The 101,442-nt window shown below is 35.7% G+C and overlaps 8 protein-coding genes across 8 annotated transcripts; 3 read left to right on the top strand and 5 right to left on the bottom strand.

The window, feature by feature from the left end:
* Positions 1-9,489: 9,489 nt before the first annotated feature.
* Positions 9,490-11,409, bottom strand: LOC111598953. The gene has a single exon (XM_023314438.2). The coding sequence runs from the start codon at positions 11,219-11,221 to the stop codon at positions 9,878-9,880; it is 1,344 nt and encodes a 447-aa protein (XP_023170206.2). The 5' UTR covers positions 11,222-11,409; the 3' UTR covers positions 9,490-9,877.
* Positions 11,410-44,497: 33,088 nt separating this feature from the next.
* Positions 44,498-69,079, bottom strand: LOC111596318 (zinc transporter 2). The gene is made up of 8 exons (XM_023310484.2): positions 68,900-69,079; positions 67,723-67,862; positions 62,750-62,860; positions 61,417-61,537; positions 54,770-54,949; positions 46,117-46,648; positions 45,341-45,488; positions 44,498-44,896 (listed from the first exon to the last, which is right to left on the bottom strand). The coding sequence occupies exons 1-8, from the start codon at positions 68,929-68,931 to the stop codon at positions 44,751-44,753; spliced, it is 1,410 nt and encodes a 469-aa protein (XP_023166252.2). The 5' UTR covers positions 68,932-69,079; the 3' UTR covers positions 44,498-44,750.
* Positions 55,725-56,493, top strand: LOC111596319. The gene is made up of 2 exons (XM_023310485.2): positions 55,725-55,784; positions 55,842-56,493. The coding sequence occupies exons 1-2, from the start codon at positions 55,748-55,750 to the stop codon at positions 56,270-56,272; spliced, it is 468 nt and encodes a 155-aa protein (XP_023166253.2). The 5' UTR covers positions 55,725-55,747; the 3' UTR covers positions 56,273-56,493.
* Positions 69,080-69,754: 675 nt separating the features above from the next.
* LOC111596315 (ATP synthase mitochondrial F1 complex assembly factor 2) lies at positions 69,755-70,937 on the bottom strand. Its single transcript, XM_023310481.1, has 4 exons — positions 70,764-70,937; positions 70,338-70,645; positions 70,099-70,279; positions 69,755-70,042 (listed from the first exon to the last, which is right to left on the bottom strand). The coding sequence occupies exons 1-4, from the start codon at positions 70,858-70,860 to the stop codon at positions 69,792-69,794; spliced, it is 837 nt and encodes a 278-aa protein (XP_023166249.1). The 5' UTR covers positions 70,861-70,937; the 3' UTR covers positions 69,755-69,791.
* A 181-nt stretch (positions 70,938-71,118) lies between these two features.
* On the bottom strand, positions 71,119-72,474 carry LOC111596310. The gene is made up of 2 exons (XM_023310471.2): positions 72,029-72,474; positions 71,119-71,960 (listed from the first exon to the last, which is right to left on the bottom strand). The coding sequence occupies exons 1-2, from the start codon at positions 72,274-72,276 to the stop codon at positions 71,276-71,278; spliced, it is 933 nt and encodes a 310-aa protein (XP_023166239.2). The 5' UTR covers positions 72,277-72,474; the 3' UTR covers positions 71,119-71,275.
* A 565-nt stretch (positions 72,475-73,039) lies between these two features.
* LOC111596292 (probable serine/threonine-protein kinase dyrk1) lies at positions 73,040-75,013 on the top strand. Its single transcript, XM_023310448.2, has 2 exons — positions 73,040-73,573; positions 73,640-75,013. The coding sequence occupies exons 1-2, from the start codon at positions 73,200-73,202 to the stop codon at positions 74,751-74,753; spliced, it is 1,488 nt and encodes a 495-aa protein (XP_023166216.1). The 5' UTR covers positions 73,040-73,199; the 3' UTR covers positions 74,754-75,013.
* Positions 75,014-77,103: 2,090 nt separating this feature from the next.
* On the top strand, positions 77,104-82,737 carry LOC111596277 (venom dipeptidyl peptidase 4). Its single transcript, XM_023310422.2, has 6 exons — positions 77,104-77,446; positions 79,998-80,092; positions 80,158-81,074; positions 81,540-82,276; positions 82,344-82,555; positions 82,615-82,737. The coding sequence occupies exons 1-6, from the start codon at positions 77,290-77,292 to the stop codon at positions 82,720-82,722; spliced, it is 2,226 nt and encodes a 741-aa protein (XP_023166190.2). The 5' UTR covers positions 77,104-77,289; the 3' UTR covers positions 82,723-82,737.
* Positions 82,738-91,863: 9,126 nt separating this feature from the next.
* LOC111596303 (proteasome subunit alpha type-1-like) lies at positions 91,864-92,911 on the bottom strand. Its single transcript, XM_023310461.2, has one exon. The coding sequence runs from the start codon at positions 92,845-92,847 to the stop codon at positions 91,960-91,962; it is 888 nt and encodes a 295-aa protein (XP_023166229.1). The 5' UTR covers positions 92,848-92,911; the 3' UTR covers positions 91,864-91,959.
* Positions 92,912-101,442: the final 8,531 nt, after the last annotated feature.

Here is a 101,442-nt window from a genome sequence, read left to right as displayed (position 1 = left end):
TAATGATATGATAAGCACGCATCCATTAACTTGCAGCTATGTTATTAACCCGAAACAAATCTATTAAAAATGGCAACATGTTGCAGAGGGAGAGAGAGCTTAGAGAGGGAGCTTGGAGAGAGAAAGAGCTTAGAAACAGTGTGTTAACACTTGAGAAGTGAGTTAGAGAAGTAGCTAAGAGAGGAAGACAGAAAAAATAGAGAGAAAAGGTAAGCGAACGAGGGCAGAAGTGGGATAGACAGCGAAAGAAAGATGGAAATAGAAATACAGATGGGGCGCGAGAGAGAGAGGGAGAGAAGCATAGCAAGAGATAGAGATGTTGACAGAGAGAGAGAGAGAAATAATTGACGACAGAGAGAGAGAGAGAGAGAGGGAGAGAGAGAGAGAGAGAGAGAGAGAGAAGAGAGAGAGAGAGCGGGAGCGCGCTCGCGAGGCGCGCTCTGCGCGCGCGCCTCGCTTCTAGCTCGCTGATCCGCTCTCGCGCTCGCTCGCTCGCTCGCTAGAGTGAGGAAGAGACAATTAGAGAGAGAAAGACAGACAGAGCAAGAGCATCTTATGGATCTCCTTTGCCTCTCTGATCTCCTCTCTCTATTTCACTCTATGAGTCTAACTCTCTCTCTCCCTCTTTCACTGTGCTTCAGTCTCTCTTCTGCACTGCTGCCACAGAGCCACAGAGAGAAAGATAGATAGAATGAAGCATAGAGAAAGTGGGAGAGTGAAATAGAAACAAAGGAGGACAGACAAAGAGAGGAAGAGAGCGGAAAAGAGAGAGACAAAAAACCGTGAGAGGGAGAACATATGGCAAAGAGAGCACAGAATAAAGAAGCAGGCAAGAAGAAGGGGCAGCAGAGAAACATAGACAACTAAAGATATAGAAAAAGAGAAAAGGAATATTTATATAAAATTAAGAGAGAGACAGATAGAATAAAACACTGAAACAGAGAAAGAGAGCAATAGAGAAAATATATAAATTTAAGTTTATATTTATATTATTATATATATATATTATATAATATAATATATATATATATTATATTTATATCTCTTTAAAAATATTTTAATAATATTCTATAATAATATTTTAATATAATTTAAAAACTTACCAAAATGTCCATAAAGTTTCAAAGCTAAAGATTTGCTGAAAGGCAAGAAAACATGTTTGCAATTTTGCTATAATTTATTTATATATATATGTATATATATATAGTAATTCATATATTTCACATTGTGAGCTTGAGCCCTATGAAAGCCTCGACTGCTGTGGCCAAGTTTGATGGATCTTTGTATCTTTCCATTTGCCTGTTTGGAGTTGGGCATAAAGCAGAGCTTTGGACAAAGCCTTCGGTGCAGCGCGCTTAACGCAGATGTCGAAAGATTGTTTTTGGCCCAGTTTGTTTGCTGGGCTATCTGGTTGGAATGTTACCCCAGAGAGTTGCCAAAACAAAAGGCAACAAAAAGGCCAAGAGAAAAAAGGCAACTAAAGTGGGTAGCAAATGGCCTTGCTAACAAGTTTGCAATGCTTGCTGCTAAATGTTAATGCACCTGCAGCACAACCATCCACCGCTCACCTCACCAGGTGGAGAGGCAATAATGAAAACTACTTCAACATGCAATAAAGCAAAGTGCCAGGATTTTGAGCACAGCAAAAGCGAATAATAATGAATTAATTGATTACAGGTAAATGGCGCAAAGTTACAGTTCGACTGGCAGCGGTACAGGTAAGCTCCTGCCACTAATAACAAAAATAAACTGAAGAACAAGCCACATCAAGTGTATAAGCCGCTCTAAGCGTTTCAACGAAACATGTTTAAATAGAAATCTATTTGCCACACAGCAAACCCGAAATGGCAAACAGAAATCGAATTGCAAATGCAAATAGAAATGGAAATTGTAGGCGAACTGGCATTGGCAACGGCCAATAGAAGAGACAGGCTAATTAAAATTTAATTGCACATCTAAACGTAAATTTACAACAAACAAGAGCCAAACAGCCAAACAACGAGCGCGACTCCAAAAGGTACAACAACACGGCCCATTTATATAGATATTTGAAAACATTTATATAAACATATAGTTAACGCTTGGGAGCCGGTAAAAAGGCTTCGACTGAAATATTGCGCCGAATGCCAGATGCTCTCACTTACGTTTCCATAAAGAAAATAAAAATAATAATATAACTAGCAATAAAATTTTATACAAAAAATTGTTTTTTTAATAATGTTTTTTAATAATATTAAAAACATTGTAAATTATATTATGAAATAAAATTATTATTATTGTTGTTATATATATTTTTTCTTAAAAAAAAAATATTTAAATTTATTTAATTTATTTTTATAGATTAATAATATTCATATAATATATAATTATTTGAAGAAATCTTATTGATTTTATACAGCTCAATTAAAATTATTAATATTTAATATTTAATGCTAGTTAATATTTTTTATCATTATTAATATTTATTTATTTTTAAAATAAGTTCGCACATTCAGTGCTCTCATACTCAACTCCAAACACATAGCCAAATGAGCATGCCCTCTCAACATAAGGTAGGTAGAGTATCAGAAAAGCCATCATTAAATGCTAAATTGAATTGCATTATGCAGTTAGTTGGCAAGTGGCATTTAGTGCATTGCACTCGAGACCCACCTCCAAAAAAAAAAACACCCTGTATACACACAGATACATATAGTAAATGCTGCTATACGCATCTCGTGCTGAGTGCAACAAATTTTCAAACATTTCCACAACATTCCCCTAGTTGTAGTAGCTATAGCAGTTCATAGAAAATCGGCGCCAAAAACTATTCTTTACATAATTTATGCGAAATTTTGTACTAATTGCAATAGTTAATGCAGATTTGAAACCGCATTTGAATTTTGTTCATGCCCCATGCGCCTGTTGCCATAAACCACGAAATATCTCATTTACATACGAACCCATCCCATAAACCAGAAGCAAAAAATGTGTAAATAAATAGAAAGCTGACCAAAACAGCTGGACCAAACTCATAAAAGTATTGTGTAAGTGTTCGTCATAAAAATTAAATAAGTACGGCTTAGTAAATAAATAATTCCTTAAGCAAAACTTTTGTTTAATTACTGCGTTACATAGTTTGTGAGAAAATCATACGACTCTCTGCAAAGGTAAAGGAAGAGTAGGCAAATTAAGCACTCAAGCAACACGCATCCACATACTTAAGTGCGTATCTTTGAGCATTTCTCAAAGCGCTAGAGTACACTCTTTAACAGAGTCCACATTAGGGCGCACAGATCGTAACTCAGAGTTAAAATGAGCGCAATGTAAACGTTTATTCTCTTAAGACATTGTTCAATGTATAAGGGAGAGCTTTGGAGTAGCGCCTTTACAAGCTATTTATGTTCATCCAGTGCACACAAATTGAGAGCGCATATGTAAAGGCAAGCAGTGCAGATATGTAAGAGTGGAAATCATCTTCGTTCATTTATGTTTGTATTAATACAAATTAGCTGTTTAAGCGTTTGCTCAGCTGATCAGTTGCAGTTGCAAAAAAAAAAAATAAATCAAAGAAATGTATGCTCAATAGATTATGCATTTGTTTATAGTTAGCAAATAAATAAAGTGCTGCAAACATTCTCACACAAATAAATCCTTTTTTATGTCACACAATTAAATTTTTGCCGCCATAGCAAATCTAACTACTATTTTATAGTTATTTAGCAAATAAACTAAGTTGAGCTGCAGAGCTATAATATTTAAAACACAATTAAAAGGAAACAAGTGCGCAATAGAAACAAATGTGCGTGCGTACACATACACGTGAATAGCTATGGCTGCATGTGTGTATGGACTGCATTAAGCAGAATAGCAGGGAGCTTTTTTCGAAGAGAGTGGACATTGTTAGTGCTTTGATATTTGTGCACAGTCTGCACACATGATTGAGCAGGACTGCGTCTTTTAACAGAGCGGGGAAGTATTGAGTAAGTAACAGGGTAACTGTGAAAATTCAGCTTAAACAAAGCGCGAGCATGTGAGCGTGAGAATTAGCTCTAAATTAATATTGTATTAGCGTGCTAAGTGCAACGATTTTGTGTGACCGCGGCAGCTCAGCTGATCGGTTGTGTTTGCAACGGGTGTAGAGTATTTGCAACCAAGCCTGCTGCATAACTATCGAAGTGTAACAAATATTTTTTGAAACTATGTGAAAAACTATTCTCTTTACATAGTTGATGCGAAATTTGTTGCACTAATTGCTATAGTTAATGCAGATTTGAAACCGCATTTGAAATTTGTACGTGCCTGCTGCCACAGACCACAAAATATCTCATTTACATAGGAACCCATTCTCGGAAAATAAAAAATAAAAATAGAAAGCTGACCGAAACCAGCTGAAACACTCATGTGAATTGCATGAAGTGTGGCACGTGTAACAAATGCATCTGTGTACGGCCCCATTGACAACGCCATTGGCATCCCTATTTGCATCTGCTTGAGCGTTCTCCTCCTCTCTCTCTCTCCCTCCCCTTAGTGGTCATGGCACGCGCAAACAGCAATTGATTTTATGGCGTATCTTGTTTTGCGTAAAGCTTTTTGACTCTCTCTCTCTCTTGCACCATTGGCACTTTATTAAACTACTCTACACAGAATAGAAAAACGACAAAGCCAAAACATAATAGAAAAAATTGTATGGTTGGCGTTGACGAAGTTCAAATATCCTAACTTTAAGTGTTTTCATATATTTAAAAAAAAATTAAAATAGGAAAACTATTTTATTTTTATAGACTACTTCTTATTTTTCCAAAGAAAATCAAAGATTGTTTTTCAGACTAACTCGCAGATTGTCAAAAAACTAACAAAAATGTATTCACATCAAATAAAAGTCGAAAATTGAAAAAAAGTCTAAAAGTAAGTTTGATTTATGCAAGCGACACCCATGTGAGTTATGAATATGATTCAGTTAACGAGTTCGTTTAAATAGAACCAAAGCAATATTCAAAGCTCAAGAGAGTGTGCAGAAAAATCTAATTTGTTTGTTGTTTAAAACATTTGCATCAAGTGAATTTGATAGTGCTTGCATACCCATTGAAAATGCGTAAGCCGGGTATATTGTTTTTCGGTGAAATGTTTGAAATATGTAGAAGAGAACATGCTTGACCTATTTATACTATATATATTATATAGTCTCTATAAGCTCTACGATCTCTTGCCACGGCAGAGCACAGCACGAGGTATAGAGTATCTACACTTCAGGCGTCACTCTACTTAAGCTCTCCTACCACAGCACAAACTGCGAGGTATCTTCACGTCAGTCACTCTCTTGTTTGTTATTTTTGTTTGTAAATTATTCAAAAAGTTGCTGACACTTCCGTTATTTTTTCTGTTTTTTTTTCTCTTCTTTGTGATGCACAAAGCAGGCTCGACTGCTGCGAACCCCAAATGGCTGCCCGGCTTTAAATCGTGTGGGCGTAGCCACGCTCACACACACACGCGCGCTGTCCGCTTGGCTTGATTAGATTGTCACCCAGCTGACGGATGTGTGTGTGAGTGTGTGTGTCTGCAAGTTTGGTGTTGGCATTTGGCAAATGCAATCAAGATCAGTCTGCCCTGCAAAAGAGGGGGCGTGGCAGTCAGAGTGGTCTCCCTCGCTCTGAGGGCTTTGGGGTTTTTGGACTGCAGTTTTTGGGTTCGGTTACGGTTTTGGGTTTTTGGCACGCCTCGCGATGCAGCGACCAAATTGAAACTGCCGCCACGCCCCCGCCCAGCTCGCCCCCGCCAAATAAATTCAACGATTTGCTGGTGCGTAAATCTGCAACCAAAGCAGCGCCGCTTAACAACAACAACAACAGTTAGGAACGTCCTTGCTTGCTTTCTAGTCCTGGGCCCGTCGCGTCCTCAGCAGCTGTTCGTGTGCCAGCTCAAAGGATTTGTGCGGGATTTTGGGGCATAACGACAAAAACGAAGCACAGCCAAAAACAAAAGCGAACTTTGAAATTAAATTTAACCCGCGGCTCTATCAAGTACATGTATATATCTATGTATATATATATATATATATATATATCTAGATATATATAGCAGCTGAGAGTCGTAGACACAGTTGCAGCTCGAGCGGCGAGTGTGCCCGCTGTCTAAGCGTTTTCCATTTTCGTTTTCGTTTTTCTCCTTTTCATAGAATTTTTCAATTTAAAAATGGCAAACATCTCCTCGGTCGCTCGCGCGTGCATTATTGAAAAAGTGCCAAATTGATTTGTGAAATTGGTAATTTAACATAATATCAAAACCGAACACACACACACACACACGCATACGCACACGCACAATCAACCACTGCAACAGCATTAGAGATGCTTAAGTGATTGACATCACTGTGTGTTGGCGCAAAAAAGGCTAAATAGCATTTTTTCTGTTAGCTTGTAGTTTGAAGTTTTAAATTTTAAATAAATGTTCTTAAAACAAGAATGAAAAATATATAATAAATAAATAACAAAATAATAATAAATAAATAATAACAAATGTATTAAATAGAGCTGAAATAAATAATAATATGAATGAATAAACATAAACAAATTTACTAAAAAATAAATAAATAAATAAATTAAAAAATTTTTATATCTTTCAAATTATCTACACTTATTTAATGTATATATATAAATAAAAAAATGAGTGCAAAATATAAATAGAATTGAATAAAAATAAAATTAATTAATTAGTTAGCTAATGAGTTGTCTTTAACTAAACCAATGTTTGCCATTTTTAATTTCCCACTTCCCCTTTCAAATTACCCTCTACATTATATATTTATATAACATCAACACTATTATTTATCCCATTATTTCCAAGTTTCAAGTCCAATTACTCTTAGAAACTTGCACAGCTCGCTCTTCATTCTCTTAAAATCCAACGCTTTTTTCCAATCAGAAAAAAAATCACATAGATTTATTTCGAATCTTTAGCAATTGCACACAAAGTGTATGTGACTGTGTATGTGTGTGTATGTGTAAATTAATCACAGTTTAGAGAATATCACTTGCCCTAACAAATCAAGTTTTAAAGTTATACCAAACACACGCACACTATTTTATATATATATGTTTATATATATATATGTCTGTGTATCCATTCATATATCAGTTGTCTCATCACTAATCCCGCACACCTGCAAACGCATTCATGAGTTGAAATTTTTGGGTGCTGCCCGCTGCCTGCTGCTGTTCTGCTCACGCTTCGCTCTTGCTTCAATTTCACATGTGTGCGTGTGTGTGAGTGTGTTGTTGGTCTGTCTGGCGCTTTCGATTCTGATTCCGATCCGAATCGAGTGATAGATGTACACAATTTTGCCCATTTGCATACGCAACTAAAGCGTAGCGTAACGCAGGCAGAGGCAAAGGCAGAGGAGGAAGAAGAGAGAGAGAATGAGAGCGGGAGAGAGTGGAGCGGAAGTGAGAGCATAAAGGGGCGCGGCGAGGGCGTAGCAGCATTGGAAGATAAGTTGAAACCAGCAAAATGATTTTCATTTCAATTATTTATTGATTGATTTGCAATTTGTAACCGACCAAAAAGCTGCACACCTGTACACACACACAATCACACATGTGTACATATCAATCGACTTACTGTGGATTGATGGACTGGGGTATTGCACAGTCTGGTGCTTGTGGGCGTGTGTGACTGTGTGCGTGCGTGCGTGTATGTGCGTGTGTGCAGCTGTGTGTTTGCGGCGTTGCGCATATTTAATTGAAAATGTTACCGCATTTATGAAATTGTCAATATGCAATACAAATACACGTGTGGGCACACGCACACAACCACGCATTTACCGCACATTCAATCCTCATACACACACACTCACATACGCACACACACTAATGCATGCAGGTGTTGACGACACACATTTGACATATTTACATACAATTAGTTTGCCAAATGTAAACTCAACACACAGACACCCCGGTACACATACGCACACTTAGCATACACACACAGACTCACACATATATTTATACCGCAAAACTTTTTACAAAGTTTAATGCGAATAATAAAAAGAAAAAAAAGGAAAACAAATTGAAAATCGCTGCAACAAACTTTTATCGTTGAAACTGAAACAACATTTTTCAAATTCATAAATAAAATATGCATTTTGCATAGATTTCCATTTCTTTCAATTAGCATGTTAAATAATCATATTGAATTCTATAGAAAATATAGAAAAGCCAAAAAGAATTTAAAAAAAACAACTCGAATTTTCTTCTAAATATTTCAATAAATTATTTTACTTTGGGTTGCATAGAAATTGACTTTAAAATATTTAAATTCGTTAGAAATAAATCAAATCTTTAAAGGTCTGATAATTTTCTGAATGAGTTACATATTAAGCTTCGAAATAATAGGCTCTATAAAAGCAGCGCAATGCTGTGGAACTTAAGCAACACACTCTCACATACTATGTGTTTGTTAGTGTGAGCGCAAATGTGTACTCTTGCAGATGTACACAATCCTGGTTACGGGAAAGTAAAAGTAGAAGCAAGCAAATGAATGGAATCCACAGATGGACGCGCAGGCGACGTAGAAAGCAGCTAGGTTCGTAAGTGAAGAAGAACACCAATGTGGAAGATGAGCTAAGCATCGAACTGAGAGCGCACGAGCAAGCCAGTACAGACAAGAGAGTGCGGGAATATCTACTCTAATTGTCTACTTGTGTTGGTGCAATTGCTAGTTCTCCATGATCTCAGCTTATGCTGCTGATCGCTCGGTTTTGGGAGTTTGGAAAAACTATTTTTAATAATAATAAATTAAATTAAATCTAATGGAATTAGCTTGTGTTTTCTAAAAGCAAATTAGTAGAGTTAGCAAATAAATAATGTGCAGCAAACATCCACACTCAAATAAATTATTTTTTTTATGTCGCGCAATTAAACTTTTGCAAATTTAACACCTATTTTATAGTTATTTAGCAAATAAACCAAGTTGAGCAGCCGAGCTATATTTAAAATACAATAAAGAGGAGAAAAGTGCGCAATAAAAACAAATGTGCGTGCAAACAAGTATATGTGTTTTGTTTGGATGTGTGGATTGACTGCATTAAGTAAGATAGCACAAAGCTTTTTTCGAAGAGAGTGGATATTGTTAGTGCTTTGATATTTGTGGATAGTTTTCAGCCACGATTGAGTAGTATCGATTCTTTTTACAGCGACGAGCAGTGTTGCCCTTTTCGTACTTTTACGCCAAATCTGGCCTTTTTGATGACCAAAGACAAGTAAATTCTGTCCTTGCCGTCGTCAAATGTAAAATAGAACGGATTCTTAGCTAGTCAAAACTATTTTACTGATTTTGAATAATGTGCATATACAGATAAGGGAACAATGGAAAATACTGCTATAGCTACGAGCTGCCTACTAATTACCTTCGTAAATTTGCTACGGATCTATATTATAGATGATAGATGATAGATAAGCAGCAAAAATATTAAATATATTATGCAAACATTTTTTTAAAGCTTATTCCTTGTTTTTATTTATCAGCTTTTCTCTCTCCCCTCCATTAAAAACAGCCTTTTTCTGATCAAAATTGGCAGCCCTGCCGACGAGCAGTACTGAGTGAGCGGGAGATTTAACCGGATACCGTTACTTGAGTCCCGCAATCTTTCAACGTGAGCTGGAGAGAACTGAGTGAGAAAAGTATCTTGGTTGAGTGCTTTATTGTATTGGTGTGAATGCTTAGAGCAGCTGTTCGTGTAATGCAACCATTTAGTCTGCCCGCTCCTGCTGTGATGATCGGATGTGCCTTTTGTGTGATGAGGAGACAGCATTAACAAATCAATTTACATTTGTGCCCTACCAGTGTAAATAAATTTATGTTCATTACATTTTGCATACAAATATGATAATTGTTAATAAAGTTACATTCTCAGATAGATACGCGCCTCGGGCCAAATCAGTTCCATGGCATGACGAGAGGTGAGAAGTGTGCAGAGAGTTCTAACGGCAGCATTGTTGCTGCCCTGCAGCGATTGAATCTTGGGCCAAATGTTGCACTGCCACATGACGTGCAACAAACATTGTTTGCTATGGCAATGCTTCTCGCCCAGCAGAAAGAGTACGACGAGTATATTACGCAACAGCTGGACAGGCAGCTCCAGGCGCAGCAGCTCACAGATGGCGTGCAGCGCGCCGCAGTCAATAAAATAGTCCAAATAGCAGCGACACAGGTGCAATGCTAGGCTAACCAGTGTCCAGCCAGCGGCCAGGCGAACTGCATCGTCCTTCTCATCTTTGCTGGCGCAGTAGACAATCTTCTTGAGCAGGCCGAGCTCCACGAAGTGCTCCAACTTGATGCACCTGTTGTCTATAATGCCGCCCATCAGGTGCAGCACCAGCACACGTATGTCCGGCCGGCCGCCCAGTGCCAGGCCATGGACATGCAGCAGGATGCTCTTGGGAAAGCGAAACAGTGCCTGACGTCGGCGGTACTCCAGGCACACATTGGCGACCACAAAGAGCGCCTCACGCTGAATCTCTGGCAGGGGACTCAGTACAAAGCGCACAACGCGGCCCAATAGCTTCGTCTTGACCATCGCCGGGACCATGGTCGAGTGATATTCGGAGATGAGGCGCGCCAACTGCAGCGTGGGCAACAGCAGCTCCACGTCCTGCGAATGATGCAGTAGCGCGGGCAGCGCTAGGGCAATCTTTCGTATGGCATTCAATGTGGGGCCCGGCACCTTGTAGCGCAACACCTGATAGAGCAGCCATAGCACTTGCCCCTTGTCGCATTGCTGCACTGTCTGCTGGCCGCGTCGGCGGTGCGTCAGCATTTGCAGCAGCTCGGCGAGCAGGCCCGACTCGACGACGGCATCCCGCATACGCCAGCCGGAGACGAGGATGTTGCTCAGCAAGGCCAAACAGCAGCATTTGATGGTGCCACGCAATTTGGTCAGCTGCAGCATTTCGCGCATCAGCGAGAGCAAATCTGTGGTCAGTACCAGGCGCTTCAGATCGACCTTGGTGCAGTGCGTCGTCGTCTCGTGCAGCACGCGCAACGCCTTCACGCATTGACGCGGCGAACGCTGCGGCCCCGGCTCACGCAAATATCCCAGCAATCCCGGTATCAGACAGCCACGCCAGCTCAGCTCCATGTTGGAGAGCAGCCAGTGGGCGTACTCCTTGGCCGATTCCAACTGATTGTCCATGTACTGGAAGTTGCCCAGCTTTTCGCATACAAAATTTAACTCCTCTGTGGTCATGACTTGAGTTTCCTTTTAGGATACTTTCCGAACTGGCAATTGTCCTTAACAACTTGTAGAATTTCTAAATATTGTGTGATTGTTTCCTACTGTAATTAAACTGCGAATTATGCTCCTACTCTCTGCTCTCTAGAGCTGTGAAGCTCCTATGATATTTAAGCTGAGGTGAAATAATTTCCTTTCGCATTTGACGTTTACTTTGCATGGCATGCCCAGAGCTGGCTTTAATATTTGAATACCTAGAAACACGCATACATATGCATTTATATACATACATACAGTTATCTCCCTTTGGTCCATGCTCACATGTTCATGTCAAAGCTTGACAAGCAGATAAATTGTGTATTGAATTGGCAGCATTTGACAATTTCGACTGTGGAATGCTGTAAAAGCTGTCAAACTATTTGTGAAACATCTTATTTCCATTTGTGTATATATGCATGTGTATATATACCCTATTAATTACCCTATAATAATATAATATTTAAAATATTTAATCTAATTTCATTTTTATATTACTTTATGCATTTTGGCATCATATTTTATATTGTTGATTTATAATCTATGTACCATATATGCCCATTGATAAGGTGATTACAGGGTATCATGCTAAACTGCATAGAGTTAGAGCCTTGACTAAACTCTGATTGCATATATATGACATGTGCTTGACTAGGAGTAGCTCTAGCCATGTCTAGCTGTTCATCTATCCAGCAGCTCGTCCGTCTGTACCCATTGATCTCAGCAACCGCAAAAGCTAAAGGCTTGACACTTGAATGTTATATTTTTGTATACTCTTCGCTGCATAATTCACAAACTTTGATTCAATAAATTATTTCTTTCTTATTCATAAAAATCAATTTTATAAATTAGACAACTTAAATAAAAGCTATGTAGACATAAGTCATTCATAGACTATAACCATTTCCGATGTAATGAATAAGTTATGAATAAGTTATCACTAGAATTATCAGAGCTGACATAAGGCGCTGAGTATCAAGGATTTCTTACCAAAGCAAAGTTTGCATATTGAGAAGAGTTTGATAAGGTATGAGAAAGCCAATCTAATTAAAGATCAGACATATAAAATCTTAGACTTCCGCCCGTCCTTATAAACTCATCTCTATATACATACTAAACTCTTTATTCTTACCTTTAAGCGCTACTTAAAGATGTATTGACGGAAAAGCTAGATATTTCGTCAATAATTGTTTGCACAAAAGTTTGCCAAGAATCGAATTTGTATTTGATTTGCCTAGCAGCGATACAGTGGCCACAATAAGTTTCGTACCGAAACGAAATTGTAACTTCTGACCTTCATTTGTAGGCGTAGTGCGAACTATCGGCACTTGAAAGTTTTCCATTCTTATATCAATATATGAATATGTGTATGTGTGTGTGTGTGTATGGATATGTGTGTGTGTGCCTACTTACGGTTCAACTGCGCTTGTCCCACTCCTCGCACTTGCTGTACTTAATTGCCTTGACTACTTGCTTTTCCGTTTTACTTCGGTTGCCTTTTCATCTGCTGCTTCTTCTGCTCTACCTCCTTCTTCTTCTGCTGCTCCTTCGCAAATCTCAGTTGTTGAGCTGTCCAGAAAGCTGCTCTGGACTTTTTCTCTCTCTCTCGCTCCCTCTGTCTCTCTCCATCTCTCTCTTTTTCTCTTATTAAATTTACAATTGCATGGATTATGTCAGACTGTGAAGCAGCGTTAAGGAGCTCAGCTGTGGCTCAGTGTAGCCACTAGACTTCGATTTTTGCTGTCAGCCAGACGAGCCGAGACGAGACGAGGCGAGAGCGTGGCTCCTTCAACAGCCACACAGATTTCCTAAAGAGCTTTAAATGCCAATCAAGCGGCTCTGATTGCAAAATTCTCTTTACATCTATATCGAAATAGACTTGTGTATGTATGTATGTGTGTGTGTGTGTGTGTGTGTGGAGTGTAGGTCGACACTAAAGTCCAGTTGATAATTAATAAATTTCTGGCGTTGTCTTAAGTCGATTCTCTCTGCTATAGACACATACATAAAAGTATTTATTTATTTATGTTTGACATATTTACGAGCTTAATTGGAGAGATACCCTGTACAAAAGAGATAGAGAGATAGAGAGAGTACAAAGGCATTTAAGGAATGGCAAGAAATAATGAAAGCTAATTGGATTTTGAGAGGATTTATGAGAAATTGGATAACTGTAACAGGGTATCTATCAGTCGAGACATTTGTTATAATAGATATGGTGAAATGAAATACATTAATTGGAGTAAATTTTATATAAAGTAAATAATCAAAAGCTTTAAAATGTATTTTTTTTTGTAGAATTTTGGTATAATTATAGGATATCTTCAAACCAAGCTGCTTTTGGCACTAAAATTTGATCAAATTTTAGTAAATTAGTTGTAAATGTACAATACAAATAACAATGTGAGAACAACTAAGATTATTTTAGCGAAAACCAATTAAAGGATAACTCAAAGTCGAGCAAAAGAAAGCTGAAGAGAATTATGTAAAGAACATTAAATTCAAGGTTTTAAAACAGAAGAGATTTGTAGACAAGAGCAAGCTAAACAGTGAAAAATACACAGCAAATTAAAGGGTATCTTAAAGTCGAAAGCTCTCCATAAAAAGAACCCAGCTTTAAATAAGAGAATATTTAAATAAAAATAAATTCGTAAAGGTTTCTCTCATAATGATTTAGCAAAAACATGTAATCAAAATCAAATTACAGGGTATGTCAAGGTCGACTTAACTAAAACTAAGCAGCAGCATAGGATTTGTATAAGCATAACAGTAAATTTCCCAGGTGTATTAATGCACGAGCTGTAGGGAAAAGACATAATTCATTAGCTGACTGCGATCAATATTTAAGTATAGAATGACTTAAGGTCGATCAAGCTTTAAGTTGAGTTGGCATAAAATAGACTTAAGGTAGTTAGATTGGAATTAAAGAACTAAAGCAAATTATAGGATAACTAACAGTCGAGCTTGCAGTTGAAGTAAAGGTAAGTCCTTATTAGATATTTCAGTTACTCTCTAACTGAGCTTAGTTATAGATTGCATAACAACTTCTCGACTTCGGGCTTATAGGGTATTTCGTCGTCTATCATGCTTTCACATGTCTCTATATATTATATATTATTGTGTTGATACTTGTTTTTGTTGTTGTCGTCTTTCTGTTTACTGTTAAGTTCTGAGTTTGGTGTCAGATATAGAACCCAACAGCTGAAGATAACTTCTTATAGGATATCTGCTAGTCTAGCAGGCTTTGGCAAGCCAGTTTAGTTCTTAGATATTGCAGTTGTTGTCAAGCTGTACAGATCTCAAGTGAACTTTTTATAGGATATCTGAAAGTGCTTCAAGCTGTCAGTTGTTAGCTATTTATACGCATATTGCTGCTTCTATGTTTCATTGTTGTTGTTGTTGTATTTGTCTGTCTGTCAAGCTCTGAGCCAACAATATTTTAACGCTTGTCATTTGTCTCACGTTTCTTAATTAGCTGCTGGATAATGGGGCCGTCGCACGTGCTGCTGAGGTGAGCAAACAAGAGGAAAATAACAACAGCAACTACAACAACAACCTGTATTTTGGCCATTAATTGTTACGCAATTTAATTGCAAAATAATTGGCAAGCAATTTCATTACAAAGCTTGAAACTTGCAAAAAGTAAAAACAACAACAAAGCTAAAAGAAGCGAAGCAACTCGTCTCGATTTTTAGAAAGTGGCGCGTTGACAACTTCTGCTGCTTCGACTTCGTCTTGCTCATTTTCTTCCACTTCTTCTGGCGCTGCCTTAGCTGCCGTTGAGGATATTCGAGACAGGATTATAAATCAATTTGGTAAAGCTGCCAGGATGACAGCATAACGACAACCAATGCAAAAAGTTGTACCCACACCCAGGCGTCTTTAAGCTGCTTTTGATACAGTTGCCCCCGACTCTGCCCACTCCAGCCGCTCTCAATCTATGTACGACAGCATAATGTATGTAGTTATATATGCAGATACATACATCTAAAACGGTATATATATATATGTATTTAGTCGTAGGCGTCGGCGATTTGTTTTGTTTGCCATTAGGTTTTCAGCTATTGAATTTCATTGTGCTGCTCCCTGTGCCGTAATAAATTTAATATGGGTCATTTGTATGACATTCTGGGGCGGTGCTTTACTCTACCCATCTGACAGTCCACGCCCCCAACTCCCACCCCTCACCTTGTTTAGCTTTTTTTGCTGCTCTCATCGTCTATAGCATTGTGTGTGTGTGTGTGCGAGGGTGGCTCCATCATTATATATTTCAAGCAGGCGTAGCGAGACAACATTAAAAAAGATAAACAAATTTAGAAACGGGTTAAGCTCAAAGCCTTTCAGCACACTCTATATATATATATACATATATATATATATATATATAGAAGCATTAAATTCAATAAAAAATTCAAATTCTTTAATGAAATATCAAATGTTTTCTTTTCATCAAAATTAAGCGCAAAGTATTAGAGCAAAGAAAAGAAAAAAGGAATTTTCTTTACGTTAATATAATATGGTGTATTTAAAATATATGTTTACTTTTTTTATTATTGTTTGCTTTACACTTCTATCTATTGTTCTACAATTAAATGATCTCATGATGTCTAAGAGATAACCTTTTCATAGATATTTCCATGGACGGATGATTAACTAAATGTAACTCAAGCCTATACAAAAAGTGTTTCCTGTAAAATCAAATTTGATTATCATGATATACATTTTTTTTAATATAATTGAATAGATTGAAGCTGATATATAAATATATAATATTTTAAGGTTGGAGATTTTTTTATTTGAATACAATTGCATTTTTTCCAAGCTTCTCTTTTGTAAATTTTACAAGCAAAATAAAAAGATATAAATGTTGAATTATTTAATTGGTACTTTTACTAATATTAATATTATATATATATATTTATATATATATATAAAAATATTATTATATTTATTTATTTTATATTTTATTTTATTTATTCTATTTTTGCTTAAATAGTTTTAGTTTCGTATATTATGAAACTATTTTTATTTATATAAAAAATATGCCTTGTGCAGGAGAAGAATAAGTTATAATCTTATTATTATTTTTTAATTGTTAATTGTTTACAATAAAAATATATTGATATATATATCTAAATACACTCTTCAATTTTCATACAGTTCAATTCATTGTTCACTTTCATATATATATGCATATGTAGATATATAAACATATAACATAATATATATATATATATATATATATATTTATATTTGAGCTTCAATTACTATACTTCATTCCATTTTCAGCTTTGAGGCAAGAAGGCAACTAAATATTTGTGTTAAACGCTACAACTTCATAGCGTTGGGCGAGTTAATTTGCTTTTGCCTTTTTCTTTTTGGACGTAATAAAAAAGAATAATTTTTTTTGAAGATTCTGCAAATGTTTGCAAAGGTCAAAATGTCTTTGCGTAGTTTTTCGTTCTCTCTCTCTTAAGACCAAGTTCTGTTGGCCGGGGTCTAGACTTTCTAAATAGTTGTTGATTTGCCCTCTCTCTGTGTCTGAACTTTTCTCGGCTGTTTTGCCTGCGCCTGTTCTTGCTGTCTTCAACTGTTTTTTTTTTTAGATATTTTTTTTGTTTTTATACCCTGATCCCATTGAAAGTGGCAAATCAGGGTATAATGGTTTCGTTGAAATGAAAGTCACAGGCAGAAGGAGGCGTGGCAGACGCCATACAGTATATGTATTATTGATCATTCGGAATAATTCATATTTATGTTCTTAATTATTACTGGTAATTATCATTAACGATAATGACCATTTGCAATATGACTTTTTCATGCTCTCTTGCTCTTTCTACATTTAATAAAATAAATAATATTTAAGAGCAGTTTATGTTATTTATTTGTCATAGGCAGAGAATTTCTTCTCTTAATTTTCATTTTTATAACATAATATTTTTGCACATATATATTAAATATTCACAATAATACATACATGTATAAATATTTAAAAATAAGAATATTATAAATATATTTAGCACATTAAATAACAATAAAAATAACATTGACAAATATTTGCTAAATCTCTTATTTATGTACTACAAAATGAATATTTATCACAATACTTTCTCTTTAAAAATGGAATAAATAAAAAATAAGTGAATAGTCAGAATAAAATTAAAAAAAAAAATCAAATTGACTACAACAATTAACATATTAATATTTATACTTTTATTTACTATATACTTATATATAATATATATGTATTCCTACATTTAATGCTCTTAAAGAATTATTTATTTGGTAGCGCTGATGCGCATTGTGTAGGCGATGTTGGTTGGAGGCTTGGTGTTTTAATGTCGCTTTTAATTTGTATTTTTTGAGCTGTGAAAAGTTTAATAAATTGCAGTTAGGACTGGGTTTAGGGTATCTCCTAGTCGGGCACTCCGACTAGAGATTTCTAACTTGTTTTCTTTGCTGCTGCGGCTGCTAATTTTGGTTTTTGCTTCGGTTATTCGGCCAAAGCCTAACAAAAGGCGCAACAAAGCGCGTGGTGAGGGGCGTTTCTCTCACTTGCTCTCTCTCTCTTCCTCGCCTTATGCTTGGCTTTTTTCACTTTTCCCTTCTTTTTTTTTTTTTTTTTTTTTTTTTTGGTTAGCCAAGCTCTCATCGATGGGCCACGTCCTTTTTGCTTGTCTTTCTGCCAATGACATGTTGCAAATTAAAAAAGGGTATGCCTGCCTGAGCAATCCTGTTGCGGTCGAAGCTGGGTTGAGTGGCAAAGGGAGCCAAGTCCGGTTCAGTTCAGTTCAGTTCAGGGGTCAAGCGAATGCTCTCTGTGTCCGGTAACAGCATTTTAATGATGCCCATTTTTGTGGCCAGGGTCGGCAACAGCAACAACAACAACAACAATGACAACATTTGGCCACATAATTTGATGACAAACAATTTGAGCGTAAGTTTTTGTCTTTGAAGACGTTAAAGTTGCATAATATACATATATATATATATATATATATATGTATGTATATCTAAATATATATATTATATACAAATTGCAACAGTTTCAACTTTTGTCACTCTCTTCGTTTGCATAATATAAAGACAAGTAAGAAACATTCTGAATATGCCAGAAAAACTTTATACAGCTGCTGGAAATTTTGTTGGGAATTTCCAAAACGATGCGGCGTCAAAAGCCAAGCCAAGCCAAGCGGAATTTAATAAATGTCATCTATGTCTTCTAGTTCTTCTTCTTCTTCAAAGAAAAAGCTTTGAAGTTGGCTTAAAGTTGCTGGCCACAAAATTTGTCAACTTACGAAATGTCTAAAAAATCGTAGCAAATCATCGATTGCCAATGAATTATTATGAATTTAATGAATATTTATATTATAGGGTTAACATAACTTATTTATTTTATTAATATTTATATATATTCCAATTAGCAAAGAGCCAACTAATTTTGTTTTATTTCAATTATTTATGCTAAGAAAATGGTTTGTAATAAATCATAGCATACTTTTGAGCGCAGCGCTTCAATAGCAAGAGAAATGTTAAAAGTAGCATCTGTTGCATTTTGAATTTAAAATATAAATTTAAATAAGAAATTTAAGCTTCAAAAGTTGACTAATTGATTACTTTCATAAAGGAGTTAATTTATTTACAAGAAATTTATGAGTACAAAAATCATAGCATACTTTTGAGCGCTGCGCTGAGATATTTTTGGCCGGAGCAAAATTTGCAATATTAGCAAATTTTTGATTGAAGTACATTAAGAATAAATAATAAAATAAAATATTTAAGCTTCTAGACTCACTAATTGGTTTATTGATTGATTTATTGATAATATTTACAGAAAAAAATTTGATTAAATCAGTGCGCAAAAAACAGCTGCAACAAAGTTTGGCCCATACATTGCCGTCTAGTTTATGTATAAACTTTAAACTGTAATAAATTAAATATGTGCTTGAAAATGACAAGATACTGGAAGCAAGAATAAAGAGCCAGAAAAACGAAATGCTGCTAAAACGAATAAGTTTAAGAACCAATTTCGCATGTGTTGCAGTGAACAAACCAAGTTAAGAATATCACATTATAGTTCTATCTATAGTGCAGATCAACACTTACAAAACTGCAAAACTGTGGCAAATATAGTATTTGCCTATTTGCCTTGCCCTCAAGAGGCCTATTTATACAGAATTTATAGTCAATTTATAGTAAAGGTCAGCAGTAATTTGTTGAATTTTGCTTTTGTAGTAATTTTTAGCATAAGCTTTTTTGGATTTTATTTGCTTTTAAGTTTTGAATTTCTTATGATTGAACTTTGCATATTTCTGACCTCCATAAAAGTTAGTAAGTCGCTTATTTAAACTTGATGTTTTATTAAAGCCAATTCAATGGCAACTTGAAAAATCTCGTCTGCTGCTATCATCAGTTACCTCTAAGTAATATATTTGCCAAACTCTCAAAACATTATCTAATTAACAAATATATAAATCAAACTAAAACGAAGCATAGTTAATGTTTAATGCTTTCATGACAAACTATGCCCAATACTTAGACTTCAACAGAATTTCCAGCCAGCTTCAAGAAAACTGATTATAATCAGTGCCTGAGCCAAAGCTGAATTGTGATGGCAACTTGACAAGTTCCGCCTTACTTTAAGCAAAATTTCTTAAAGTTATAATAAGTAAAGTAAATCTTTGGCTAAGTAATTGTTTACACTCAATATTTGCTGTAGTGAAGAGCGCAAGAAGTGTTTATAAGACTTGACATACAGCTTATGCCATCGACCCTTTTTGGAAAATCTCTACACTAATAAGGTAAATAAGAGGATTCCCTATATAGAAATGAGTGTGCGTGTGTGTGTGTGTGTACATAGTTTTGTTTGCTCCTCTTTTGATGTTGGCATTTTGAAAATCTGTGCACCACAAAGCCTGTCAGCCGGCAGAAGTGAATTGTCGCTGTGTGCGGGGGTCGACTTCGGCTTCAGCTTCGGCTACGGCTTCGATTATGCCATTTAGCAGAGCAAATAAATACAATTGCCAAGCGTCGCGTCGCGTCTCAATTTCAATTGAGGCAGAGGCTGAGTGGGTGTAGCTGGCATAACTAAGACAAACAACAAGTAAAGCAGAAAGAAAACGAGAGAGATAGACACATAGAGACAGAGCGAGAGAGAGAATGCGAGTTGTAAGCAGAGGAAGGAAGTAACTTGGCAAGCAAAACGTGAAGCAAGAAACTCGCAACGAGCTTTGTTATTTTTAACAGCAATTTCCAAGAAAAACAACAGAAAGCCAAGCGAAAGCAGGCCAAGCCGAGGCAGCAAGAGCCAGAGCAAGAGTATGTGTTGAGAGAAGAGCAACGTCTGCTGCTGCAGCTGAGCAGCAAAGTATATTTGCCGCCATATTTGAGACAACATCGCGTATGAGATACGTGTAGCATGTGTATGGCTGTCTGACTGTGTGTGTGTGTGTATGTGTGTGTGTGTTTAGGTAACTCACAACACAGCGGCAGAGCTACGCATTGTGCTTCCGTTTCCGCTTTGTTGAATTCCACTTGTTTACTCGATTTAAGGAAATATTACCGGCACAAACAAACAAAGTGCAGCGCGCATGCAGCACGAGGCCCCCAGCTCATATGTCTAGCTGTGTGTGCGTGTGTTAGTGTGCCTGTCGAATAGACAAGTCATAAGTTTTTATGCTTCGTTGGAGCCAAGTAGTAAGAAATTTTTATGCTTTGAAAGTTGCCGTAATAACTCACACAAAAATACAAACTGAGCAAGGAAAAATGTTAAAATGCATAAACAAAAATAGAAATAAAAATAAAAAAAATATATATATAAAACTGAACGAAACTCTAATGCTCTATAAATAGCCAAGAGCTTGAACTTAAAACAAAAAAATTAAATTTATGTACTTAAAATAAGTTTGCAATTGTTCTTTTGCCAACAATTTATAGAAGGCTTCAGGAGATAATGCTGATATTGTAAAACTTTACAGTTATTTAGTTTACATTGTAGAGAGATTTATTTTTTGAAAACAAATTGTAAAATAAGTTAATATTTTAAATCAGTTTAAATTCAAAAAATTATAAAAAATAAATTTGAGTTTTGAAATCAATTGAAAAAATTATTAAACAAAATAAAATGTTGGCTAAAAGTTTTGATATATTTCATAAAATATACTAAAATAATATATAATTATATACTAAACTGAAATAAGTTGTCATATGTTGTTATCGATAACTTAAGCAGCTGCTACAATATTTTCATCGATAATAAAATCACACTTCTTTAATCAACCTATTTATGTAGAGCTTTAATTTATTTTTGTATTTATTACTATATTTATTATTATAATATATTTTCTTATATACAAAATATATATTTTTCTCTTTGGTTTTATTTTTATAAAATTTGTCTCGAACATCAATACATTAAAATTACTATAAAAAATTATACATAAAAAAATAAATAATAATAAATAAATAAATAAATAAAAAATAAAAAGCAATTTTATCGAAGTCATTATTTAAGTGCATATCTCAGCTGTATTCCCTTCTCTTTCCCTCTTGCTCTGTCCCTCTCTCTGCCACACTCAAAACTTTTCACAGCAATTTAAGATCTATTATTAATTTCCTATATATACCTCTCGAATATCTGTGTTATTTTTCACTCTTTTTACAGTAAAAAGTTTCTTCTCAATGCTCTCTTGAAATGCCAATGCTCAGCATTGTTATCTTAATACAAATCCCCGCTGAGCTAGTTAATTATCAGTTATTTTTTGTTAATTGCGCAAAGTTAAACTAAAGATTAACGACAATTGTCTGCTCGTAAATTTGCCAAACAGGATAAGAAAATACATTGCATGCCCTAAGTAAGGCAGAGCATTTAAGGAAAAGAAACGCAACAAGAAAAAAATATAAGTAAAGTCAGTGTGTGTGAGGGAAAACAGCTACAGCTGGTGTGAGTGTGTGTAAATCAGAGGATTGTGTGCGATGCACAGGGCTAACAGGAGCAACAATAATAACAGGCAAACACGTGTTTATGCATATGTGTGAGTGCGTGTGTGTGTGCTCAGAAGATTGTTATAAGTTGCAGTTGAGCGGATATTTTGTACTCCAGTGGCTACGGCAATTGAGAAAAGAAGCGAAGCTGCAACAGACTGTGGTAAATTAAGTGGCAAATAAACAGAACCTTCTCGAGGCCACTAAAAGATGCATAACGAGCTTTAAAATGTTTCTCTTTCTTTTTAAGCATTTTTAAGCGAAATTTCAGCCCAGTCTCTCCTCTCTCTCTCTCTCTGTGTATCTTTTAAAGGTGGATCTGCCGTTGTCTTCGTGCATATAAAAAAACATAAAAAAAAGCCGCTTTATTGTCAATTTTAATACGTTTTGCATTTTATGCGATTTGCCCAGGCAGAGGCAGAGGCACAGGCAAATAATCCTTTGCCTTTGTCATAAAAAATGAAGGCGGAGGACAGTAAGAAGTTGCAGAAAAGATAAAAATATATATGTATATGGAGAGAGAGGGAGAGAGAGAGAGGGAGGCTAAAGTTTACGAGCGTCTCTTGTGCTCGCATCTTGAGTGCCCTTTGACATGACATTCAACAGCTTTACGTGCGCTCGTGCCTAATTTAAGGATAAGGCGTGGCACACGCTCTCTGTCTTCTCCTCTGGCTGAGATTTAACCTTTTTGGCATTTAATCGAATTTATGCATTAAACAAGCTGCGGACAGCAGCAGCAGCAGCAGCAGCAGCAGTTTACTTTACTTTACTTCACTACACTTGAGTTGACTTGAGTTCACAGTCATTTCCGGCCGTTTGGCAGCCACTTAAAGGGATTAAAACTTTCCATAATATAATATCATTTCAAATTGTCAGTGAAATCAGCCGAAATATTTACTTATACTATAAACACACCAGCAACCCCCACTCTGTCAGGTCACAAGGTTGTCAACCATATGAAAGAGTCACAAATTCTCGTATAGCTAATCCGCTTAGCATTACGATAACTTAACTTTTGAGCCATTTAAATCAGTGCTCGGGCTTGTTTGTGACTTTTGGGTCGCGATAACATTCAACAGCGGGGATTACGCTGCGACGGGGTGTGCAGGGGCCATTGGGGAAGCTCTCTGTTTGTTGGAGCATCAATTACAGCGACAGACGGCAGTTTCGCCTAATAATGCAGAAAATGCCAAACAAAGTGTTTAACGTTGTCAATTTAACAACCTCGAGCGCTTTTTTATGGCGCACGCTATCCCTGCGCCCGCAGACCGCCCTTGCCCGCCCATCACTTTCACAAACAGGCGTACAACAATAGCAACAACAACAGCAACAACAGCGACAACGGCTACAACAAGAGCAACAACAGCGTGAACGCTGCAGAAAAGTTAAACAAAGGCCCACAGAAATGCACAGTGGGGCAAATGTTAAAGAAACATAGCGTCTACTTGATCTTAACTGATTGAGTGCTAAGATTATATATAGTAAATAAATATATATTGCAAGATTATAGTAAAATTTGTAATAAAGTCAGGCCATAAAAATGCGTACACTAAATTCTCATCTGAAAGTTGTTTAAATGCCAATTTCAAAAAGAATATTTAAAAATAAGTTTCTCCAACACGAAATATGTTGTGATTAAATAAAGCTATTTTTTAGTTATTTATAAATTATTTATTTATTATAGGCATTCTATTTATTTATAACGCCAATATATTTGTTTTATTTATTTTTTATTTAATTAAGTTCACACTTTTATTTTTATATTAATATTATTTTGATTTTATTTTTAATATATATGTATATTAACTTTATGTATCTTATTTTTATTTAAATGATTTTTCTTTCTTTTTTTAAATTATATTTTAATATTATTTTTTTTTTAATATTAATATTATTATTTCCTTTTATTTATTTTGTTATTTCTTTTCTTGTCATTTTATTTTTTATTTTTTAAACAGGTTTATCTATTATGCCAAGGAACATTAAAAATGTTTCTTAAGTTTTATTAAGTTTAGGTACACTTTCAACTTGAATTTGTTGCCAGCTATCGAAAATATTGTCTGAGCCTCAAAACAAAAATGTGCTAAATTCAAATAAGTCTAAATATATATATAAATTTTTATTTATTCATATTTCTCGTTTATTTTCAATATTCGTCTGGGATCTGATGTGATTTGAATTTGATTTCGTTTTCAATTTCGATTTGTTATGAACGTGCTTCATCAATGTGTTGAATTTTTGATGTGAACTCAATATTTGCACACTTAATAGCTTCATTTGCAGCACTGTGGCACATGCGAAGACAATGTCACGCGAGCGACGCACACGCAGAGACAAAGGGGCAAAGAGACGGGGAGTCAGAGATTGGGAGGCTGAGAGTAAGGCAGACGGTGTGCGCATAAAGCGGATGGTTGGCAAAAGCTGCGGCAAGCTTGGCTCCTACATGCACGATTCTGGCACGCCGCAGATGCTAAGGCACACACACACAAACACAGACACAGACACACATAAACAGCGTCAGCAAGCGAGACAGAGATACACGCATCGTCAGAGACAACACACATGTTAACATAAACGTCAAACACACAAAAGGCCGCCAACAACGCCTCGCTGGCTAGAAACGGACCCTAGTTGGGATAGACTAACGTTACCAGGGCTAACAACGTGTGTGGGCGGGCGAGTTATTGGCTGGGGAATGCTGTTCATACATTGGCTCTAAGTGGCGCAGTTTTTGCGGCGATTATCTCGAAGCATTCGCTGCGAAACGTTAAGACTGTTCAATTTTGGCAATTGATTGCCCGTTTTTCTTGGCGTATATGTGTGTGTGCCTGTGTGTGTGTATGTGTGTGGATATATGTGATTGCTATCTATAGTAGCCATAGCAAAGCGCACACACACATAAATACTTGAGGCTGCCTGATGACCGGCAGCCCACTGGCTCAGCTGCCCATATTCTAGGCCAAAAAATGGGCGTGGTCATGTTGCCTGCTACACTACATTAAGCTAACTAATGATGCATGCCACAAGACAGCAACAACAATAACAATAGGCAACAACAATGAAAGCACAACAACTAGAGCTCACGCAGCCAGCAGAGATAAAAAATTATGAACGCAAATCTTCAATATACACGCACACGCAATCAAGACACACACACACACAGGAGTACACAATCAGGACACCCACCCACGCACACACATATTAAAACTGGACCCTCAGCTGGACCTGAACCTGTGCCACAGTTAATTGAAGTCATAAAAAGACAACAACAAAAGACAACAAACAAACATCTTTTATCTGCATTTTGTTATTGTTGTTGCTGTTGTTGTTGTTGTTGTTGTTGTGCGTGTGAATTGCTCTCCTGTTTTTTGTATATTTTTATAACTTGTTTGTTTGCTTATTTTTTCTCTTTCGCTTTCAGTCTTGCCTTTTGGCTTCAGTCTATTCATTTTGTATACCCTATAAAAAACAGGCAACTATTAAAAAAGCGAATGAATCTATGAGATAACGAAGCTTTTGTATAATTTGTTTTATATATATATATATTTATATATATATATATATATATATATATATTTATATATATAAATACATATATATATATAAAGTACTTTGGAAACATTTTGTATTCTTTTTATTTTTTCAAGCATTTACCAGAAATTGTTTTAAGTGAGAGAGAAGCAACTGAAAGAGTAAAATACTTGAATATCTTTTATATTGCTTGGGCATTGCTGAAAAGCTTAATAAACTGTTGTTAAAATTTAAACAGAATTTACTCAGTGCAGAGGCGTCTCAAAGGCTATAAACACAGCCAACAGTTGAGCAAGCGAAACCAAAATCTAAAAATTCTTTTGAAATTTAAGAAATTTGCTCACTTTGCAGTTGTAGGTTAGAAAATTAAATAAGTTTAATTTAATCGTATTAAATTGTAAAAAAATATGTAATTAAATAATTTCTAATATGCTCTCTATAAAAATAAAATAATAATGTCCCTTAATTATTTTTAATTATATTATCTATTTATAAGCAACTTAAGAATAATTATGCAATAAGTTTTCTTTGTCACCAAACTATATAGACATATTATTATTATTATATATTATTTATTATATATATTTATATATATATATATATATATATATATATATATATATATATATATATATATTATATATTATATATTATATATTATTATATATATTTATTTATTTATTAAATTTTATAAATTGTTTTATATTAAATACTCCAAATCTAAATTAAGTTATTTAAAAAAAAATTGAAAAAGTATTGAAAAATATTTTTAAAATGTATACATTCCATTGGTATCTACGTAAAAATTTTTAAGAGAATGTACATAATATATATAAGATATGAATTACAATATTTAACATATTTCTTTATCTTTTAAAATAAACATTCATTTATTCTGCGTTACTCGAATTATTAGGCCCAGTATAAAGAAAATTGTATTTAAGATTACCAAACTATCCCTGGAAAATACTTTGTTTATTTACAAAATATTCTTTAAAGTTACCTCTTCAATTCCAAGCTTACAAGGAGCAAACTATGGAGTAGATTTCTTGCCAAGTAGCAAAGCTGACTCAAAATTAAAGATTATATATTCATTTATATTTATATATATTTATATTATTATTTTATTTATATTTATATTTATATTTATAGATTTATAAATCGCCCAAGCGTGGAGTACCTGGGACTAACAACATACATATACATACTTATACATATGCATACATATACATACATATACATATACATATATATACATACTTTTTATGCCATTCTTTTGCACCTTTCTGCAGGATATCTCATGGTCATCACACTCGCCACTCTTAGCTCATCTATTTGTTTCTTAATTTTCTTCGTTTCTCCTCTTTTTGTTGTCGTTCGTAAAACGATAAGGACGATTTGTCATGGCAGGACACAGAGATTAAGTTGCATTGGCGCCAATTTCCCTCAGCCTCTTGTGTCCATTTATGGATAGTCACTCGCCTCGGCCATATCGACGCTTCATAAAACTTAAGTAGCTGACTGACTGCCTGCGTGCCTGCTCGTCCGTCTGGCTGTCCGCCGCTCTGCAGTCAATGTCATCAAATTGAATTGGCCAAGGCCCTGAAGTTGTCAAGGAGCTGGAAATTATTACAATGACAACGGCCATTGCTTATGGCTGCTGATCAAAAGCAAAGTATCCCTTCCTTAACACTGCAGTGCATTTCTGCTCAAAGGAAAAACATGAATGATAAAATACACACGGAATACGAAGTAGCTCACACAAAGGACACTTGCGTAAAATGCAATACAATATATAATAATGTATGCATTATATATACACACACACTTATACAAATGTATACACATTCAGTGGCTCATACTGCATACTCATCATCGTGCCCACAATGTGTATATATATTTGATATATTTGATATATATATATATATATATATATATATAAATATATATAACACCTACGAAATAGGGATGGCAACTAAGCCATTGTGACGCTGTGAAGTTTTGACGCTGCGATGAATAGAATTTTCGCTGTTGAAATTTTATTTTCAAAAATCAACAGTAAAAAAAAATTTCAACTATGCTTGTAGAAATCATCTTTAAGTGCCTAATATATATATATATATATATATATATATATATATATATATATATATATATATATATATATATATATATATATCTATATATATATATATATAGAACCAAACGTAAACAGCACTAACTACAGCCAATTATCGATCCCTTTTTGCTTTCTAAGTCATAAGTCTTAATTGCTTGAGCTTATTTAATATAATAATATAATAAAGTAATGAATAAAACACAAATATAATATATTAAAAAATATATATTAATAAGAAAATTTTAGGCATTAATCGAGATGGTTTCAAATTTTTAATCAAAGTGAAATTAGATTTGAAAAGGGTAAAATGATACAAAGCTAAGGAATATTTCCTTTTTGGGACTTATTTCATTATATAAAGAAATTAATTAATTTGAATTTGTAATATATAATTTTTTAGTTTAAATTTCTAGATTCGAAAAGTTTGCCTATGCAAATATTATTATTTATATATTATACATTACTTATATATATATATATATATATATATATATATATATATATTATTTATGTAAATATAAAAATATAGTTGAAAATTATTTAAAATTTTTTATATAAATGTATTTTTAAAATAAATTATCTATATTATTAATTATTAATTAGCGTTTTAAATTCCTATTTCAAAATTGCATTTAATTATTTTCTATTTTCAATTCTTTGAATTTTATTTTTAATTCATTTATATCACATCATCAAAAGACATTTGAGAACAATTGCTTCTCACTTCGAAATCTCGCATTGAACTATGCAGGATTTGATTTACAGATACCAAAGAGCTCGCAGCTTATGCCATAAAGCTGTCAATAAATTCGACCGAAAACTAACTAATCTTAATTAAGTTGGGCAACAAATTGTGTTGCAGAGAGAAAACAGGTTTTTAAATCGCAGCACTTAGCACATGATTATTTATTAAAATCAAATTCATATCAGAAACGTGAACTGTGTGTGCACTAATACTCGCATCACTAGCTACATATGCATGCAATGCGCGTGGGCAATATAAATGCAATATATATGCAATTTAACGGCAACAACAAATGGACGATGTGAACATTTTTAGTTGCATTAATTATTCAGAAACCTCAAAATGGAATAACTTGTTTTACACAAGTATGTACTCCATATTGTCGGTTTGACTGCATCATGTGACCAGCACTAATACAAAGAAAGAGAGGAGATGGAGGGAAAGACAGAGGGGGAGAGAGAGAGAGAGGTAGACAGACAGTCATGCATGCATACATGTGTGGGTGGCACAACGTTTTTATTTGATGTCGCCTTTTGCATATCTATGTGTGCCCCTCTGGCAAATGTTGCATGTTCAAGCTGGCCAGGCATTCGTCTATGCTCAAACTGTGAATTACAGGGCATGTGGGCAAGTGTGCGGCATATTGGGTCAAATGAAAAGTTGAAAGACATTAGCTCGCAATGCTCTAGCGAAGCAAATAGAAATATCTGACAACTTTGTTTACTCATCTATGTGTGTGTGTGTGTGTGTGTATATGTGGGTGTCTAAGTATGCATTTGGTTAAGATGTTGCCAAGCATTGACAGACAGCTCGCTACGCAAATGACACTCCCTTTTGCCATTCCTTCAACTTTCAATCAGGCGCTCAATTTAAAAGATAAGCTTAATAGATAAGTTGAGCTTCAGCTCTATTGGAATACATTTTGAACTATGGAGTTTTAAATTTAGTATCTTAATCTTATAATTCAAGTGATGTTGTTGAAGTTCTTATACGAAAACTAAACAACATCTAATAAAAGATTTGTTATCGATAACACTGTAAGCTAAATTATAAAAAAGAAAAAAATGATTAAATTCATTTGCATATATTTGCCTTTCCAAAATAAGTTTCCATGACATGTCAGCTTTAAAAACCATTAGTTATCGATAACATTTAATGCAATAGTCGATTAAATTAAATAAAAGTATTCCTATCCTAAACCCATCATAAAGTTAAATCAATTTCTTCGGATTGTAAAAATCACTTGGACTTTTATATTAAAAAATTCCATTAAAAATAGAAGTTATCGATAAATCAGTTGAAGCCACTCAAAAGATTTTCTACGCCAAAACAACTCCAAGTTAGGCTTAGAGTCTTGCTTAATTATCTTTTGATTAAAAGATAAATAAAATGCGCCTTAACAGCTAACGATAATAAGTTATCGATAACACAGTCACCCTTTGCTTATAATCACTGCAGCGTATTTACAAGTGCTGTCAGCTTAGCAGAGCGTGTCTGTGCCTGCTCCAGGTTTTTAGTGACAAAAATAATTGTTAAAATTTCCGGTTCAAATGTGAAGCACAAACAATAAAAAAAAAAAAAACAAAAAATAAAACAAAAAAGTGAAATGCACTTTGTTTAATTAGCGCTTGTGCTGCGCGACAGCAGCTCAAGTGTTTTCATGCTGCTCTGCATGTCGGACATGAATAGGCCTTTAAGAGCGCAATAAACAGGCAAAACAAACATATATACCACAGCCACGCCCACCAATTATAATGAATACGATTCGAGTCAGTGACTGTGTGAGAGTGTGTGTGTTGTGTGTGCCTTATACGAAGTGTATATCAAAGTGTGAATGCTGCCTGGCAGCAAAACGATAATAATCTTCATTTGGCACTGCTTTCAGTGGCCTCCCAATGGCTCGTATTGCTGCAGCTGGAACTTCAGTTTTGTGTGTGCTTTAACTGGATCTGTTTGTCTGGCTAACATGTCCCTAGTCTATTGTTGTTGCGGCGTGCTGTCTGCCTGCCTATATACACTCTCTTACACTCCCACTCCCTCTCTGTGTGGGTGTCTGTCTGGCAATTGATGTTACTGTAACTGACCAAAACGTTGGACGTCTTTTTGGTTGTCTATTTACAGCCGTGATTTGTCTGTGCTGCCAGTGTTTGCGTGTGAAGCCCACTTCAATGCCCCAAACCCGCCTCCTCCAACGCCCTCTTCGCAAATGCTGTCTCACTAATTGGCAGTTTAACAGCATAACTGTCCGAATTTGACTCGAAGTGAGCTTATGATTATGCAATTTCAATTACAGCTGACTAATGGCCATAAGCATGTAAAGCCACAACCAGATCCAGATCCGGCTACAGCTACATCGATTTTAATCAGTTCCAGTTTGTTTCTCGTAAGTCTAACTGAAATTCTGTAAAGGTTTGTCGACTTTACTGCTAGTTGACTAATTTTGAATTTGGTTTGCTGCCGTATCAAAATATTAACTTCCTTTAGAGCCCAGTTATAGCAGCTTCACATCTATCTGAAGATCTTATACAGGCGATAAGCATATATACTTTTTTCAATGTTGTGAGTGCAAGTCTCTAACTGGCTTAGCTCTTTCAGCTATTGACTCTGGAGTGTACCAAAGAGTTGCCTCACACTGCCTTAACTGCTCCTCCTCCCTAATTCTAACTTAAACTTCTCTTTTAGCAAGCCTTTTTCAATAGACTATGTATATGCCTTAATGTGCCTTCTTAAAGTAAAGTTGTTTTAATGTTACACGACTTTAAGTCTACTCGAAGTTAGTCTAGTTTTTAGCTTGAATTTCTCAAAAATTTGGCTTGACAGTTTGGCCTTTAGAAAAGTTGACTTTATGCTTGATTATTAAATTTCAACAAGTGTTTTTTGCTGCCCTCTTCGATAATCGATTGGTTTTAGCGCGTTGACAGAATACCCTTAAGCATTTTAGGCTCGCTATCGAAATAGTATCATATTACTCGGCTTTCTTCTTCGCCCGTTAGTTCATCTGTTCAAGCTTTTGAGCTGCAATCAAAGGATGTTAAGAGACTAACCAAATTTGTAAATAATACTTGTGCCCTCTCTATTCTAACGGAACATTAAAATGTCATGTATACAATTCGTGTCAAATTATGTATTTTTATATTTTTTAAGAATAACTCCAGGGATTTTTATGAAGTTAAAAAAGTCCATTCAGACAACTTGTTTGCCTGCAGTTAAGAATCAATCATCCTCCAAGTGAACTCTGCCGCATTAGCTCACACTAGAGAGCTTTTATTATTTAAAATATTGAATTATTATAGTATTGTTTGGCACCTAATGCTTCCTCTGTTATAATTGACTAAAAAAAATTTATTTGAAAAATTAATTTGAAGCCTCTAGGAGTTGCTCACTTTGAAGTGCCAAAAGTTCTTTGAAATTTGGTTCAAGAAAATACAGAACTATTTTTAGTTTCCAATGAGCAAATTTGAAAAAAAATAATGAAGCCATTTTTAATCTTATTTTTGAGCATTATATAAAGGGTAACGCTCATATTCCTTCTTTATCATAGTTAGTTCACATTAGTTTAGAGCTAAAATTTCTGATGATCTGCTTTAAAAACAATCTCCCGTTTTGCTTGAATATATTGTCTATATAATAAAATCTGCTGCTTTAAAGCCAGAAACAAACTTTAAACAGTTACTGGCATTTGTCTGCAATTTAATGGCACTACAAACAGTTAAATTATGCAGTTTTAATTGAATCATTTTTAATTAAGAAAATATATGTATACTTTCATAGATTTACATAAGCACATATATATATACACATATATAAAAAAAACAATTAATTCGTTTCAAGTATTTAGGCAAACACTGCTTAAGAAATTATAGAAAATGGCAGCAGCAGTTAAATGCGAATTTCGATGCTGCTGGAAGCAATCTGCAGAAGTGCTTGGCTGTGTGCCCTGCCTGGGAGCCTTTCAGGCAGCCAGCCAGGCAGCCATAGCCACAGCCATAGCCATAGCGGAATGCAGTGATGCATCTTTTAAGCCTGGCGGGCCCAAAAATTTTAATTTCTAAATAAACTTTGAGACGCTTTTCGGTTGGCGTGTCAAGAGCAGAAGCAACCAAAAAATAAACAGGGATACCCCGCAGCGTTACTTCTAACCCCAACCCAGTCCATCTGCTGCAACACCCTGCAACACCATCATCATCATCATCAGCCCTATGAACCGAAAAGCTCTTCAGTTAACTTTTCTTCATGTAGCGCGCAAATGAAGTGCTGCAAGAGCGTGAATGCAAGTGTGGGTGCTAGTGTGTGTGTGTGTATTCAAGTGTGCATGTGTGAGTGTGCAAGTGTTTTTATTAAAACCAAATGACAAACTTTTTCCAGCTACAGCAACCATGAGGCGAGAGAGAGAGCGAGAGCAGCTTGAGACCCGAAGCCAGCACTGAGAGCCAAAAACCAACAACGTCAACAACAGCCAAAGCTAATTTACACTTTTGTTGTTTCGGTTACTTTATATATGTATATATACATACCATACATATATATATAGATATGCCACGCCTCTCTAGCACCCAGCCAGACGCGCCCCCTCTGCCCCAGCCGAGTGGCATAATGGAAAAACTATTTCTGCGAAAGAGGAACACAAATGTTGTCAAAAAATTTGTGAATACTAAAAAACAGTCAACAGACAAGCGCAACAGGGGGGCTGCTTGTAAAACCAGAAATAGGAAAAAAACACACACAGAAATAAAAATAGAAAAGAAAAAACAAATCAAATGTGTGAACTTTAACACTATTTACCGCCAAAAGAGTATGCACGGAAAAAGTTTATTCATTTAGTTGAACGAGCGCAGACGGCAGCAGCAGCCACACTCACACACACACCCACTTATACACATATGCCATATGCTACATGCTACATGCCACATGCAACCCTTACACAAATAAATGGAGAGGGGAAGAGCAGGTATGGCAAGTGCATTTCGAGTTCATTTTGTGCACAAGTGCTATACAAGTGGGCTCAATTTAAATTACTTACAATATGGCATATAAGCTCATTAGAATGACAGCAGATACAGATACAGATACAGATGCAGATACATCTACAAAGATACACAGACACACAGATACACAGACAGAGACAGATACGAAATTAATATGTATGTGAGTGCGACGCCTGGCAAATGAAGCACAAGCAAATGAGGCATGATATTAATCAATGAGTTTTAAACAAAAGGCATGGGCTATTACGGAAATACAAGAACCGTTAGATGGTGTCTACGAGCGGCAGGTCGAAAGAGGGATTTTAGATTGACTGTATGCATATAATTAAGTGGAAATAAATTGTGGTAAATTAAAATCAAACTAAAGCACTTGTCTTAAGATTATATCATTAAAACCCTAAACAGAAACGCTTGAAATGAAATTCAAGCTGTGCTGAGCATTAGAAATAAATTAATTAAATTGCGCTAATTACAAGAATAATAATTCAAATATGAAAATTGATAATTCAATAATGAGAAATAAATGAGAACTGGGATAATTAGTAAACTTATACTTATACTTATACTTATACTTATACTTATACTTATACTTATACTTATACTTATACTTATACTTATACTTATACTTATACTTATACTTATACTTATACTTATACTTATACTTATACTTATACTTATACTTATACTTATACGGATACTTATACTTATACTTATACTTATACTTATACTTATACTTATACTTATACTGAGACGGAGACGTGAGACATACTGATGGAGACGGAGACGGAGACGTGAGACGGAGACTATACTAAGACGATACGGAGACTGATACTATACTTATACGGAGACTATACGTAGACTTAGACGATACTTAGACGGAGACGAACTGTATCCTTATACTATACTTTATACTATACGTGATACTTATACGTATACTTATACTTATACTTATACTTATACTTATACTTATATTATACTTACTTTATACTTATACTTATACCTTTACTTACCTACAAAATTGTAAGCCAATCTTTATAAGCTGCTTTAAGTCAGTCTTTTCTCAGCAGGATAAGCTGTAACTACTTTTAAAAAGACAATTTAGACATGTTATATATTGTCTTGTTGCACACACACGTTTCACGCTCCACAATGTCAACTGTATGACAAAGTCATTATAGTAAACCCAACTACTCCAGCAACTATGCCCGCTGACTGGCAGTTAACCAAAAGACCAGAAGCAGTCAGGAGGAGCTGCCTGTGCATCCGGTGGTTGCAGTTGCACTTTTCTTGTATCTGGCCCTGTGGCTGGCAGCGGCCGTATGGTTGACACCACGTCAGCGGTGCACAATTTATGTGCGTGTATTGCATGTGGGCGAGCATTGTGTGGGTGGATGACTGGGTGTTAAATAGTCCAAAGGGCTAAGTTGCAGCGAACCACGAATCGCCCGCATGTTGTGCACTGAAAAAAATTGAGGAAAAAAGTGGGAACGGGATAAAAGCGAAAGCGCTTTGTAAAGTGCTCGCGGACTAAGCGGGTTGCCACTGTCGCACCACCCTATGCCCGCGAGGGGAACGTGGAATAAAAACTAGAAAATCTGTGGCCAGTCAATGCGGCAACAGCAGCAGCAGCAAGTGAACGGTCAGCGCTAAGGTTCTAGCCTAGCTGCTAGAGAAGCATATGCAGGGCTTGGGTTGGGTTGGTTCGAGTTCAGGTTGAGCGGGTTAATTGTTTTTTGCTGACTGTCCACAGTGGACTTAAAAAAAGCGCTAACCGAAATGAAATAAAAATAAAACGAAAAAAGCCACGCAAAGCTTTGAATAACTTTAAGCAGCGTTAGCCTCGGGACTGCCCACAAAATATTGGCTTAACGTGCGAGGCGTTATATATAGTACTTCCCTTCTATATATATATATATATATATTTTTTTTTTTTTTGTTTTTGGTTGAGAGTTTGGCCATGCAAAGCAGACGTTCTCAGCTGCCAGCTAAGCGACAATATGCGGTGGCTAAGACTAAGCTTGGGCAATGGGAGCAGCAGCAGAAAGAAACAGCAGCAGGAATTGGTATCTGTGGTGGGGTCTATGAAACCAGCACGTGAACCGTTGCAGCCGTCGGCGTCCAAGTTCATTTGCAGTTTTTCGCATGTGCTCTACACCAAACAGAAGAAAAAAGTGGAAGAAAAAAAACAAAGGGCGAAAAGTTTTCGAATCGAGGTAGTCACGAACATTGAGGTAATTCGAGATGAACAACCTTCAAAATGTCTTGAAATGTTTACATGAAAATAAAAATAAAGTTTCTTTTGTAAGTACTTTAAAAGAAATGCGAATTGATTGTGCGTCTATAAAGTAGATAAGTCTTAAGAACTAAATGCTTACTAGAATCTGAAAGACATTCCCTAAAATTAGTTTCAAATTGAAAGTATTTTTATAGTATTATATAATAATATATTAATATTATATATATATATATATATATATATAATCATATATATTGTATTATTATTTAAGCAATTTAAGGAATTTAATTGAAATATTTTCTTACTTAAAAATAATAAACTTAAATTTTGAATACAAAGAAAAAAAATCGAGGATTGGAAAACTTTTTAACATAAGCTTTATAGAAAATATATTAAAACATTTTTTATTTGTTTTTTTTTTTGTAATAAATATATATAAAAAATTAATTTTTTTATTAGTAACATGTATTGAATAAATCTATATTAAAAACTAATAAGAAGATGTGGATCTAATAATATTTGGAATACGCAATATACAAACGATCTTTCTTTTATTTTTTTATAATATAATATATAATAACAAATACTTATCGAGTATTTAAAAAACATTTATTTGAGAGCTGAAGGCTCATGGCCAAAGATATAAGAGAAGACTTCATTTCATATCTGCCTCCAATACAAGCCAAACATTTGAATGGTATTAATTTTTTTCACATTTTTTAGAAAAATTTTACAACTCATATAAATAAATGAATATATTTATTTAACATACAAAATGCGTGCATTTCGATTCTCTCAAATGATACCCTGCCAGATGCAATAAAGTGTGGAGCACGATAAGAAATGGAGCAGGTACTTTTTATAAAGTTTTTACAGCACTCTACTTTAGTCGGCTATGTGGCATCATATCTGTCCTTTACTATTTTTTATTCACTTTCAATCCCCGCACAGTGCGCTAAATTTTCTTCTTCTTCTTTTTTTTTTCTTTTTTTTTTATTTCGTTTTCAGACACTGGCGCAGGCCAGTTGCCTACGTTGTATATAGTATATATCCCCGGAGCGCATGTATTCCCTATAAATTTTTTACAATTTTATGCAATTATATAGTTTTGCAAAAGTTTGTTGCAGCTATTTTTCGGTGCCGCCGACGACGCCGACGCCGACGCCGACGTCGTTGTGGCATTGTTTTTAACAGCAACAAAAGCAACAACAGCAACAAACAATGCAGCAATTCAGCTACAACCACGCCCACCCAGCACCGCAACGCGCCGAACAAATGAACTCGAATGTCCTTTTATATGCGTTCAGTGTTTATTGTGCCATTTCCTAAGCACAGCTAGAAAACTTGGCCGAAATTCTTGTTTCTGTCGGTGCCGTTGCTGCTGCCGTAACGTCTTGAAGGCCTCGCTGGGCCCGCTGCGTTTGCCATCGATCCTCGCCAAAAAAGCACTTGGATTAAAGTCTAAATAATTCATTGCCATAGGCATGTCGCTGTCTTTGCGAAAACAAACTTTAATTTCATATCGAAATTGGAGCAACAGCAGCTGATTGCTATGGAAATAGCAAGGCGGACAGAAAGCTGAGTGTTATGTAGAGTAATGCAACTAGCGAGGCATGGGGAAATACATCCAACAAAAAATTTTATTTTAAATAAAAAAAAAAGAAATATATTTATAAATTCTTTTTGAATTATTTATTATATATATTTATTTATACATGGTATGTTGTGTTATTTTTGGCTTAATAATAAATATATTAAATAAATATAGATAGCAAAAAATGCATGTAAAATAAAATAAAATTTATATTTATTCGAAAATTCGCATAATAATAATTATATATATGTACATATGTTATATATAAATATAGAAAAATGTATGTATAATAAAAAATTGATATAAATACAATATTTAAAAATATATGTATTTTTAATATGAAAAAAAAATCAATAACAATAAATATATTTAAGTATATTTAAGTAAATATATAAATATATTAAGAAAGGTAAGAAATTTATTGTAAAGTATTTATGTAATCATATAATCTGTAATCCAATATCTAGCCAGAGACATTTGAAAAATTTCCTTTTTGAATTTTACTAGGTAAAATTTAAGCTCTTCAGTTGATGTGTGAGTGCAAGCGATGAGAACGTTCTTCATAAATAAAATTGTAGACTTTAAAGATATAGTATTTGTCTCTATCAACTATCTAACTAACATTGGGATGACCTTTATTCTTGCTTATATATAAAATAAATATATTAACAACTTAAATATATTGAGTTTTTAGTATATTTTGTAATTCATATGCAAATAAGTGCAATAAGCTTTGGCCATGCAGAACTGTTTGTGCCTTATATATGACTCACTGCCATTTAAATCGAACTAAATGCAGCTTAAGCAATAGTTCAAGCCATTTGCTATCGCTGCAATCAAGTGAGTACTCGGGGCGTGGTTGGCCAAATACAACTCGATCGAGGTTTGGTATCTGGTTTAAGTAATCAAATTTAACGCAATTTATCGACGGACACAACCATAGAAAATTTTGACACGAATGACATAACCCCAATGCAGAGCTGACCTCATTCAAGCTTAAGGATTTTCATTTGGAAATAAAAAATATTTATATAAAATATATTTTTATTTTTAATTCGAGTGGCAACTTGAAATGGCAAGCGGAAGGCAGCTGTCAGCTCGTGGCGACTGATTAAATAAAATTGGCAACTTTTTAAGCCGCTTTTGGCCAAGTTTATAAACCGTAAGAATTAAATTTTTGCACATAATTTAAGGGAGAGAGAGCGAGAGAGAAGTTGAGATAGAAATTGGAGGCGTGGGCAAGCAGAGCCGGAAAACATTGCATTGCATATTTTAATCAAGGGAAAATTGCATTGAAAAATATTGTTAACAATAACAGGCAACGGCGGCATTTAAATGTCCCGGCTCAACAACTGCAACAACAACGTGTGCAACTGTGGCGCCCACTGTCGCTGTCGACGTCGACGTCGGCGTCGTTGACCAGCGACAATTAAAAGTTTTTACTAGCATTCAAATTTTTCAATATAACCGAATGCCAATAGCCCATGGACCAGACCCGTAACTGACCACTGGCATGAAATATAACAGCAACAGCAACAATAACAAAAACATCAGCAGCAGCAGCAGCAGCGGCAGCAGCAGCAGCACAGACAACATCCAACGGCAGCACAAATAAAAAAAGCAAAAGAAGCAAAGCCGCGACATTTCCATGCAGTGTAAAGAGCGCCACAGGGCGAAATGCGCCGAACGCCCACAGGGAAACGAGAGGCATTCAAAAACAACAAAAAAAATAACACATACAAACACAGATATACACTCAAACACACACACGGAGACAGTCACAAGCGTGTTCTGTTTGGCCGCCAGGCACATGCCAGCGCAATATTTGTCTATAAAAGGAAGCCGTGACAACTGTAAAGGACGCCTGGGTATCAGTGTGCGGGTGTGAGTGTATGTGTAGCAGCGAGCAAAGGCCACTGGGAATGTGCAACACAAATGCAATGCACGCGTTGCAGCTGCTTTATGCAGCATCTCTCTCACACACACACACACATAAGCACACACTCACACACACACACACACATGTATTTGTTGCTTTAAGTGCGGTTCTTATAAACTCATCAAGGCTTGAGCAAGATTTTCTTGCATATTAGAGAGATTTGGCAATGCAAATATCTCTGGATATAAATGAAGCAGGAAGACAGCTCTGTTTGGTTAGAAGCAAATGCAAAATGCGTGTTATGTATATGAAATATGATAGGTATATCTATATGTGGCAGTATATATACACACGTTGCGCTGAATAAAGCTAAGCAAAAATACCGACAAGTCAGTTTCCTCGCCTTCTCAAACTCATAGTCACAGCAAAATAATTTGATTCTGAGTTATTGTGCCGTATTCTTCATTGACTGATATTTTTCAGAACAAATATATGAATTACAGGCTTACATGCTGGTTTATAATCTAAGAAAGTATAGAAAGTTTTGTTAAAAAAAAACACTTAAGCTGATTAAAACTAATTTTCTAAGCAAACGATGGTCAAACTTGTCCGCAAAGGAAGTTCTAAAAGTGTTATCTATACTATGCTCTGCAGAGATAACAAGTCTTGTGATGAATTGAAAATTATGTGCAGGAGTTGTATGGTGACCCATGAAAGACTTGCAAAACATATATATGTAAAACTTGATGAATGAAATATCTTATTCACTTTTTCCCATAGAGAAAAGATACATACTTGTTGTCTATAAAATCTTTGAGATATATAATGAATGATATATAAATGAATAGGTATATAATTGTCTGGATCTTTAAAGTATATATGTTCTCGAGCAGAACTCTTAGCTGTGTCGCTATCTAGTCATACCCGTCTTTCCGTCCAAAATCAACCTCGTTAAATACACAAGCTAAAGACTTATCATATGTTGTCTCGATAACTTTTCTTATTTATACAACTTAAAATATTAGAAAACTTAGATTTCATGTCATTTTTAAACTAAGAACATATTCTGAAGGTAAGTTATATGCTCGAAGTAGTATTCAGAGTATATCCTGGTCAAGCACTCCCTGCTTACTCTCTGACTCCTTTATTTGTTTCGCATACTTAATTCTATTATTGTCACACCTTAACGAAATGCCTTAATTTGATTGAGTGCCATAAGACTAAAAATGTTTTAGGAAATAAAAAATAAATATATAAATTTACCTATAAATATACCGCATACTTTAGCCGAAAAGGCAAACTTATATCGAGCATTGTCGAACATGAATATGCAACAAATCGATGTTGCGGCGGTCATGGTCAGAGCAACTCAACCTGGCATCAGCGCAAGATACAATTACATGGAAAACTTAACTGTGAAAACAATGCGCCAAAAACTTTGCAACGTTTCTGTTTGCCAATTTTTTTTTTTGTTTTATTTTTGTTTTTGTTTTTTTGTGCGTTTCTCTTTAGGTTTTGCCCATTTTCGCAGCAGTTCGCATTCGCATTTCGCGTATTTTCCACTTTGGAAAATTTTCTTATCCGCTTGCTTTGCATCTTAGCAACAATTTAACCGAGACTTTTATTCGCAACTTGCTAACAAGCAAAGCAGCGCAGCGCAGCTGGCGTCGGCGCCGGCGTCGTTGTTGACGTCCACTGTCGTCGCTGCTCATTAAAAACTTTGTGCCAGTTCGAACTTTGCATCAGTTAAGCAACAACAACAACAAATGACAACAAAATCGCCGAAAATTATAAATGCATAAAGTAAACGAAAATGCGCAAAAATCTCAAATTGCGACTCGCTGTTAACAACATCGTTAATCATTAATGCACAACCCACGGGGCCTTATAATTGAAAGCCATAAAAATTAATCCCAAAAGTTGAGAATTTATGTCGTCTACAAACTACAGCTACATATGTTACAATTGAGAATGCTTCGCATGCAATTGAAAGTCTTATAAATATTTACTCATATAACAAAGTTTAGAGCTGTGTTTTGTATATCTTTAATATTGGGAAAATAGTATTCAGCTATTAGCTGAATTCTAAGTTCCTTTTGACCAAATTAAACTCAAACTTATATCTGTAAAACATATTTCTGTAGACGCAGCTTTAGCTTAAGATTGAAAGTAGTTTTGGCTGCTTTAGCAACTGATGGAAAACTTTCCTTTGCCAGCTTAAATCAAAGTATCTCAGAATCAACTTAAGTTGTTATTGGCTTTAAGTGAAATTTAAAAACTATTTTAGAGTATTTTGTTTGGCTTACAAGTAATAAGTAAAAACATTTAAGCATGAAGCAAACTAGTTTACGTTTCGGGCTCAAGCTTGAATCTAATGTTGTCTAAGGTCAATACGTGAAAGTATCCAACTAGAATATACCCTGCAGCGTTATATATTGTTGCTTTTGCAAGGAATCTGTTTACTTTTATTTGATTTTCTTAATAGTGAATAATATATTATTAATTAAGTTCATAATTCTATATTAAACTTGTAAGCGACAAATTATCTGAGAACTTTAAGTTTATATTGAGCCAAAAAGTATGCTATAGAAAGTTGTATAGTGATATGCAGCAACTATATGATTAAATTTACAATTTATGTAGGAAATATAATAATATAAAAAAATAAATATAATCCAGCTAAAGGAATTGAAAGAAAAATGTATTGAGAATACCTAAATTTTTGTAAAAATCGAATCGTAAAGCTGATTAGCTAACTCTCTTAGCCTTAGGTCTTCAAGTCTTTTTTCTGCTACGAACAATATTTGTTTTAAAAAGAAATATGCTTTCATGTGAAAATGTTTTTCTCTTATGGCTTTTGAACCTTCAGACATTTATTGCACTTAGTAGCTAAGCCTGATTCAGAGATACCCTGTGCCATATGCTGATATATATGCTCTAAATATATTCTATAAAATATTTTATATATACTCTACATACACTCTATAGACTCTTAACTTTATATTCCTTATACTCTACTCTATACTCTACATATTCTCAATATAACTTATATAGACTTTATATACTCTATAAACTCTCTATGTTCTGAATAACATCTGTATCTAAGGACAAGTACAAACTAGCAGAAGACACTTTGAAGTCTTTTGCAATTTGTATTTGTTTAGCTTTCGAGCTGCTGCTGTTGCTGCTGCTGCACTGCGTGTAGAGGATGCTCAACAGTCGAGTAATAATGACGATGGCTAATGCTAATTACTTTAGCTGTAGCAGCTAATTCAAAGCATTTACTAGAGGCTAAAGCAAATGAAATGTCATTGAGTGGAAGCCAACTGCAAAGTAGTTAATATAAAAAGCACTTAACGTAGGCCAGGTCAAGGTTAGAGAATTAAGGAGTGCCTCGGCACATATAGATGTGTCTGTGTGTGAGTGCGTGTCAGTTTGGTTTAATAACTTAAAGCTTAGCTTACATTTATGGCATGCCATGTGCATCAATTGCCGACTGCAGGTCAAGTGGTAAGTGGCATAAAGAAGAACAATAACAACAGCAACAAAAAGCCGCAACGTTTGCTCCCATGAGCTAAATTCCTTTGCCTCACTCTCTCTCTCTCGCTATTTTTTAGCACGCTGGCAGCTGCGCCTGCGCCAACTGTGGTCTCTCATCAAACTCTATTTCAACTGTTGTTTTTCTCCTGTTGTTGACGTCGCGTTGGCCAAGACAACAAGTTAGTTAAGCCAAGTCATGAGGTGGGCGCTCAGGTGAGTTTTGGCTAAGATGTGCGACCACCGCAGGCCATGCTCCAAGCATGCAAAAGCTGTCAACAAATTGACGCCGATTAAACGTTCAACGCCCACATAGACGTAGACAGAGCCCCGCGAATTCAAACATAATTTCAAACGCCGCCGGCAACGACGCCGACGTCGCAGTCAGCATCGGTGTAGCGGCATCTGTCGCTTACGCAATGGCCGCATATCAAATTATGCATGGGCTTTTTTGTTACCTGGGCACAGGTGAGGGCCCACGCCGTGGCCAGCTTACTGCAGCTTGCGGCCTTAGCTGTCCACTGCCCGCTTCATAAATTGGCATTAGCTGAGCTGGGGGCCCTGACCGGCTCCACTATGCACATAGACTCTATATACGTTCGCAGTAGTAGAGGCAGTTGGTAGTTGGAGCTACGACTACAGCTATGGCTCCTGTCTGATGCAATTTTTGTGCAACGGCCGGCGGCAGCTTAATAACTTTTATGCGTGTTTGCATATCGCCAAATGCATCGAACTGATGCAACATTTTGCGAACAGACAATTTGTGTGTACAGTGTGGCTAGTCTCTATGCGCATACTGGGTCAGCGTCTATATATAACGTATATTCAGATGTATATATATGTGAAAAAAACTAGATATAAATATGTATATAGATATAAAGCGAGGGATTGGTGCTGCATTTAAGCGCAAACTACGGTTTGACGATGTTAACTTTTTAGTTAAGTTTAGATATGAAATTTATATAGCTATGGAATGCAGATTTTGATATAGTTATAACATATATTTAGTTATACATATATGTACTTATTTTTTAATATATAAAGTCAAGTTGCATGTAGTTACTATTTTAATGTTTATTGAATTTGACAAGTGGGAAATGTAAGGTGTAAAAATATGAAATTTTATTTTATTTAGAATTAAAAAGAATTTTAAAATTTGTAAATTAAATAAAATTTAATATATTTACACTCTGTATTAAATTGCATTGTTGTTCAAAAGGATTTCTTAAGATATTATAAAGCCTTTAATAATTTTATACTCCAAAATTTCAATTATATTAAAAACTCTGGTATTCTGCTCGAGCTATCCTCATTTCACGTGTGAATAAATATATCACTTACTATATCACATCAAAATTTATTTTTATATTTATATTTTTTATTTAATTTTTTATATTTACATATTTTATTTTTATTTTATTTTTTTATAGTTATTTCGTCTGCCTTTTAATCAATAGCTAAATATTTTCGTTTACAACTATTTCATATTTCGAAACATTTTTTTTCAACTTTTTATACTTACAAATAAAATACACAAATTATGCCAAACGCTTTTTGCTAGGCAGACAATCCTTAAAAAATAATAATTTGACCATGCAAAACCAACTGCAATTTCGTTAAAATAATAACATTTTATGGCAGTTTGTAATGTTAATATTATGTGACGTGATGGAAAATGTAGCGCATTATATTTAGGTCTATTATCTGGCCAAATGATGGGCGCTCCTGTCTCGCAGTCCGTCCGTCTGTCAGTTTCTCTGTCAGTCTGTTTGCATTGTGAGTGAAGTTGAATAAGGCTTATCTCATAGGCGAATGTACACAGTTTTTTTTTGTTTTGTTTAACAGCTTTGCAATCATATTTTGTTGTGATTAACTTTCCAAAAAAAAAATTAAAGGAATTTACTTCTCCGGTACCGTGCACTGTATGCAATTCTCCATTTGGGCCGTGTATTCCTCAATTTGTATGGTTGTCTCAAAGAAATTGTAACGCAGATGAACCGCTGAAGTGGCTGCGTCTAATATCTGCTTCGGGTTCGCATTGGCGCCTAGTGGACAGAGCGAGAGAAAGAGAGAAAGTGAGAGTGAGTGAGTGAGAGCGCAACGTTTGTTGATAACATTGATGATGGGTGCCACGTTGAAATTGGCCACGCTTAAAAAGCCATTTCAAAAATAATTAAGCTAATTGCGCGCGTTTGCCATGGACATGAAGCGATGCGCCTAACCCAACGGACAGCAGCAGCAGCAGCAACAACAACAGCAGCAGCGAATCCATTGGGATAATTACCATGCAGAGCACACACACACACACACTCGCACAACACCCCGTTAAAAACACATGTAGTTACCAGTCCAACACTCGCTCCGATCTCCACACCCTATTCGCAGTGCGCCACCTACGCCGCCCCCCAACGCACCCCACCCCACCCCACCTACAGCACTTTGTACAGCGCCCAGTGGTTTGTTCATTTTGAGTCCCTGGGGCTACTCACCAATTGCCAAATGCGCAGATAGCGCTACTTTATTAATGCTCAGCGCCCAGATGCGCAAATTGTGAACGCGCTCAACGCCTTCAATGCGTTGGAATATTTGCAGCACTTCAGCATAATGCATATAATTTGGAGTGCCCTCCATGAGAACCTGCAAAAAATAAAATAAGCATATAGAAACAAAAATTTAAATGGGTTTAATTTGAATACAAAAATATTTAAATGTGAAACTATTTTAATTTAAAATAAATAGAAATTTTAATAAATGAAGCAAAAATTATATATGATCATTTTTAATTAAATAAAATGTAATAAAAGTATTTCTTGAATTCTTCTGCAATAATTTTTATATTAAGCACAAATTGTGAATTCTATAAGCTATATTTCAAGTGAAATTTAGACTAGCTTAAATAGTATAAATACTTTTTTTAACTATTTAATTTTATGCTTTCTATTTAAGTTAACTTAAATAAACTAAGTTGACTTTAATTTCCAATTAATGAATGAATGATAATATTATAAATCATTACCATTAAAAGTTATTTATATAATTTATTTATATAAATAAAAGTAAATTAAATAAATTACATAAAATTGTATATACATTAAATGTATATTTATATAATATTAATAATAATAATCTAAATTAAATTAAATTATTATAAAGAAGTTCAAATATTTAAATATTGGTTCAATAAAATATTTTTCACATTTATTGCTTGAATAAATTGTTTTAAATTATAAAAAAATTATTCTATCTGTGGACAAAATGTACTCACCAGCAGTGCATCCTTCATAATCGTGAATGTGGTGAACAGGACAATTATGGAGAAGACGAACGTACAAATTGGATCGACAATGGAGTACTCTGGCCAAAAGTAGATGATGGCGGCGGCCACGAAGACGCCGACGCTTTGGATAACATCGCCAATTACGTGAATGAGCGCCGCCCGCACGTTCATATTAACGGCTTCGCGTCCCGTCTGGCCTCCGTGGTGATGGGAGCCGGGCGACGTTTCCGCCAATACGGCGGCTATTTCCAGATCCAAGTTGGGATCCACGAGCTTGGCATTCTGATACGAGAAGGTGGGCAGGCCAGCGCCCGGCAGCTCCGCATCCTCTGGCTCAAAGGCGACGCCGCCTTCGATGCGTTTGGTGGGCGAGGCGGCACACGGAGTCGATGTGGCATTCGCATGTGTAACGGATCTCTTAGGCTTCTTCGACTTCTTGCTGGCCTTCGAGTTGCCATGGCTGTGCCCGTGCCCACCGCCCAGACCATGCGAGTGCCCGTGTTGCAGCTGCACGCCCATGCTAACAAGAGACACGAGAGAGCGGAAATGGTAAGAGAAATTGAAAACGTTATCACAAATATTTAATATACTTGAAAATGTTGCAGACCGATGGCTCCTGGCACCCCTCTGGAGCCCGCTGTAGGTGCTGCAGATGGCGCAGGTGGGGCAAACTGCCTGCCAGCTATACGGCCACGGGACTCCGGCCGCAAAAAACAAAAACAAAAACCTTCCACACACAACAGCAACAAAAAAACTTTATTTGGGTATGCGGCCGAGGCTTTTGCATTGTTTGGCATTTTATTTCAGCATTTTAATGCTACTGCAGCCAACAGACACACTGTGCACAGTGGGGCTAAGAGTGTTAGATGTGAAGCTGTAAATTGTGAAATGTTTCAGATTTCAACAGATTAAAGTAGCTTAACTATAGCTTAACGTCAGCCAGTTCTAGATGCTAGAATTTCAATATGTATTTAGTAGACTTTCAAATGAACTAGTTCACAGCTGTAACGCATAGGTTTAATATGCCAAGTGCTTCTGATTGAAAGTTGTAATTAATATTTAATTTCATTAATCATTAGGTCGATCATCATTAAGTCGATCATCATTAAGTCGATCGCCTTTTGGGAACTTAAAATTTCAATGTGCTTAGTATATTTTAAAGCGAACTAGTTCTTTGTTGAAGTATGAATTGTATGAACTTGTTAAATATCAAATTTTTATGAGTTACAAATAACATTTGATTATTAGTTTAAATATAAAATATTTTGTGTTAAATTTAATTCTGAAATATAGAATTTGAAAACTAATAAACTTTCATAACGAACTAGTAAGGTCTTCAATTTTATTGCTTCTTATTGAAAAACTATATTTGTTAAAAATTCTTTGAAAGAAAGCCAAATTATTAATTTATTTTAAAAGAACTAGTTCGCAGCTGGTACATAAAGCTTCGATAAGAGGTTAAAACTAATTATTTGAAGATTCAATAAATATAATATAATATAAAGAGTTGAACTGTGCGAATGAACTAGTTCGTAGTAGGAGCCTTATGTTTTTTATGGATTTATGAATGTTCTGAACAAGAAGAACAGATTCTAAGTGAACAAAATACGGTTCACTTTTAAGCGTAAGCCTAACTATTGACAGTTCCTGTTTGTATTGAGAAAACTATTTAGTTAAGATTTGTTTTCAAAATATTTTGCTCTCTATTGAATGAGTTTAGAACACACTTCTAAAACTTTCCACCTAAGTATTTGGGACTTTTGAATAGTGTGATGTGTGGCCAGTGCCACTGTCATACCGTAATATCGGTGCTCTGTGTACCGGAAGGTGTGCGAGCCGCTCGACCGCCCATTCAACTAGCTCCGTCCGTTCGACCCGCTGCTGTGGGATCCGGATGCACCGCTGCATGCAAATACAAATGTATTGTCGAAAATGGCAACCGGTTGACTAGCAGCCACCCAACCAACCCACACACACACACTACCACATACACACCACACACACACCGTCTCTCTCTCGCTCAGTCCCTGTTGGTTGTTTGGCTGGTTGGCCGGCATGCATCAGGCAGTTAATAGCTCGGCACATTGACTTTTTATTCATTTTAAATGCTCCGACATTTCAGATTTATGGCTTTTCTATTTGGGGTTGGAGGCGTGGTGGCCTGTAGCCAACCCACCAACCAAAAAAAAAGGCAAACGACAAAATTGCCTGCCCTTAGCAACTCTCTGCCTCTGCGCAGCGTGTCTATAGCTGCACTTAGCCGGCTTTTTGGGAACAATACAACTCCAGTCCCGGGCATCAATAAATAAACTGGCATAAATTACGCACAGGCCAATGACACACACACCCACACACACACCCACAGTGCACAGCGTGAACAACGTTGTTTGCGGCTAATTGACGTGACGTCACAGTTGACCCAAAGATATTCCATTTCACAATCAAAATAAATGACTTTTGGGATTCGAAAGTGAATAACGAAACTTCAAAACAAGAAAAGCGAATATGGAACACATCAGGAACAGATATGCTGAGGGGGCCCAACAAGGCAGCTAAGTAAAAGTTGGCCTGAAGAAGATGAGTAAAAGTTCCAACTGAATGCAAAGTTTAAGAAAATGTTTAAATTAATTTCTATAATTTATAAACAATTTCGTTTTGGCACATTTTGCTAGAAATATATCTTCCAATGTCTATTATAAATGTCAAGCAAAAATATATATAAGATAATATCGAACATGTATGAAAAGCCATGAAAAGCTTATATTTTTTGGCGTAAGCTGACTATTAATTGTTATTATAATTAATTGTAAATAATTTATCTATTATATAATGTATAAATATGTTTATAAATTTGTCTATATAACTTTTCAATTTAAGTATATAATTTAAATTGAAAAGTTTTCACTAGGTTGAAGACTAACTTGATTTTTAGATTACTTTAAAAACTCATGCGACAAAAATAATTGTGCCAATAATAATTGAATATATTTTTTAAGATTTATTCAAATTAAGATTGTTATAGTTAATCGGTAAGAAGGCAGCAGCACTCAGGTAGGTATTCACATATGGATATTTTCAGAATTGTTTTGACTGATATAATTTCTAGATAATGTCAACAGTTTGTCTCCTGATGCTGTGATCCTCAAACGGCAGCTTTTGATCAATCAACTTTACCTGGCTAAGATCTGATTAAGCTGAAGCAACACATGCTTAGCTTCGAGTTTATATTGAGCTATATATTCTAAAAACTAGATATTTGAAGAAGAGAATTAGACATGTACATCCATTAGCACTACTTGGATGTAGTAATCAGATTTTTAAGATTTTTTTCCTAGATCTTAAACTATAATTTCCTAAACTTTAAGGAATATTTAAGGAATATTTTATTTAATTTTTTAGCATTTTTAGTTCATAACAAAAGCATTTCAATTTATGCCTGAGCCTGCCAGGGTCTGCCACTTGAGAGTTGCGAGTGTCTGCTGAACCTGAGCTTGTTAGCCTGACAAGTCAATTTCATTTTCAATTTCTAAGACGTGGCAACGCTGCGGCCATAATTTGTCAAAAAGAGCAGAAACAAGAAACAAAAAGTACACAAAAACAAAGACTTTAGTCTACTTCTACTTGGAGAGCACAGCTTGGCCGCAGCCTGGCGCGTTGATGGCTACTAAATAAATTGTACAGGGCAGGTCTTTAGTTACTGTTGCTATTGCTGCCACAGATGGTGGTGGTGCGGCTGCTGGTGCTGCCCGTGGCTGCCACCCGTCACGGTCAACAGCAGGAGCAAGAGAGCGAGCATAAGCGAGGCTTGACTGTAGCTGCTGCAAGCTGTATTCAATGCCGAGCACATACGCTTTTTGACTTTGAACATCCGATTGCCAAGGCATTTTCAACGCGCCAAAAAGCGCTGCGAGCTGCGAGCAGCATGTGTGTCCTCGAGCGCAAAAAATGTCAATGCTGTTGCTTGTGTTGCTGCTGCTGCTGTTGCTGCTGCTGCAGGATTGCCAGTCATCTGTCTCGCTCTAACCATTTGGCGCCCCATTGTTGTTCCAACTGCGTCGCCGTAATTTGTAGTGCGCAATGAAGCATTTCCCTTGATTTTGCGGCATCTTTACTCGCCTCGTTAGTGGCCAACAAACGACAGCAGCCATGACAACGCCAACACTAGGACCACGACCAAAGACCAGCGCCAACAACAGGACTAACAGGGCAGCCAGCTGGCTGCAGCCAGCGCCTGGCAACATGTCCTGATTTAATTGACAGGAACATAAATATTAGCGCATATCTTGGCTGGATGGCACAGCTACCCCATCTGGCCAGCTCCTACCTCTAGACACGATGTGTGCTCGCTGGGTCTCGCTCTGTGTGTGTGTGTGTGTGTGTGACTGACTGAGCAGCTCGTTAAGCTGTCGCCCCACCATGTGGCATCCACGTTTATTACGCTACTCTTAATGCGCGCATTTTACAACCGAGTGTGTTGTTATTTATGCGCCCCGGACTGTATGTCACATACTGAAACCAGGCTAGCAAAACAACCAAAAGAGATTCATTGGCCAGATTCAAAAACAATCTCATTGACTCTCATCCTCCCTCTCTCTCTCTCTCTCTATATGCAAATGCACTTAAGGCCTGAGTCATTTATTTTAAATGCCAGTTAATTACTTTCATTTACCGCATAAATTACAAACAAAAAAGTTTAAGTTAAAACGCTGCAGTTTAAAAATAAACTTTTATCGATTTGCAAATTGAATTGAAAAAGTTCACTGAGCGGCAAAATTGTTCTGTGTTTGCATGTAGAAGATTTTATTTATTTATTTATTTATAATACGATTGCGTGAAGCAAAGGCAAAACCTGTTCGAAATGCCGCTCAACACTTGAAACGATTCTGATTGAACAATTTGATATCAATGCAAAATCAGAATGAATATATTAGGACTCATTTGTCGAGCACTAATATGAGTTCAAGTTGTGCTGCTATTTAGGGGAAAAGCTGGGGAAGTTCAAAGAATTGCAAGATAAATGTTTATGAACTGTGACAAGAGACAATCAGCTCAGGCACAATTACTGTTGAAAGCTCAAAAATTAATTTTGGAAAAATTTCTTTTCATATTTCCAAACAAGTTAAATGACAAATAAATTATTTAATATATTATTTAATTTAATAATTATTCATCATAAGAATAATTGTAAAATAATATATTTTTACATTGAGTTTTATTATTAAAATCAAATTTTCAACTATTATAATTAATTATCTCATTTACAAATATAATACACTAAATTAATATATAAAAGCCAAGAGCTACAAAGTCTATATGTCTCAATAGACATTTATGTATATTAAGTATGTATATGTTATTAAACAAATTTAAATCCAAACCAAGTTAGACGACAATTCTGGCAGAAAATCAAATGTATCTCAAAGTTATGCAGAGTTGAAACAGGCCTAAAATGATGAATAAACTCTTTGAAAAGGTAACAAATGACTTTTACATTAATATTGAGCTAATCAAATCGGAAGCATTTTATACTTAATTTTATACAATAAGACAATATTTAAAATATTAAAATATTCTTTAAAAATGTATAAAGACGACCATCTTATATCTATATTTTTTATAGAACAAAGAAAAGTCAATTTTTTCATACAAAACTCGACATGAACCATAACAAACTAGATATAGATTTATATATATAATGAATTAAATGAACTCTTGAAAATTACTATGAATTTTGCAGATTTCAATAACTTTTTCATTTGTTAAGCATCTTCAGTTAAAATGCAGATTCCAATTTATGATTCACTGAGCGAACTTTGCACTCAAACCTTAGTTAAGCAATAAATATGAATATATTTTTGAATATTGAATATGTTTCGAGTTCAAATTAACATCCAAAGTGCTAATGCAATCGATATAAATAAAATATAAACAAAAAAAGATGCAATTGAAGTCGTAATCAATTATAAAAAAGAAACTAAAATTTGATTTAAAAGCTGCAAACTATTCCCCACTGCTACATCGAACGTTAAGTGCTAAATTGCAGCAACTCTCTCTCTCTCTCTAACACACACACTCTCTCTCTCTCTCTCTCTCTCTGGCAAACTAAACCCAACTCCTACTCGTCCTACTCATATTTCAGCTGTTTTCGCTAATGTCCCACCTGCCATTTACGGCTCTGGCCACGCTTTTGTTTGCTTGTGTGCGTCTGTGTGTGTGTGTGTGTGTGGGTGCGTTCCTAATGGCCGTTTTTAACGATGTGGAATCGTCGACAGTGCCACTTTAAGCTGCCACGCATAGCTGCTGGCTGCAGCTAAATCTAACAAAGCTCCACGCAAAAGTTGTTGCCTACATTCCGGGCATTTGCTAATTGAACTTAAAACTCGACTAACTCTTGGAATGAAACTTAAGAAACCTTCAAAAAACAGCCAATGGCACTATATACTACAACTATAACTACATTATGGGAACTGAAAGCTATGAGATGACTACGAGATATCCTAGAATCAAGAATAAATGGAAGATGGAAGATTGAAGATGGGAGATGGAAGATGGAAGATGGAAGATGAAAGATGAAAGATGAAAGATGAAAGATGAAAGATGGGAGATGGAAGATGGAAGATTGAAGATTGAATTTGGAAGATGGAAGTTGGAAGATGGAAGATGAATGATGAAAGATGGAAGATGAAAGATGGAAGATATCTCTAAGACAAGCTCAACTATGTCCCCAACTATACTTTATCATATTTATATCCCACTTCAGCGTTTATGTAACTATTATTCTAGGCACAATCGCTTTAGTCCATAGCTCAAGTATTTATAGGTGTAATAACAATAACTGCCACTAGCATACCCTATGCTCCAGCTATTCACATGGAGTACTCACTTTGTAACAACAAAAGCAAGATTTACAACTGGAACAACAACAACGACAACAAAAACGAGCTTTCGAGATCGCATAACAGTAAAAGGTGACCATTTAATTTCGCTGTTCGACGTGCAGCCAAACACGTTGCGACAAGTCAAGCCTCAGCTTGACTTGACTTGACTTTCTTTGCTGATGACCTCCCCTTGGCTCTCCCCACCGCCTTCGCGGCCAAACCGTTGCTGGACTCTTGCCACGCCCCCTAGTTGAAGAAGCGAAAGAAAGAAAGGAGAGGGGCAGTTGGGAAAAAGTTGCTGTTGCTGCCGCTGCACGTTTTTCACAATCAATTCACGTAATCAAACAATTCAAGTGGCCAACACTGAAAATGCCAACGTCAACTGGAAAATTTGCGCTACTAGCAGCAGCAGCAGCAGCAACAACAGCAAGTTGAAGCGAAGGGGCATACAGCGACGGGTCGTCGCGCACACAAAACACACACATAAACACAAACACACTCGCACACACACACACACACACACACTTGAGCGAGAGCATGTGCCGAGCATTGAAACGTTTCGATTTATGCGCCAAAAACTATGCTTCGACAGCCACATGAACGAGCTGCAAGCGGAGGGCGCCCGAGCAGCATGAAGACGTTGGCTACGAGGGTATTGAGGGGGCTGTGCCACTGCTACTGTGGCAGCTACAGTTGCAGGTGCTGCACACGATGCAATCAAAACAAAGCGCAGAGCCTCTAAAAAAGCAGACGAAGCTCAAATACGCTGCCTAAGCTAAGGCAATCGATTGAGACAGAGCAAATGGTTATCGAAGAAGGAATGAGATAAAAAATAATTGTTGATTTAGAGTATTTAATATTTAACTTAAGTAATTAAATCTTGAAAAAAAATTAATGGAGAAATTTAATGTCTAAAAATGTATAAAAATCTTTGAAAATTAAAAAAAAAAGTTTAAATAAATGAAGTTGTCAAACAAATTAATATTCAATTAAAAATAATAAAAACAAAAAGTTAAAAATAATTTTAAATAATTAAAAATTAAAATAAATAATTTAAGGAATTAATAATTAGTTAAAAATAAATATTTGAAATGAAATAAAATAATTGTGTCAATCAACAAAATATCGACTAAACGTATTGAACAGCCGGAATTCTTGAAATGCTTGTCAATTCAATTAAGTAGAACTTTTAAGGCAGGTAAATCACATCGCAAAGTTATTATGCTCTGCCAGAAAAGAAAAGTAACAAAAATAGAAGGGAAAGAGCTAGGGCAAAGTATGAGAAGTGCTTCTGCTGCACCTTGGGACTGGCCCAACACAAACACAAGCAAAAGCAAAAATTTCGTCGCCGTAGTCGCAGTCATCGTTGGCGTCGCTTTTGCCTTTTGTTGACGCAAAAAATTCGAAACTTGCGGATGGAAAAGTTGTCGCTAAAATGTGGAGAAAGTTACCGCAACAACTGGCACGCCTCGAAGAGCCTGCCCAGGCAGGCAGCAATGGCATGGCATGGCATGGCTAAGAAGATATGGCATCGAGTGGAATGCCATTGCCAGGACAGAGTTGCATTGTTGACCCATTTGCTGGCCCATGACCGAGCCCGGGACAAGTTGATTGCGGCAATTGCAATTGGAAAACTGCCCAAGGGAGCCGCAGCCAAAATGCAGGCAGACAAATAGACACAAATAGACAAAGCGACAGAGGCAAGAGTTTCGGGGCAGACACAGACACAGTTTAGACAGGCCACTTCAAGGAATGCTACTTACATGACATTCACCAAAATTGCCAGACCCGATGTGATCAGCATGATCTTGGCATCCACATCATAGTCGCCGCTAATGAGTCGTCCGATTGCCAGCCAAACGAGTATTCCAGTTATCACCCAGATCATAAAGACGGAGGCCATGGCGCCAATCACCTCCGCCCGATACCAGCCAAACGACATTCTGTCAAAGATAAACAAAAAAGTTTCACATCAAATAATACCAAAGTGTGTCTGAGCTGAAAATTTCCAACGAATTTCAAATTATTATTGAAGCCAAATTGAAGCATGCTCCAGTCAAGCGAATATCAAATTTCCACAGAGTATTAATGACTGCAAAGTTGGTGAATTTGGTAAGACGCTGCTCGCTATTGAAATAAGTTTTTTTTACAATTTAGAGGTCAAGTGAGGTTGGTATATCAAAACGAAATTATTTATAATATAAGTAAATTTGACCTATTTCGTTTCTATGGTCTTCAAGTTGTGCTTAGCGGGATGATGAAATGAATTCAGTTATCGAAATTGAAGCTGAATTTGGCTTCATTCACTTAGCTCGTCTTTCCGATCACGTCTCCTGCTGCCCGTTGCATATACTTAAACAAGCTCATTGTATACTATTCTAAGTTCTATAAATAGACAAGCCTAACACCTTCCTAAGACTAAGACGTTTGCAAAGTTAAAAGAGCATATTAGTTCTGTGTAGTATCTGTTCGTATTATCATATGGTAACTATAATAATATAGTTATCAGAGTGAAGCAAACGGAACTCAATGTGACTTTCAGGAACATTTGCAAACTAGAGCACTTATATAAGATATATAAACATAAAGCGAAGCAAATTAGCTGATTCCAACCGCATCTAGCTCAAATTATTCAAACAACCATAACGAATGTTAAATTAATACGCCTCAATCTAACAAAAGCTACAAAATCTAGATTTTCAAATGAAATAAGCAGAGTCCAAGCACAAAAGCTAACAACGATGCTTCTATACAAGCTCTTACTCTTCCAAATCTTCTGTAAGTACTCAAAATCCATTTAAGTATAATAATCTTATTTAATAATGCTCGAAACAGATTACTGCAGTGCAACAGGAAACAATAATGACGACAAAGCTAAACTGTCTAGGGATTTGTTGGCTGCTCAGCCAGTGTGTAGGGCAGAACAAGTTCCAAATAACAGTTATAGAAATGATCAGAGTTGGGATTCGCTGAAGGAGGATCCATTAAAAAATATCAAAGCATTTATTAAGAAAACTCTATCTGAGCTAGGTCAATATAAACAATATCTGGGATTCTTAAACGCAGAAAATGTTAGATCATTTCTAAATGAAACTGTACCTCAACTATATGCACATCTCAAATATAGACGTCAACAGAACTGGAATGCCTTGAACGAGCATCAGAAAGAAAATATTAGATCATATCTAAAAGAGCTGCTATCTGAGCTATATAAATATGTCAAGGCTGTATGGATAAGTCAAGAGCATAGGTTACTTATCAAATGAAGGAATGCAGGTATACACCATATCAGGATCACACACAGTAAAGTTTAAGTCTCTATCTTTTATGGTGTTCAAGCTAAGCTTTAGAAATCAAATCAGTTCATCGATTTTTATCGATAAGACAATAGAAAGAGTTATCGTTAAAATAGATCAACTCAAACTGTGTATGCCTTGGGCGAACAAAGGGCCAGATAGACGAGCAGACGGATCTAGACTCAGCTCGACTTGCTAGGGGGCTAGGGGTTCTACCAGGCAGCCTATCGAAAATTTCTATACTAAATGATCTCACATTCTAAGAACTACATTTCATAACTTTTACCTTAATTTATATTACTATTTTGAGTTTTTAAATGTTCCTTTAGTATTGCAAAATAAGTTTAACTAAGAAGTAACTTCCATATCTTATATATATATATATAATAATAACTTGATCCTATAGAACACAAATGCATTTAAATATTACGAAAAATCTACTGGTCATTTTTAGTTTATTAAAACTCTTTGTGAAAGATTTCTTAATCTATTTCTAATTATATTTCCAAAATCTATATTTACATTACGAAAAAAATCATTGCGAAAAACTAGTTTTACTTATTAGAAAATGTCAGCTAAAATGTTCTTCAATTGGAAAACTAATTAAAAGTGACTAAAAAATAGGCAAATACTAGACAGACCTGTGAAAATCATAACATTAAATCAAATGAGAAAGCAATTTCCATAAGCATGCTTCACACAGTTCGCTAGGCTTGGGCAGGCTAAGGTAAGGTGAGATAGGCTAGCTAGTGTGAGGCGTTGTGTGGCATAAAATTAACATAAGTTGATAAATGCGCCCCAAAAATTTGTCAAATGCCATTTTAATTTGAGTGTCCCGGCTTTTTAGGGGCGCGCCGTGCGTCCAACTGTGGACGCGGAGGGGAAACGGCACCGAGCCGAGCCGGGCTGGGCTGTGCTGGGCTCGGCTGGGTCTGTGTGCTCTGCCGTTGTTGGTATTCCCTAATGTAATGAGCTCATTGCATGTGTGTTTTCTCATTTTTCGTAACGTTACTGTTTTTTTTCTTGTATTTTTGGTGGGTTCAAAGTCAACACCTGGTCGAGGGCGACGTTCGTTCAATTAAAGCAACGTCCGCGCAGAGGGGACGACGCCAAGCTCGTTATAAAATTGAAATAATGGCAATGCCAACAATTTTGCCAGCCTGCCAACTCGCTGTGTTGTTGCTTTTTGTTTTTTTTTGAAGCTGCTAACTAATGCGACACACACCGGCAGCCAACTACAACAACAACAACAACAGCAGCAGCAGCAGCAGCAGCAACAATGCAAGCAACGAATGTCTCGCCATAATAATACAATTTAATTTCCAGCAAACATCCGTCGCAAGAGCCCCCAGAACCCCTCTCCGAAACCCTCTGCAGATTGTGTCAATGTGTATGGCCACTATATATATAGTTCTATATATATATTTGTATATGTATATGTGCTTGGTAGCCCCTTGCAATTGCAAGTGCAGCCATTTGCTTAATGACCGCCTGCCGCCTCTCTGGTTACGGTTTCTCTTCTTCATATTGTTGTTGCTGCTGCTGCTGAAGGCGCCAAAGGCGCGACTGGAGGATTGGCTGCTGTTGTTAATGCTGCTGGGAGCGTTGCTAACCACCTTATGCGCTTGGCACATTGGGCTGGATGCTGGCCAAAAACTAACAGAAAGTTGTCAAAAAAACAGGCAAGCATCGGCAGCGCGTGGGAACGACTAACAGTTACCTGCATTAAACAGGCACACAGAAGCTCAAGCAGTCATATATCGAATTTTTAGATAAAGTTATCGGGACATTTCAAATATCGATTTGCTCTATATATATAATATATATATCGATAAAAATGTAAAAGTTAGCGCTTACTTAATTCTATATTAATATATGATAAAAAACTAAACTAAGCCCTATCTCAGCTAGATCTATAAAGGTTTGCATATAACAATTATCGATCAACTTAACTATCAGTTAGAACCGATGGTCCACTACCCTGATAAAGCTATATACATAGCGCTTCAGAAATGTATTGTAAAAGAAGAATAACTGATCGATAAATTATGTATATTTAGATCAGTGTATGTCACACAGATCCTGATCTCCTGATCCATAATATTTATATGCAGCAAGAGTAATCGATTGTTAGAAAAAATATGTATAGTATGTAACAAATAAAACATGAATAATTAACTTAATTTAATTCCACATTCAATAGCCACATTAACTCTATATATATTTCAAATAAGTCTATGCTCAACATACTCCTTAAGCAAATAAGTACAGGGTATTAATAGAAATATATAGAAGCGCACATAATACATTATAGGTTGAGCTCGTGTGCAGCAGTGATCATCACGCAGTTAATTATTATTACACTTTTCAACTGATAAAACATTTCAAGGTCAACAAGGGAATGAAATAAATGCAGCATCACGTACAGCATCCATGCAATTATAGAAATTATGAACAATTATGAAGTTTCGCTGAGCTATCAGCGAGGACATATTATGGATTATTTAACTTAACTGGAATTTTCACTAATAAAGTAACAGTTAGCAAAGGGAAAAGAACTTTTAATGGAAAACAATGAGAACTTCTTAGCTAGACAGTTGTTTAATACGCGAGGATTATGTTATATAGATTTACATGGGTTCGGAGATTCATCTGTTAAGTATTGAAACTATTAAATTGATAGCTGAATAATTATAGTTATTAATAGATTTTTATAGGAAATACATATTGAATAAGTTTTAAGTGATTTTAGAGGAATATTGAGCTAGGAATTTATACAAAAAATTAGTTCAAAATATTACATTTAATAAAAAAATTTAAAAAAAAAATTAATTAATATATTAAAAATTTTTTGAATACCAATTAATCTTTTTAAATGAAAAACAAATTTCTAAACTCTTCTTTTAAGATCAAAAATGTAATTAAAATTAAAATTTATAATTTAATATTAAAAACTTGTTACCTTAATTGTAAAAAATTTGTTTTTAAAAACTATGTTTACAAATTCAAATTTTTCATTAAATCTTTTAGTTTGAAGTATAACAAGTTTGAAGCATAGAAATCTTTAAATATAATAATAAAAGTATAATCCTAAAAAATACCTAATCAAATACTTAATTTAATAAAACAACTAATAATACCACAGAAAAAATTCTAATAATAATATATTTTTTAATTGCTGTAAAAAATTATAATTAAATTCTGAAATTTTTAATTCAAAAATTAATTTTTTTATTGATTATTGATTTTATTATTTATTTTTAAAAAAGGTAGCTCAAATTTATTATCTTGATGCTTATAAGATATAATTCCCTAATTAATAGATTAGGCATATCTGATTGCGACCCACTGTGCAGCAATGTTTGGCGTTCGTCTGTGCTCAGCGTTTCTGCGTTTGCCTTTGCAATTGTGCAAATGTGTTTTGTTTTGATAAATTAGGCTTGTCAACTTGGCAGCGGCAGCGGCAATGGAAACGAGAACGAGACCGGCAATGGCAACGGCTCTGAACCGCATGAAGCAAAAGCCTGAGCAGAAGCAGGACCAGGAGCTGCAGCAGGAGCAGAAGCAAAAGCAGAAGCAGGAGCTGGAGTTGGCGCTGGTGCTGGAGCAATAGCTGAAGCATGAGTACCGCATAAGGCTGAGGCTTGCAACCAGGCGCTGCACATGCTGCAGCAACACAAGCAACAACAACAACAACAGCAATATGAGAAGGCACAAAGTCTGAGGCAGCGGCAGAAAATTTACAAAATTACCATGCAACACGCTTGAAATTGCAAAAGTTTTTCATTATTCACTTTGTGGCTGCAGTCGAGTCGTCGAGTGAGTGAGATTTTTGCATGAATGAGCAGAACGTGCTTGCCCCGCGACGCCCCGCCCTGCTCCCTGCCTTGCTCTGCCTTAAAAACACAAGCGCAACCAGAACGAGAACAAGATGGATGCCAAGCGCCCACTCGATGGGCCTGCCTTAGACTTGAGGAGGTGCCGGAGCTGAGGAAGGGGCAGCAACAGCTACGCAGTTCCCAAAGACCAATTGAAAAATGTGCAATGGCCAAATGTACGCAACAGCAGCAAAAGTACAAACAGCAACTGCTGCTGCAGCAGCAGTGAAAATTTGGAAACAGGCTCTTCGCCTAATTAGACGAAGGCGAGAGGAGAGCACGCGAATGTGCGGGAAATTTGTAGGCGGGGCCCAGAGCCTCAATGCGGACGTAACCAGCCAACCGGCAGAAATGTTGCCAAATTTTCTTTGGATTGCTGAAGATTAAATACCCTTACGCGCAGAGCAAAAGAAACTCTGATATAATTATAATATTTCAGCTCGATTACCAATGTGGCAAACTCTAGAGTTTATATGGTTGACTCTATGGTTTTGGGCCTATATAGAGCTGAAGTATATGTAGTTGATAAGATCAGATATGATGTCTGCTTATTTGTGTCATACAAAAAAAAAACAAAATTATTTCATACTACGTTCGCTTTTCTACGAAGCATATCTAAAGACTATCAGAAAATTTTTGTTATATTTTTAAAAACTAAAAACTATAAAACTTAATTAATTAAAAATTGTAATCTTAATATTTAAAAAAAAATTTAGAAACATATATACATATATATAATAATTTTTAAAACAAAATATATAATTATTTCAATTATTGATATATATTAATGATATATTTTATAATGATATAATATATAATTATATAATATATATATATATATATATGTTTATCATTGTCACATTAAAAAATTAACACTTTAAAAATAAATAAAGCTATTTTTTAATGTTTCAATCAGATTTCAGTTAGCTCAACGAATTTCGTACTAGTTCTCTCTCTCTCTCTCACACTCTTTTTTCCCACTCTCTCTACGACTTTCTCGCCTTAAATTTCTTTCCCTTTCTGTGCCAGTCAATTCAATAATTTGTTGCACTGCTGTCGCATAGATCTAAAGTTTCAAATTCCGCCCGGCAGCAGAGCACAGCATATGCCGAGCGTCGCGTCAAGAAATAGTTGTGAGAGCACAAAAAAGTTGAACATTTTATTGATTGGCCTTAGACTTTGTACAGGGAAAGTCTCTTACCTAGCAGAATGGGAGGATGGGATGGGCATACATACCGTTGCGTGGATGGACGTCCGGCTATCCAGATGGCAAACAGTGAGATCATAAAACTGGCGAAATCCGTTAGCAAGTGTGCGGCATCCGTTGCGATGGCCAAGCTGTTCGATAAAACGCCACCTGTCGGAGAGTAGACAATGACCGAGTGAAAGAAAGAGATAGAGATAAAATGAGTATGTGCAAAGGGGTAAATAAATGCAACACAAATATAAAAAAACACGAACACGAAAAAATTAACTTGCAATCTGTGGGAGCACTGCAATGGACAAAGACAGCTGCCACGCCCCTCCCCCCTAACCCAAAGCAGCCCCCTTCCCTGCCGCTCTGGTCAACAGCAAATGGTTAGCAAAACAGCAAAAAGGAGGTGCCGCATTCAGGCAGTCAACAATTTCGATTTAAAGGCAAAGGCAAAGGCAAAGGCACTGTCAGAGGCGAAAGCAAACTGAATGAGGTAAAAGTTTACAGTAAAGAGAAGAGAAGCGGAGAGGAGTGGGCCATGGCACTGGCTGTCCCACTGAATGTGGCCAACGGCTTCGATGGCACATTGTAGGTAATTGCAAAGCGATTAACAGCAACAGCCGACAATGGGAACGACAGCGTCGCATTGGCAGCGCTTGAAAATTAAATGTTTATTGTATAACAGCCCACTCCATACACACACTCCCTCTCTGTGTGTGTGTGTGTGTGAAAGGGACAACAGACAGTAAGCCCTTCCGGTCGCCATATTGTTGCACTTCCGGTGCTCAGTTTTTAATCGTCTCGTCGTCCCTTTTATTACTTCGTTTCATTTTCCTTCCTCTGCTTGTTCTACCTTTTGTTTGACTGACATTTTAACCGAGCTTTTCTCTACTTTCAGCTCTCTGAGGTGAGCGAAATTAGTTGAGGGAATTTCAAGTAAACAATGAGCAAGAAAAAGGTGTAAGACGAAGGAAAATCAAAGCGAAATGCAAAAATAAAATTTAAGAAAAGAATAAAGGGCAAATGAAATGAGGATGTTGCAATGAAGCATGGTCAACTGCGTAATGCTCGCTCGTTCAATTAAGAAAAAAATATATTAACTATATATTTATATATATATATTTATATAATTCTTAAGTATAAAATGGAGTAAATAACTTTTCAAATTTGGGTTGATTTGCCACGCTCCTAGTAAGCATTTTGAAAAATCAAACCTATACAAACTAAGAAACTAAGATTACCAGCGAATATATATTTCTAGTTCTATATACTTTTCTGACACATAAACCAATATACTCCTTTCACTGCGAGAAGGCGTATAAAAAGGTTGTGCAGCAAAGACAGATTTAATGCCGTCTTTTTGCTTCTACTCACCCACAATTTCGGCAATCATGAATATCAAACATAAGACGCTAGCAATGATCAGCTTCCGGCGCGCCTTCAAGTCGACGCCTTCGCTGCGAGCTCTGTGGCAATGATCACGAACTGCAAAGGCAAGAAATATTGAACAATTTGATTATAAATAAATTAAAAATAAAAATAAAAATATATATTATGAAGTGATATAATTATGATTAATACCAAACGTGACTTAAATCAAATAAGTTTGGACTTCTAATTGTATAATATATAAAACATATATTTTAAGCAAATAAATATATAAAACATATGTGTTATAAATGAATAAATAAATAGATTTTCGTTAAGCTGAAGTCTTAAAAAAATATTTAAAAATATGCATATAAATTTAGAAGCTTTATATTAAAAAACAAAATATTTTTAAATTTTAATAATAAATAGAAAAATAAGAGTATCTCAAATCTAAATAATATATCAACTATTTGCAACCAAACTGTTCATACAAAAAATAAAATAAAATTATAAAATAAATAAATTGTAATATAATATATATCAAATTACCTGCACATCTACCTGTGCTTAGATTATATAAAAAAATAAAAAGCAAACAAGAATACTTAAATATTTAAGTACACTCACAAAAAACCCGAATCTTCTTAAGTGGTAAACATAAAAGCGTATTCCATGAAATTTTGCTGTTCCTATATATATTTTTTCATAAGAAACTTAAAAAATGAGAGGGAAAATATGTAAGCTGGACCAAGCGACGTATGCAGTGCACGAGCTGACCCCAGGGAAACTTGGCTCCCTCTCTAGAGCTCGCCCCCTCTGCCCTAACGCTCTATCTCTTTCTCTCGCGTCTCCTTGTTGCTCTGCCATCTGTTATGCCGTTTACATATTTACAAAACAGGCATTTAAATTTATTTAACATGGTACGTGAATAATGACCACCGACGCTGTTTGCTATGGTTGCCACGCCTTGCCCAGCTGCATGCATGCTCCTAGCTCCTGTTGCCCATGTCCTGATTTTGTCATGTGTGTGTGTGCGAGTGTATGGGAATGCCTGGGCAGCCGCTACCCAGTTTTTTGGTGTCAGTGACAGGCGCACTCGCACCCCGTTGCTCGTTGCTCGCTGCTCGTTGGCCAGGAGCAGTCTATTAAATACTTTATTGCATTTGTCGCAGCCGTATTTCATGCTTTGTCATTTCCGCTGCATTTTCTTTGCACTCTCCCAGTTTCACTTCGCCATTGTTCACTGTACTGCGAAAGGGTAGCATGTGCATATGCTATATGCTTGTAGCTCCATGGCTGGCTGGCTGGCTGGCTGGCTGGCTGGCAGGCTGGCTCGTTGCGCGGTTTCTTCATTTGAATTCAGCACAAGGACGTCACCGAGAAGTCTTCCGAGTCGGCTGGAGTCTCTCTGCTCCATTCCCCCTCCCCCGTCTCACTCTTTTGATTCAACTCCTACTGCACAATGGCACAGTAACAATGCAGCCGGCAGCGAAATTAAATTCCAGTGCATAACCAAGGCGAGGGCCAGCCAGCCAACTCGACAACGTACAGGTAGCAATTCCCAATGCCACATGAACATTTCACCTATTAGACCCGCACAACACACACACTCACTCACACACACAGAGTGAATTTGCCGCTCCAGCTGGCAGCTCCTTCGACATCTTCTCGTTCACCTTTTCGTCCTTCTCAGCTGATGCATAAAAATCATCATACTTGCAATTTAAACAACTGCAATCCATCTGCATCTTTAATTGGTCCCACCCACCTCTGCTGCACCCGCCACCCTCTTTCTTTCTCTTCCTACCTTTTCCTTTCGCCTTGAGTCTCTCTCGTATGCCAACAATGCGGCGCTTCTTTTAAATAATTTAACTATCTGGCAACCCTGCACACATTATTCCAATCATGCTGCAAATAAATATTTCAACAGCGAATTTATTCTGCGAAAAAATATAAATTTGGCTTGAAGTACAGCTTAAGCGAATGCCTTGACTCTTGTTTATCTGTTTCAACTAATTGCTATACTCGTTCGAGTTGTTAAGAGGGGTATATTCGGCGTTGATCTGTATCTGTATCTGCATAATATACAAATAGACAAGGCATTTCGCCTCTTTTTCAGCTAGAATATCGCTAATTTAAGGCACTTATAACTTATTATCCTAACGGTATTACTTATAAGTCTATTGATATTAGAGACTTAGAAATCCAAAGAATAGGTATAACTTGTGTATATCATTTCCAGTTTCAAAGCAGTCAAAACTTGATTAAAACTGTATCCTCTACTGTACTTCAACTAGAGCCTAGGGAGATAATGGACCTATGGACTTCATCTAATCATCAGCTTAACCAAAAATGTAGTACTTCAGATCGCTTTGTTTCTGGATTTCACATAGGATAATCATATAGCTTCCATAATAATTCTTTGATCCGCTTATTGGATTTAGAATACATCTCAAGTCAAAAATTGAAGATGAGCAAAAAATAACTGATAAAAGCGATTTGCAAATAGATTTAGAAGATCTTTTAGAACGATATCAAACATTATGAAGTTGGTTACTTCCATAAGGCACATTATTGATTAGCTTTTTTGCAGAATGAAAGTGTTACAAATAAAACTGCAATATGTGAGAAGCGCATAGAAAAGCGATATATGGTTACAATGAGAGCAGAGAAACGAAAAGTTCTTTACAGGGAAAAATGTTTGAGCAATAGCAACTTATACAACTAAAGCAATTTAAGCTTTAAAGTAAGACTGAATAATAGGGTATACATTTTGTATATAACACTCATATGAATTATACGCCTTTCAGCAAATTTGGAAATTATTAAAAGAATAAAAACATTTGCCATTTTCTTAATACTTTCTACTTATCTAACAATCATTCCAGGTCCTTACAGGGTATGCCAGAATACATCATAGACCTGTTGCACCTTCGCACTTGTAACTTGACAATTCACTTAACAGCGTTCAGTTAACAATAGAGCTAAAAGACGTCGCATCTGGTTCGCGTTTAACTAGTTAGTAAGTTGCAATCAGGTAGCACAGGTAATTGGGGATAATACAGGTAGCTCGGCAGTTATGCAAACGCTTGTTAGATGCAAATGGTGCTGCACATGGTTGGGCAACAGATTGAGCTGCAGCAGCTGATTGCTGATATTGGCCAAAAGGCGTGAAGGTTCGACAGACGAGGAACTCTGTCTAGACATGACGTAATGTCATTTAAGGTCGTTCCTCTGCCAATAAATCCAATCAGCGCACTGCACAGAGCCAGAAGAAGAAGAAGAAGAAGAATGCTGTACACTGCGCCATCCACTGTTGACTTATCGAAGAGGAAATTAAAATTCAGAGTCGATCGAAGCAGCGCACGAAGCGCTGCTCGACTGGACGACAACTGCGGCGCACAAAGTTCATAGTTTTGGCCATTTGCCTTATCAAAAAAAGACAGCAAGAGTGCGATAGTCGAGCAGGAAATACCCTGTAGTTTATAGGTAATGGAGCGAATGAAGACAGCTAAAGTCGAGCAGGAAATACCCTGTAATATACAGTTGAACTAATTAATTAGTAGTTATCGATGTTATTAACTTCTGCTACTACAATTTTTTTAAAAATACCCTATATATTATATATATGATCTTAAATTTTGAAACTTCATTTCTCCAAATTAAAAATAAATCGATACGTAAGGCTCGATAAAAAGCCCAACTTTGGTCATTTTATGTAAAAAAAAAAAAACAGTTAAATAAAACAGTCTCGTTGACTTGGTAATACCCTGTAAATAGCTACACTGATCTCACCTCGTTTTACCTTGTGCCTATGGTAAACTTAATAAAGTTGAGGTATTTTATGCATAAAAAATCTGTTAAGACAATCGACTTGACTTGCAAATACCCTGTACAGCTTCTCTGATTTGATCCCTTATTGCGCTTATCTCCTGTTTCTGTGTCTTTTATGTGCTATAAAAGTTTTTAACATACATTTGATTTCCATAGCTATCACACATGGCTCATAAACTAATACACCCTTTGACGCCTATTACAGGGTACCAAAGTGTGTCAAGCATATGGCGCTTGTCTTGCCTTTTTTCTAGCTGCTCTAACACAAGTTGTTATATAACCAATATACCCCACATTCCTTAGTCAATTTGCATTGTTAGCACAGGGTATTTAAAATGAGCCATTCATTTATTTTGGCCTCGTTGTCATACGTAAATTATGTTCCCAGTTCTCGCAATTTATGGCATATGACAATAGTCGAGCGGCGATCCAAGCATAAATTTTGATTATAACCCGCAGACGCAGCTGCTGCTGCCGCTGCTGCTACTGCTGCAGCTGTTGCTCCTTTAGCTCCTTCGGTTGCTGCTGCTGCTGCTGTTTACCAGCAAAATTGCGACCAAAGTTTGCAATCGTTGAAAAATCATCAACTGATTGATGACAAGGCGTTGGCCACAGTCTCTCGCTGTGTGTGTGTGTGTGTTTGTGTTTGTATTTGCGTGGGTGTTGAGAGAGTGAGATATGTGCTTACCGAAGCCAGGCAGCAAGACCTTCTCGAGACATGGCAATGACTTCGTCAACATTTTCGTTGTTGTCGTTGTTGTCATCAGCGTCGTTGTCGTCTGTCGATAAACACGTTCATCGTTCATTTCCATTTCCGTGCCGTCTGCCAATTAGCGCGCATTACCGTGTAATAACACACAAATTGTGCAAAATTTTCGATTTTCAAACTCAACTGAACAACAATCAACAAATACAATTCAACTTGACGAAAAATGCTGTGAAAACTAATTTTCTACAGTTGTTTTTCTCCCCCCAGCCCCGTGTTTCCGATTTTTTGCAATGTTTGTTGTTTGCTTGGCATTTGCTTTGCTGCGATTTCTTGATAATTTATGAATGACTGCAAATTGCTTTGCGCGCTGATTGAAAGCGACACGGAAAGTGCCGCAGTTTATCAACGCAGCCCACCTGTCCACCTTGCTTACCTTCAACTTCGATATTGTTGGAGCGGCCATGCAAACAGAAAATCTGTGAAGGTGTCGCTGGTGCATTGTTGTTATTGCCATTACCATTGCCTGCTTCCATGTTCGGCAGTGCTGGTGCTGTGCCGTAATTATGTGAGCGACTGCAATAGAGTGAGATAGCAATATAATACATTATGTATGCATAAGTATGTTATGTTTGAGTGTGTACAAGCGACTGATCGCACTTAACGATTTACTTATGCTCTTCATTGTTTTCTTTGTTTATTTTTAGCATAAGAGGCACAACTTACTCCACAGAAAAAAACGAAAATGAAATAGAACAACAATAGAGAATGAAATCGCCTGCCAAGTACGGTACTTTTCCAACACAATGTAAACGCTTGCTATGCACACACTCTAACCTCTCTCCAACAGTAAAGCGCGTAATGAGCAGCGGGAATAAAAAAAAAACAAAGCGAACAGGAGTGAGAGCGTGAGTATAAGAGAGCGTGGCATGAAAGGGGTTTTTTGTGATAGGTGCTAAAATGAAAACTGCAGCGAAAAATTCAATTTGAAGTTTTGTTACTTAACCCAAACTACGGGCGACTACTTAATGCCACGCCTTCGCGCCCAACTTCATCACACATGTGAATGTGTATGATGTGGCCGTTGATAAGTTTGCTGTCTGTGTGTGTGTGTGTGTGTGGGTGCTCGCGTAATTTTTACTACGAAAAGTGCAAATGGCGCTAAACTACTTGCTCTGCAAGTTTGGAACGCAATTGCAGCAGCAACAAAAAGGAGTAGAAAGAAAGCAGCAGCAAAAAAAAGTGAGATGAAGTGAGTATTTTCTTTGCAGCTACAGCTTCACTTACTACTGCACTACTACTACTACTGCTACTACTACTATTACAGCCGCAGCTACAGATACAACTCTGCTACTCTTCTACTTGAAGTCTCGTTCTTTGGCAAGCGAACTTTTTCGAGGCCTTTTCACACCTCTGACAGTTGTCGAGGATCCCACGGTCGGGCGCTTTTACGGCTATTTAACAAATCAGCAGCTCATTTGGCGACTTTGCTGCTCTTTATGTTAATTTGCTAAGATTTTCTACTTGAATTTTTTCTTCGCATAATGCAAAAACTCTTGCAGCAAACTTTTTCACTGCAGTGCCTTGCAGCCTGCATCCCTCGAAAAACTTACGTCACAATCGGCGTGCCTTCAGTTTTCGACATTATTATACAATAACAAAATGCGCACAAAATACAAAAAGAAGGTAAAGAAACAACACACAAAATATAACTTTAAATTCGACTTCACAATGGAAACGCTCTCAATCAACTGTATACGTTTCTTATGGATCAAGTGGATATGTCGAAAGCGAAGCTGCGAAGACACAGCTAGAGATCAGCAGCGATAAAACTGAAAGCAAATAGCAGATAAGTGACGGACAACGAGATAAGATTGACAGCCTAAAATATAAAAAAAGCAAAGCTAACTAACTGTACAACTATGAATTGAGAAAGCCGTGTGCATGCTTAAACATATAAACACGCGCACATACAAATAGATGAAATGAAAGGGGCGCAAGAAAATACGCGAGAGCAAACTTCAATAAACCTAAAGCACACGGTTTGCACATCGTTTGTTCTTCGATGGTAACGTGCGCTATGCCCGCAACTTGTCTTGTTTACGTTTTAGTCCCACAGTTAAGGCTGCGTCACAGCATTTGAATGGAAAGCAATTTGGCGCCAGAGCTCGGTAACCGAGATAGAACTCGTTCGCATCGCTTACAAGTAATTGGGCATGTACTGTGACTGTAAATAACATTAGACCATTTGAATGAAATTCTAGTTGGAGGCACAGTTGTGTAAATGAGATGGTCATATAGCAGTTGTGTTAACTGCTTGCATGAGTTTGACGAATTCATTGCAGATTGGAAACATCTATGAACAAGCAGTGCACCACATCTTTGGACTGCTTACTTTATGCACTCGCGTTGCCAGATAGCTATAATTTAACGGCTAAGCGATATTGTATAATTAAATTTCACAGCGGTCAGCAAAACAAATTTTTTTCCTTAAATATCAATATTTTATAATATCGACTTTTGCTTGATAAGGTTTTCGGAGCAATTAAGGTGCACAAAAAGCACTGAGGCAGCTAAGCGTGCCTGCAGCTCCTGTTGGCTGAAATCGTGAGCCCATTCAACGCGTCCCCAAAATTTGAGCTGGTATTCCTCCTCAAGACGGGAAAGTGCCACCGCTTTTTCCACTGTAATCTTCTGCTCAATTACAGCGCAGGCCAGCACAATAGATTTCAGCGTGTCCACAGCAAAAATGTAACCTAAAACACAAATTGTTCACAAAAAGTATAAGAAATCGAGGAATTTATCAATCTACCATGAAGGGTTTCCAAGTTATACGAGTGAAAGTGCTTGGCAATTTTCATTTTATCCTCGCTGCTGACTTGAGGTGGTGTTATGTTCATAGTTTTTTGCAGATTCGTCTCGAAACGCTGATTAAACCAGTCGATAACGGGATCCCATTCATTATGCTGCAGCTCCTGCAGATCCTGTTCATTCTGCGTGAGAAATTCAACGGATTAGAAACAATTATCGATCGGTTATCGATTAACTTACATCATATTGGAATAACACAGTATCGGTGGGTATGAAATTTAGCAGATAATTAACCATATCGGGTTTCGTCAGCTTATTAGGATTATCGATAGCCGTAAAGCATAGTGCTGAAATGTGCATGCGAGAACGTTCGATATGTTCCTTTTGGGCATCGAATTCGGTGGCTACAGCTATGGCTAAGGGTTCACTCTTCACCGTAAACAATGTGCCGTTAGGGGTCTTCAGCTTGCGATGATCCAATGTCACCTCATAGCCGGCATCTGTGCTGATCACATTTGTAGACTTATAAAAACGTTTCGGCGGTGTGGCTAATGGAGGAGTAAGAGATATCGATATCATGTTTTCTTTTTTTTGTTTTTGTTGCCGGCTGTTATGAAATCTATGCAATTGCTGATGATGTCTGTCACGCTCTGCCGCTTCACTCACCATATTGACGCACTGTTGTAAGGACGGGCGCTTGATATTTTATACCGCTGCCTATGCGCAATATGCGTATTGAATTTGTTATTAATTGCTTATTCATTTTAATTAAACAAATTACTTTCAGCTAAACGCAATGTGCAATTGTGCTTCAGTGTGACTATACATTAGTGAGCATCAAAATACCACACAAAATACTAATAAATACCAGCAATCGTTATGTTCCAAAAATCGATAGATTAGAGATGAAAGCTGCAATTGCAAATTGCTTAAAGCACGTAATTTAAATTTATTTTTATATTTACGATCTATATAAGTTCCATCATTCTCTTACTTTCATTTTAAAAAAAGAAAATTATAAAATTGCCAACTTATTTTAGTTTCTTAATCACTAATTTGAACAAGGGAAAATCCGAAGAACCGGAACGCAAAAAGGAAAGCGAAATGAAAGCTAAGAAGCAATTCAACTTTAACCCAGTTAATTGTCAACTTATAGACTAGAAAGGGGACTATCAGTTTTACTTTACGCCACGCTCATCTAGGTAGGTCATCCACGTTTCCTGCTGATGCAGCCAAAAGTCAAACGTTTGCTCCAACTGCTGATATTCGCGTTCCTTCAAAGCCAAATCCGCCAGATTCGCGTCCCGCTGCTCGGCTAGCATTTGATTCTCTTTGCGCAATCTTTCGATTTGTGCTAATGTTATTTGGCCCGTGCGTGGCATTATGCTACGACGACGGGAACGGCGCACCGTGGATTGGCCGAACTCCAGACCGGGCGATTGTTGCGATAGCAATTGTGGTTCTAGTGTACGATTGGCGGGCGTTAAGGGCGAACGTTTCTCTGTTTGCATTGACTGCAGTGGCTCCATTTCTGTCTTCATTTCAGTCTTTATTATTGGCTTGGGTGAGTCCAACATTGTAGGCACCTCAGCCTTCACCTGTGCAGCGGCTGCCTGACCCTCAAAGAAGGGGCAGCCGTTCGGATCCATTTCGAATTTCAGCGTCCTGCAATCGTGGCGATTGAAGCGAGGCAACGTGGGCAATTCGATACGGATTTTCGATTCTAAATCCTCAATCCATTTCCGTTCCGTTATGACGAGTGGCGTGGCAGTTGCTGCCGACTGGAAGAGGCAGTCGACAAGTTTATACAAGCGCCAATCTGATTTGTACTGTGGATCGCTTTCATAGCGACTGCGTTCGACTCTGCAATGGGGCACGAGATTAGTATGGACTCTTTTTTTATATCAATCAAACCATATATATTTACTCACAAATACTTATTGCGATAACTGCTAATGCGTCGTCGCACTTCTTGCTTATTCAGCCTTATGCGGTGCTGTTGCAGTCCAAAGGCAATCTCTCGAAATATTGCCAAATTCTCCGTGTACGAAGTGATTTCTTGCAAGTGCTCGCGCCACAACTTCACAATTGTGGCCTCCTCATAGGACGTATAATAGCGCAGTCGCATATGTTTGGGTCCGCGCTTATTAGGCTTCGACTCATTCTCTGGATCACTCATTTCCTTATCTTAGGTTATTCTCATGTGGTTTATGCAGTGTTTTTCATTTGAAAATTCATCAAATTGCAATTGACCAAATGTCTAATAGAGATGTGCATTGATTGGTATTTCTTAACGATGTGACAAGTTGAAGATGTTTTACTATCGATATATCGGATTGCTGATTTTTTATAAATATTTTCTTATGATTATTTCTTATTTAAAAACGTCTTTTATTTCAATGTATAGTCTTACATTTAAACAGAATATTTATTTTTTATTTTGATACAATTTCTTCAATGTTTATTTGATTGTATTTATTTATTTGATTATATACATAATATATATTTAACTCGATTAACTTTGTTTGTTTTAATTTTATCTATATTGAATTTATTTTTATGTTTTATTTGGGTATTCAATTCATAATAGTTAATAAAAATGATTTATATACCAAACTAGTTTTATTCACATTTATCTTCGTATTTTATTTTATGGATTTTATAGCTAGCAAGTCAAAGGTCTCACTCTTATGTGTACATTGCATTGTTATTGATGGGAGTTTTGGAACATTAAGGAAAAACTACCGATATTTATTTATATAATAAATAACTTTTGCTGTATAAAATATAAAAGAACTTTATTTCCGTTAAATACTTAGCATTCAATATTAAACTTGCTTCAATGCTTGTTAGCGAAAAAATTGCTGCATACCTATTGCCAGTAAGCTATCGAAAATGTACATATCGACTTTTTTCTGCGTATACCAATCGATAGATGCAGCCATCCCTAGTTGTTGATTTTCTATGCGAAAAAGTGAAGCTAGTGTTTAATAAATGTGGCACAACATTGTAGAAATGCATTAAGGTAATGCAGCGCTGAGCTAATTATTAACTGTTTCGATATCAATTCGAAAAAGGCAAAAGCTGAGTCCTGGCGTTCGCATGGACTACGAAAATTTGTCCGTGAATCTTGGTGGAGGGAGCGCTGCGGCCGGCGCTGCAAATGCGAACGTGATTGCGAGCACAAATCCGAATCTGAATCCGAACGTCGCCGACGTTGAAACGGAGGCAACTATGTGCGGCAGCCAGGACCTGTTGGAGGTAAAGTCCAAGGAAAAGGCGCGTCGATATTGGACACCCAGCGAGGAGGAGCGCCTCTATGAGATATGGGGCCGAGACAATTGGCGTCTCACGCGCAACGGTAAAAATACCGTTTATTTTGGTCAATGGTCCGAGGAGCTGCACGAACGTTTCGCCGTAGACGTAAAGCCAGAGGAAATTCAAATGAAGGTTAATCAGACAAGGGCTAAATTTCGGTAGGTTTTTGTAATACAATTTTTTGTTGATCTAACTGAAAATTGAGAAATTCTTGTGCCTTGCAGTCAAGTGAAGAAGCAGCTGCAGATCGATCCATCGAGTTATCCATTGCGCTGGAAAAAGTATGACTTAATCAATCGTATATTGAAAAACCTACACAGGCCGAAGAATGCTGAGCCATTGCCGCCAGATGTGTTGCTTAATAATCGAGATGTTTCGCCGCCACGCGAAGAGGAGCAACAGCAGCAGCACCCGCAGCAGCAACAGCAAACACACCCGCAGCAGCAGTCGGTGCTGAATTTACCAGCTGAGCCAACGCCTAATACTTATTACAGCAACAATAATAGCAACAGTAGCAGCAACAATAATAACAATAATAGCAGCAGCAACAACAACAATTCAATGAGCTTCAATACGGAACTGTTTACGGATCAATATGACGATATCAAACAGGAATACGATGATGAGGACTATCGTTCGATGCCATTTCAGGAGCGAATGCAACAGTATTCACCAGCGGAGCCCGCACAGCTGTTGGAGCTGCAAACGCCACAACAACTGCAGCAGCAGCAGCAGCAGCAACATCAGCAGCAGCAACAACAACATCAGCAGCATCAGCAGCAACAACAACCACAACAATTTCAATCTGGCTATGACTCAGCTAGCTATGCAGGCAGCTATAACAACAGCAGCAGCAACAATAGCGGCAGCAACAATGTTGCAGCAACATCCAGTATCAATCATCAGGCTATTACAGCTGTTGCCTACATCAACAGCACCAACAACACCATCAGCGTGGCAACAAACAACAGCAACGGCGGTCATATGCAACCGCCGGCACTGACTGCTGCCAGCAGCAGCAACAGCAACAACAGCAACAGTTGCAACAGCAGTGCGCTGGCAACGCCAATACCGACGCCACGCAAGCGTGGCAGACCTTTCGGTTCCAGCAATCCGCCAGCCGCTGATTCATTGGAGTCCATGTACATGGAGGAAGTACGTCGCAAGAACCAATTGTTGGCAGAGCAAACGAAAATCTCTCGACAGCGTTTGGAGCTAGAGGAACGCAAGCTGGAGCTGCTGCAGACCTTCTTTCCCAAATGCTTGGAGCAGCAGGCGCATATTTTAGCGCGTGTCATGCAATTGCCACACCTGCAACAGCAGCAGCCGCCACAGTAAAAGAAAGAAAGGAAAGGAAATAAATAAAACTTTAAATTCAATATAGCCCGAGCCCCGGTAGCGTTCTATGTTTACCACTTAAACTAGTTGTCATAAGTCAAAAAAATAAAAAAAAATAATAATTAATGTACTACAAATTTAAGATGTAACTGAAATTTGTAGAATCTAAGGCGACAAAATGATCAAAATTCATTGCTTCACTGCATTAATGTCGTTTCGATCGATTGCAATTTATTGCTTAAATGTCCGTACTATATGTTTTAATCAGTACTCTCTTAAACAAAAAAAAAAAAAAAACAAAAACAAAACTCTGTTTATAACACTAAGCATAACTCTTAATAAAGAATGTAAAAAAAAAAACTTGAAAAGGAATTTATAATTAGAAAAAAGAGGAAAGAAAAACAAAAATATTTTCAGTTTATATTAAAAAATCAAATAAATATATAGTATATAGATCAGATGAAGTTTACATTATTCTGAAATTTATTTTTACATTTATTGATCATATTGATTTCTAGATACTACATATATTATAATATATCTTTTTATGAGTTCACACAAGTTTTGCGGTACCAACTCTCAGCCTCCACAATTCTGTCATCGTAATAGATAATAGATCCTTGTATTAGATAAACTGTCTTTTATATATTAACTTAGCACTTTCTTTCGTTTAGCTTTCTGATAGAGAGCTAAATGTCGACTAACTACAAAAGTTCTAAAGATGATCTATGAACATATATATACCATGGAGACTGAGACAAGATACAGTACTAATTGTACTATGGATACTAACAGAGTTCAGCACCTGCTTATCATGATCAAGCACACCATTTATCTCAACCATTTGTGTAAGCTTTATTTAAATATTTTTTTTTAATGTTTACTGAATTGATACTCCTTAAATTTGAATAAAACAGAGTCGAATCTAAGAACATTATACAACCATCGCTCGTGTGACACGTATATTATTTAAAATTAACGTAGTAGGCGGCGCTATTCTGATGACGCGCAGTGTATAGCTGCGAGGGGAGTCCGAAAAATATGCAAACTCAAACTGCAGATAAAAGAAATTGGAAGGATACAAAAACAAATATGTAAAAAATTAATAAAAAACATAAAATAAATAAAAAAATATTTGATAACTTTAGTTGAATAAAAATATAAAAATGTCCAAAAAAATTAAAAATAAAAACTAGGAAACAAAACGACATTTTAATAAAGTTAATATTATTAAATTAGTTAAGGTGAACATTTTTGGGACTACCCTCAATGTTATATAAAAAAACATAAATTGAATTCTTTACATAGTCAAATGAACACACTTTATTCAGTTATTATTTATAGGGTATATTGATATCTAACCTTTCTGCCTAGCATCTAACAATTTAATGACCATTTTTAATGATATTAAAAAATTTGCTTGATGAAATAGTAAAATGTGCTCTACACTTTCTTATTAAAGTTTCATTGGAGCAATATTCAGTTAGCTTTGACCCGGCTGACACTAAGGTTTACTTTCTGCATTAATGATTCTATACTTTGTGAAATTTCCATGTTATTTGATCTATTTTGTAATTTTATTGCACGCTTAATTAATTATATGCAAATACATTTCAATGCGCTATTCCTTGCATGGTCAATTTTACTTCCAAGCGGAATTCTTGGGAAGAGTTCGTGGGAGTTGGTGGAGGCGTTGTATGGCCAACCAAAATTTAAATGGACTTAATTTAATAACTATTTGACTTCACTTTCTGTAGTATGAATCTTTCTGTGTCTTTCAACACTGACAGGAAAATTCAATGTTAATTAAATGTTAAATAAGTATATAAGTATATATTATATATGTAGGGTATTTTTAGGTCGACTATCCTGCTGGTAGCTCTCATAAGCTGATTCGTGATAACAGCATAATCACAAATAACATTTCATAACAATCTTGTTCAATTTTATTGTCAATTATACCCTACAGATAAATTACATGTAAGCTAAGGTATGCATAGATTATATATATATGTATGTATATATATATATATATATATATACTGAGTATTATAGTCAAGTCTTCAACTCAAATGAATTGTCACAATAGACTTAACACTACTTAAATGAATTATACAGGGTATTTAAGTGTCGACTACCCAGCAGCTGCTAAACATAAAAGTGATTTGCCAAATATAATTAATAAATAATTCCGTATATTTGTAGAACAGCCCAATTCACTTATCAAATTAAATCGAAGGCGGGTATTTTTTTTTTTTTTGCGGCGCTCGGCTCTCCGATGAATTAAGTCGCTGCAGCGAATGTTAGTTAACATTCTTAACATATTTAACTGAATGTTAACATCGATTTTGGCTTCAGTTCGAATTCTGTTGTTGAGTCGCAGCGAGCTGCTGCGCCTGTAGCTTGCTTGAGTCGCTGTCGTCGTTTCTTCTCACTTTCGTTTTTTCTGAGTTTCTGATTTGTATTCTCACTGTTGTTGTTGTTGTTGGTTTTGTTGCTGCTGCTTCTGTTGTAGTTGTTTGTATTGTGTTGTAAAATGAATGTTGTCGTGCTGCTACTGCTATGCGCGTTCGGCTTGTCACACGCCGCGATCATCAAATTACCAACAGCTGATGAGAAGACGCCGTGGGAGCTCATCTCTGCTATTTATGGCACCTCTGGTCTGCGCGGGTTCAATGGCACGTGGATAACAGGTGAGCTACTGCAGCAGCTGTTGCTGCTGCTGCTGCTTCTTTTTCTCCTTGTTATCAGCACGCTGGGAATTATTTAAGCTGTCGGCTTAACCCACAAAGCAATTCAAGCGCAGCTTATCGCCGCGCCGTGCCAAGCCGCGTCTTTGTAGGGAGAGTCCCCGCAATGACAATGACGCGTGAGCTGAATAGAATAATTCCGTTGAGGTCATTTCCCTGTTATGCTATAGCATTGATTAATGTAGCTATCTATAGACAGGCTAAATGTTGTGTACTTTTTCGATTTTATGTCCACATTAATCTGGAACTTATATTTTGGTCAAATAAAATAATTTATATATATTATTTATATATATATATATATTTAAAATATAAAAAAATATACACAATATAAATAAATCTAAAACAGCTAAAAAAAACTATAGAAAATTATTATCATTTTACAAAGCAAAAATTAAATAAAAATAAATAAAAAAAATATAAGTCAAGCTTTTGTGCCTAAAAAATTTAAAATAATATTTATTTTTATACAATATATTATTATATATTAATAGATATAAATCAGGCATTAAAAGGTGTTAAACATCGCAAAAATTATAGAGAAAAGAAAAAATAAAATAGTAAAAGAAAACAAAATAATAGAAATATAATAATAAATTACGAAAAACTATTATTTTTAAACTTATATGGACTTTCCTAAATTCTAGTTAATTTCAAGAAATTCCCTTCTATTTAAGTGCCTTTTTTCTTTTCTATCTTTCTGCCAATTCCTTGCTTTTCGCTTAGTCGCCTTGAGTCACGAGTTATACCCTATCAAGTGCTATATCTGTAGACCCTAAATAATAATAATCTAACCAAACTACTTTGTTTAACACACGCTCTATGCTCTTTCAAACGTATCTTATCTTTGCTTATCTCGACTCAAGCAATCGAATTATTGTTTATTATCTAATTAAACCTGTTTATATTTGGTCTAAATACAGAGTACCTGAAGCTCTTATGGGTCTTGCTTCTATTTCTCTTAAATTGTCGTTACTCTTAATTCAAGTCAGATTTTGCTATATCTACTTGAACAATCGAGCTCTCTCGACTATGAGATAACCTCAAGTGCAAACTGTTATTCTTAGTGCTATCATTGTTCATTTATATAGATAAGTCTATAAAATAGAAAAAGGAGAGATCGGCTGCTATTAATAATGATGCCAATGCTGATATACTTATGACTTAGCCAACAATTGCAGCCTAACAAATCTAAATTTTGCAAGTCATTCGAACAGGTTTTGCAAGTATTTTTAACTCGGATTATTGAGCAAGTTTTGCATTTGTTTATATGTTTATTGAAATTAAGAGTGAAAATAAAAAGATTTATTTATTTATGATAACAAATTATATGTTAAACAACGTTAACACTGTATGCTAAGAGAAGGAGAGAGAGAGAGAGAGCGATACAGGAAGTAAAAAATCTTTTTAATTAATTTTTATGTTTTAATATTTTATTTGATTTTGTTTAGTTTATAAATTTTATTTAATTATTTTTATTATTATTTGTAGAAAATATTAAATTATTATTAAATATTAAATTAAATATTAAATTATTGTATACTATTTAAGATTTTAAACACAATTTATTTGTTCGCTTGTTTGTTTTTATGGAAAATTGAAGTCAACTAAAGAATATTAAAAATATGTTTAAAAATAAACAGGCAATCAAAAAAACATATTGTACAATTATTTTAGATTTATATTATTATAAATTTAAAATATATTTGTTTAGCCTTTTTAATGAATATTATATTTAATGTTTCAGTTCAATTAGTTTCCAACACATTTTCTTGGTAAATAATTACAGATATAAATTAGGTAAAGTTAGTTTTAAGTATTATAAAATTATTTTTTGCTAAATATAATACTGTAATAATAAATAATATATATAACAAGCTTGTTTAAATTGAAAAAGAAATTGCCCGGAAATAACTTAAAACTTATTTTCAAGTGTATTATTAATTAGCTAAAAATATTGTTAGTGCAGCTAAAAACAGAACTTTAAAAGTAGCGGAAAAAAGTTGAGAACTTTTAACATTTCAGTGCAAGTTTAGAAACTCAATTAAGATATTACACATGCACCAGTATCACAAAGGAGGCCACACATAAAGCACTTAGAAATGGGTTTTGAATATAAAGTGGTTCAAGGCATTACGCAATAGTTAATTGTTGCTCCAGCCATTGTTAGCGGATTGCCTGGTGATAACGACGAACTGTATAGCAACTACAAAAGCTTCAAATTGAGCAACAATTTGTGATAAGTATTCAAGATCTGAAGGTGATTTAAGATGCGGGTAATACGATTTGTAAGCCATTTATTGAATCACGGCAGCTGCTCGAGCTTGTGAACACAATAGAAAACATTGCTCATGTGTTTCTAGCTAACTTAATTAGCTTAACCAATTTTATGCTGGCTCTAAACTTCTTTTCGTTTGTTTATACTTTTAAATATTATTTTTAAAAATATTTCACCTTTATACCTTTACTAACAACAGCTTCAATCCATTTACAGATCAGGAGTTCTATTATACGGCCACTGATCGATCTATACACAAATACAATGCAGCCACAAAGGAAGATACCATTTTTTTGCAATCAACATTTTTGGTATTTATTTCAAAATAAACTAAATGAAATTATGAAAATATTTATAGTCGCAATTACGCCCTTAGAACACGTACGTTGGCGCCACATTTACGCTCTCTGCGGATAATACCAAAATTTTGGTACGCCACAATTTGACAGAGAAGTTCCGGCACTCGTATGTGGCCCAATACGATGTCTATGATATAGCAACGAACACAACGGTCAAGATACACAAGGGCGAGAAGCTGCAGTATTGCGGCTGGTCGCCGCTCAAGGATCGATTGGCCTATGTTTATCAGAACAATGTGCACATCCATTTCAATAGGAATCTGGAGATAGCTATCACTGAGGATGGCAGAGATGGCATCGTGTATAACGGTGTGCCCGATTGGGTCTATGAGGAGGAGGTCCTGAGCAGTGGCAGCGCCCTCTGGTGGTCACCGGATGGCACTAAGCTGGCCGTGGGCTTCTTCAATGATACCAAAGTGGAGACCTTTAGATATTTTCTCTATGGCGATGCGGAAAATGAATACTATCAGTATCCGCATGAGGAGAACCTGAAGTATCCAAAGAGCGGCACACCCAATCCGATTGTCTACTTGCGTGTCTATGATCTGGCCAACAACGATCCCATTATGCAACGCATCGAAGCACCCGTGGGCATTGTCAGCTCCGATCACATACTCCAGAATGTGGTCTGGTCAAACAATAGTCATTTGCTCATCAACTGGATGAATCGTCGCCAGAATCTATCGACGATACAGAGCTGCAGCCATCAGGGTGTGTGCAAGGAGGTAACAAGGATTGAGGAGCCCGATGGCTGGGTGGACATCAGCACGCCCAAATGCCTGAAGAGTGGCCTGAACTGCATCTTTGCCTACTTCATTGATAACTGGTATCAGGTGTGGAATCTCAATTTGGAAACGGGCGTCAATAGCTGGAAGTCACGAGGCGAATTCACTGTGCTCAATGTCTATGGCTATGATGAAGTCAACGATAAGCTGTAAGTATTTGGCATATATGCTACCTCTAACTATATAGTCTATGACCTAAAGTAGTTGTATCTATGCATGACTAGTGGATGGCACCTATGGTTTATAGTACACATATTATCAATCAGTTTTTCATGTATCAGTTCACTATCATCAATCATCAATAATATATAAAGCTATTTCAAGAACCCGTCAGTTCTATCTCTTTGTCTTCGCCTAGATAAGATATAACCAATGCAAAATTGTATGAGTCCTCTTCGTCTAACCAATGACAATCTGTTGAGAAAAAAGTGCTCTAGTCGGGAGTGTCTGACTTAAAGATACCCGAAACCATGTACAAAGTATATTTATCGAGTTCCTCTCAGTCTTCTTATATCTCTTACATAGATTCAGGCCAATAATAACTTTAATTAAGAGAAGTATCCCACTATTATATAAAAGTTCTTTAATATACATATCCCTTCATTTCTCTCCAGCTATTACCAGGCCACTCAGAAGGGTGATCCGGCTCAATATCATGTGTATAGCAACAACGATTGCCTGAGCTGCAACGTAGTGGATGCGGACGGTACCACTTGCCGTTCGGCTAGTGCCACATTTAGCAAAGATTTCTCCTACTACACACTCACCTGCTCGGGTCCCAATCCCTCCTATACTCAAGTCTGGCGTTCGGCCACACACACTAAGGTCGTGGACTGGGAGTTGAATAGTCTTTATCGTGAACAGTTGACGACCAAGCAGCTACCCACGTATCGTTTTATCAACGTCTCTTTGGCAGATGGCAGCACTGGCATTGCCAAGTTGGCGTTGCCACCTAATTTCGATGAGAGCAAAAAGTATCCCATGATTGTTGTTGTCTACGGCGGACCCAATTCGGTGCGTGTAACAAATGCGTTCACTGTGGGCTACGAAGCCTATGTAACTACCAAAAGGCAGACCATTTACGCCTACATCGATGGGCGTGGCACGGGAAATAAGGGCAAACGACTGTTGTTCTCTGTGAACAATGATTTGGGTGATCATGAAGTGGAGGATCAGCTATTTGTCACCAACTGGCTGCAACAAAACCTCACCTTCGTCGATGCCAATCGCACAGGCATCTGGGGCTGGAGCTATGGCGGATATATGACAGCAAAAACCCTGGAAATGGATAATAGTCATATATTCAAATGCGGTGTGTCCGTGGCGCCAGTTACCTCCTGGCTCTACTATGGTAACCTATACATGCCTCTATAACTTATCAGATATGAATCTAATTATACGACTTTCCTTTCACTCAGATACGATATATACGGAACGCTTCATGGGCTTGCCCACCGTGGAGGACAATCTGCTCAAGTATGAAGAGAGCAACGCCTTTAGCCACTTGGATAACTTTAGAACTCATGGCTTTTTGCTAATTCATGGCTCAGGTGATGACAATGTGCACTACCAACATTCGTTGATCTTGGCCAAGCTATTACAACGTGCTGATATACCCTTTGAGGAGCAGGTATGACAAGCTAAAACCAGTTATTTATTTGTTATTGTAATTTGATCTCGCTCTTCTAGACATATACTGATGAGAATCATAGCATTGGTAATGCCTTGCCGCATTTATATAATACAATCGATCATTTCTGGCTCAACTGCCTAAGCAAAACTGTCGATAAGGAATAAATTATATATAATATATATATATATATATACTTGTATTCTTAAACAGTATCAGCATGGAACATTTTCATTGGAAGCAACTTTTAGTTTATATTCTAGAATTTTTTTAAGAACCAATAAAACTTGTTATTCCGTGTGAATCAGAAAATATCCTTATAAAAACGAAATATAATGAAAATGTTATTTATTATTTAAATTTAAATAATAATGTCAATATTCCAGAGAAAATTATGCTTTTTCTGTTATCATTTTAGCAAATTTTACTAACATATCATATTCCATGTATCGATCATAAATGTTGTTTTTGTATAAAATTAAATAAAAAAAAATGTGAATAAATATAAAATAAAATTGTGTAACAAGATAACATTTTTATTGAATACCAATTTCATGCTAAGGCCTTCGACTCCGCAAATATGTTTCCACGTTGTTTGTTTTTATTGTATAATGCGAGCTGCTCTATAATTCATAGATTAATCCCGCATCTTATAGTTGCATCCCTTGCCATTCATTTAAAATTAAAGTACTTTTCACTGTGCTCCCACTATGTATTACAAAGGCATTGATTCCAATTGAAAATCCATTAAAATTGCCCGATAATAAACAATTCAGGAAGCTCAATAAAAATGCGAACGTGTATTGTGGCCAACGGCCAATTTAACGGAACATATAACAACCGCAATGTCACAAGGCAAATGGAGAAAAAACAATAAACAATTTAATAACAAAGGCATTTGGCAGCGCTCAGAACCGCAAAGTGCATTAAACGGTTAAAATGCAAAATTAATGCACTTGCAGATTGAGAAAAGTGTTTGAATTAATGATAATTGCGATTAAATTTATTGCAACAATATATTTTACGATAACATTATTCAAAGGCAATTAATTAAGCTCAATTTTATGCAAGAGCTTAAAGTAATGCACATGGATTAATATATAAAATTATATATATATATAAATATACTATCATTTTGGAGAACTCTTACAAATAAAATTAAAAAAAATTAAAATTATATAAAATTTATTTAAACATAAAAAATGTTAAATTTATATATGTTATCTGTTAATTCTTAACAACAACGATAATTGTAAATTTATTTATTTCAAGGCTTATATCATTGCCTAGCTATATATACTATTTCAATCAAATATATTAAATTGAAATTAGAGCACTTGCTTTGCTGACTCTTTAATGTGCTGGCAATAGTAAATGTATTTATTTAACTATCGTTGATTGTTTTTCCCATCATTTGTTTTTCCCTCTTTGTGCTTTTCACTCTTTGTTTTATTGACTTGCTTTTCAATCTGTTAAATTTGGTGCAACGTTCTTTGGCTCTTTTGTGTGTCCCTCAGGTGTCGCGTCAGTTATGCATCGCTGCTTCAATGTGTGTGGCAAGCCGACAATAAAAAAGAAAAACAACAAAAAAGCAGGAAAATGAAAAATGTAATGCGAAAACAAGAAAACATTGAAGAGTGAAACAAATCTGTAACGTTTACAATGTCGATGGGTTGTTGCATTAAAGCTGTTTGTGTTTTACTCTGACTTTCTCCCTCTAACTCTCTCTCTCTCTCTCTCTCTCTCTGTCAGTTATTTGGAGCTACACTTTGTCGTTGTTGTTTAACTTAATTGTCTCTCTTTATTTTTTTTAATTAAATTGTCACTGCAAAGTGTAAAATGACAATAACATATTCAGCAGGCGTTTTTATTTATCCCCTGCTGCACATATTTGTGAACTTCGGCCAGGGGCGATATAATTAAAATATGAGAGACGAGTGGGCCAAAAAGTATGTGACTGCATTTCACACAGGCACACACACACACACATATACGCATACCCACACACACACACATCATTGTCGCCAGCTGTGTGTGTGGCTGTGTCACTGTTTGTACCTCTCTAACAAACAATTTAATCAATATTCACTACCTTCGGAATTTGACATGAACGTTCACATTTTCCAATATGAAATATTTAAAAAATATTTATCTATTTCATTTTATAGGAATACATTTAAAAATAATTCTGATATATATTTAAATAAAACAAAGCAATCAAATCAAACAAAAATGTTAAAAACAGAGCAAAAATTTTAAAATACAATAAGAAATATACAGTTAATAGAGCTGCTGCCCTACAATTATTTATATTGTTTTGTATATATATATGCCACAATGAAGTAATATATTAATTAAATATTTACGAAAAATTCTGTTTATATAATATAAAAATGTTACTTTTTGTTATACATTTCTTTATTATTAAAAATATTCTCTTATTTTTTGTAAATCTGTATTAAATTCTATGATCAATTTATTTTATTTAAGCCATTTATTTATTTTTTTAAAGTATATTTTCTTTATCATATTTTGTTGCTAGGCTATTCAAACACTGATTGTTTCTTAAGTCCTCTTTGATTCTTCTTTTCTCATTTTATATTTACTCCCTTAAGACCTTTAAAAAGGTTCATAAATATTTGTCAAGTTTCCTAACTTGAACTTTTCCTTAACTCCCATTCAAAGTAGAACATACTCACGCACTCATACACACATATACATACATACACACATATTCTCACACGCACACACAGAAAACATGCCGCAAAGCTCGTTTCATATTAATATTAAATTATGTTATTGATGTATTTTTCAGCCGAAGTTCATTCATATGTAAATATTTTGGCAGTAAATGAAAAGCAAGTAAGAGTGCTCTAGTCGGGAGTGATCGACTAGGAAATACCTTGAAACCTGCGCTGATCTGATATTTCAATCACTCACACATAATGGGAGCTTTCGTTGTCAAAGCACAAGACCTTGAGCGGGAAGGTGCGTTGATACATAAAATATAAAAAAAATACAGATCGTCCTCCTGACTAAGAATACAGATATGATCTGCTACGCTCACTTCTGCCTGTCACATACATTTTCCCAGATTCATTCTATCCTGAATTCTAAACGTGTTCAGGGTATAAAAACAGAAACCTAGCAAGAATGTGTGCAGGGTAATGCTGCATAAGAATTTTCAAAAAATTTGATTAGGGTTATTTTGGTAAATAAATATCATATATATCATACATATGAAAATATATATATATACATATATATGTATCTATATATATATGTATATAAAGTATATATAAATAAACAATTACGCAGTAAAGAAATGTATCACAATACATTAATTTACTAAGAGCTGACAGCTTAAATATATTAAGCTATAATATAAATTATAAATAATATTGAAATTGTTTTGATTTATTTTTAAATTTCTTATGACTTTATTAATTTTTTTAAGTGTTTTAATTAATTTTTATTACATTAATAATTTAAATTTATTTTAATTTCACTAGACAGAAAACTTTTTGTCATTTATATATTCTGTTTTTCTATTTTTTATAGTTTTTAATTTAATAATTATTAATTTTATTAATTCATTTTAATTATTAAAAAAGAAACTAATTTTTTTTAAGCTTTATTAGTTTTTTATTAATTTTGAAAATGTATCTAGTTTTAGAAAAAAGCATCTCATGCCATAGCTCTGCTAGCAAAGTTCGATTCCTTCAGGCCGATTTTTAAAGCATTTTCATGTAAAGAGAAACCCATTCAACAAATGCCAAATCCTCAGGGCATTCAACAAATAAATGTGTGGGAGGAAATAAAACTGCTTTGATATACATTTCTCACAGCCTGCGCACTTTCACTTTGGTATTGGCAAACAACATGGGTTTATGGCTTATGGTTGCTCGTTTTCAACTTTTTCTTGCTGCAAATCAATCGATTTGTATCTACTGCTATTTTTAACAAATTTACATGCATGGCAGAAAGCTTTGATGTGTTTTTCTGTGGGCTTAAAAATCACATATATACACATACATAAATACATATATATTAACAATAATAAGCATACGCCATGTGTGCGGCGCACAGATATTTAAGTTAATATACAACATTTAGATGTTGCGTTGTGTTTTATGTGGTAATTTCGTGAGCCACATTGCGTATGCGTAGCGCAAAAACATTGCCCAAAATCTAGTCAATTCTATACATATATATATATATATATATATATATATATGTTTGTTGGAGGTTTTTGCACACACGAAAGAATTTTCGTTTTTGAATTTCAATTTGTGGTAGAGAAAAGTTAGCTATTCACATAAAAAATGTTAATTTGCAATGGAATTTTATTTCCAAAATCTGTTTTAATTAAACAATAAAGATATATTTTATAATTGCCTATTTGGCGCCTTTGTAGCACTGCAAATTGCTCTTGGTATATGCGCTTTAAATTCAATTGTAAACCCCTTTTGTCTTATCAAATAAACTTACTATAAGCATAAGATCCTTCCCTCACAAAATTAGTAAATAAATTGCTTGCGAAAATGTTTGCGGAGGAAAAGTTTTATGATTTACTGCGCTGGCCCAAACTTGTCTAATAAAGACAACTTAAAACTCAATTATTTTAATTGCAAATATTTACATACATATGTACAAGTGGCTAGCAGACCACTCCAGGATAACTTGGCTAAACTTTTGCAACAAAGACAAATATATGTAAGCGAAGAAACTAGTGCTTGGAAACTGTTTAATTAAAACATCATAACACAAAACCTAAAAAACTTGTAAAGCCGCAACGAAGAAAGTTTCGCCCCATCCCAAAAAAAAAAAACTCGTCTAGAAAAATTGCCCGAAATATTTTTCAGTTGATTTTTTCTTTTGCTTTCATTTTTATTGAATTTCGTGCGGAAAATAACAATTTGCACAATCATGACAAAATGTTGCACATGTGAAGGAAAAGAAAGTGTTGAAGGAAGCTGAAGAAGACGAGTAAGAAGTAGATGCAATTGCAACTTGAGCCAAGTTGTAACCTCTTGTGGCACGTGCTACTGCTGCTGCTGCTGCTGTTGCTTGGCTTCGTTGCCAAGTGCTAAGTTGCACACTCGAAAAACCCGACAAACCCCCTTCGCTCACTTCTGGTCCTATCGGCTGCCACCTATGGCAGTGTTAAAACACTTGCCCAATATTTTAGCTCACATTTCAATTGAATTGTCTGTCAACTATTGAAAATATTTGAACCTTTATTTTCTCAAAATTGTTTTCGGCACGTGAACTCATTTTGAGCGTTTGTATTTTAGCTTTGAAACTTTTCTTAAATGTTCCTGCTGGCAGAATTCTAGAAAAACTTTAAATGAACTCAAATTGAAAGCGTTTTAAATTTCAAATGAGTTTCAGCTGTGAAAGTTTTCATTAAAAACATTTTTTCCAGTATTTAATATTTTCATAAGCAATATTATCTTAAAGAAGTTTGAGATACCTTTTTAAACTTTGTCTAAAAAATTGATTTTTAGTTTTTGCGCCAACATTTTTCTCAAGTAAAATGTGATTTTTATCCTTTAGGCAAATTTTATAATTATTTATTTAAGTCTTTATTTTAAATTAAATTTCCATCTCTTTTTATGTTTTTTATATATTTACTCTTATAAATAGATATTAGTTTTTATTTATATATATATTTTTTTTGTAAATATTTATCTAAACTATTCAGTTTTATATTTAATTTTTTTATTTTATTTCAATTGCATTTTTGTTTCAATATTTTTTCTTATTTTAAAATTGTTAATATATTTCTAAATATTTACTTATTATTTTATATCAAATAAAACTTCAATGCATCCATATATTCTTTCGTATTTTATATTTAATTTAATTCAGGCGCATTCGAAACTCTTTAATATACATTACAAAATTCAAGAGTTTAAAAGACATCTTTTGCGGTCTTCCCAAAAAAATGTCGCAGTTATTAAATTGTAATTTCCAACCCCGCTAATAAAATGTAACTGAAGTACACCCAAGAGAAGTGCTTAAGTACTTGGCTATCGCACCTTCTTACGGTTTAATCCAGCAGCTACTAAATTATAAATGTTAAACTTTTTTTTTTGGTCGCTTTTATTGAGCCTTGGCCAAAGCGCTTTAACGGCACTTGGCTAACTTTTAATGGTTTCCTTAACAGAAAGAAGAAGAAATTAATGGGACTAACTGTTTTAGTCCTATATAATTTTCCCGTAGACTTTTAAAGCATTATTACGTGAATATTTCTTTAAGCACGATAAGCTGTCAATTTTTTTTAGAATTTATAAAAGATTTTATTGAGTTTTCGAAATGTCTATCAAAGCAGATATGATGATAAATTTAAGATAAATATTTCTTAGTGTCTGAATTACATCATAATTCATTCATTCCTTTATTTATAGTTGATATTCACTTGAATACGCAATTAAGTATTTTGATATTATGTAAATTCCTATATAAATTGAGTATCATTTAATGTTTTTTTTTTTTTATTTTTATAATCGTTCTCGAAGTGAAAAGAGTATATTGTTTTGTGTTCGCCTTTATTAAAGGCAAGGTGTAGAGCTAGTGAGGTTACATCCAGATTCGCTTTTGAGATTCAGCAAAATATTTTAATTATTCTTTTGATCGTGAACGAGTATTAGGCAGTCGATATGGCCAGCCTAAAAAATGCTTATTTGTTTTTGGTTTATTTTTCGTTTTGTCTGCCGCTTTGTACCTTCGGGCCCATTCAATATTCATATGCTGCAGCATAATTTTGTGTTAAATGAATCTGCAGAACAGACCAAATGGGCAGCCCATAAATAAACAAATATAATCAGCACGATGCAGCTGCGTGCAAATACCCTATAAAGATTGTTGAAGATGAAAATCCATTTGTAATGCATAAAATATATTATTTCTGCTTGCGTTTTATATACTACATAATATGCTACTATTTAAGTACTACTACCCTTCTATATACTCCAATTTATTACTATTTAGGTACTACAAATATTTAAACTTGAAAATATTGAGAATTTGATTTATAAATTTAAGATTTATGACATATCAACTCACTTATAATTGCAAATACAGGGTATTTTCGAGCGTGCAGCAAAGAGGCTTACTCATATATATAATATATACTTTAACTCGGCTGGAATGAACTGCACTGCGTTGCTATTTGCTTATGCTATTTGGAAAGTAAATATGTGAAGTGCAAATATTTGATGAGCTTATTGCAAAAGTCAATGTTTCGTGAACCAAAAGGATATTCAATATTTTCAACCTCTCTTAAGTCTCTTATTAAATACGACTTTCTTTTACCTAAAATGCATTTCCACATTTCATGTTATCTGAAGCTATATTAAAGTTTACTAAGAAGAGAAGCACACAAATAACTAAGCTACAAAATATTGAACTTTATTTTTTGTAGACAGCTCACATATGAACTGTCTCTGTCAATTGATTGCTCTCTTTGGCGCAAAAGGGAAAACAAGTAGGACCAGTGCAGTCGGGCGTGATCGACTGCGTAATACTCAGACACATTGCAAACACTGTTAACTGTGCATAAGTATGGGTTAACTTTTTGTTTTTTTGCGATTTATTATAATTTTTGATCACTCTCAAGTCAGAGTTTGCTGGACTTGACCAAGTTCTAACTGCAAGATATAGTTCTTTCCGATTTGGCGTGACCCCAAGTGCTCATTAGATGTTATCTTAGGAGTAGTAACTACTTAAGACTTTAGATATTTGTATTATATTAAGCACGTCTTTTGTGGGCGTATAGTATGATATGGACAGTCGGGCATTGCACAAAACCCATATACTCTCTTTATACTTCATGAACGGGTATACCAAAAATAGAAAAATATTTCAAAAAAAAGAAACAGCAAAATATAAAACGACTGCATAGACAGTTCACAAGCCGCAAACGCTGCAATGCCTCTGTGGAATTAAGCAACTGACAGAGATGGCCCAAAGTTTGACACGCAATCGATAGGCGGGCGTGGCATGTGGGCAGTTGGGTTAGTTAGAATTGTGGCTCAGAAATCAAGTTTATCTCAATGATTTTGCTGCAGGCTGCCTAAGGGATTTAAGTGTTAACGAGATAAGCAATAAGAATATATGTTGTAGAATATTAAGACTTAGAGCTTAAAGTGTGAAGTTTAACGACAATAAATGTTTTATTAAACAACATCACTTTATATCACATATAACTATATCAGCAATCTGATACAAGACAAGAGCAAAGCTCAAGCTCCAAATTTGGCTAATAGCGCAGACAACGATACAGCAATGCTCACTTTGTTGTCTTCGTCGTGCTCTTCTTCTTCAACGTCTTGTCTGCTGCTATATTGTGGTTAAGTTTGTGATGGGCAGACAGGGTAGACATGGACACAGACACTGACAGACAGCCAAAACAACTTTACGGTAAATTTGCGTGCTCAAGGACATTTCTCTGCTGCTGTCTGCTGCTTGCTGTCTGCCCCCCACAAATGTCCCTCTCAAATTACCCATTTGGCTGCCTTAAACACTTTGTTCAACTTTTATTAACCCATATGCTTTAAAGCTCATTTCACAGAGTTGTGGGCGTGCGTGGGCGTGGCTGCCGGTCTGCCATTGGCGTTTCAAAAGTTTTTCGCAGATTCTGCTCTAAATGTGTTTATTCAAACGCGGGCAGACATTTTAATTGGCCCATTAAATGGCTAAATAAAATTTAAGTTTTAGCGGTTTTATAGCTAACATGTTTAGCCAGAACCGAAAATAGCAAAATGTGTTTTCTCTAAAAAGCCTGGATTAAAGCGACATTTTATTAGAAAATACTTTTTAAAGTACTTTTAGTTTTCTTATATGCTTTAAGTAGAGAATTAAGTTTTTGCATAATAAAAACTTTTTTATTTTAGAATTTTTCTTGTCTCATAAAGGTTGCCATTATTTTAGTGAAATATAAAATGCATTTCATCTTACGAAAATAGTTTAATTTAACTTTATAAAGTACAGTCCATTAATTCTTGCTTTTGCTTGCAAAATTGAATCTCACATATACTGCCACAAGTGCAATGTGCCGTGCATTATCCGTGCTCTCTTTGGATAACGCGGATAGCTTTTGCGCACACCACCACACTTATACAGCAATCGCTATCTGCTTGTGTCATTAGATCAAGAGCAGACATTAGGTGAGCTCTGGATAAATGCGCTCTGCTAGTGCAATACAATTACTCTCTGCTAGGAGTGGATGTCAGTCGCAATGTGCGCTCTTCGGACAAACGGGCCTTGTACAGCATACATTTACGCACATACATTCATTTTCTTTTTTATCCGAATTTGGCTGCTATGGATTAGTAAATTCTTTTATTTTAAACGCAAAATTTGAAAACTTTATTACTAAGTGCACAAAAACATGAAGCTTAACTGGATTTGTTATCGTTGATTTGATTACCAGATGTCACTGGCGTCACATCACTATGCGAAGGTTGGGAAGTCGGAGCATTTCCCTGATCCGAGGGACCTGCATCATCATTTTCAGTGAATTCGAATTCCTTAAGAGCCTCCGGATACCAGGACATATCATGATTACGGGCATCATCAGGTGGCTTGCAGGTCCTCTGGTACGAAAGACTTTCTGCATTACTAAGTATCTTAAAGGGCTGATCCTTTCCAACAATGCCGATGCTCAATTTCAATGGCTCATCAATCGAAGCCGCATAGCTAATCGCCTGGATGCCATGGCAGATCAATTCATCATTGGTGCAGTACGGAAATGTGTCCGCATGCTTCATCAAATAGGTGTGGGCGCCTTGCGACCGATTCCCAATAGCCATCGCCTTGCAATTGAAGACATTTGCCGATGGCATCACCTGATAGATGTGACTGCCATTCTTATCATAGGCAGCTAGCAGAAGGCCCACTCCATGGGGCCGGCGATCGTAACGCTGTGTACTTATCTGCATTTTGTTTCCCAGATTCCAAACCAGACGGCTGATCGGATAGGGCGCGTTATACGAATGCCTATAGGTCAGGCACTCGGTGCGTAGATATTTTCCCAAAACTCGAGCATCGGCCGTAATGCCCGCTATACAAATGCCCACGTGCCTGTCGATCGGTATGATCTTCGGCTGACTTAAGCCCGTCTGATTCTCTGGCTTATAGAGACCAACCACAACGGCCAATTCTTGAGATTTCAGCCCAACACACGCTGTGCCGAGGCCCACTGCCTCCATGGCGTACTCCACTTGAAAGAGCCGACCTTGCGGACTCCACACAGTGACATCATTGTCATACTGACCTCGAAACATTGAAAAATAAATATGGAGCTCTTAACGAATACTTCAAAAATATAAAAATCCTCTGTGAATTTTAAAAATTCTATAAAATATATATTTCATACACATAATAATATGTAATATGAACTGAAGTTTGAGTGAAACCTATCTGTAAATATAAGAATTTAAAGTTTACTTTGATTTGTTTCACTCGATTCGAGTCTGATTTATATGGAGTTAATTTATATAGCTATATAAGCTATGAGCGTTTATGAAATCAAGAGCGAGAAAAAGGAAGATAAAATTTATTAATTTTTTATTTAGTTATTTGAACGTAACTATGCAATATAAGGCAACATAATTCATCATTTCAGTCGCTTACGTATTCTCTTTTTTCAGCTGTTCATTTGTATTAGCCTGTCAGAGCGCTCTCTTTACCTCTGACTTGCATAGCCTATGTAATGCGCTCAAGAGTGAGAGAGAGAGAGAGAGAGATAAGTGGAACTTGCCTACTTCAGTTGCGCGTCTCAATATGTGCATTGGTATGTGTGTGTCGGATTACGACGATCACTGGTACCGCGGCATTGGCTGAGTCAGTCTGATAATCGATGTCGTGCATAAAGGTTGTGAGTGTCGGCGCAATGAAGTGGCTGACATGACATTTATCCTGTAAATAAAAAATGTTCAGCATTTGAATCTAGTTTTATAAATAACAAATTATATAACAAACAAATTATATTTTTCTATTATTATTTTGCCTGCATTTAAATAATTTTATTTAATTTTAGAAATAATTAAAATTCTTAAGCAAAGCACAAAGCTTTCTTTTCGTATAAAACATAATTGCGTAAAAGGTCAACAAGTTTATCCGGCACACAGAAGCTCACGCACACTCTCTCACACACACATATATAGCATATATAAACATTTGTCACATTATTTTCGCACAATAAAATTGCGGCATAGTTTTGTACACATGGGTTAAATTTCCGGCTCGCAAACAAAAAGTCTCAGCCAGACGAAAACTTGCACAAAAAGTGCTAAAATAAACACATTATTCACACACACGCACACACATACACAAGGCAATGGTTGTGTGAAATTCGCGCCTTCCGTTTGGCATTTTCAGGGACCGTCGCGTCGCGTCGCATTTGCATTAATTTCATTTAGAAAATGCGTTGAGCGCAAAAACTTATGAAATCACATAAGATGTTTGTCAGTGCTGCGCAATAATTGTGTTGAATGAACTGGTTCAACTTTTAATTGCTAAGAAATAGCTACGAGTAAAACATAGCGTTGCGCAATAATTGTGGCAATTAAATTAGTTTTCAATCATATATTCAAAGTTAACATAGCTTGCAATAAAAAGCTTTCAGACTTAAAATGCTTAAAGTGAAATAAAATTTTCAAATTCCAATGTGAAACTGTAAAATACTTGTGATTGTATATATGTACAAAAGTGTGTAATATTTCATGCTAACTCTCCCTGCATATGTTGCTGCTGTTTTGAGCGGATGTTGTGAGCATGACAGATAACTTATTTGCTTTCCGCAACGCCCTTATGCTTTCAATTCTGTTTTAAAGCTAGAGATTAAAGAGCAAGTGCCAACTCATGCTTATTCCCGCTGTGTAATACTTTGATCCTGTTATCTTAGTTTCCCATGCAGTCGAGCGTACGTATGCATGGTCAACTGGTGTGAGAGCGATGGTATACATATGCATGAGTACGTATTTATAAGTATTGTATCCTTTGCTGTTTGTTGCTGTTTTTGTATAAGATAAAAGGCCGGCTTATCAAAGGCGCATGCTGTTGATCGGGGCTGCTTGTGGGTGTTGTGATTTGTGAAAAAGTAAAAAACAGAAAGAAAAAAGAAAAGATTTGTGAAATTGTAAATATGTTGTTACGCTAATTTTAATTATTATATTATTATTATAATATTAATTATTATAATATTAATTGCGGAAAATATAATAAAACTAGATCAATACATTTTTTAAATATTTCTTATATTTGTCTAGCAAATATTAAGGAAAATAAAGGCAGTTCATACTTAATGTGCGTGTGTGTCAGTTATCCGCACTTTAACAGAGAGGGATTATTCTGTTAATTGGATAATGTATGCATGTATATGTATGACTTTATTAGTATTGGTCTGCGCTTCCCAGAAGGCGAGCATTGTGGACTGTAAGAATGAGAGAGCTAGTAAAAATGGCCACACATTTTGGATCATGTGAGCGGGAGAGCGAAAATTAATATCCACGGACTCTGCTCAGTTAGCTGGCGGAGCAAGCAAGCAGTGGAGATGGCGTGAGCGTACGTCGACTAGACGTACAAGACAGAAAGAGACCACTATATATGATTTAGTCTGTCAGTGTCTTGCATTTAAGCAGTCGCGTAGGTATTCCGCTGACCATAACCTAATATTTATTGCGAACTAGTTCATTTGTTGAGTGTCACAAAATAATTGCAGCGCAACACTGTTTGCCTTTTGTATTAGAAAAGTTACTTGTATGCTTGATCCCCCAGACAGCTGGAAAAGTTGGCAACAGCACTTTATGAAAATTCTAACACTTTGACATTTATTTGAAAATGGTTTCACTCGACACTTCCACGCACGCTTTCATATAATTAGTTTTAATTGTAGCCCGGCTTGTGCCAATTGTTTGACAGATTTGCTGCAGTCGTTCGCGGGCGCGACGTCGTTCGGTTCTGTGAGCTCCTACCAAAACCCGAGCTATAAATTTTCATTATCCTGCCAGAGGGTTTTCTATAATATGCTTGCCTGTCACACTTGTTCCGCTGTGCAAGGCTTTCACTGTGGAGCATGAGCTTTCATTGATATCCCAGCCAAATTGAATAATTAAATTGAGAAGTGTTGCGAGAATTCTGTGGCTAACTCTACTAATATTACATTAAAATTTGATTAAGTCAAAATTGAACATGCATTTCTAATAAAAAATTTTATATGTGAGTTATAAGTTGACTGATTTAAATATATTATTTGATATTGGAAGGGGATTTTTGAGGCTAAATTCCAGAAAATTTAAATATATATTTACCTGTATATACCTATACCTATATATTTATCTGAAGCTGCTATATTTCTAAATACTGTTAAAATGAATATTTTAAACTTATAAAGGAAAACCTTTAATTAAATTGAAATAGTTGAATCTAGCTAGGTTTATCTATTGCTATATATATTCGCATCAATTTGAACGAATGTCCAAAATAACTTCAATAATCGAGTCAACCCAGCCCCTAGCGATAGCTAGCTCCACCGTCTGGCGGTACTTTCCTAGTTAATTATCCGCAAATTTATCTCAATTTTGTCGATTAGCCAACCGTTTGCAGTAGCTTCTCAAATTGCGAACTAATTTTTAGCAAAATGAAAACAACACACAACGGAGTTGTATGCCCCATGTTGCCAGCCCATCTGTCGGTGCGCCCCTTGACGCCTTCATAAATTAAACTGGCCAACATGCCGCAATGCTGCCGCAGCGTGGGGCGCCACAAATCGCACGCAACGCGTTGGCAATTTGCATGAGATGCCATTTTTCAGAGGGCGTTGCATAAATTGTTGTTGTTGTTGGCGTTGTTGTTTTTGCTTCTTTCACTTTTTTTCGACTGGCGGCTGCTGCAGCCTGCGCGCGCCCAAAATGTATGCAATGGAATCCATTAAAGAGCCACATTATGCGCACATTTTGATGCCGAAGTGCCGTTGGGCCGTTGATGTTGGCATCAAAAATCCTCACTCGCCTCAGCCGTGCCACACCACGCCCCCTCCGCCCTGGCCCAGCACCCGCTGATTGCCATTAAAAGTTGCGAAGCGTAAAATCAGTTTTCGACTTATAACTCGCAACTTTAACTGCCATTTTTGCCACTTTAATCAGTTGCAGCAAGAAGCAATGAAGGAAGAAGAAGAAGAAGAAGAAGAGGAAGACAATGCTGCAAGTTACAAAATATTGCTATTCTTTCTGTAGCTCTGAGTACTTATTAATAATAATTAAACGTTGAACATTTTGAACGGAATGAAGTTTCAGCTGCACTATACCCTAGCTGTATGTTGTGTAGGGCATATGCATTTTGTTGGAATTAATTGTTGACAATTGTGTCAACAGAAAGAATTCGTTTGTTGAAATTTTAGTTAGTAAATGAGGTCAATGGTTGAAAGTATAGCTGTGTAGAGACACCCTGTTTAGTGAAATTGGGGCACACGGGTTTTCTTTAAGTGTTAATAATAATGCTAAAAGAAAGTTAAGAAAGAATTCTGACTGAATTTTTTTTGACATCCCTATATTTAAATAGTTTATAGATTTGAAAGCATATGTGTGACGAGATACCCTGTTTTCTTTATTTATATTTATTGTTTGCCTAAGAATTGTTTTTTTTTCAATATACCCTAACTTTATTTAAAGAAGGGTAAACACTTATTTGATTAATTGTAAATAATAAATGTTAAAACTGAGTTGAATTCCAAGAATTTGTTTAGTATGATTTTATATTGTAAATATTGTTAAAGCACAGATAGTGTATGTGTAGCGCGATACCCTGCTTTGAAATTTAAATAGTTGTCTTCTTAGTTGGCTCATATATTTTTATACAACTAATATACCCTGCAAACATTTTATGAGGCAGTTCGAGAGCTGCCTGAAAGGCATTTTGACTCATTTATTCAAACGGGCTTCATAAATTCAAGCAAAATGGAACGGAAACATTCGTAAAAATACATTTATTGGTTTTTATTGAATTAAAAAATAGAGTAAAACAAATATAGAATTGAGTGTTTATTTGCTTCTATTTTGTATCACATATATTATATATATTTCTAGAATTTATGGAGCAGACCCGGTTAAAGTTTAGCAATTTGTAGGAATTGCAAAAATGTTTTATTAAAGATCACGAACAGCAATCGGATGTCGTGACAGAGTTGAACTACATATATTATATATATTATACATGACTACATATATATGTCTATTTTATATGTATTTTCCCACAGACATTTGTCGGAAATCCTTCAGTTAACCGCAATCCCATTGCAGTTGTCAGTGGTTCGCGTGCAATTTCTTTGGCGGCGCCGGGCGCTCTCCAAGTTTATTGAAATTTTATGCACTGTTTGCATTTTATATTTAGAAGGGGGCGTCTGACAGTGGGCGTGGCACATGCGGCTTTCGGCGAAACGCGTTAAAGTTTGTCTTCGTAAGCAAAGCCACAAGTTTTTTTTCTCTCTCTCTCGATTTTCTTCTGTTGCTATTTTTGTTGCCAGCTTGTGGCAGGAATTAGAAAACTTTTGCAACATGTTGAAGGAAATTCGGTGAGGTTGGGCCATTTGGCCCGAATGCCTCGAGCAATAGAAATTCACTGTGTGCGGGCTGAGAGAGCTGAGAACAGTTTAAGTAGCGAAACGATTTAAATTAGTTGCAAATAATCGAACGGTAAATTGGATTTATAATATATAAATATTTATATAAGATATATATGTAAATAAAAAAACAAAATTTAAAAAATATGTAGACAAATTATTAATTATTAATTACTATTATTTACAAATTTATGACACTATTTAAAAAAATTAACTAAATGAAATTATTGAAAGGTTTCTCCTTGCGTTCTGTCTATTGCAGTAGTTTTATAAATATTTAACTTTTCATATATATTGGAAAATATGTTTTTAAGATTTAGATATGTTTTTTATTAAGCCTGTTAATTAAACCACTCAATCCATTGAAGATGGAAACTCGAAGTATAATCGATGTAAGAGGCAGAAGTAGACATGGCAAATGCCTCTTCAGCAGGACAAAGAGCCCAGACGATCTAGTTATCTATATTAGAAATTGTCTATCCAGCCGTACTTATACATATCAGCGATTGAATCTAAAAAAAAAACTGGAAACATAAAATTTATGATATTATAAAAACTTTATTATATATAAGTAAGCAAAAAGATTTTAATTATATTATTCGCCTTCTAAGGACGAAACTATGATTTTCTCTGGAACCCATTTCAATAGTAGTTAGAAATAGAATGTCTTTGCTAAAATTTGTATAGATTAGCTGCGCTTTAGGGTCTCTTGTGGTTCACTGACTTATTTTTCATTAAGTTAAAAATCAAATTTTATCTTATATTTCGCAAGCTTAGTTATAATTTGCTTATTCAATGCTTTAGCACGAGATGCTTTAAGTTCAAAAACCTTTCTTCATTTCCTTAGCAACCCTTTAACACCTGTGGGGGTGTGTGCGTTAGTGTGCTGTGTGTGCCAGGTGTTTGTAACATGATTGTTAGCTGAATGTCATTCAATATGACAGCTGCTGTCAAACAAGCAGACAAAATGGAACAGCAGGAATAGAACTATTAACTCTATATTATATATATATTTATATATATTATTTTATTATATTATATATATATATATATATATATATATTTATACATAAATATATTTATATAAATATTTGTATCTACTTAACTGACTAAGATTCAGCTGCTTTTAAGCTTCTAGTGTCATTTACAGTTATGGTCAAACAGCTTTCAGCTAATTGTGAAACACTTAAGCTGCAAAATGTATACAAAAAGTCCTTGAGCTGCAAGGAGAGAAGCTGAAGGTGAATGGAGTGGGCGAGGGGAAGGGGAAGACCTATCATGGTCATTGCTAATCGGGGCTGTCGTTGTGTTACATCCTTCGAGGCGTCTGCTTCCTCTGCTTATTGCTGTTTATTTTTGTTTTCCGTCGGAGGATTAAGCTTGGAACGTAAGCTGCACGCGTATCCGGCTTGTGGCCTGGACAGATGACAAGTGCGCGAAAACTTTTTAAATTTCAACAATCGACTGAGCATGAAATTTTCTTTTGCGTTACATAATAATTTCTTAATTTCACAAAATGTCTAAATAAGTCAAAATTCTAAGAAAAAAAAAAAAACAACAACAAAAAGTCAATTCCGGAATGAAAAAGTTAGAATTTTACCTTAAAATGAATTGAGCTGAATAAGCAAGAGTTGAACTCGAAGTTTTGTTGTGTCAAGACTGAATTCTCAAGAAACTTTAAGAGTTTTTGGCATATGCTTTTTGTGATACAAACTGCTTCTTGAACTGAGCACTCTCATTTGAACTCTAGAGTGTAAAAGTTCTGTGTCTTGCTTATGCTTTAAAATTAATCTTTGCGCAAATGTTTGTTTTAAAGTGCCTTATGAGACTTTTAGAGACTCAGTCATTGAGGCATTTCGTGAGCTGTAATGCCTTCTAATATCTTAAATGTCTTTCAGAATCGAGCTGCCGACGTTTTGTTTGCAAAGTCACAGCGAAATATAGGCAGCCTAAGAAACTCAAAGCCTAGGAAATTCAAAGATTTTTCAAGGCATTCGAGAATGGATAAATGTTGAGTTAAATTAAATCTTAAGAAAAACTGATTTGCATTGAGAAGAGACAAAGTCAAAAGTTGTTTTATGGAACGAGAATTTTTAAGTCTAGATTTTGAAGACTTTTGTGCTTATGTTTTGCATATGGAATAGAATCATAGCTGTAGAAGGAAGGCTTGTACTCAAAGCTGGCTTCATATTGATGAATATGGAAATTGAAGCCTTATCAAGCCTTAAGCCTTGTTCTTATATAAATAACTTCCAGAATATGAAGGAACTCTGCCCAGAAACGTTTTTCTTTTACTCATTTGAATCTGGTTCAATTAAGAGTAACAGTTTCATAAACTGAACTGAAGTTGAAGGCATTATACGAATGCTTTACCCTACGTTGAGCCTACTCATTTGCTCACTTGATTTATTTATTGTGGTGAAGAGTCTTAGTTTTCGCTTATATCTTTAAAGTGTTATAAATTATATGAGCCTTAAAGCGAATAGCTAGCTTCAGGCACCGAATTGCCAAGGCATGTGCAGAGTTGTCCAATCTCATTTAACCAATCGCACAAATATCCAAAAATTTTACTATCGAAGCATTCCAGAAGCGTTTCCCCTTAACATTTTCGACCCTTTCAGCTTAAAGCAAACTAAGGACAAATTTTATTTGGCCTAATATATTTTGTGATAATCGTATAGATTGACTATTGCCCTTAAGGCTTAAAATATAACATTTAAATTTCCTAGAATTCACTTCCTTATTGTATATGGGTGTGTGGAGGGCTGAACACATCCAGCATAGCTCAGAGTCGCGCTATTATGCCCAAATTTGAATATTTTACACATTGCTGCCTTTGGGCTGTATTTTGATTACAAATTCCGTGGCTCAACGCAAGTATATGTTGTATTACCAGTAAATTTTACGACCCGCTGGCTGGCTGGCTGGCCGGTCTATGTGCTTATCCAATTGTCAGCAATGCTTTTGCATCTCTTAGTATGCATTGGGCCTAGTGGAAGCTATAAAAATGATGGAGCTCAATGAATACTTTTCGCCGATAAAATATATATGCGTCTTGGCGCTGCCTTAAGTTATGCAACAGACACGCCAATTTGATTGAGTCAAGCTCTTGTCTTGGCCATTACCAAGAAGCAAAGAAAAAGAAGAAGAAGAAGATATTCGGTGCATCTAATTACGGCGCCTGGCAAATGTCTGCAGCGACTATTTTGGTTCATTTGGCCCTCGAATCGGCTCTTTAGAAATTCGACTCTGGGCAAGTTTG

This window comes from Drosophila hydei, unplaced genomic scaffold (genome assembly GCF_003285905.1).
Source record: "Drosophila hydei strain 15085-1641.00,03,60 unplaced genomic scaffold, DhydRS2 tig00008116-arrow-pilon, whole genome shotgun sequence".
NCBI lineage: Eukaryota > Metazoa > Arthropoda > Insecta > Diptera > Drosophilidae > Drosophila > Drosophila hydei.
This window is presented reverse-complemented; position numbering and strand designations above follow the sequence as displayed.

Coding starts and splice junctions, on each gene's coding strand:
- LOC111598953 (XM_023314438.2), bottom strand. CDS start 11,221: ATGACCACAGAGGAGTTAAATTTTGTATGCGAAAAGCTGGGCAACTTC.
- LOC111596292 (XM_023310448.2), top strand. CDS start 73,200: ATGGACTACGAAAATTTGTCCGTGAATCTTGGTGGAGGGAGCGCTGCG. Junction 73,574..73,639: donor CAGACAAGGGCTAAATTTCG/GTAGGTTTTTGT, acceptor TGTGCCTTGCAG/TCAAGTGAAGAAGCAGCTGC.
- LOC111596303 (XM_023310461.2), bottom strand. CDS start 92,847: ATGTTTCGAGGTCAGTATGACAATGATGTCACTGTGTGGAGTCCGCAA.
- LOC111596277 (XM_023310422.2), top strand. CDS start 77,290: ATGAATGTTGTCGTGCTGCTACTGCTATGCGCGTTCGGCTTGTCACAC. Junction 80,093..80,157: donor TTTTGCAATCAACATTTTTG/GTATTTATTTCA, acceptor TTACGCCCTTAG/AACACGTACGTTGGCGCCAC. Junction 82,277..82,343: donor TACCTCCTGGCTCTACTATG/GTAACCTATACA, acceptor CCTTTCACTCAG/ATACGATATATACGGAACGC.
- LOC111596310 (XM_023310471.2), bottom strand. CDS start 72,276: ATGAGTGATCCAGAGAATGAGTCGAAGCCTAATAAGCGCGGACCCAAA. Junction 71,961..72,028: donor AGTTATCGCAATAAGTATTT/GTGAGTAAATAT, acceptor GCCCCATTGCAG/AGTCGAACGCAGTCGCTATG.
- LOC111596315 (XM_023310481.1), bottom strand. CDS start 70,860: ATGAATAAGCAATTAATAACAAATTCAATACGCATATTGCGCATAGGC. Junction 70,646..70,763: donor TACAACAGTGCGTCAATATG/GTGAGTGAAGCG, acceptor CTCCTCCATTAG/CCACACCGCCGAAACGTTTT. Junction 70,043..70,098: donor TAACTTGGAAACCCTTCATG/GTAGATTGATAA, acceptor TTTGTGTTTTAG/GTTACATTTTTGCTGTGGAC.
- LOC111596319 (XM_023310485.2), top strand. CDS start 55,748: ATGCTTCTATACAAGCTCTTACTCTTCCAAATCTTCT. Junction 55,785..55,841: donor CTTACTCTTCCAAATCTTCT/GTAAGTACTCAA, acceptor TGCTCGAAACAG/ATTACTGCAGTGCAACAGGA.
- LOC111596318 (XM_023310484.2), bottom strand. CDS start 68,931: ATGTCGAAAACTGAAGGCACGCCGATTGTGAC. Junction 62,861..67,722: donor CAACAATATCGAAGTTGAAG/GTAAGCAAGGTG, acceptor TTGCCTTTGCAG/TTCGTGATCATTGCCACAGA. Junction 46,649..54,769: donor GCAATTTTGGTGAATGTCAT/GTAAGTAGCATT, acceptor GTCTCTTGTTAG/CATGGGCGTGCAGCTGCAAC.